Here is a 134,224-nt window from a genome sequence, read left to right as displayed (position 1 = left end):
GGGGGGGGGGGGGAAGGCAATTCTTTCAAGACACAAAGCAGTTGCCTTGAACAAGCGGTAGAAATCCAGAGCGAAAGTTATAATTCCACAAAAAGGGCCATGAGGTTTCTTTTTGGGGTGATGGATAGGTTCTAAACTTAGATCGTGGTGCTGGGTCTTACTACTTTGCAAATATACAGTGAAATTCGTTGAATTGTATCCTTAAAGATAAAATTCAGAATGCCCAGTTAAATCTCAATTGTCGATACACGACAAATGCTTTTTCACCGTAAGTATGTTCTCTTTGTCTCATGCAATATTTGTGATATCTCTAAACTAGAAAATGATTTGTTACACATCCTACAATGTGGATGAACCTTGAACACATCATGCTCAATGAAACAAGCCAGACACAAATGACAACTTCTGTAGGATCCCACTCATAGGAGGTCCCCAGAGGAGTTCCATTCTACTACAGAGTAGATGGTGGGAGCCAGGGCTGGGGCAGGGGCTGGGGAGTCACTGTTTCACGGGGACAGAGTCTCAGTTTGGGGACACGAGAAAGTCTGGAAGATGGGTGGTGAGGGTGGTTGCACAACAGTGCGAATGTGCTTGATCTCACTGAGCTGTGCACTTAAAACGGTGAAAATTAGGGGCGCCTGGGTGGCTCGGTCGGTTAAGCGTCCGACTTCCCTCAGGTCACGATCTCACGGTCCGTGAGTTCGAGCCCCGCGTCGGGCTCTGTGCTGACCGCTCAGAGCCTGGAGCCTGTTTCAGAGTCTGTGTCTCCCTCTCTCTCTGCCCCTCCCCTGTTCATGCTCTGTCTCTCTGTCTCAAAAATAAATAAACGTTAAAAAAAAAAATTTAAAAAAATAAAATGGTGAAAATTATAAATGTTATATATATATATATATATATATATATATGTTTTACCACAGTAAGAAAAATAATGGTAAATATTATCAAATAAAAGTATCTGACTCCTAGTTCTTTAAAATGGTTAAAATTGTCGTTTAACGTTACATGGATAACGTTAACGTGTTTTTATCAGAAATTCAGATACGATGGGGTGTCCTGTATTTTGTAACTGCAAAGTCACAAAAGGGACAAATGTGGAAGTCAAACAGGGAATGAGGAAGACGGTGCAGAGGGGCCTGAATTAGGTCCCGCTGGAGAGACTGAAGCCCAGAGAGGGGTATGATTTGCCTGACGTCATACCTCAAGTCGAAGGACTCAGATGCCACTTCTGTGGGGCCCTGCCTCCAAAGCCCTCCTGATTCGGTGCCCACTTTTCCCCCAGACCTTGAACCAGCGCAGAAAACCAGACTTCCGGCCCAGAATTCATTGAGCTACACGGAGCGGCTGGGAAACGATCAGGCTCTGATGAGAGCTGGGGCCGGGGTTCTCCCAGAAGGTGGGGGAGGGCCCCCCAAAGTGGCGGGCAGAGGCAGGAGAGGAAGACGGCCCCTCTAATCAGCAGGTGGCCTGAGCACCTACTGTGTGCTACAGACCTGGCCTCCAGTTTACCAGGGGACTGTCATTAGGAAATATTTACCGCACACTTAGCCAAGTACAATAATAAGTCACATTTAGGGGCACAGGGCTGGCTGAGTCGGTGGAGCGTGGGATGCTTGATCTCGGGGTCACGGATTCAAGCTCCACGTTGGGTGTAGAGATTACTTAACAATAAAATCTTGGGGCGCCTGGGTGGCTCAGTCGGTTGAGCATCCGACTTCGACTCAGGTCATGATCTCACGGTTTGTGAGTTCGAGCCCCGCGTTGGGCTCTCTGCTGTCAGCCCAGAGCCGGCTTCAGATCCTCTGTCCCCCCCGCCTCTCTCTCTGCCCCTCCCCTGCTCGTGCACTTTCTCTCAAAAATAAATAAATATTTAAAAAATAATAAAATCTGTTTTTAAAAAATCGGTAGCGTTTATAGAGCAGCCAATATGTTCCAGGCCACATTATTATTATTATTTTTTTTTTCAAGTAACCTCTACCCCCAATGTGGGGCTCAAACTCATGACCTTAAGTTAGAGAGTCACATGATCCACCAACTGAGCCAGCCAGGTGCCCCCAGGTCACCTTATGTAGTAGGTTATTAACATTTCATTTCTAGATCAGTTATTTGTCATCCCTGCTTTCCAGATGGGGAAACTGAGGCAGAAGCGTAACACTGGGGTTTGGACGCCCCCCCCCGCCCCCCGCCACAGAGTGTTGGATTCCACTTACCTAAGAACATTTCCCTGCCTGAGCTGTAATAGTAACATATTCGTCTCTTATAGGTTTTTTTTTGTTGTTGTTTTTAAATGTTTACTTATTTATTTATTTTTAAGTTTATTTATTTAATTAAAAAAATTTTTTTAACATTTATTTATCTTTTGAGAGACAGAGCATGAGCAGGGGAGGTGCAGAGAGAGGGAGACACAGAATCAGAAGCAGGCTCCAGGCTCCGGGCTGTCAGCACAGAGCCAGATGCGGGGCTTGAACTCACGAACCGTGAGATCATGACCGAAGCCAGTCAGCCGCTTAACTGACTGAGCCACGCAGGCACCCTAAACGTTTACTTATTTATTTTGAGAGGAGGCAGAGGGGCAGAGAGACAGGAAGAGAGAATCCCCAGCGGGCTCCGAGCTGTCAGCACAGAGCCCCACGCCGGCCTCGAACTCACAGACCGTGAGATCATGCCCTGAGCTGAAATCAAATTGGATGTTCAACCAACTGAACCACCCAGGGACCTCATAACTTATTCATCTATTATGGGCTTGCTCAGTGCCAGGCAAGTTTCAGTCCTCCTAGACCAGCCTCCTGCACTCTCACGTGGGGGTGTGGGGGTGCAGAATTTCCCCCCTCAAGATCTATGCATCAGAATGTACATCTAAAGAAGCTCTCCATGGACCTGGAGTGTGCATTACAATTTGAGAAGCACCTCAGTGAAGTGTCGTTAGATCTGCTGGTCCTGGGTTCGAATCCTCCCTCTGAAAGCTGTGGTGCTATGGACAAGCGTGTTTGGAACTTTGTAAACTCCTCTATAAATTGGGGAGAAATAGCAGGACTTATTTCTTTGGGTTATATGGCCTAGGGGTTGCTTTTGCTACCTATTTACGTAACAAATTACCGCAAACTTAGTGACTTAAAACAATGCAAGTTTATTGTTACCATTTTGGCAGGAAAAGTCCAAGATGAGTCCCACCGAGATACAACCCTTCTGTTGGCTGAATTGTACTACTTTTGGAGGTTCTGGGGAGGAATCCATCTCCTTGCCTTTCCCAGCTTTCTGGAAGCTTCCTGCGTTCCTTGGGTCAGGCCTCCTTCCTCCATCTGAAGACGTTTTTCCAAAGAAAACATACAGACGGCCAACAGGTACGTGAAAAGGTGATCAACTCATCGTTAGGAAAATGCAAATAACACCCATAAACTATCACCTGACACCTGTTAAAATGGCTACGATTTTTTATTTTTATCTTTTGAGAGAGAGAGAGAGAGAGAGCTCAAGCCGGGGAGAGGGGCAGAGGGAATGAGATAATCTTAAGCGGGCTCCATGCCCAGCATGCACAGAGTCCCACATGGGGCTCAGTCCTACAATCCTGTTGCAGCACGATTTACAATAGCCAAGATATGGAAACAACCCAAGTGGCCACGATGGATGAACGGATAAAGAAAATGTGGTATGGACATACAATGGAATATTAGCCCCCCCCCCAAAAAAAGAACGAAATCTTGCCATTTGTGACAGCATAGATGGACAGCAAGGGCATCAAGTGAAATAAGTCAGAGAAAAGCAAATACAGTATGATCTCTCTCGTATGTGGGATCTACACAAACAAAAGTACAAGCGAAAAGAGCCCCACCAAAGTCACAGACAAGGAGAACTGGTTGGTGCTTGCCAAAGGCAGGGGGGTGGGAGAAATGGATGAAAAAGGTCAAAAGATAAAACAAAGCCCAAATGGACCATAACTACCACGCCACTATCACTCCTATGAAAAGTCCAGAAGTGGGGCGCCTGGGTGGCTCAGTGGGTTAAGGGTCCAACTTCGGCTCAGGTTATGATCTCGTGGTTCGTGAGTTCGAGCCCCGCGATGGGCTCAGTGCTGACAGCTCAGAGCCTGGAGCCTGCTTGGGATTCAGTATCTCCCTCTCTCTCTTTGCCTCTCCCCCGCTGGGCTCTCCCTCTCAAAAATCAAATAAACGAAAAAAGGTCAACAACAGCCCCTTTCTATCATCTACCGCCCAGACACATTCACATTTCCCTGGTGGTCCGAAAAATGTCCCTTTCTTGCACCCGACCCCCTTAGTTGATGTTGCAAACTGTCCACTTTTTCTCTCCAGCACGTTAACATCGTCCCCTCGGCCGTAAACTTTATTTATCATGTTGTCTGTCTTCCCTCCCCAACCCCATGGAAAACATCATGAGGTCTGCGAGGTCAAGGATTTCCTTGTTTTCTTCCTTGCTGGTACAGAGCCGACTCCCAAAAAACCAACAAAACGGAGTAGATCATCTTAAAGCGCTCCATTTATTGAATGATTTCTAACGGCATCGTTACCCTTATAATCCTCCAACGACGTGGACGTGGGTGCTGTTCTTATCCCCAGCGCGTAGGAAGTTAAAGGAAGGTTGGTTTGGGCTGCACCGGATTCTCCCCCTAAACACTGCGCAGGCCCTCAGGATGACGTCAGAGCTCCGTAACCCAGGCCCCTAGGGGATGCGCCACCGTGGGTCCCCAGGCCCCGGCTCAGGCGCCCCTTCCCACGTCCCCCACCACGTGCGCCTGACCACCGGTGCCGGACGCGGGGCTGGCTCGTTACGGTCCTGCACGGCCCCCACCCTGCACTGCACGCGGGAGCCAGGGAAGGTTTTCGGTCCGGGGAAAGGTCAGGGCCAGCGCTGTCTCCGTGGGCTCTGCGGGCTTCTCCCGCCCTCTCCGGTCACCCCTCCGGGGAACGAGGTGCAGGGCGCGCGGGCACAGCCACCCGCTGGAAGCGAGCTCGTCGCCCCTGGCAACTGAGGCCCGACTAACCACCGAGACGCGGCCGACGGTGCAGAGCGGCCGCCGTGGGCCAGCGAGGCGCGGAGAGCTAGAGAGGCGCACCGGGCCGATTGTCACGTGGGCGCCGGCGCGAAGGTGGGACTTCCGGCAGCGAGGTATTTTCTTTCCGGTTGTTGGCTCCTGCCGGCCCCACCCCGACTGGGCCCTGCGCCCCCCCCGCCCCCCGCGGCCCCCTGCCGCCGGGCCCGCCGCCACCATGAAGAAATTCTTCCAGGAGATCAAGGCTGACATCAAGTTCAAGAGTGCGGGGCCTGGTCAGAAGCTCACGGAGTCCGTGGGGTGCGTGACCGGCGCTGGGGCTTGAGATCCGGGGGGCAGGGGCGGGGAGGGGCGTCCGAGGGTGGGGAGAGACCTCTGGGGGCGGGGCACGGGGGGCGAGGGTGGGAGTAAGGGGGAGGGGTGGCCTCCGGGGGCGGGGCACGGGGGGCAAGGGTGGGAGTAAGGGGGAGGGGTGGCCTCCGGGGGCGGGGCACGGGGGAGAGAGGCCCGAGGGGGGAGGGGCTGGAGGCGGGGGCTAGGGGGGCGGGGTTGCAAGTAGATGGGGGTCCGCGGAGAAACCGTAGGAGAGTAGGCGGGCGGAGAAGGGGCCCCCAAGAGGCGTCATCCAGTTTTGGGGGGGGGGGGGTCTCTGTGTACAGAGATTGGACACAGAGCCTGGAGAATCAAGTACAGCTGGGGCCGGGGAGAGGGGAGAGGCTTCGCGTCCGTGGCCTTAGGGGTCTGGGCCCTGGCTCTGGAGCGCGAGGGTGGACCCGGTCAGAGAGTTTAAGTCCAGGGAGCCTGAGGCGGGGTTGGAAGAGGTCTCAGAAGATCGGGGGAGCGGGGGTTGAATTGGCTGAGGAAGGTCTGGGAGGGAAGAGGAGGGGAGTGGGTGGAGGTGAGCTGGAGACATCTGTGACAGGGAGGAGATGGGGGCCTTGTGGGTGACGGTTGAAGCCGAAGGCAGGTCCTGAGAGAGACGTGGGAGGAGAGGGGAGAAGAGGGAGGTCCGGCAGGGCGCACATCCAGGCCTCTGTGGCTTGTCCGGGGAGTGCCTGGGGAAGAGAAGGACGCGGGGGCGAGACTGGAGACCCAGTGGGGGAGGTGTGTGACAGTGAGGGCTCTGGTGGGCCGGGGGTGGATTGAGCAAAGGAAGTGCAGAGGGGGTGGGGCCCCTGAGGAATAATGGAAGGGATTGTGAAGAGGTGGGGCCCGGAGTGGTAGGGGGGGAGAGGCAGGGAGGCGCCAGGGAGGACAGGGTAGCAGGGGTGGGTGAGGGAGAGTGGGTGCATGACATCAGTGCATCTGTCGCCGGGATGGGGGCTCCCGGGACTGGCCGAAGGAGGCCCACGAGGGCCTGGTTCATGAGTCAAGGAGGGAAGCCCGGTGGACAAGATCAGGTCCCGGGAGCCTGAGCGGGGAGAGGAGGGCAGCCTGGGAGAGGGCCAGACAAGGGGGTCCATTCATTTGTTGAACAAGTAGTGGGGGTTGGTGCAGCAGCGGGGACTGAGCGTGACAGGAAAGACGCGGGGGCCGTGTGGGGGATGGCTGTGGGAGATGAGAACCCGGGAGGAGAGAAGAGGGGAGCAGTGTGGAGATCCAGACTTCTGTGACGCGCGTGGGGCAAGACGAGGCTCGGGGTGTGTGACAAGCGCTGTCACCATGCGGCTCACTGTCTCAGGGCTCATCTTCTAGTGGGGAGAGATGGACAGCTAAACCAGGACACGGGTGGTGACAGAGCAGTCGGTACTCAGGGCCACGAGGAAAAATAAGCAGGGGCAGGAGATAGCAACAGCTGGGGGCCCTTAGGTGGTCTGGGAACACCTCTCCGAGAAGGAGACATTCGAGCTGAGCGCTGGATGAGGTGAGGTGCAGCCAAGTGGAAATTGCCTCCCCCCCCCCCCCCCCGCCACACACACACAGACCCTGAAGCCGCCCCAGCTGCCCCCAGACTTCTTTCCTCACCCCCGCCCCCCATCTGCAGACTGAACAGTTCGGCCAGAAAGTGCAGAAAGTGCAAAGGCCCTGTGGTGGGAGCCACTTGGGCCTGCGGGAGCAGCAGTAGGAAACCAGTGCAGATAGGGAGGCGTGAAGGAGGGGAGCGGGCGGGTTGTGAAGGGCCTGCAGGCCCAAGGGGGCTTCAGGATTGTGTTGTGCGTGGGGCGGAAGGGCTTGGTGCAGAGGAGTGACGAGCTCCGGCTTAGGTTTTAGAACGGTCCCCGTGGCTGCCCAGCGGGGCCTCGAAGAGGGCAGGCGAGGCGTCTTGAAAACCGTGTTTTTGTAGAACTAAGTAATCACAGGGGGCTGGGGTGTGGCCACGTGGGGGGAGAGGAAACCCAGCCCCCGCCACGTGGCCTGGCACGTGGCCGGGCACACGGTCGGTGCTCCCTAAGTGAAGCCGTGCCACCTGGCTGTCGTAGGCTGGAAGGAAAGGGATCGAGGAGGGGAGGGACACCTTTGAGTCTCACCGGTTCCTGAAGGCGAAAGGTGCCCTCTCACGTGCATCCGTGGCGGCCGGTGGGGGCGGGCCTCTGTCCCCCCCTTGCCCCCCCATTAGCTGCCATGACCCCAAGGCCCAGGCCGCTGCGGGACTCGCCCCAAGGGGTGGAACTGGAGGCGGAACTGCCGTCTGTCTCCAGGGGCCTTTCTTTCTGCGTTAGAACCGTCTCGTGGCTGCCGGTGGTCCCTGGGACAGAGGGACGTTTCTGTCTGATGGGGCAGAAGTGGGAGAGGGACAGAGGCTCTTGCGCCTGAGCCCGTGTCACCCCGCCTTCCCTCTGTCTCTTCCCAGGGAGAGGGCCCCCAGAGGGAAACCCAACCAGCCCGCGCTCCAGCAGCCCCGCCAGGGACCCACTGACGAGGCCCAGATGGCAGCCGCGGCAGCCCTGGCCCGGCTCGAACAGAAGCAGCCCAGGGCCCGGGGCCCCACGTCGCAGGAGTCCATCCGGAACCAGGGTGAGCTGTGGCCGTCTTCCGGTGCGGCGTGGGGACGTGAAGCAAGGTCTCACGCGAAATCTCACTTGTGAGAGTGGGGGGTGCAGGGTGGAAGGCACCGGGGCGCTGGGGTCTGAGAGGCCGAGGAGGGGAGACGGGAGCGGAGCCGGGGCCGTCGTCGGGCCGTCAGGTGAAACCTAGGGGCGTGGAGAGGTGGCTCAGGCAGGGGGGCCTGACCGGGGGAAGGACTAGAACTTGACCCCCTTGGGATGTGCGGGGGCGGGGGTGGAGTGTGCCTGGGGCCAGGGCAGGGCCCCCAACTGACCCGTCTCTGCCCTCTCTCCAGTGAGAAAGGAACTTCGAGCCGAAGCCACTGTCAGTGGGAGCCCAGAGGCCCCAGGGACCAACAGGGTAAGCACATCCACGGGGCAGCAGGACACCTGAGGGCCATCCTGGGGCAGGGAGCGGGTTCTGTCCCTCATTGGTCAAATCGGCGAGCCTCGGGCAGTAGGCACGTGGGTGCCGGGGCGGATAGAGGTCACGTCTGGCCTTGGGCAAAAGGAAGCTTGTGAGGCACGCCAGAACAGTGGAGGCAGGTTGTGGTTGAAGGTGGTGTTGACTGGGACCTTCGCACTCAGCTCCTGCCCTCTGCTGCTTGCCCGGGAGGTGGGGGGGCCCTTCAGAGACTGGTGTAATCAGGGAGGCCTTGATGGGGGAGGTGGGCTTTGAAGGAGAACCTGGCAGAAAGGGTGTTCTGAGCAGCTTGACCTTTGAGGTCACACTGAGGGTTTTTTGTGTTTTGTTTTTAACGTTTCTTTATTTTTGAGAGAGAGAGAGAGAGCGAGCTTGAGCAGGGTAGGAGCAGAGAGAAGCAGAGACATAGAATCAGAAGCAGGTTTCAGGCTTTGAGCTGGCAGCACAGGGCCCGATGTGGGGCTCGAACTCACAAATTGTGAAATCATGACCTGAGCTGAAGTCAGAAGCTTAACCGACTGAGCCCCCCAGTCGCCCCTGTTGAGTGATTTTTTAAGTATTTTTTTAATGTTTATTTATTAAAGGCAATTTTTTTAACGTTTATTTATTTTTGAGAGGGAGACAGAGCGCAGGGGAGGGGCAGAGAGAAAGGGAGACAGAGAATCGGAAGCAGGCTCCAGGCTCCCAGCTGTCAGCACAGAGCCCGACGCGGGGCTCGAACCCACAAGGGTAAGATCGTGACCTGAGCCGAGGTCGGACGCTTAACAGACGGCGCCGCCCCAAGGTCTCACTGAGTCTTAAGGACCGAAGCGGCCCTAGACGACGCCTAGGAATCGAGGTCCAGAGGGAGGTCTGGACTCATCTGGGCCGCCGTGACTCCCGAGCCCTCCACCAAAGGCCCTTCGTCACCAGGGAAACGGGAACAGCCAGAGCCGTTGATGGAGCGTTTGCTCCGTGTCCGAAGCGGCTTCACACTTTCTGTCCCTTTCTCGTTGGGGTGCGGCGGCCCTGCAGAGCCATTTACGGGGCAGAAGGGGCCCAGTCACTGGGCCAAGGTGTCCCACGGCTAAAGAAGCAAAGGGGGGAAGCGTCGGGACTGGGGCCGTGCGGCTGCCGGGGCCATGCTGTCAGCGGCTCGGGCCGGCCTCTGTCTGCAGTCCGGCGTCAGCCGCCTTCGCCCCGTCCCCCCAGGTGCCTGAGCCCAGAGAGGAGGACTCGACCCACCTGGCAGTGCCCGCGGTGTGCTTCACCTGCCCGCTCACGGGGGCCACGCTCAGGAAGGACCAGCGGGATGCACACATCAAAGAGGCCATTCTCTCGGTGAGTGGCAGCCCCGTGTCCCCCCCCTCCACCGCCCTGCCACCTAGAGGTCCCGGCGCCAGAGCCGGGAGAGCTGGGTGGCACGGACCCTCGGTATCGTCTGCGCCTGCCTGTATCGCGTTTGCTTCCGTCTCTCTTCAAAGGCAGGCTTTCCGTGGGGTCCGGAGCTCAGGATACAGACGGGTGGGTAGAGAAAAGCCCCCGCTCGGCCACCCTTCCTGGAGGCGGCCCCTGTAAGGCGTGCAGGCCCCCTTCCGGGGAGAGATCGGTCGCAGGTGCACGCAAACTGCCGAACCCCCGCATCCCCCACACCCGGGGCTCGGGTTTCCCGATCCCGTTAGAACAGGTCGTCGCAAAGCGGGCGGCCTCGTTTATTGTCTCACAGTCCCTGGGAGTCAGAAGGGTGACGTGGGTCTGGCTGCCCCACTCAAGGCGGCGGCCGGGCCGACTTCCTTCTGGGCGCTCTAGGGGGGCGCGCGCGTCCGGGCCTTTTCCTGCTTCCAGGCTTGTCTGTGTTCCGTGGCCGTGGCGCCTTGCTCAGGCTGTCCCCTCTCTTGTCTCTTCCCCGTAAAGGGACCTTGAGGTTGCATTTGGCCCTCGGGGATCATCCAGGCTTCTGTCGCTATTTTAAGGCCCACTGATCAGCAGCCTTAATTCCGTGAGCCTCTCTAATGCCTTCGCACCGTGCAGCCAGCCGTTAACAGTTTCGCCCCGTTCGCGCGGTCGTCTCTTTCTGGCTTGTTCTGAAGCATTTGGGAGAAAGTTCTGCGTTCTTGTTAGCCAGCCTCACCGTATGCCCTGCTCCATAACTGTCCGACCGGCTCCTTGCCGATGAGCATGTCGGAAGCTCCCCGTCTTTCCCTAGTGACAGCAGTCACGTGGTGGAAAGCCTTGGCTGTGGCTGCTCTGAGCCGTGGGCTCGGTGCGGGCGCGGAAGCGGGACGTGCGTGCGGGGTGTGGACGGCGGTGGCCGAGGAACCCGCGTAGGCGCCGTCCCGACTCACACTGCACCGGCAGCGTCGGGGAAGGTGCCCACGTCACCGGCCCCACACCGTCACTGTGGGCACACAGACCCTTTGTCTTCTGCCGGAAGTGACAGTGGAGAACATCTCGGGACGGTTTCCGTGCGCGTTTCCCTCAGTTTGGCCCGGACTGGCCGTATTTTCCTGTGAGAATGCGCCCTTGGCCCGGTTTTGTGTCGTGTAGTTGGACTTTTTCTCGATTTCTAGGCTTTTTTTTTTTTTTTAGTGTTTATTTGAGAGGGAACGAGCACGAGCATGCATGTGCGAGCAGGGGAGCAGCAGAAAGAGAGGGAGGGAGAGAATCCCAAGCAGGCTCCACACTGTCCGTGCAGAGTCCGACTCGGGGGCTCGATCTCGCCAACCCTGAGATCACGACCTGAGCCGAAATCGACTTGGACGCTCAACCGACTGAGCCCCCCAGGCACCCCGATTCACGGGCACCCTTCGCCTGTTAGGGAAGTTGGTCTTTTGCCTATAATATGCAGCGTGAATATTTTCCCCTCGGTTTGCACTTTCCGGTTGTGCTCGTGGTCACCTTGCTGTGTAGAAGTTTTCGATCTCTGGTTAAATGTGTCGGTCCTGTGACTTCTGGCTCTTGTGGCACGCTCGGAAAGGCCTTCCCCACTTTGCTAGTGCTTTTCTGTTTTGCTTTTTGTTGTTTTTTTAATTTTTTAAATGTTTCTTTATTTTTGATAGAGACAGAGCACCAGTGGGGAAAGGGGCAGAGAGAGATGGAGACAGAATCCGAAGCAGGCTCCATCCAGGCTCCGAGCTGTCAGCACAGAGCCGGACGCGGGGCTCGAACCCACGAACCGTGGGATCATGACCTGAACCGAAGTCGGAGGCTCAGCCCACTGAGCCACCCAGGCGCCCTGCTTTCTGTTGTTTGTTTTAACGTTTGAAGCTTTGATCCGACTAGAGGCGCCTTGGGTGGCTCAGTTGGTCGAGGGCCTGACTTTCGGTATCAGTTCAGGTCAGGATCTCGTGGTTTGTGGGTTCGAGACCTGCACTGGGCTCTGCACTGACAGTGTGGAGCCTGCTTGGGATTCTGTCTCTCTCCCTCCCTCCCTCTCTCTCCCTCCCTCCCTCTCTCTCCCTCCCTCCCTCTCTCTCCCTCCCTCCCTCTCTCTCCCTCCCTCCCTCTCTCTCCCTCCCTCCCTCTCTCTCCCTCCCTCCCTCTCTCTGCCCCAGACCCACTCACATGGGCTCTCTCTCAAAATAAAAATTTGAAAACCCCCCCCCCCCAAAGACTCTGATCTGACTAGAAGCTATTGCCCTGCGGAGTATGAGGCATACGGACCACTCTTTGTTCCCTGACACCTACCCCGTGTTGCCCCCCGCACGCACACCCCCTTTTTTACTGAAAACGCCTTTTTGGTCATAGCTGTGGCACATGTCTCTGTCACCAAGCGAATTCCCGTATGGGTTTCCCTGGGGGTTTGTGATGGTCCCGAGGAGGCTGGGCCGGTCACACAAGCCTGGGAAATTCCCCTCCTGCTTTCTCGGTCATTCTGTGTCCCTGCCCTCTTCCCTCCCACGGGCAGAGTTGTCAGATGGGTGGACCCCCTGGAGGCATAATCTGGGCTGTGACGCCCCTCTTCCCTCGAGGCGAGGGCAGGGCTGAGGCTCAGGATGGGGCCACCGAAGGGCTTTCTCCTCCTTTCTTGGCTGGGAGCGTCCAGTTGAGTTTGCTTCAGTGGAACGTTCCTGGCCTGCTGTCACCTGTTGTCACCTGAGTCGAGAGGCCAGCTGCTGGGGGAGGGAGAGGTGCCTGCGGGCCTCCAACCCCCAGGTGAGCGCTTCCGGTGCGTCCCCTCCCCCCCCCCCCCCCCCCCAGCACTTCTCCACCGACCCCGTGGCTGCCTCCATCATGAAGATACACACGTTCAACAGAGACCGGGACAGGGTGAAGCTGGGTGTGGACACCATCGCCAAGTGAGCAGCCGCAGCCCTCCCAGCTGAGTGTCCCCCGCCCCGACACCCGGGCCTCCGCCACAGCCTGCCGGGGGTGCCCGGAAGGAGCTGGGCACTGGGGCTGCAGCCAGTCCCCGCCCTGCACTCCCCACCCCGCCCCCCAGGCCCTCTGGGCCTCAGTTGACCTGCCTGTAAAACGAAGGGGTTTACCAAATCAGGAGGTCCCGACCCGCTGCTTTTCTCCGGGATCATTGTAGGAAGGTGGGAAGGGGGCGGGGGGCAGGGTCCCACCCCCTCCCCTCGTCTGCTCCAACAGGTCTGGGGGGGGACAGGGAGCGCCAGGAAGTGCACGTTGCTCGTGAGCCCCGGCCCCCCGCCACGGGGCACCCACGGGCTTTAGTGGTCCGTTAGCCTCGCCCTGCCACAGCCCCCTGTGCGTTCGCTGGTGCCCTCGAGGGGAGGCAGGAGGGGGGGGGGCGGCGACGGCCCCCTCTGGGCTCACGGTTCCCACACGGCCGCGGGCCCCCCCAGGTACCTGGACAACATCTGCCTGCACCCCGAGGAAGAGAAGTACAGGAAGATCAAGCTACAGAACCGCGTGTTTCAGGTGCACACGCGGCCCCGGCGTGGGGGTGGCGGCCAGACCAGGCAGCCGCAGGGGAGCGAGGGCCCCGGGCACACGGGGCGAGCGTCGTGGTGTTTGGCCCGCTCTCCCCCTCGCCCCGGCTGTTCTGACTTGAATTTGAATCAGCGGGGAGGAGGTCGACGCTGGCGAGATTTCTCCCGCGAACACAGACTTCTGGTTTCTGTGGAGAAATCTCGGGGTCCCGCCACCCTGGCCCGTGTTACCTGCGCCACTGGCGGGGCACCTGCTGCCTGTCTCCCGGCGGCCCCTTCCCGCCCCCGGCTTCCCACGCAGCCACCGCCCCCACCCCTGGGCCCCTCCTGTTGTCCTGTGGCTTCTCGGCCTCCTTCCTCACCTGGTCGGTGACCTCCTGGGGTCCCGTGCCCTCTGTGAGCAGCTGGGGGGCGCCCTGCAGCCCGTGTTGAGGCGAGCGCGTTCGTGCTCAGCCCTGCGGGCAGCTTCCGCGGCTTCGCCCCGTCAGGGCCTAGCGGCTGCTGCGAGGCCAGGCGGGGTGGCCAGCAGGGCCCTGGTGACCACTGGCTCCACTCCCAGGAGCGAATTAACTGCCTGGAAGGGACCCACGAGTTTTTTGAGGCCGTCGGCTTCCAGAAGGCCCTGCTTCCGGTGCCCGATCAGGGTAAGGCAGGTGGAGCAGGGCGCCGGCCGTGCTGGGAGGAGGGGCGGGAGGGCCCCTCCGGGCGGCAGGGGTGGGGTGGGGGGCTCTCCCTGCCGCAGCAGTGACCCGCGCCTGCCCCAGAGGGCCCCGAGGAGTTCTACGTGCTGAGCGAGGCCGCCCTGGCCCAGCCCCAGAGCCTGCGGAAGCACAAGGAGCAGCTGCTGGTCGCCGAGCCCGTGCGGGCCACGCTGGCCCGCCAGCGCCGTGTCTTCCAGCCCTCGCCCCTGGCCTCCCAGTTTGACCTGCCCGGGGACTTCTTCAACCTCACGGCGGAGGAGGTCAGGCGGGAACAGAGGCTCCGGTCCGAGGCCGTGGAGCGGCTGAGTGTGCTGCGGACCAAGGCCATGCGGGAGAGGGAGGAGCAGAGAGAGCGGCGCAGATACACCTACACGCTGCTGCGCGTCCGCTTCCCCGACGGCTGCCTGCTCCAGGGTGGGTGCGCCCGGGGGGGCCGGGGCTGCGGGCGACGGGGCCTGGCTGGGTGCCGCGGGACGGGAGCCCAAGGCCTCCCCGGTCTGTGCTCATCCTGGGAGGAGGCATCACAGTCTGTCCTCCCTCCCTCGGGAGCCGGGTGGGCGCGGGCTGGGGTGGGGGCCGGGGTGCTCCCCTGAACTCCGGCCCCACCGACTGTCCCGCCCACCCAGGCACCTTCTACGCCCGGGAGCGGGTGGCCGCGCTGTATGCCTTCGTCCGGGAGGCCTTGCAGAGCGACTGGCTGCCTTTCGAGCTGCTGGCCTCGGGCGGGCAGAGGTTGTCGGAGGAGGAGAGCCCGGCCTTCGACGAGTGCGGGCTGGTGAGCGAGGGGGCTGCCCGCGGGCGGGTCTCTGGATGTCCTGGAGGCACGAACTCCAGCGCTGGGCGGCGGGCGGCCCAGGGGTCCGGGGAGGGGGCTGGGCTCTCGGGTTCAAGTCCCACCTTCCCGCCTACGTGCCGCCCTCTAGTCCCCGGCTCTCGCCGGGTCCCTGCTGCGGGACTGGGCTGATGGCGGGGACCGTTGTCCCCTACGGGTAGCAGCCGGAGCGAGCCGGAGCGAGCGGGGTCCCGGCTCTGACGGGGGAGGTCGAGCGGGAAGACGGGAGAGTCACGTCAAGGCCTGAGCGAGGCTGAGGCTTCCGGCCCACCGCAGGTGCCCTCCGCCCTCCTGACCTTCTCGTGGGACGCAGCCCTGCTGGAGGACCTCAGGGCCGCAGGGGCGGAACCGGACTCTTCTATCCTGAAACCTGAGCTCCTGTCGACCATCGAGAAGCTCTCGTGAAATAAAAGCAGGGTTGGCTTTACCCCGCGTGGGTCTGTCTCATGCTCTCCTGCGGCCTCCACCGCTCCGCTCCCCCCCCACCCTTTCTCCCACCACCCAGGGTACCCCGCTTCTCCAGGACTGCTCGCCCTGGTCCACAGAGCCCTGCAGGCAGGGGGCACAGCGCTGGTCGGCTGCGACGGGGGCCTGGGACCGCCACCTGGAGAGGGCTCTCAGGAGGCAGCTGCCGGGCTGTCCTCCTTCCTTCCGCACTGGGTGTCAGCCGGCTACGGCCACTGTCACCTGATCGCAGAACTCGCGGCAGGAGAGTAGGCCTGTGGCACGTGCCCTGTCCCCACGTGCTGTGGTCCAGGTGGCCGCCGCTGGCCCTGACGTTGAGCCGCGGGGTGGCTGGGGAGGGCGACGGAAGAGGGAGACGCGGAGCCTGTCGGGACTCGGTCCTGTGATTACTGAGTTACGAACCCAAATAAACGGGACGTGTGTCTAGTCTCCTGGTGGTGAATTGGAGCTGGTGCCACACAGGGTAGGGGCAGTGGCTGCGGAGCTGCCCGCGGAGGAGGCCCGGGCGTGGCTCCCAGTGGGATGGGACCAGGTAGATGGATACCTGCTGATGGCAGGCCTCCCAGGGACCCGGCGTGAGGGGGCCAGGGTCCCTCGAAGGCTCTGTTTTACTGTGGTCCTGTGCTGGGCAGGACAAGGTCCCTGCAGATGGCCCGTTCTCGGTCCCAGTCCCTGTAATTGTCACTTTATAGAGAAGAGGGGCCGCGGGTGTGATTGATGGTCCCCAGATGGGGAGCGTCCTGGCTATCCCGGTGGGCCCAGCATCACCACAGGGGTCCTCGCGTGGGAGGAGGTGAGAGACGCCAGGCCGCAGGTGTCAAAGAGGGAGGAGGGAAGAGGGGCCCGAGTCAACACCCGCACCTCTGGGAGCTGGAAGGTAGGGAAACGGCCCCCCTCCGGGATGTCCAGGAGGCACGGAGTTTTAACCCGAGGCCCACGTGAGTCTTTTGACTTCCCCGAACTGTAAAAGCACGTTTGGTTTTAAGCCAAATTGGCAGTGATTTGTTACAGCAGCCACAGGAAATGAATAAACGGGGAGGCGCTGTCCCTGGTCACACCCCAAGGTGAGATGCCCGTAACCGCTCACCTGCACTGTCCCCTCCTCTCCCCCCAGACCGGCCCAGCTCCAGCCCTTCCGAGACCCTCCCCGCCCCCGCACAGAGGCCCGTGGCAGCCGGTTCTCCGGCCACCGCCAGCTGGGTGACGGACAGACGTGAAGCTCGGAGGCCCCGGATGGAATTCCAAAACCAAGCGTCGCCCGTAGACCCCCAGCCAGCGGACAGCCCCCGCGTGTGCCTTTGCTTCCCACCTGGGCCACCAGCTACTCTGTTCTCACATGGCAAGACCTGGGACCGTCCTCCTTGGCTCTCCCATCTTGGAAACCCAACACGACCTGTCCCCCGGGCCCCACGTCCCCTCCCTGCCCCACTGCTACTCGGAGCTGACTGCAAGTGGTTGGGTGGCCGATTAGAACGGGTTTCAGGGGACCCGAGGGGTTTGAGGTGGTCCTGTTCACAGATGTACTACAGCTGTGCCCACCCCTCCCAGGGAGCCCCGGTCAGGGCCCGGGCCCTCACCCTGCAACGGGGGTGTTCATCAGCCCCGCCCAAATGGGTGGGAGAAACGGGGCCCTCGCCTTTGAGTGCCCCGAGGGTGGGGCGGGGTGGGGTGACCCTGTGTTGGCCGCATCCGGTCCACGCAGAACACGGACTCGGCAGCTGCCTCCCTCGTCTCCCGTGGGGGCGGCAGGAGCAGAAACGGGGAGCCCAGGCCGAATGGAGTCCACGAGCTCTGCCAGAATCTCGGCTCCCCCGGGTCTCCGATGTGCTCAGATGCCTCTGGGGGGCCTACCACAGCCCCAACGTAGAGCCGCCGCAGGGCCTCGGTGACCGGGGCGCCCAGGAGCCCACAGCCAGCTGCACGCTCTTCCCAAGCCGTGGCCCGACCCCGATGCTGATCTGGAAGCACAGTTCGGGTCCCGGCGGCCGGACTGGACCGGACTGCTCACCTCAGGGACGGGCAGGGGGGACTGGCTGGCGTGCGTACCTTCTGAGAAGCCTTCACCTTGAACTAGGTCAGCACAGGGGTGAGGCTTTCACAAAAAGCTGGGATGGTGCTTTCGCAAGGTGCAGGCCTCCATACGAAGGACGGAGGCGCGCGTGGGGTAGGGGGGTGCCGGCTGGGCACGGGCAGCGGGGCGGCTCAGGCCCCAGGTAACCGCACACACCCGCTCACGAGAAACGACGTGTCCGAAAAGATGACAGACGCGCTGGGTCAGGGCTGGACGACAAGTTTATACACACCCACGTGGGGTCTGGGAGCCGCAGCGGGCTCCAACTCATTTACAAGCATTTCATCACAGTGCCTGCTCCGGGGCCCGCGGGGCGCGACCAGGCTTTCCCTGTACAGGTCCTCACATCGCGATAATGCTTTATTAAAGGGCAGATTAATATGCAGCTTTTGGGGGGAACGTTTTTACAAGTATCCAAAGGAACCGATCCAGCATCCTATATAAAACTCTCCAGACCTCAGGGGAGGTCTGCGAAGCAGGACAAAGTGCTCTTCACACAGACTCGCAGGACTTTCAAGTATCCGAGAGGCGTTTGTGAATCCCTAAACCATCCTACACGCACGCGCCGGGCCGGTGGGGCACTCAGCAGGGGCCGAGCGAGCTGGCGGGCGGGGGACTCTCGCCGCTGTCCATCCCCACGGACCCCCCAGCTCCGGAGGCGGTTCCACACGGGGCCTGGGCCTCTGCAAGGCAAGAGAGGGAGGGGGCTTTAGCCGACCGCACCCCAGCACCGGGCAGGGGCTCAAGCCGCTGTCCCCCACACGCCCCCTCGAGACAGCTGTAGTCACTGCCCTCAGACCCTGTCCCCCCTTAGTTCACTCAGCAAGCTCAGTTCGGCCTCCCTCACCACCCATACCAGCCCTGCTGTGCGTCCTGTCCTCACAACTGACCCTCGTACTTCCGATCCCCCCGGCCCCCGGCCCCCGCCCCAGAAAACCACCGGGCTCCCACCTCTCCCCCGGGTCTCCCTGAGCCCTGTCTACGGCCGAGACCACCCCAGGACTCCACCACTCTGCCTCGTGGCACTCAGCCCACAGGTCAACGCCACAGGGGCGGCCCTGTGGATTCTCTCAGAAGCTTCTGGAAGTGCCACGACGTGGTCAGCACCCAAATGCCAGACCATTACTGCACCCGTTTCTGCTACGGCTACCGTAGTCCAGTCCTGATGCGCCCACGGCAGCTTTCAGACCAGTCAGACCCTCCAGGGCCCGCACTGGAACCCACTGCCCACGCCCACCCCGGCCCACCCAGTGCCTTTTGGGGTCCCATCATGCAGCCTCGCTGTTTACAGACAAGAGGTGCGTGGGAGCAAAAGGGCACGTTCTTCCCTTCCGGCCAGGCTGATGAAAGAGGAGGGCTTGGGCCTTTCTCACCCCCAACATCCGAGATGTCCAGGATCACACAGTCGCCGTCCTCCTCTTCCTCCTCCTCCGTGTCTGCCTGGAACCCATCCAGGTCCCCAGCTCCAACCTGGACAGACAAGGGCGCACAGGCCATCAACAGCAGCAGCAGAAGCAGACGCCACGGGTGGGGCAGGGGGGCTGCTGCGCCCCCCCCCCCCCCTCTACCTGTTCTGGCAACAAATTTGAGGAGTCTGCTTGAGAGCCTATCAGCAAAGGAGCCCCGGGGGATGGGGAGTTTCTGTCAAAAGACCTCACTCAGATCTCCGAAAACTGCCACCAGCATTATCTGCGAACTGTCTCTGACTTAGAGACCTGGATTTCTGGTCCACTCATGCTTAGGTCACTTCTGCCAGGGACAACACCATCCAAGCAACTGCGGGCGGGGGCCAGGCAGGGCCTCCACTGACAGCAGAATTTCCATCGGCATCCTGGAGCCATTTCCATTGGCTTTCACCAGAGAGGACAGAAAGCGTGAAAGGGAGGACTGATTTTAAACACCAACCATCCACATGGGCGCCTTTGTGAACGACAAAGAACCAGCCGAGGCAGAGGTGGGCCTATTTCAACAGAAGGCCTGTTTCTCACGACACTCTTGGAACTTCTCCGCTATAGAAATCTGCCTTTGCCAGAGAAGGGGTGACAGACGGCACAAGGCCACCGGGGGTGTGCAGACTGCCGCCGGGCCCAGCCGGGCAGCCCCACGGACACGACAAGGGCCCCAGAGCGAGCCGTGCTGCCAGCGGCCGGACACCAAGGGGAACTCCCAACCACCCGTGTCGAAAGAATCCCCGGGCTGAGGACAGCAGACGGCCCGGCCCTCAACTACGCCGCTCAGGAGGTGCTCGGCTGGGTCTGCCAGGCAAGAGGGACCCGCCCATCGTCCCCGCTCACGGGCCCCGCAGACGGGACACGCGAGTGCAGGTGAACAAGGTTTCCCACGGCTCCGCCGGTTTTCAGATGAGCCACCAAGCGCAGCCCTCCGGGACGGGCCAGGCTTCCACCGGGAGACTCTGGGAGGAGGACACCCCGAGTCCCGCTGTGTGGCCACGGCAAAGCTCGGCAGCTGGGAAGAACCCTGTTCCGGGTCGTCTTGAGCACAGACTTCTGACCGGAGGGAACACAGAACCTCTCCCTGCTTTAAACTAAAACCGAGGCGCAGAGCTCGCGTCACCCTCGGGCCGCACGAGACGTCCGGCGGCAGGACTGGCGCCCCTCCTCGGCCTGCTCAGCTCACTGACCACACACCAGGGACTACTTTGAACTCACACAGACTTTTAAACTCCCACAAATGAAAACAGCCCAACCCAGTCTAAAAGCTCTATCTGCACACCTCTAGGGTTTGCGATAAGTACCCCCCAGGGTACAGAAGCACCAGCGGCGTTACCGAAACGCACTATGTGCTCCTGCGCCTTCAAAACTACCTTCTAGAAGTCTACCCGGGTCTCCCGCTTTATGTGGGTGCCGTGCAGTGGGGGGCCTGCTCAGCGCGTGCCCCAAAGCCATTCCCCCCTCCCCGGCTTCTAAAACAGAGCCGGAGTGTTGTTGGGGGCTGCTGGCCAGTCCCTTTCCCAGCCTCTCCCGCAGCTGATGGGCTGTGCCAACGATTCTGGCCAGAGAGACTCAGGAGGAAGTCTGTCGGGGACGGTGTCCCTTTCCAGCTGAACGGAGCCTCTGCCACCTCGGTCCTGGGGGCAGGAGGGGCGACAGCCATCCTGTGACCATGAGGACCAAGGCCACATACTAAGGAAGGAGGGAGCGGGACACGGGGAGCCCGTCAGCATAGGAGCCGAGGACCTCTCGTTGCTGAGACAAACCCTCCTGTATTGATGCCGTGGCTTTGGGGCCCCGTTACCGGTGGCCCGACACGAGGGGACCGTGGAGGAGGGTGTCCCACTCTGCAGAGCAGGGGCGAGGCTAGCTGCCCACGGAACCACTCCCAGAGCATCCCCAGAGCCAGGTGTTCCGGGCTTCTCACCCTGTGACGCACACACCATGCAGGCCCACACTGCGGTCCTGGGCCCGTCACATGCCATTTCCTGAGGGGTTTTTATTTTTTTTTTTTTTTTTTTTTTTTTTTTAAATTTTTTTTTTTATTTTTGGTACAGAGAGAGACAGAGCATGAACGGGGGAGGGGCAGAGAGAGAGGGAGACACAGAATCGGAAAGAGGCTCCAGGCTCCGAGCTGTCAGCCCAGAGCCTGACGCGGGGCTCGAACTCACGGACCGTGAGATCGTGACCTGGCTGAAGTCGGACGCTTAACCGACTGCGCCACCCAGGCGCCCCTCCTGAGGGGTTTTTAAAATGCAGGCTTTAGATTCCTCCCTCAGACCTACTGAGTCAGAACCACTGGGTCCAGCAAGGCCAGGACTCCAAAGATTTGGTCTGCTCTGAGTGGTGCTTCTGTCCAGAACAGTCTTAGACCCCCAGGGACAGCAGGTGAGCCGCACGCAGGGCCTGGAGCGTGGTTCACGTGCCGTGTGGCCTTCGGCTGAGTTCCCCACGCCGCTGAGCCTCTGCAAGGCCTCCCCCGTGAACGGGGAACGAAAGCACGGGGCTGCTGTTCACATGTATCATCAGATGAGACTCCCCGTTTCATGGATTCCCAGACACACACTTTCTCATGCATCCACGAGTCCCCTGGGGGGTCACCCTAGGTTAACTGGGAGCATTTTTTCTTTCCTGGTGTCTCAGTAAGATGATGAAGCATCTCGCCAATGAAACACGGGGATTCATATAAAGTGCCGACTACAGTCCCTGGCATGTAAGGAAACGCGTAATAGGGGCTAAAATCAAGGTTTTCCGTGCAAACGTGGGTCATGAACACAAATGAGGACGACCACGGGTGAAAGAGCACAGTGGGGCTCAGGATGCAGCCGTGACCGTCACGCGAGGACGTGTGACCCTCACCCACCCCAGTGAAACAGACAGGGACACAGCAGGGCCCTGAGGGACGACAGAAGGGCAGAAGCCTGCAGATGCTGCTCAGATAGGGGGACAAACTAGGCTGTTTTCCAGCCCAGCCATTTTCAAGCCAGGTTCCCACTGCTGCTCTCAACCAGAGCCAGTCACACTCAGGTTCTTCCTGACTGTTTGGGTGACAGCAGCACGGACCATGAAAAGGTCCTACTGCTCAAGCAGAGCTTGAACACAAAACAGATCTCACAGGACAGCCGGGAGCCCGACGCCCTCCCGCTCCCGCTCCCGCCAGGCACCGGCACTCACTCTGCTGGTCCCTCTTGTCTCATTTCGGCTGAGGTCCAGGGAAGGAAGTTGTTCGTGGGTCTGAGGCCCCGACCCTAACCCAGCGGGCTCCCCATGGTATAAGCCGTGTCCACAGGCAGGGCGGAGCCCTGCACACAGCCTTGCACTGAGGACAGGTAACACGGACAGTTTGAAAGGAAGGTTTACGACGTGTCAAAGGCCTGGGGCGCCTGGGTGGCTCAGTCGGTTAAGCGTCTGACTTCAGCTCAGGTCATGATCGCACAGTTCACGAGATCGAGCCCTGCATGGGGCTCCGTGTGGACAGTGTGGAGCCTACTCGGGATTCTCTCTCTCTGCGCTTCCCCCACTTGTGCTCCCTCTCTCTCTCAAAATAAATAAATAGACTTAAAAACAAACAATAACCGACATACCAAAGGCCTCATCTGTCTGCTGCCAGCAGGGAGGTGGGCTGACACCCCCCCAGGAGTAATCTCTCCTGCTTCCCTGTTTTGTTTTGTTTTTTAACGTTTTTATTTATATTTGAGACAGAGAGAGACAGAGCATGAACAGGGGAGGGTCAACGAGAGGGAGACACAGAATCTGAACCAGGCTCCAGGCTCTGAGCCGTCAGCACAGAGCCCGACGCGGGGCTCGAACTCACGGACTGTGAGATCGTGACCTGAGCCGAAGTCGGACGCTTAACCGACTGAGCCACCCAGGTGCCCCTCCTGCTTCCCTGTTCCAATGGCCACTTTATTTCCTAAGCCAGATGGTGACTAATGTCAGAGAAGCAGTGGGCAGGAGCGGGGCGTGAGGGGGCATCACCATCCGGCCTTTGGCACACAGCTCCCCAAGCCACACCTCCCCTGCAGAGGACACTGGACGTGAGCAGGAGACCTGACTTTTAAGGCCCCCCCGTCTCGTCCCCATAAAACCTCTAACTCTGAGTTGCCTGCCTAAAACGAGGACCCAGTGCTCATCCTGAAAATAGGTTTCCAGTGAGACTCAGAGGCGGGATAGAGAAGAAACTCGTTATACTCACTGTCCAGGAAGGAAAAAAACAGACACACCCAACATCAGCGAAGGCTGCCGCTGGGGCACCTGCCCCTCGGGGCACGCAGAGGGCCCCGGAGGCCACTCCGCACGGGTGTCCCCAGGAGGCCAACCACCCCCCAGGTCCCCACACTCTGCTCTGGGTACTTGCTCCCGAGCTGCCTGTTTGTGATTAGGCCACTATTCCTGTGACAAATTCCTATCTGCGCCTCCCATCCGATGGGTTCTGCTCATCGCCACCTACAAACGCTAGCAGGGTCCCTGATGCAGAGTAAATGCTTAATAGTCACGTTAAGTGAATGTAAAAGCAAAAAGAGATTAAAAAAACTAAAAACCGGGGGTGCCTGGGTGGCTCAGTTGGTTGAGCATCCAACTCTTGATTTCTTCTCAGATCACAGCCACGGTTCGTGGGTGGGATCGAGCCCAACGCGCACCCTGACAGTGGGGGGAGCCTGCTTGCGACTGTCTGTCTCTCCCTCTCCCAGTGCCCCTTCCCCACTCATGCTCGCTCTTTCTCAAAATTATTTTTAGAAAGTTAAAAACAAGACAAAAAACTCAACTAAAAAGTCATTGCACGGAACCCTGTCGGGTGCTAAAAGCAAACGAGCTATCCAGCCACGAAAAAACACGGAAGAATCGGACACACACAGCGCGACGCGAGAAGCCAATCCGAAAAGGCTACACGCTGTGTGCACCCAAGCCTGTGATCCTGGAAAAGACAAAACGACGGGGACAGCAGATGCGTGGTCCCCCGGAGTGTGGAGGGAAGGACGGATGAGCAGACGGAACCCAGGGCACGTTTAGGTCCGTGGAGGTGCTCTGTGCCGGACACACGCCATCGTACGCCTGCCCAAACCCGCAGAACACGCAGCACCAAGGCAGGACCCCTACTGTCAACCGGGACTCTGGGTGAGAGGGACACGTGGACGTAGGCTGTCCGTGACGACAGACGCACGGCTCTGATGCCGGGTCAGCAGTGGGGAAACTGCGGCTGGGGACCGGGGGCGGGGGCGTATGGGAAACCGCTATGCTTTCTGGTCACTCTTGCCGCCGATCTAACACGGCTCTAAAAAACGCACTTTATTGCAAACAAGAAAGCCCTTGGGGGGGGATCGCCCCGCCCTGCCCCTCACCTGCCCATCGTGCCTGCGCTTCTTCATGAACTGGGTGATGCACATGCTGCCCGCGGACTTCCTCTTCAGCGACATGGGCGTCCCCTGGCCGGGCCCCGCGGCCGGGATGCTGCCACTGTCCTCCCTGGCGGCCGAGGGCACCACGGTGACGTAACTCCACTGGCACGGCACGGGCAGGTGCTCCTGGTCAAAGCTCTTCAGCACCTGCGGGTGGACGTACCAGCACATCCTGAAGTCAGGCCTCTTCTCGTACACCGAGTTCTCAGAAATGATCCGCTTGAGCCTGGCCTTGGAGGGGACGGCGGCGTCCTCGCTGCTGGTGGGGGTCTGTGGGCGGGAAGAGCCGGGGCTCGGCGGGCTGGCGGAGCTGCTGTCGGGACTGCCCGTGTCCTTGCCGAGCAGCCCTCGGCGGCAGCACTCCTGGAACTCGCGGATGATCACCTTGCTTCCGTTCACGTTCCCGTGCAGCAGCGGGAGCAGCTGGGCCAAGACTGGCAGGGGAAGGGGACACGGTGGGGCGGGAGACACGAGGAGAAAGAGAACAAACATCGCACGCTGCTCCCTGGTCGGTCACCAAGGTTAAGACACACGGTCAGCTTCGAGAGGGCCTTTTTTTTTTTTTTTTTTAATAAAAAACAAAACAAAAAACCACAACTTTATTTCTAAAGCAGGCTCCACACCCAGTGTGGACCCCGATGCAGGGCTTGAACTCACGACCCTGAGATCAAGACCTAAGCGGAGACCAAGAGTCCGATGCTTAACTGAGCCCCAGGCGCCCTCGGGTGGCCTTCTAAGGGCAGGTTTAAGACGCAGGAAGTAGCTGCAGAAAGTCTGTGAAGGCCAAGCTTCTGGGGGGTGGGGGGGGGGTGTCTCTGGCTGAACCAGCACGCCTGACGCCACGAGCCCACTTCTCCTTAGTTATGGCCGCCACACTCTCCTTCTGGGTCGCCGGGCCTCCCCCAGCTCTGAGGAGCAAGGAGGCACAGTCGGCAGGCATGTGTGTGGCCTCCGCCAGGCTCTCCGGGGAAGCGTGCTAATTAAAGTAGCTGCCCTGTGCGGCTGGTGCATTAAAGGGTGAACAGACGCGCCCAGCGAGCACTGGCTTTCGTTGTCTGTTGAAAGACCCTGCACGGTTTAACCCAGACACCTAATAAAGTCTTCCTGGGCCCAGGACAGCCGGGAGCCCGACCCCCTCCCGCTCCCGCTCCCGCCAGGCACCGGCACTCACTCTGCTGGTCCCTCTTCTCTCGTTTGGAGGCCTTGGGCGTCTGCTCCTCCTCCGAGGGGACCGTCTCCAGGAGGCAGGCCGTGAACTGCTGGAGCACCTTCAGGTCGGCGCCCCCGTCCTTGTCGGCCGCCCAGACGCAGCCGATCTTCACAGGCTGGAGCACGCGGAACCTCTTCCCCTTGGCCAGAAACTCGTCCCACTCTTTGGCCTTCAGTTTCTGGCGAACCTTGTGGTTCTCTGGGTCGGCACACTCCTTGCAGGTGGGAGAACAATGCTTACTTTGGGGTCCCCGGGGGGCCCTCTGCCCTCTCATCCCGCCTCCGGAACGGTGAGAAGGAAGAAGAGCATGCTGGGGCAGCGCAGGGCCGCCCGCAGTCAGGGCCGCCGCACCCCCAGGCCCCACTGCGTCCCGCACCCCTCTTCCAACGCTAACAGCCGGGAAACGGCCGAGTGTTTTCCTAGACTCAACAGTGACTGGCACGTGTGCCCCTTGCTGTCTGGAAAGCATTCCCTCTGGCCACGACCGGCAAAAGTCTCAGGTATTTTCCTAATGTCACCAGTAAGCCTCTCAAGGCCACTCGGGACTTCCTGGTGAGTGTGTCATGCCAAGGCTCTCAAATCACCAACCCCAAATCTCATGCCCAGTTCAACCGCCGGGCCCGGCACCTTCCACACCAGGCCCGGCTCCATTCTCAAACACCGGTGAGCTCGTGGACACCTCAGACGTGCCTACCTCGCTAGCTGGAAGCACGAAAGACGCATCGACCCCTCCAGTCTGACTTGGAGACACAAAACCTACCCCCCCCGCCCCCCGCCCGGGGCTGTTTGTCCACTGCCCAAACACTGCATCCCGACAGGCCATCGAAAGTTCCACTGTCTGGCAGGGTCCAGAAAGTCAGTGGTGGGGGTTGGGGGTTAACCCAGGGGCACGGGGGCACCTCCTGGAGAGACGGAGAAGTCCGAGACTTCATTTGGGGTGATGGATTTACAAATGCCAATTGTTAAAGCTCACTGCACGTCTTCTTGTAAGTTCTAACCTTAGCTAAGGAAGCGTAAACAGACCCGATGCGGTCTAGTGCCCTGACCCGCAAACCTCGTGGCATCACTGTCCCAGCCCCAGGCCGGGGCCCGGCCGAGCTCTCTCGGGGACCGGCACCTCCCCGCTCGCCCCCTCACCTCGGTGACCCCCTCGTCCTCAGACAGGTACCCGTGGGGCACGAAGAAGCCATCATCCTCGTCTTCATCGTCTCCCACTTCGTCGTCATCATCCTCAAAAGGAAAACAAAGGACGTTCACGACACGCAGCCCCAGAGTGTCGATTTCGCTCGGAACGCGAATCTGCGAACACCTGGCAGACGTTTTTCTGGACGCCGCAAGCACCGGGAGAAACTTGGGGACCAGTCCCAGTGGCTGACAGCGGGCCGGCGTCAGGTACCACACGGCGCGCGAAGCCGCCCAGATGCGAGACGGGGACGGGGGGTGCGGAGACCACAGTGGACCAGGGGGCAAGTGGGCCCCAGGTAACAGCGGGGGACGCTTCTTGCCTCCACTGCCAAGCGGGCTGGTGTCACCAGCTAAGGTTTCCTAAGACAAGCTGGAAATGGGGACGTTCGAGGCTGCCCGAAACGTTCAGGCAACCCCGTGGGCCAAGCGGGGGCCGTGTGTGCGAGTGGACTCAGCCCGGGGCCTGCCTTCCGGGCGAAGCCTGAAGCCAGCGCGGGCAGGTGCTCACCCCCTCACTGTGGGACAGGGACTCTCCCGGCTCTTCCTCCTCCCACTCCTCGTCGCTGTCCACCTCGTAGTCCAGGAGCTTCTGGGAAAACAAAGGCACCGTGCGTCAGTCAGAGCAGAAAAGCGACAAGACTCGTGGCATCCAGGAGACCCGCGTGCAAAAGGCAAGACGAGAAGGAAACGCAGACAGGCGTGCCTGGACCGTCGGAGGTGTGCCACGTGCTCACCCTGTCTTGCGCCCAGGGGTCCCGCGGGTGGATGACGGTCGTCTTCTTATTCCACGTGCCCCAGTACGCCGGTCGGTGATTCTCGGAAAACTGCAGGAGCTTCATCCTGCCAAACTTCTTCCTCTCGGGAACGCCGTCGACCTTGCCGCTCTCCACGATCACCACATCGCTGAGGGGGAGCCAGCAAACTCAGCAACGCACCTCCCCCGCAACGCGCCCGCTTGCCGCCCACGCTTCCCGAAGAAGCAGGCGGTAAGCATCTTACGAAGACGGGTGACCGCCTGCTCCCAGCGAAGCTAAGGAGCATTTACTCCAGGGACACAACGCCGAGGAGGAGGGAGAAACAAGATTGCTAAGTTGCTGGCCCACAGCATTGATACAAGTAGGGTGGTGCAGAATAAGCAGACCAACAAGAACGGGGAAACGTCCCCCCAGGGAGGCTGGCACGGAACCAAGATCCCTGCCCCGAGAGTCCGGGAAGCCAGGACAGGAATCCGCACTCCACAGCAGCGGCTTTCTGCAAAGCCACTGCACACGGGGCTGCAAGAGCTCATGGGACGCCCGAAGAGAGACAAGTGGCCCAAAGCCAAGCCAGCGGCAGACCAGAACCCAGGGCTCTGTCCCGGGCCCCTCCCTTCCCGGACTCTCCGACCGTGCTCTGACTTCACCAACAGGCAGACGACCGTCCCCCCGGCCACTAACCTGTTACAGGTGTCTGTGTTCCGGTTGGAAACCACGGTGGGTCCGGACCTGAGGGGCTGCCGGCCTTTCAGGTCCTTCAGGAAGGAGAACTCGCCGTTCTGCTGCCGGAGGAGCTGGTCCAACTGATCACAGAGGTCCTGGTCGAAGGCGGTCCGAAACCGAGGGGCAAGGACCATGTGCTCTTTAATTTCAAAGGGGGCAAACTTCCCGCAAGAGCCGGCCAGGGTCTGAAACGGAGAAGAGGGTGTGACGGCACTCCCGCGTGCTGGGATGGCCGCCTCTCGGCAGCAGCGAGGACGAGCCGCTGGACACACAGCGCACTGCTCTTCAGATTCTTCCGGGTTGGGAAGTCCCAGGAGACACACAAGAGGCCACATGCCACGTGACGTCACCTACACGGGTTTCTGGAAAAGGCAAAACTACGGGGTTGGAGGTCACATCAGCAGGTGCCAGGGGCTGGGGATGGGGGGAGGAGGCCGTGGACTGTCAGGGAACCCTATGGGGTGATAGAAATCCTCTAGATCTGGACTATTCGGGTGCCGTGGAGTCCCACACGTTGTCAACCTCACTGAACGGGCAAATTTTCCTATAAACACTTCAATAAACACGACTCTTTAAAAAGTAGCAGTGAGGGATGCCTGGGTGGCTCAGTCGGTTAAGCATCTTACTTGGGCTCAGGTCATCTCACGATTCCAGAGTTCAAGCCCCATGTCAGGTTCTACACAGACAGCTACAGAGCCTGCTTGGGATTCTCTCTCTCCTTCTCTCTGCCCCTCCCCGGCTTGTGCATGCACACCCCCTCTCTCTCAAAATAAAAAACAAATGAAAATAATAAAAAGTTTCTTAAATAATGAAAAGAAAGAAGGGGGGTGGCGAGTGATAAAAGCAGAGCTCCCAGGTGAGGAAACCGAGACCCGGGAGAGTGACTTTACCCAGAGCCGCACCACAGCCTGGCTTACGGCCTGGAGCCCATCCCCCCACCGACCCCACCAGAGGCTGCCGTGGACCTGACACATCAGCGTCTGTGTCCGAAGTCACATCCACCGCAGATTCCGGTGGGCTTAGTGTCCCCTCCCAGAGCTCCTTCGGCACCAGCAATGTGTTTGTCAGTGGATCCCAAAGCTGGCAGTGCACGAGGACACGGGCAGTGGGGAGGACAGTCCATGGCCGTGACGTTCGTATAAGAAACCCAGGCTTCAACCTCACGGAGGAAAGAGTGCTGCGGCGGACAGCCTGCATCACGGCCACGTAGCAGGCCGTCCAGGAGCTGCCGAAATCCCCGCTGCCCACGCCAGGCTCGTGGGATGCTCTGGGACGGGATCCAGGCTCCATGACTTTGTAATCCCTTGTGATTCCAACTCACAGCCCGAGGTGAGAAGCAGCAGACTGCCCGCCTCCCTGACGAACACGTGCTGGGACACCGGGTACCACACAGGACAGAGTTAGGGCCGTGCCCCACACGACAACTACAGAGATCAGCCAAGCTAAGGGACCACACATAAAAGCACAACGAGCAAAAACTAAAACAAAAGAACCACAAACAAGCAAAAAACAAAACACACTGGGAAAGAGAATGTATCTGTCTATGGCCACAGGGTACACAAGGCTCTGCAACCACACGCAAATAAAAAATCTTAAACGTTGCCATTAAAACAAAAACCTCCGTACAACAGAAGATGCCACGAACAGGTTAGACGGCGGGTAACAGACTGAGAGGGAGTATCTGCTGTGTGTATCACCAAGAACGAAAATCCTGGCTGCATAAACAGCTCCCAGAGGTCAGAGGAAAAGCCAACCTTGCAGAAAAATGGGTAAAAAATAGGAATTGGCAAATCACAGAAGGAAGAAAATGGTAAACAAATACAAAACGGTGTCTAACTGGAACCAAGGAAAAATGTAAAGTGAAAAAGGGTCTCGGTTTCTTTTGACCCATTGGGTTAGTGAAGTTAAAAAAACCAAGCGTCTGGCCCGCTTCTAGGTGGTTGTCCTAAAGGAAGGTACAGGTACAGAGAGGAGTGTTAGTGACACTCCGTGTGCCCCTGATGGGGCATCAACAGGGCAATGGACACATAAACTGTGACACCATCCACACTATGAAAGCTCAAGCGGCAATAGAACGAACAAGCAGACCCAAGCGTACCAGCACAGAAAGAATCCAAGATACGGCTACAAAAACAAAGCAGGGACATGACAGTTTGTGATTTATTACGTGTATAAACACACAAACATATGAAGGGATGTAAATGCAGAGAAACCGTTAGACGGACACCCTTGCACTGGGGGAGATGGGTCCCGTCCAGAGCACGGAGGGAGGGGGAAGGGAGTCTGGCGTCTCTGGAGGCAGACGCTGGTAGAAGGGGACAGATGCCAGGCTGAGGAAGCCGAATTCTGTGCTGAATTCTGAACTGTCCTTTTATGCCTAGTCTTGCCTCCCATCTGGAGCATCAGCTCCCTGAGGGTGAGGACTGGCTCTTCCCGGACATCCTCCCCGACAGCTGCTAAGGCAAAACTGTTTAGGAAGCAACCTCCAAACACCTGGCAGTGGTTTGAGCAAACCTGACACTTTTCGCCTGGTGAAACGACAAAATACTGAGCCTGCGGATTCTACCAGAAATAACAGCTCCCTCCAGGAGGCAAGCAGGGACCTCCTCTTGCTGAAAGGGAAGCTAGCTGGCCAGAAGATAGCCTTATATTTTCAAAAGGAGGAGCAGGCCAAAGACAAAAAGCCAAGCCAGAGGAGGCCGGCTGCTCACCTTGGGGGCCTGTGGGGTCTTTGGTTTCTGAAAGAACCTCGTGATTTCAGCCTTCTCTGCTTTAATGCGCTGCAACGGAAGAAAAGAGAAGCACGAAGAAATGGAGAGAAGCAGTGTGTGTCTGCAAACACGCCGAAGGCCCCCGGAAGGGGAGCCCCGGCATTTTTAAGTGGAAAGCATCACTTTGAGGTCTGCTCTCGAAACCCACCAACCCCACTCCCAGCCGGGCACCAGCCCATCTCCATGCCAGGCGCGGAGTACGGGGAGCCTGCTGGCCACCGGAGGGTATGTGCACACGTGGCAGTCCCCGCGAGGGCCACCTGGCTTCCCAAGACGAAGGAACACCGGGCAGCAGTCGAGCGGACTGAACTCAGCAGTCCTGGGAGAACAGCCTACCTTCTCCTCTTCCCGCAACCGTTTCTCCTCTTCCTTTTTCCTCTTCTCCTCCAGCTTCGCCCTGGGAGACGTGAGACACAGCTTCAGCCCAGAGGCACGGTTGCACACCAAGCCAGCCTGAGCTCGCCAGAGGCCGCTCCAGGGTCCCAGGCGGCCTGGGGGTGCACGCTCCCGCCCCCAGCGCCCCCCCGCCCGCCCGCCCCCCCCCCCCGTCCCCCGGGCACACGCACTCCAGCGCCTCCTGTCGCTCCTTGCGCCGCTCCTCCTTGAGCCTCTGCTTCTCAGCCTTCTCCTTCTCATCCTTCTCCCGTTTCTCGCGCCTCTCCTTCTCCTTCAGCTCCTTCTCTTCCTCCTTCTTCTTCTTGGCTTCTTCCTTGGCCCGCTTGGCCTCCTCCTTCAGCTTCTCCTTTTCTTCTTTCTCTGCCCGTAGCTTGAGCTGCTTGCCCAGACGCTCCCTGTCCTGCGGCCGAGAGACAAGGCGCGGCTGGGCCCCTGCGCGTCTCCCAGAGGGCCAGCCGCCCGCCCAAGCCGCCACTCCCCACTCCCCGGACTGGGAGAAAGGTGAGGGCCACCAGCCACTTGTCAGGGACCTTGCTGGCAACTCGAAGTAAGAGTCTTGGTGTGCCTGGGTGGCTGTGGGCTGAGCATCTGGCTTCTCGCGGTCCGTGAGTTCGAGCCCCGCGTCGGGCTCTGTCTGGGCTGATGGCTCAGAGCCTGGAGCCTGCTTCTGATTCTGTGACTCCCTCCCTCACTGTCCCTTCCCCGCTCATGCTCTCTCTTTCTCAAAAATAAATAAACCTTAAGAAAAGTTTAAGATTCATTCAAAATACCATGTATAAACGTGGGCCAGAGTTACTCGCTTTTTCACTAAATTAAAAAAGATTAAAGGGGCGCCTGGGTGGCTCAGTCGGTTGAGCGGCCGACTTCGGCTCATGTCATGATCTCGCGGTCCGTGAGTTCGAGCCCCGCGTCGGGCTCCGTGCTGACAGCTCGGAGCCTGGAGCCTGTTTCAGATTCTGTGTCTCCCTCTCTCTGACCCTCCCCCGTTCATGCTCTGTCTCTCTCTGTCTCAAAAAATGAATAAACGTTAAAAAAAAAAAAAAAAAAAAAAAAAAAGATTAAAGAAGAACCTCCAGGGACACCTGGGTGGTTCAGTCAGTTAAGCTTCTGACTTCAGCTCAGGTCGTGATCTCACAGGTTTGTGGGTTCGAGCCCCGCGTCGGGCTCTGTGCTGACAGCTCGGAGCCTGAAGCCTGCTTTGGATTCTGTGCCTCCGTCTCTCTCTGCCCCTCCCCACTCATGCTCTGTCTCTCTCATCAAAAATAACATTTAAAATTTTTTTTAATTAAAAAAAAAAAAAAAAAAAAAGAACCACCTCCAGGCTACCTGCTGTTAGGCTTGAACCACATTTATTTAACCAGAAAGCCGTGATAAAATACAGACAGAAATGCCTATAGGTTCTACTTCTCTATCTTTAAAACAAAAGCATTTTTCCTTCATTCCTCCCCAAACCATGTAAGATTATAGGGTTTTATTTCCTCTGAAATGGAAGAATGGGATGAGATGAGGAGCAGGAATGTGCTAAATAAGGGGGAAATAAATGAGAATAAACAGTAAACCCAAGAAATGACTTTATCTTTACATCGGCTTCTCATTCCAAACAGCTGGTACATGGCCCGAGGCACTGCGCTATTCTGTAACCTTGAACTCCTCCTGAACAAGCTGGCCTGCCAGGCAGAGAGGTGCTTCCTTTTGCCACAGCAACGGGTCACTTTCAAGGCCCATTTCCATCAGAAACGGGTCCAACATCAGGGTCCAACATCAGGACCCTGGCAACTCACTTTTCGTCTAGCCATATGACTATGCCCTTGTCTACACCCTCTGCCCTGAGAAACCCCTGGTTGCTTTAACAAAAGCCATGGCGGCATGCCATGAGAGACGTCTGGACTGTTCCAGGTCTCACACCGTTTCCTCTGCATCTTCCTGTGACGCACAGGACACTTGAAGAAGGTGTCTGGTCTGGGGATGGAATGACACCAACAGTGTCTGTGCAAGGGGATGCCCTGCTTCTCATTGCTAAATAAGACAAGGCTTCTGGAAATCAGCCATGCTGGAGCCCCGTCTCCATCCCCACCCCACCTCGGAGATTCCGACAAAGAATGAGATAAACCCTAAAAACGCCGCCAAGATCTGACCCACAAAGGCGAATGCCACCGTGAGGTGCACGGCACAGGGAGCAGCCGGTGAGCACACGGCCCGCCCCTTCCACCAGCTGGCGTGGGGGAGACGCCCGCTGGCCCTCTCCTCCACGGCAATGAGAAAAAAGTGCTCTGCTTTGCAGTGTGTGACATGAGGTGACCCCAGAAAACAGAAGTGAAGCCTCAGAAGGGATCGCCGCACAAGAATCACCCGTCTGGTATCAGGGCCACCAAACCAGCACAGCAGGTGGGAAGGGGCCTGGGACGCAGGGAGAGGGACTGGATCCTTTGGAAGGCAAGGCTCAACCACAATGGGATGCCCAACTATCCAGCCAGTAGTGACAACAACAATGATGAGAAAAGTCTATGAGCAAAATCTTCGGACGATTTAGCAAAGCTAAAAATGATGCGACCCACGAGTCCCAGGGCACAGTTGTGTGAAACGAAGCAACTATCAGTGATGGTCAGGACAAGCGGGGAAAGGGGACAACAGGACCTTGCTGACTGTTTCTTTTATTTATTTATTTTAAGTTTATTTATTTTTGAGACAGAGAGAGAGCATGAACGGGGGAGGGGCAGAGAGAGAGGGAGACACAGAATCGGAAGCAGGCTCCAGGCTCTGAGCCATCAGCCCAGAGCCCGACGTGGGGCTCGAACTCACGGAGCGCAAGATTGTGACCTGAGCCAAAGAGGGACGCTTCACCGACTGAGCCACCCAGGCACCCCGCTTGCTTACTGTTTAATGCAAAAAGCACAGGTTAACGTTCTACTTCAAGGGGAATGTCTTACTCTTTGCAGTCTGAGCTTGTCCTTCTCTGCAGAAGCTTTGACCAGTTTCTTAGTTATCTGAAATGAGAGACGTTTCTCTTTCAATACGGGTTGTTTCAGTCACTACATCACATAGAACAAATCACACACTTCTTTGGGCAAGAAAGGGGGTGGGGATAAGGGATTCACACGATTACGAACTTCTTTACGAAAAGGCTACAATGTTCCAAGTGACCAGTTTCCACCAATTAGAACCAAAACACTAAAATGTCCTAGTGAGGTCGTGACCTGCGATGAACACATACATGCATGCCTCTGGGGATAAGACTGAGGAGACAGATGACAAAAATGAAGGGGGCCAACCACGGAAAAACAGGGCAGGCTCAAAACTAAATGCAGTGGACAGCCAGCCTCGGTGTCAGGCAGGTGACATGGAGTAGAAGGGCTTGCGACAGAGGGCAGAGGATGCACCCCGTCCAAAAGGGACAGAGCTCTTACTGGCCTGCAGCCCAGCAGTCCTGCCCCTTCAGATTTTTCCAAGAGTGGCTGATGTTGGGAACTGTATTTAAATCTTGTAGGTAATGTGTAAAAATTAACACTACGTGAATTAAATCAAACACATCTATGGGCTGGATTCCCATGAGCCACCAGTCCTCACTCTCTGCCTAGCGCGGCTTCGAGAACGTGGAGTGAATGTTCAGGAGAAAAGCTCGGCTTGCCAGAGCTGGCGATCTGGTCTAGTCCCCTATATCCTAGAGTATGACATTCCCTACCATCCTGCTGCAAAGCGAGCCTGGGCTGGGAGGACTCACCAAGACGCACCGCTGGGTTCACTCACCAGGCTGGCGGCGTGGCCTCAGGTAGGAGTATGAGCAAGTTCAGACTACTGGCCTAAGCTATCTCCAGAGCGGGGAATCCTGAAACCCAAACCATCAGCTGGCCGAACAGGAGGAGAGAGAGCTCAGGCCAGAAAAGCACTAACTGCCCAGGCTCCTTTGAGCCTTGGAGAGGCAGCCAAAAAATGGGACTGACGTGGAACTGAAAAACCAAAGGCCTGTTTCTCTTGAAACGCTCTGACACACTGACAAAAACTGCATGGCGATGATCTATTCGGGAAAGTCCAAAACCTCTTCCAGAATAAAACTTACAGACCAATACATTCAACAAGACATCCTTCCCACCGTGAATTACATCTTCCCTCAGGAAATGGCTGAGCAGAGGCATATGAAAGCCACGCACACTGTGCTCGAGCCTGTCTGCCCTAAGCACGTAGCAGCGCAAACGCCCAGTTACCAAAGCAGTTTTACCAAGGGCTTGAGAGAATGCACCTGCCTCCTCCAGAGTCACTTTGCCTGCCATGTCTGCGGTCCTCACCCCCACCATAAAGGACTGAACAGCAGAATCTGCATGTTGCTGTATCTGTCGTTGTCCTGTGAGTTCAAATTTACAGTATTGAATGTGATCCAGACTGCTGTGCGAGAGCACCTGGGGAAAGCACATTGGGTCAGTCTTGCCCACACTTGGTGAGTTTCGGTTGCAAATTCAACGTCCCCTCCCGCCGTGCTGAGTCCAGGCACAGCAGAGTTGACAGGATTCCCAGGAGCCGACTAAGGACATCCAGCAATCAGAGCAATTACGATTTCGTGCAGAACCCGTATCTATTGCTTCCCTGGGCTCTCAGGTGGACCTTACTGGTCTGATATAATGTTATCTCCTTGATATTTGGCCCAAGTGCTCATGGAACTCTCTCCAAGTCTAGGCCGTATGTGTTACCTATTTGGAATTCAGCTGCCAAAAACAAGATCCACGATCCCAGAAGGAAGCTGAAATATACACGTCAACTATCCCATGTCATCAATACTGATTTAACTAGATGCATGAACATTCTTGTACTTTATTTGGCAGGATCCTCTCAGAGCCGCTTGTTCTGAATTTATACATAAGGAGACCTCATTTCTTAGCTCATAAGCAGCAGTGAACGAGGTGCAGAGTAGTGGGCATGCAGGAGTAGCTAAAAACCCAATCACAGGGAAGAGATACAACCCAAATTGGTCCAGCCATAGTCGAGGGCAAGCAGGCAAAAATTAGTGTGTGCATTCCTGGGACCTCGAAATTCTACTCCACAGCAGCCCAAGGAAACGTGTAGAAGGAAGCACATTGTTTTGTCTTGGCTGAGAATGAGAAATGGAACCATCCACAAACCAGAATGAGTCTGTGAGCTAAAGTTTGTCCACACGAGAGGTGTAAGATATGGCAGCTAACAAGAGATACATCATCCCAGCCCAATGATTTCACACCCCAGAATGAAAAAGAAACATATTTACAGCACATGGCTCAGGTGAGGAAACAAAATGACACTGTATATTCCCAAGGGAGGCCTCACATACACCACACAGAGAAACGTAAAATGACAGCCTCCCAGGAGAGACAGGGGGGCCAGAGAGGACTGCCATGCTTCCTTTATGTTCTTTAAACACGAAGAACTTAATACTCGTGTCATTTAAATTCTGCAGGGAAAAGTTCCAGCGATCTGGGTTCATTTGTATAGAAGCAAAGATTCCAGGAACACAGCTGTATCAACATCATCATTTATGGAAAGATAATCTTGAATCTCCAGTAAAGGAGGATCAATTACAGTTAAAATGCAAACAAACTTGAGAAATGGTTCTATCCCAAATGGTAAAACACTCTTGCTAAATAGCAACCGTTTGGCTAGTTTCTGACTTGTAATCTGACCCTGGATTACTTAAAATAGGTGTTCATAAATGACTGTTTTTTCAAAGTGAGATTCTCTAGAACCCTGAGAGTACTTAAAGCAACAACACAAAAACCCCAACAGAATGAAGCTCTCTGGGTAGACTACATCAGACTCCCTTGGGAAGAGACAACAGGATCTGCATTTTAACAAGTGCCCTGAAATGGACACACACACACACACACACACACACAATACAGGGCCAGCGAATGCCTAGCGATTCCAATGCAAAAATCTTACAGTACCGACTCCAGGAATGATAGAGCCAAATAAAACCGAACATGTTACAGTGGTATGAAAACTCCTGCTGCAGAAGGGGAAGGCGATAAAGTACAAGGCTGCGGGTGTCGTTGCAAATGGTCTGTCTCCAGCCACTTCCTCAGGCTGCGTGGCCCTCTGGGCGCCCAGAGGCTCCCCATGATCACCTCATTTTGCTCATCCTTTTGGTGCCGACCGCCATCAGGGGGCGCTACCTCTACCCTTGTGATGGACCAGCCCACCTGTGGGTAGCAGGGGCAATTCTCTGCCACAGGCTCTGGGGTCATCTGAACCTTGGCCACTCACAGCGTACGATTATTTGCAAAGCTGTGTGAGAACACCGCCTTCTAGAGCATTTCAAAAGTGCAAGCCTGCGTTCAGAGTCAGACCGAGCATCTTAGGTGCAGGCCTTCCTAGCTGAGCACCCTCAGCTGTCTGGAGTGCTGTGTGGGCCAGCAGACAGACACTGAATTGTTTCATGACAAGGCCCAACTATGTCACTTCCCGATTCTGGGGCCTTGCTGTGGGAACAAAAACAAACTTAAAAAATGAAGTGATTAAGAAGAATGGAAACACGTGTACGCGGCCTGTTCTCGAGGCTAACTGGCTGCACCGTGTCACGTGACAGTGTTCCTGCAAAGCAGAAGCAGCAGAATGGAAGGATTTCAAGCGATTGGCTGCCCCAAACAAGATGGCTGACAACAAAAAGGGGCTTCAGCCCTGATTCTGAGAGTCTGATTAATGGCTCGGGCAGAAGTTGGAAAATGGACATCCATCTGCAACATTTAGAAACTTGGAAGAAAAAAAAGACTTCCACTTTTGATATTTTGAAAGCCTGAAGTGAAAGCGATTTTCTTCTTCTCTCTTGCACCTCTCAGGATATAAATGACATGAAACCGTCTAGAAAAATAATTTTTCCTCCAGAGATCAAACTTCAGAAAGTGAGCAAGGTCAAATCAAGCGGGTAGATATTGAATGATCCAACCAGGATCTAATTTACATTAAGAAAACAAACAAACAAACAAACAGCAGCGGGGGGCCCCGAGGGGAGCCCCTGGGTGGCTCAGTTGGTTAATTTTAGCTCAGGTCACGATCTCACGGTTCCTGGGATCGAGCCCCAAGCGCCGCGTCAGGCTCTGCACTGAGAGTGCTCACAGCACAGAGCCTCCTTGGGATGGGTGACTCCTGACGCTGGACGTAGAGCTTACTTAAAACAAACAAAAACAAAAACAAAAACCTAAAGTAAACAAAAATTCTACCAATACAAAAAACCAAAAAAAACAAAACAAAAAAAAAAACAAAAAACCAAAAAACCCAAAACAGAACACCGTTAAACACACCTCTGGATTCTTGACTGATATTACCAGTTTCAACCGCGAGACCCTATGGGCAGATGAGAACAGAGACAGCCGTCATCGTGCTCATCGCAAAGCGGTGACACCAGCAAGCATTTCAGAGGCCATCCTTCTGTGGGCCTGAAAAACGGTGCCAGGTTTTTCCTTTGTTCTTGCTGCTCTGGGGGAGGTTTTCAGATGGCTGGCTAGGCGGACGAGGGCTGACCCTACAGAACCCCCAGTTTATCCTTCCTGTGGCCTTGGGGCCTTTCCACCAACGCTGACTGACTTTTTACCATCAAGACCCTCACGGGGCTCTTGGAACAGGAAGAAGAAATGGAGGGAACTCACATTTGCCATGAGGGCTCATGGTTGCCTGCTGACAACCGTTCCGTCGCTAAAACTGCTGAGTTACTAGCAGCATTCGTGAACGACCACGGCTACCAAGATGGCACTTGACACACTGGGGGCTAACAGAGCCACCCCCGAACACCCCTAATGGTTCTGGATATCAGAAGAATTCCGCATCTGCTTGCGGCCCCACCTGCTTGGCCACCAAGCACCTGGATGACACGGCGGTCCCAGGCGACTCCTGCCAGCACTGCCACACTGGCACTGAGCAGAGATACTTACTCTGCGGATGGGTGTGGAGGCGGGGAAGGGTCCGGGACTGCTGGGATGCCTTTTGGGAGCAGACTGCCCCTCGGGTGAGCTGCTAGGAGAGGAAGAACCCCCGGACGAGTGGCTAAGAACAGAGTCTTCCTCGGGGCCGGACTCCAGCATCTCGCTGTCAGAGGGCAAGCCCTGGTCTGCAGGTGGCGTGGGAGGAGACTTGGTTCGGGGAGGTTTTGCAGCCAGTATGTCCTCCAAGACCACCACGGGCACCTTCCCTTTGAACAGGATGCCCCTGGCTTCACTCCAACCGTCCTGGTCCTTCTCGGAGCATGTTCTCAGACCACCCGTCAGCTCGGGGCAGCTCTGGAGCGAGCCTTCCTGCCCCTCTCCACTCCTCTCTGCACCTCTGGAGCCAGCACCCTCCTCCTCTGCTTTGCATGGAATGTCTGAAAGGGTCTCTTCAGGACACGTCAGCTCGTCCTTCAGACTGGCCTCCGGCAGCCCCTTCTCACCTCCAGCTTCTTCTCCGGCCCCACTCACGGCCTCCTCGGAGGGAGAGGCGGCAGACTTTAGTTTACTGAGGGCCGCGACGCCATCTAGCTGGTCACTCGAGTCCTCCGTCAAATCAGCGATGACCGTGGTCTGGTCAATACTGGTTTTGACTGTACTTCTCAAAAAGTTATCTAAGGGACCCTTCCCATTGACAAGTTTTGGATTAAAATCTATGTCAGAACCCATATGACAGCTGTTCTCCAAGTTGTCCAAAGAGGTCTCTAGATGAGGGACTCGGCTTTGTGCAGGGGCACCCTCAGGGCTCCTCGTGTCATCTGACGCGTCCTCACTTTTCTCCTTTGGGACAAGGTTCAGGCGCTTGAAGGGCAGGCGAGCTGAAACAGAGGGGGGGGGGGGGGCCGTCTTTACAGGGGAAGTGTGGAGAGCAACAGCCCATCAGTACTCTAATATTCCACGTGCTCAGCAATTCTCAGCCTTGCTGGGCTCGAGGCGGGGCTGGGGGGGATTTCTCTAGAAAACACTCCTGTCCTCGGGTGCCCCAGTTGGCCCCTGCCCCTAACCCTTTCACCTCCGACACTGCTGCCCTTAACGTGACTCCCCTCAACACCAAACTTGCTATCTGTCCCCACAGGAGGAGGGAAGCTGCTACAGGGAACCAGATACCGAGTTTTAAAAACCAGAAACCACGGTCTTGTATACATACAGTCCGGTCTGCCCTGAGGGCAGATATACTACCCTTCTCACACAGAAGGATTTGGACGCATTTATCTTCCTGTACAGTGGTTCAACCAGGGGAAGGTGTGCCTGTCGGGGAAGTCTGGAGACGTCACTGGTTGTCATGACATGGGCAAAGTGACCAGGGACACCGCTAAACTCTACGATATACAGAACACAACGTCAACAGAGCTGAAGTAGAGAAACCCTACAAAAGGCAGTGCTCCTGGAAAATCTAAGAAAATCAGGAATGCAACCAAATGGGTTTCCTTCCAGTTGGAGGTGCGAGCGTTTACCTCCCACGCCCCCCACGGGCCCCTTGATGCTCCTGCCGACGACCCCAACAGAAGGCCTCTGCTCGAAGGAAAGTAAAAACACAACCGAGGAGACCATGAAGGATATAAATTGTGAACAGTATATAACCCCTTTCCGGAAAGCTACCTTGTATTAACTTCTTGACTGGAAAAGCTGGTCTGTCTTTGCAATCCATGGCTGTGAATAAAAGTACCAAAGGACAAGTTACTAAAAGTTGGAAATCCTGAAGCAGTACATGCATATGCAGCACCTAATATGTCCAAAGTGGTTGTCCCGTGGGGGCAATTTTTGTTTGCCACCACTACCCCCAGGGCCTTTGGCAACGTTTAGGGAAATTTTTGGTTGTCTTGCGGCGGTGGGGGGGTGGGGGCATCTAGGGGTTAGAGGACACAGATCCTGCTAAATATCCTAAGATACACAGGACAGTACCCACGACAGAATTTTCTGCCCCAAATCTTAATAGGTCGAGAAATTCTGCTCTCATCTCCTTGTGGCACTTATCGCTCTGAAAGTTACATTGTTTATTATGTCTCCCTCCCAACAGGAAGCCTGTAACAACAGGGAGACGAGTTCCATACCACACCCCTGGCACCTAGCTCAGAACTGGCACTCAGTGGGAAACCAACGAGTACGGTAATAGGGACAGCGGAAAGGGGAATGATGGGGCACCCGCTGGCTCAGTTGTGGGGCATTACTTAAGAATAAAATCTTCAATGGGGCGCCTGGGTGGCTCAGTCGATTAAGCACCCAAATCTTGATTTCAATCAGGTCATGATCTCTTGGTTCGTGAGATCAAGCCCCACGTCAGGCTCTGCGCTGACAGCGTAGAAGCTGCTTGGGATTCTCGCTCTCTTTCTGCCCCCACCCCTTGCACTTTTGTCTTTCTCTCTTTCTCTCTCTCTCTCTCTCCCTGTCTCAGAATAAATAAAATTGGAAAAAAAAAAAAATCTTTAAAAAAAGAAAAAAGGAACGAGTGCAAGCAAAGATGAGAGAAAATAATGTGTTAGCAATTTCACCATTAATAACCCCAAAATGTTCTCCTCCAATCCAACCCCTCCTCATTACCACATCTATAAAATCAGAATAGGGCTTATTGTTTCAAAATAAGAATCTACAAATCTTGCCAGGCTGGAGCTAAAGTGCTGTCAGGAAATAAAGGAGAATGTTTTCCTGCATGAAAAAAAAAAAATCTCAGGAAAGGCATCTAATAATAATATCAGAGCTGATACAGAAATGACAGCAAACAGAGCTAAGTCTTTGGGAAAAAATATCCTTAAATCGGTTAGAGTAAGTTTGAAAGCTGACACCTGCTAGGATATCTGGCTTGAAAAAACTTACCTGGGGCATGCTACATAAGTTTTGTAAAAGATACATACAAGGGAGCATTTGTAAAAAGCTAAAAACCTCGGCTGTCCCCCAAGCTGAGAAGATAAGAAAAGTACCCCGAGGATGCACATTTCCTTTCTACCCAATTCAAGACAACATCATCCTCAAGTTCTGTTACCCAAGTCATGTTCTTCCCCTCTTAACTGAAGATACATGATCTCTAGCTACTTACATTTACTTCTAGGACAACCCCAAGTATTCCTGGTGTGGCCCCGAGTCACCAGCTCTGATGCGAGCGGAAGGCAAGTGACCTGGGCCCCAAAGCTACAAGCTGACACAAAACAGTAGCCCACCCAGGGATCCACATGGTTCAGCGGTACACGTCCAATTCACACACACTCGTGTGTAGTCACCAATGCTCTTCATTCTAAGATTACACCCCTCCTAATTTTATCTAGCCTTTAAACATCCCTTCCTTTTATGAGAGGAGGGTCACAGTAGGTAGTGCTTTTTAATTTTTTTAACGTTTATTTATTTTTGAGACAGAGAGAGACAGAGCGTGAACAGGGGAGGGGCAGAGAGAGAGGGAGACACAGAATCTGAAACAGGCTCCAGGTTCTGAGCTGTCAGCACAGAGCCCGACGCGGGGCTCGAACCCACGAACTGCGAGATCATGACCTGAGCCGAAGTCGGATGCTTTAACCGACCGAGCCACCCAAGCGCCCCTAATTTTTTTTTTTTTTTTAATTAAACATTCTTACGGGACCAAGTGACTGTCGATGACAATCAGCCACAGCTTTATTTATAGGGATTTTAGGTCTCTGAAATTTCAAAGTCGGGAAACAATTGAAGGAATGGTTCTCAACTAGGGGGCGATTCTGCGCCCCCCACCAGAGGCCCCTTGGCAGTACCTGGATACGTATTTGGTGTCACAAATAGGGAAAAGGGGTTGGCACAGGGATCTAATGGGCGGAGGCCATGGATGCTACTCAACACTCCAGGAGTGCACAGGATCGCCCCCAATGTCAACGCTGCCCAGGTGTTGGGGTTAGACTAGTTGATTTCCTTGTCAACCCTTATCTATCGGGCACTTCCTATGTGCCAAGCATTGCGTCAAGGGCTGGGGATACAATGGGAGTCAAGCAAGGTAGACAGGCAGTCTGGTCTTCCTTGGTTCGCCATCCCACGTTTCGGAGGCTCTGCCAGGTGCCAGAAAGCCCCCTTCCAAGATGGGGTGGGGGAGGGGAAGACAGGTCTTCACCTTGCACGACAGGCAGGATCAAGAACCCCCGAGTCCCAGCTCCCTGGCGATCCCACCAGCCAGGGCTCTTACCTGGGCTTGCCCTGAGCCGCAGACGCAGCGTTCTGGTCCCCGAACCCGTGTGACCCCGGGCCTCAGTTTCCCCACCCGGCCAGAGGGCCGCTGCACGGTCCGACTTGCTCAGGGGGCACAAACGCACTCGGCAACCTGCAAAGCCAGCCCTTTCGCCTCCCTGGGCCTCAGTCTCCCCTCCTGGCCACACCGACCCGTCACCGCAGAGAGCCCTGGAAGGACGAACTGACGCAAAAGCGCCGGGAAAAAAAATGGTCGCGGCGCAACAATAACGTCAAGGAGGGCGCCCTGCGGGTCGCGAAGGCCCTCGCTCAGCTTGTAACGGCCGCACCGACCAAACGCCCGCCGAAGAGGAGCGGGCCCGGGGCCGGGAGGCCCGTCCGCCCCCAACCGCCACCTCGGCCTGCGCAGGCCGCGCGCCGCGCCCCCCCTTCCCCTCGGCGCGGGCCCGAACCGACCTGCGGCCGCTCCCCTGGCGCCCGGCGCCCCGCACTCCAGCTCCTCCAGCATCGCCCCGGCGGCGGCTCGAGCTCCCCTCAGGCGGCGGTGGCGCGGGCTCCGTTCAGGCGGCCACTGCCGCTCGCCCTCCCGCCCGCGCCGCTGCTGCCGCGGCCGCCGAGCTCGTATTTGGCGGGAACCGCGGCGACCCCCGCAGCCCGCGCGGCGATTGGGCGAGGCCGCGTCACGTGACAGCCCGCCTCGGGAAGAAGGGAGCGCCGGGAGCATCCTCGCGAGAGTCGAGGCTTCTATTCCTCCCCATGGCTCCCTTATTGATATTCCCGCGGACGACCGGGGTTTCCTCTCGGCCGCCTGTCATTGGCGGGGAGGAGGTGCCCTGCGATTGGAGGCGGAAGATGTCAAGCCGAGAGTTCGACACTGTGATTGGCTGAGCGTGTGGGCGAGGTCTGCGGGAGGAGGAGGGCCAGGCTCCTACGTCATGACGAAACGTTTTACGTAGGGTGACGGGTGACAACCTGAAACTGCGGTTTAGCGAGAACGAAGTTTTTGTTTTTTTCTAATTGGACATCGACTGAATATAGCAGCAGAAATTAGAATGATAAGTTTCTTTTTATAGGAACAACAGAAAGAAGATGTTACATGCAGAAAAAAAGTTAAAACAATAGAAAGGCTGTACAGCAAAAAGAAGTAAATTCTGTGCAGCCCTTCAGAAGCATTTAATATGCACTAAATATGTTCAGAGGGAATGAATGAAATGGATCTTACTGACTTAATCCTCGGGATTTTTGCAAACACGGTTTCCTCGCCTAGAAAACTCCGCAGCTCTTCTCCTGCCTGGTTTCCTTCCTAACTTTTGGATCTTGGATAGGCACCTCAGGACAGCCTTTCCTCCCCTACAAGGCGGATGGAAGTTCCTTACAAACAGTTTTTTTCCTTGAAGCAATTACAGCTTATGTTTGATTAGCGCCTTATTTGATTTATTTTCTTTGTCACTAGCTCCACGAGAGCAGGAATAACTTATCACTGTATCCCCAGGACCTCTCAGTGACTGACACACTAGCAAGCACTCAATAAAGAGTCACTGAGCAAATGCATAAACTTCATTTGATTGGACCCTGTGATCGTGTAGGTTAAAAGCCTCCCACAGAGCAGAGGTCTTCTATCAACCTGTGAGCCTTAGAGTAGGTTTTCTTTAGCTCCAATCTGAGAAGTGATGAAAGAACACTGAAATTTAGTCCAACTTTGGGATTCTATCCATTCTGTAGATTGGATAATTAAAGCCAAATTGTTTGGAAGTAATGTGGAGAAAGAGGGAACTTAGGAATATCACTTTGGGCAAGTCATGTCTTACTCGAGGCCTGAGTTTCCCCATATGAATCGTGACATTCTGGCATTAGGCAATGCTTTAAGCCAGTGGATCACGATTGAGAGTGCCTTGCAGAATCACGTGGGAAAATTTTTTTAAATTTTTTTTAACGTTTATTTATTTTTGAGACAGAGAGAGACAGAGCAAGAACGGGGGAGGGTCAGAGAGAGAGGAAGACACAGAATCTGAAACAGGCTCCAGGCTCTGAGCGGTCAGCACAGAGCCCGACGCGGGGCTCGAACTCACGGACCGCGAGATCATGACCTGAGCCGAAGTCGGCCGCTTAACCGACTGAGCCACCCAGGCGCCCCACGTGGGAAATTTTTAAAAACTATTCACAACAGTCTCATCAGGACCTTTGGGAGGGAGGTTGCGGCATATGTATTCTGAAACAATCCTCTTAGTGCAGTATCCTCTGTTGAGGCCATTGGAAGCTTCCAGCAGTCTTTGCTTGAGAAAAAGCACCCAAATCTGTCGGAGATCTCGGTACTGAAGTCGCAAACACTTCAGCTCTAGCACTTTCTTGTTCCTCTTTTTGGATTAACTTGTTCATTCCAATTCATTAGTAACTTCCAATTAATTGAATTCAATAAAAACTGATGTAAAAACTATCAAGTAACATGTATCAATCTGGGAAGACTTCCTTCCTGAAGACGGTGACATTCCAAACAGATTTCTCTTTTACACATAGGATCAGGGGGAAAGGTTGGGGGAGAATACGCAAGAAAGGAACAACATTAGCAAAGGTCAACAGGAAACAGGGATCATGGGTTATAGAAAAGGAAGAGAGCTGAAGTCCGAAGGGCTGATAGAGCCAAAATTTGCAAGCTTTGTAGGCCATGCTAGGAAGTTGAGGGTATTCTGAGGTCAGTAGACTGATATGATAGAAATTGTGTTATAGAGCATCTTTCTGTCTGTGTTTTAGGGGGGAAATTAGAGGGGAACCTGCAGGTGGGCATACCAAGAGGAGGCTGGTGGGATGGTCTGGTCAGGGCAGGGAGGACAGTGGGTATAGAAAGGAGAAGTGACACGCTGATGTCTGACTTGGGCCACTGAATGGATGAGCACGTTGCAGGGTGGAAGGCGGTGTGTGGGGGAGGGACTAACCGCGCGGAGAACTGGGTTAGCCGAGATTAGCAAACAGGTGTCTGGAGATTTGTAAACCTTCAGCCTCCCAACCTCCCCGGAAGGATTTAAGCGCCTTTCCTTTAAACGTTAAGACTACCTCCGCGACCCCAGGGGTCGCTGCAGCCTCCACGGACTCTCTAGGCTCGCTCCTGTCTCCTCGCTGGCGGAGGCGGCCGCCCCAGGGCAGGCGAAGTGCGCGTGCGTTCTCGGGCCGGCAGGGGGCGCGCGCGCGCAGTCGGGGCCCGGGGCGCGCGCCAGCCGGCACCGGAAGTGTGCGGTTGCCATGTAATATCCTGGCCGCGCGGGCGCGCGAGGGGCTGAGGCGGCGCTGGGGCGGGCGCGGAGCTGGCGAGAGGGCGGTGGAGGCGGCGCCGAGGGGGCCCGCTGAGGCGCGCGGGGTGTCGGCGGCGCCCGGGAGCTTGTCGCTTGCGCGGTCCCTCCGGTTCGGGCGGGAGCCCCCACGACGGAAGGCAGCATGTCGGTGGCGGGGCTGAAGAAGCAGTTCTACAAGGCGAGCCAGGTGAGCGGAGGCCGAGGCGGGGAGTGAGCCTCGGGCCCCGGGCTGCCCGGAGTCGGGGGTCAGACCAGGCCCGACCCCGACTCGGGAGGGGGCCGCGGGCACCGAGGGGGCGACGTTGGCACGCGTGCCCCGCTCGGTGAGCAGAGCCCAGGAGGGACAGGGGCTGCGAGCGAGGGGACCCAGGCCCAGCCCGCCATGTGGGCTCCAGTCTCCTCGAGGAGGGTGGGCAGACCCCCAGGGGGGGCGGAAACGCACCCAGAGGTTGACCCGGGACTTGGACCCCTCTTCGCCTCCCCTCCCCTCCTCTGAAAGGTCAAAGAGGGAGGAAAGAAGGAAGGGGAAGAAACCCTCCGGAGGCTGTCGACTCGGGACTCTTGCCAGAGAGCCCAGGGGCAGGGAAACTTTGCGTCTGGAGTGGTACTTAAAAACAAACAAACAGAACCCCCCTTTGATGGACCCGGTACAAGGTTGTGCCAGAGGGTGGAATGGAAAGTCAGTTTCCCCCTCTGGTCCCTCAGGCGTCCCGTCCCTTTCCCCGGTGGCAAAGATGGTCACGGACGATTCATGCCTCCCTCCGAAGATATGCTTACGCCTTTCCTTTAAAAACACAGAGTCCTGTGTGCTTTTCCTTCAGTGTCTTGGAGATGACATTAGAGCTGGAATTCTCCATCTCAAATGGTTCCCTGCCGTGGGGGCAGCCTGGCCCTCACCCACTTGCTTCCAGAAGACCCCCCCCCCCCCATCCTGACAGCACAGATACCTCCCTGTGCTACCAGATGCCCCCGGAGAACTCCCCTCTTACCCCTACCCCAGGACTACGGCCCTAGAACATACCCTAGTATTTCTTTGGTCTCTTAATGGGCTCATGGTATACCAGGCGTCTGTTGACGGGCGTGTAGATTGTTTCCAGTCGTTTTCTACAAACAATACTGATCTGAATAGCCAGTGACTGTCTTTTTTTTTTTTTATTAAAAAAATTTTTTTTTAATATTTTTATTTATTTTTGGAGGAGAGAGAGAGAGTGTGCGTGAGCTAGGGGAGGGGCAGAGAGAGAGAGAGAGAGAGAGGGAGGGAGACACAGAATCGGAAGCAGGCTCCAGGCTCCGAGATGTCAGCACAGAGCCTGATGTGGGGCTCGAACCCTCGAACCGTGAGATCAGGACCTGAGCCGAAGTCGGCCGCCCAACTGACGGAGCCACCCAGGCGCCCCTAGCCAGTGACTGTCTTTGGTCACGGGTGGGATTGGATTTGTAGGATAAATTCCCGGAGGTGGAATGCCGAACCCAGTCGTTGATGTGCGTTACCTGTGACCGATAAGGATAGGTTTTTTGGAACGGCCAGGCCCCACTGCTCATTAATCTGGTGAAAGCTGCAGAGCCAGTCTCCGGAGAGCTGGGCACGTGGGAAATTCAGTTTATTAATTGCGATCCAGGAAGCCCCAGATTCCTTGAATCCCACTGGTTCCTCCATCCCAGCTTCAGAACCGTAGGTGTGGACTTTGTGTGGGCAGAATCCACAGAACGAGCGACCGTCTTAGGGATTGTGTGGGCCCCGCTGGCCAACCAGGCTTTTCCCACAATTTGGAGAAGTCCAGTGGGAGGGAAGAGAAACGAGTCCACAGTCACACAGCTGGTACCTTTTGTCCCTTGATGGATAAAGTCATGACCCTCGTGTTCAGGGCAAACCCCAGATGATGGCTGACCCCTGGGGGAACAGAGACTAAATCCAGAGGGTTCTAGGATTATTGCTGAGGGTACAGCCCTTTGCCCCAGCAGGATGGAATCAAGTGACCCGGCCCTGGGTTAGACCCTGCCCAACAGGCGCCGGACCCCCAGGGCTTGACCGGAGCACCTGGGAATGGCTGCCTGCTGTCTGGACCTTGATGTAGTCCCTCCTGCAGGAGAAGCCCTCTCCTCCCAACCCCCAGCTATCAGGGCCCATGCTGGTGGCCCGGACTGTCCCACGCAGACACACTGTGCCAGAGGAGCTAGCTAGGCCGCTCAGACCGGCCACCAGGGCTCCTTCTCTCAGGGGGAAGCAGGTGGCCCGCATCCAGATCTGTGAGAAGCGTGTCGAAACCTGGAAAGCGCGGTGTGGATCGGTTTGTGATCTCACCCTTCCGTGAGGCCCGTCCCCCAAGAATGGCGATGGCCACGTCCTACTCTGGGAGCGGTTGTCTTGGCCTCCTGAATCCCTCTGCTGAGTCGTGCTCTCAAGAATCATGCTGGCCGCACTCCATTCCCTTCTGCAATAGTTTCCGCAGTCCCCCAGCATCTCTTGTTTATCAGGACAAGTCCAGCGTCTCCCTGTGGGTTTCTTGTCTGCGCTCAGTGACCCCCCTCTCATCCCCTTGTCCTCAGAAGAGGGTCAGCTGTTGAAGAGGGTGTTCTGGAGAATGGTATGAGGAGGCAGCTGATGTCTCTTGAGCTCTCACGGCGTGAGCAGGCGATAATGCTTTCCGCCGGCCAGTCTCCATCTGGCCTGAGCGTAAATGCACTCCCCTTTTACACAAAAAGACTTGGGGACATTTCTCTCTACTCTCCAGGAGACATTGGCAATATCTGGAGGCATTTTTGGTTGTCACAACTTGGGTTCCTATTAGTATCTAGTGGGTGGAGGCTCGGGATGCCGCTCAACACCCCGTAACGCACTGGGCAGCCTCCACCCCCAAGAATTATCTGGGCCCAGACGTCATTACTGCTGAGATTGAGAAACTCTGCTTTAAGATTTGAGAATAGTGAGAATAATTATACCAGAACAAACAAACAAAAACAATACAACAACAACAAAATCTCTCCTGGGCCGTTCTTGTGATAGCTACCTGCTTTTCTTAGTTTTCAAAACACAGATAACCGCATATACCCAGAGAGACAGGCACGTAAAACTCAGCATCCAGATCCCACGTCGTCAGAACCCCAGAGTGTCTTCTGGCACCTGGTATTTTTAAGAAGGTAGAAGCTTGCATCGTTGCTTCTCAGCTGGGGTGACTAACCCTGCCCCCCTTCCCTCTGCCCCCCACCCCCATGCACCCGCTTAGGGACACTTGGCAATGTCAGAGACGGTTTTTGGTCGTCACTGCTTGGGGAGAGGGTGCTGCTGGCATCGAGTGCGTAGAGGCCGGGGATGGTTGCTAAACACCTCACGGTACACAGCCAGCCTTCCCCACAACAAAGAATTATCCGGCCCCAAACGTGAAGAGCGCTGAGGTTGAGAAACAGTGCTTTGAAACAGGCTCTTCGCGGCAGAGGCTTGTAACAGTGTTGTTTCTAAATTGAGAACTAGAAGCCAGGTGGATGTGGGAGAGCCAGGGGCAATGGAGAGGCTTGGTTCCTAGTTGACGCTGTGATATTGATTAAAAGTTTCTGATCTCACTGCGGATACTGGTAACAAACCAGTTGTTAGTATCTGGCAATATCCCGGCAAAGTCCGTGCCAGTTCACCTCTGGTGACAACGTTCAAGTCTCGCATAAGGTTGGTTTGGACTTGAATGGGAAGTTCGTGAGCTTTTCTTGTTGCAAACTGGCCACCGCTGGGCTGAGGCACGGTGAAGGATCTGTAGCGGAAAATGCTGGAAGGAACAGGCATCTGTCTGAGGCATCAGTCCTACCACCCATCTGGTACTTATGTACATATAGAACTGGGGGGGATGCTTTAGTCTGAATATTTCTGGGGACCTAAGTAGGGTAAGGAGACCCCACTAACAAGATCCAGACTTGGAAGTTCATTTCTCATTGTAAATGACATTAATTTCCAGACCTAAACTGCTAACTGCTTTCTGATATTTCTTGTGGCTGGGCCAGATTTGAGAGTGTAACTAGGGATAGAGTTGGCAGCCGCCTGGAATGCTGGCTTGACTTTTTTTTTTCTTTTCTCTCTTTCTCTTTCCTTTTTTTTTTTTGGCCTGAAAGGAGGGAGAGAGTTTGAACTGAAAGATTGGTTCTGTGAGAGCTAGGAGGAAAATTCATGACTGCCATATCCCAGAGCTTTGAAGTTCGTTGGATGCTTGCTAGGCCCTGGGTTTGTGCCTAGGAGGAAAGATCAGACTTCCTTTGAGAGGCATGAGGTGGGGAAAGGGCTGGGGCACCCAGGACCCCAACCTTTAGAGTAATTAGTATCAGGGAGATGTGGCTGGTGTTTGGAACGTCCCCAGATCCTGCCTGCTCTGACCTATTTTTTAAACCTTATCGTGTGGAATCCCACTTGATTTCCTAGCAAAGGGTTTAGCCTGTTAAGTAATAAACATGGAGTGATCTTAGATGCAAAAAATCTGGACCGTGGAGCTCCCTCATCAGCGGGAATTAAAGCACGGAACCTGTGTGCTGAGCACAACAGGCAAAGTGGGGTCCCTGCCCCAGGCCCTTGAGCTCAGCAGCTGCAGGCTAACTGCCGGAAGACCCTCTGCCTTGGGGCAGCAGACACGGGGATGGCTTTGGTTGTTACTGTGTCCACGTGAGATGGGATCTGGATTAAGTCCAACTTTGCCGGAAGCAACTCTGCTGACTCCCCTTGTAAGAAGACCTTTGAACTAGCGACATCCCTGTGGGACCCTGGACCGAGATGTTCCCGTCCCGCTCCATTGGTGGACAGACCAGCCTGGTGTTTTAGGCCTGGACTGGGGAGCTACAGAACAGGTGTGAGACTGCCCTCCCCCAAAGGAACCTGGGACCTCCTTAAACCCCACCGTTCCCAGGCCTGTCCGTGAAGCTGGGTGAACCTGACCACCTTCACAGGACCCTGTTCGCCGTCACGGAGGCTCTCTGTAACCACGCAGCATCCTGCGTATTCTCGTTAACAAACCAGGACCTCTCAAGCGGGCATCGTGTTCTGCTTCTGCTCCCCGTGCCCGCCGAGCGTGAGGTGGCAAGTTCACCTCTGACTCAGAACCCTGTGTTGATTAAAGACCAGTCAGCGTGCCTGGGCGCTCTTCTCCCTACTTAGCTGGCTCTGTGTGAAGGCAGAGCCATGGGACACTTAATTATAGTCCACGTGCCTCTGAATAATAGCATGTGAGGTGAGGAGTTTCCTAGCAGCTCCCTGCTCAGTTTCAGAAACTGGGGGCTGTCACATTTCTGAGACCCCAGAACTCAGCGAGTAAACCGAGGAGCCAGTGCTGTTTACCCCTCGACCCATCCCCCCAGCTTTCCCTTTGTGGAGCCCCCATCTGAGTGCTAGTTCGTACGGATGGTTCTGAGTTCAGCGGTTCACCCCTCAGGTGCCCGTATGCACATCTGCTCGAGTTTTTCCTCCGAGGAAACACCGGTTGTGACCAGGCCTACTCAGGCCTGCCCTTTGCCTCTGGCATGCGTCCCATGGCCTTTGACCCAAGGACACGGGCCGGTTAGCTGTGCTCTGGCCTGTCTCAGCCCTTCTCCTCTTCTGTTGTTGCCAATATTTTGAAACTGATCCAATCTGGGGAAACTCGGCTTTTATTTATTTATTAGAGAGAGAACAAGCGGGGGAGGGGCAGAGAGCAAGAGAATCCCAAGCAGGCTCTGAGCTGTCAGCCCAGAGCCTGGTGCTGGGCTCGATCCCGTGAACCGTGAGATCACGACCTGAGCCGAAATCAAGAGTCAGACGCTTAACCCCCTGGGCCCCCCCACCAGGCACCCCAAAACTTAGTTTTTAGTTTGGCCCCGTGGCCCACTTCTTTCATGGGATTTCGGAAGCAAGCGTGTTGCACGTTCTGGCTCTGTGGCAAGTGGGAGCCAGGGGGTTGGCGGGAGGAAAGTAGTCTTCTGTTTCTTATTTCGAAGGTGAAATTTGTAAAATTTGTAAGCTGTAGGCAAAGTGTGATGCTGAAGTTTTCGAGCCACAGACCTTGTCTGCCCCGGGGGTTGGGAGCTGTGCAGGCCGGCTGAGGCGTCTTTACCCTCGAACTCCAACCCTAATGGCGTTTCCTGGCTGGCGAAGTGCGAGGGGCAGCTTCTTCTGGTGCTCTTTCAAGGCTGCCCCTGGCAAGCTGGGTGGAGAAGTGTGTCAGGCTGGCAGCAGCTGGCTTCTGTCTTCTCTCCTTGCTCTCTCCTCTCCCTCCCCCCTCCCTTCCTCCCTCGCCTGGTCCCTGCCCTACCCCTGTCCCAAGCTTTCGCAGGCTGGATTGGGTGGCCACTTCTCACTTCTCAGGAGCACTGCAGTTTGGGTACATTTCCGCTCGTTTCCTGTTAGGCAGTAACCAGGGTTCCAGAACGCAGGATCCCAGAGGACAGCTCCACCTTCCTTTTCCGCTCAGCTCCTAGAAAAAACCTGCTGACTGGGCCCTGAGAGTGGGGTCACGCGGAGACTCCCAACCACAGCAGGAAAATAGATGTGTGATTTCCTCCGAAGGACCTGACTCAGCATCGGGTCGCTGCCCAGCTGCTCAGAGTTCCACACCTGGGGATCGAGCACCTCCAGTGGCCTCACACACCCCGTGTCTGAGACCGCCAGCCCCGTGGCCACTGTCCCCACAGGGCTCACAGTCGTAGGGAGTGCTGTCCAGCCAGACGATGTGACGTGTCCACCGAGGGTCACAGAGGCTGTGGGTTGTTCTCCCACACCCGGCAGCCCTCCCTGCCCTTGGCCTGGTGAGCCTTAGTTCCCCTCCCATGTGTCCCTTCAACCTTCCCACAGCATCTCCCCAGCCCCCCGGCAGTCAGAGCCCCTGTTCCTGTTTCTCAGACTCCTGCGTAGTCGCCTTCCCAGTCAAGGGCTGGGATTGACGTCTTTGTCACTGGATCCTAAGTCTTTGCGGGTAGCGCCCCGTGTAGTTCTGCCGTTGCCGTGTGCCCAGTTGAGCCCAGCCCCTGGCCTGTCCCGGACACTCAGTGTTGTATCGGATGGGCGGACAGACGGATGTTTGCGCACACTAGTGAGCAAATGGTTGCGTCCTGGGTTGTGGGTGCAGATGCCGGAGCTTTGGTGTCAGCACGCCTAGAGGAAGCAGAGCCTGGGACAGGCGGGAAATGTGAACATCCCCAGCTGGCCTGGCATTCAGGGCCTCCTGGAGCCCTGCCTGGTCCCGGTTTTAAGTCCCACCCCTTCCCTTTGTGGGTGGCACACTGCAGTCCGACCGGTGTGTCCGCCCAGCCGGCTACCTTGTACTGCCTTGTGCCTTACCTTCCCCACCCCAGCCCGGTCTCCCTGTCCACTTCCTGTTTGTGTCTTTGTGCTTGCCATCTCCTGCGGCCACCCGCTGGGAAGACTTGTCCGTGCTCTGAGCGTCCGGCCCGCTGGTCTCCACCCACGTGCCACCCGCCAAACACATCCTCACACCAGAGTGTGCTTTTCTTCTCATCAGACCCGAGCTCCTGAGGGAGCAGGGCTTGCCTGGGCCATGGCTTGCTGGCCAAGTTGTCGGAAATGGTGGGCTTCTGAGAGTGGGAGTGGGGCAGGACGGTGACAGGGACGTGGCTGCTGCTGGGTCCCTGGGGGCGGCTCCTGCTCAGGTCCGGGCGGACCTCCAGGCGAGCAGAGTGGCTGACAAGCCTCCATCAGGAACAGGTCCAACTGGTTTAAAAATAATTCAGAGCTCAGAGACTGTCCCCTTGGCTTTAGATTGGCACGACAGAATGTGCACGATTCAGTCGCTACTCCCCAGGAGTTCCCCAGCATCACCTCGGCCCATAATTCACATCCTTGCCAGTGCCCTCCACCCAGCCCTGCTTTTTCTTTTTTTTTTTTTTTTTTTTTCCAACGTTTTTTATTTATTTTTGGGACAGAGAGAGACAGAACATGAACGGGGGAGGGGCAGAGAGAGAGGGAGACACAGAATCGGAAGCAGGCTCCAGGCTCCGAGCCATCAGCCCAGAGCCCGACGCGGGACTCGAACCCACGGACCGCGAGATCGTGACCTGGCTGAAGTCGGACGCTTCACCGACTGCGCCACCCAGGCGCCCCCAGCCCTGCTTTTTCGAAAGTGCAACAGATGATGAACTTTCTGTCATTTTGGGCCTTAGCCCCGGGATTGAGCAACGACCCACATTCTTAGGAAGCCCCTTGGGAAGGAAACTGGTAACTTCCTGCTCCTTCTTACCCCCAAGGACCCAAAGCTCCTCCTGGTCCCCTCCGCCCGCTCGCCTTCCCCGCTTGAGGCCCCATGGCTGCCTGAAGGCAAACGGGCAGGCATCCGTCAGCCCGAAGGCCTCACCCCATCAGAGCCCGGGCTTTGTGGAGGCAGCCGCGCAGCGCTGGCCCTTCAAGGCCAGTCTTCGTGGTTCAGAAGAGGGCCGCTGAGGGGCTGGGGGTGGATTTCTCCATCGCTTAACCTCACCTGCCCGGCCTAGGGTTCACCTTTCCCTCCCGGGAGCTCAGGAGCCCTTGCTGTGGTTAGTCTCTTCTCGCTCCCCTGCGCAGGGCGGCCTTTTGCCCATCTTCGAGGGGTTTGGGACTTGCTGGGGCTCCCCACTGACTGCCAAGCTGGCCTCTGGGTCAGGGCCCCCAAACGCGTGCAAGTGAGGCCCCCCACAGAGGCGGGCTGCGAGGTCCTGGACGTGAAGATCCAGGTGTCTGTCTCCTCCAGCTGTGGCATGGAACATCGTCGCAGCGGAGAAGTGTGAGGCGGTCGTCCCAGGCTCCCAGCCGGGCGTCTCTGGCTCCAGCGCCTCCAGGGCACCCGGGTGTTCTCTCCCTGCCTCCCACAGCAGGCCCCGGCTTTGTCCCAGAGCACGGCTTCGGCTCAGGGCGGCCGGGAGGCACTGGCAGCCCCTGCTGCTCGGTGGGACCTCTCCACCACCAGGGGATGAGCAGGCGTGGGAGTCTTAAGTGGAAGCTGCGGACCGGAGGGGTGTCTGGGACTCGGGAGGGCGCGGAGACGGTCCTTTCGCCCGGTTGCCTCCACCGTGCCCCTGGAGTCCAGGAGTCGGCGCGGCTTTCCAGCAGAGCCCGCGGGGCTGACCTCTGGGAGCTTCCCCTCGGTGGCTCACGGCTCACGCTCACCGGGCCCGGAGCCAGCCGCCGCTGGGGTGTTGCGGAGGGACGCCCCTTCTCCGGCGCCTCGCTGAGTTGTTGCTGTTGTGATCAGTATTGATTACTTTTCGCTGATCGCATCGTTGTGTTCTGTTGACGTGGTCACGTGAACGTGCTCTGCGTCACGATACGTCACGTCGTGTTCCGTCAGTAGCCATTATCTAGCTAACGTCAAGTTACATGCTTACGTGTGAAGTTAGGCGCAACGCGTGTCTTACGTTGTGTCCCTGCTATCGCTGCCGGATCGTGACGTGTTCCAAGCATAGAGATAGAGATGAGGAAGGACCGCAAGAGCCAAGTGCCCACAGGAGCTCCGTGCAGCACGAATACAGTCGCAGTCAAAGCCCCCGCCCTCATTTGCACCTTTATTGCACAGAAGTAACGCCAAAAGTGCGCAGGATCGTTTTTGCGAGTTCACCCCTCCTCCAAGTGGCGTGAGGTGCTCGTGTCGCTCAGCACTGTGGGTGCGTCCCCTTCGCGTGTGTCCCCAGACGCATGTAACTCTAGGTTCACTGCTCGGCCGGCTGGCTTTCCTCGGTATGACGGTGCCACGGTGCACTTATCCGGCCCCTGCCAGTGGGCACTTAGGGCTTTGCGCGCTTTTGTTCTTCCGGACCGTGTGGCGGTGAGCTATCTTGCAGGTGTCCCCTCCGGCACGTGCCTCAGTTTTTCCGGACTTATACCTCGTTTAATGAAGCCATATAGGTTTTCGGCAGTACCAGCCTGGAAAACGAAACAAAACCCGTACTCAGTTTGCATGACCCAGAGTCCTGAGCCCAAAGCTGGCGGGAGTCACGAGTCTGAACACTCACAACGGTGATGTTTCAGGCGATGTTTCAAGTGTGCTGCCCAGGGAGCTCAGCGGGGGGCACGGAGGCTCCGAGGCACCGGCTAAGCTGGGGGTCGTCCAGGGGGAGGGCGAACCGTGGGTAAACCCGGGGAGGCAGCCCAGAGCCCTGCATCTGCCCTGTGTCCTCCTCACAGAATTAATCTGGTCCTCGGCCTGTCACCTCCTCAACAGCTGTGTCCTCAGTCCTGTTCTCCACAGCGAGGCTGAGTTCGCAGAAAGCGCCTGGCATCCGGTCTTGCCACACGGGGCCACTCGGGCTGGTGCATCCAGTCAGAGCTCACCTGCCCGCTAGTATCTGTCTGTACGTGGGCACTTGGCAGTCATCAGAGCGGCAGAGTCTCCCGATGTGCCGATTCCCAGCTGTGCCTTCTGGTTTCGGCTCCGGCTGTTAACCAGCGTCCTGTGGCAGTGTGTTTAGTGGAAACCTGTGTGCGCCGTGAGCTTCCTTCGGGACGGGGTCACCGCGCTGTTGGCTGAGTTCAACGTTGATGCGTCAATAGCGTGTATGAACTATGGTGTCTTTAAACAGAAACGCACGTGATGCAAGCTGATGTATTGATCGGCTGTGACTAGAGGCTCACAGAAACCTAACCCCAGTATCTCTCCCAGGAGCAGCGGCTTCACGTTCAGCAGTTCAGTGTTTGCAGGGACTTTCTAGAACAGAACTGCTATGAATGAGTGGCGAGAACCGCCTGCAGTTCCCGTGGCAGGCGGAGTGACTCACGGTGAACCCAAGGGTGTCCCCACCCCACAGAGCCTGCGTGCGTGCTGCCTTGGCCAAGAGCCCTTGCTGGTGGGATCCGCAGCATGGAGCTGGAGATACAGAGGCCACTCGCAGTTAACCGGGTGGGCCCCGTCTGCTGATCAGGGCTCCTTAAACGCAGGCTCCTGTCCCCTCTGGGGTGAGAGGGAAATGTGACTGCAGAACAGAGGACCAGGGAGAATGGAGCATGGCACGTCGGCTCCACAGCCTTTGGGGACAGGACAGGCCACAGCCAGGGAACGCAAGCTGCCTCTAGAAGCCAGGAGAGGCGTGGAAACCCCCAGAGCTGCCGGCACCTTGGTCTCAAGCCTGGTGAGGTCCACGTCGGATTTCTGACCTCTTTAAGATTTTTGTGTTGTGTCAGCGTCGGGTCGTTTAACGTGTCGTATTGTTTAGGAAACTTGTGTTGTTTTGTCACTGAGGTTACAGTAATTTGTTGTGGCAGCCAGAGGGAATGCAGACAGGTCCCCCGCCTTAAAGCCTTGTCCAGAGACGGGTTTTCGGCTCAGTCTTTAAGGGGTGGGTGTGTGCACACACGCACGTGTGTGTTTTCTCCTCCGTTAGCTCTCGCCTCCAACCTGATGGCCAGACTCCACCAGAAAATAGGTCTGGTGCACTTGGCCAAGTCCACTTAGGGGGTCACTGTGCTAAGAACAGTTCCTCCAAGAGCCGCTTCCACTGAAGTGCTCTTTGCAGCAAATCGGAAGCTCTGCAGGAGTCACTCCCTGGTTCCTGGATCCCCCACCTTGGCGACTTAAGAGCTGGTGAATTCGTAGACAATCCCCCGTCACCGTTGTTTAATGTGCATTTGAAAACTGGCTCTGTGCTCAGGCTTTACGCAAAAACCACCGTGTCAGCCTCAGGGTGCCGCGGCACAGGAAGCATCTCAGTAGGGTCTCCATCTCCCGGGGCTCCTGCCAGGTGTGTAGAAGGAGGCTGGCAGCTCTCGAGTCCAGTGGCACCTTTCTTCCCATTGTGAAGCCCGGAAGCTCACACCAGACACCCTTTGCTTAACGACCCCTCACATCTTGAGAAGGGGCGCTTCAGAACCCCGTCCTGGGCATCTGTTTCCGTGCCAGCCCTCAGCTCCTCTGCCCTCGGCACTGGTTCAGGTCCCCGTGTCCCCTTGTCTCTGCCTTTACTCACTCCATGTCCCTTTCTCCTTTCTGCACCCAACCCATCCTTCAAAGTCCACTTCAGGGCCATCTCCTTCGTGAACCCTGCCTGGTTCTCTCCCCACGAGGAGGAAGCGGGCTCTCCCTATCCCTTGGCATAGATCCCTTCTATTATCATTTCTTTGGTGTGGCTATATTATTCATTTTCCCCCTCTACCACATCTGGCACATCTAATGATTATGTGTTGAACGAATTGGGCAAGTTTCTCAAAAGGAGGAATCCGGGTTTCTGACTTTGACCCCAGTTGTCCATCCCCATCCGGACAGAGCAGATCAGCTCAGGGTAGGAGTCTGCAGGGTGACTGAGTGATTGAAATAGGGCTGATACAGTAACCCAGGGTCCTATGACAGGAGACTGAAGGGAGGGACCAGGGACGATTCCCAAGGTGATGACCCTGGGCGCTGGCTTTGCGTCTGGACGTGGGAAGGAGAAAGGAAAAGAGGACACACGCAGCTAGAGTGAGGCCCCAGCGTTGGAGCCTCAGGGCCACTGGCCTGCCCTGTTGGGTTCTTACCCCTCATCCGGGAGCCCAGACACAGTCTGTGGAGTCGGTCCTTCCGGGGAAGCGGAGGCAGCCCCGGGTGCTGGGACATGGCCCTGGCTGCTAGACCCGCGTCACGAGGCGGAGAGGGATTTGAGCACTCTTACGGCTCCGAGCTTAAGAAGCGGCAACGCCAGACGTGTATCACATGGGTGACGACAGAGAAGGAAGGCCGGGGGGAAAGACCACCAGACTGGGAGGACAGGCTTGCTTTTCTCCTGCAAAAAATAAAAACAGCCTCATTGAAGAGTACCTTGAGTCAGAATTGCACTGCCGCCTTGGCCAATGCAGCACGACCCTGACCCCACGTCGTGGGGGTGAAACTCCGTTCCCTGCGTGGAAGTGCGGCCTGGATGCGCACAGCAGCGCCATCCGGGAGAATGGGGAGGACGGGGATCTCGGGTGGGGGCGCTGGGGGCAGGAATCCCATTAGCCCGGATGGAGGGTAGAAATCCACTTGGGGGTGGTGAGGGCCGGCCGGCAGGCGGGCTCGGTTGGCTGGGTGAGAGTGGGAAGAAGAGGGCGGACTGGAGACTGGTGGAGCAGTTGCGTGCCAGGGGCCCCTCTCCACTGGGGGTTTCCCACCCATTCCTTCCAGCTCGGTACCCCGCCCACCCTGCCCCACAGGTGGAGCTTCGGGATTGGGTACAGCCCATCAGCTGTGTGGTTGGTGCTGTGAGATTTCTTGGAGTCGAGGTTCCGTCACTGTCCCCTCGGGTGGGGCTTCTGTGGCAGAGGAAGAGCCGTCAGGTCGGCCTGCTGTGGACGTGGTTTTTATCCCTGCCTGGGTGTGTGGGAAGCCATGGGTCCCTCCTAGGAGGGCTCCCCAGAAGGCCTTTCACCCCAGGAACGCGGACTCGTTACTCCCCCTGTCACGTGGGCCCCACGGCAGATCCTGTTTCTGGGCCTTGTCGGAGTCGTGGGGCAGCCTTCCTGGCCGCCTTTCCTTGGGTCTTGTGCCCCGCAGCCAGCAGCAGGCGTGCGTGCGTCGGGTGGTCTGTGGTTTTTAAAGCACGTTCACACTGAGTCCCACAGCACGTCGCCCCCACCTCCTGTGGGACAGGTGAGGAAACTGAGGCTCAGAAGGGGCTGCCTCTTGCATAGAGTCGTGGGGCCGAGAGTGCCCTCCCAGGAGCTCCCGGAGGGCGGGCTGTGCGTGCTAACGGTATCTGTTGTCTCAATGGATATTGGTTGTCCCGGTACCTAATGGGAGCCAGGCCCCCCGCCACCCTCCCAGCTCCTCACGGGAGGCACACTGCCCACTGGAAGTTGGTGTTTGGGGGTGGGGAGGGGGGTGAGGCTGTCCCAGGTGGCATTGCTGGAGTGACGATGAGCCCTGAGGGAGGAGAAGGGGGCCCCTGAGAACGGCTCGTCTCCGTCTGTGGCCCGCAGCACGGTCCCCGGGTGCTCGCCCACTGCCGGGGCACGAACGGTGACAGCGAGTGTGTGTGCGTGCGCACGTGTACATGTGCGAGGCCTGACCGCGCATCCTGAGAAAGGACAGGTCTGCCTGCTCCGTTCACTAGAAGGGTGGGTGGCAGCTGGGGGCCCAGGAGCAGTTTGCCCCGGTGACCGCCGGAACTGCCGGCCTAACCCCGGCCGCTCCCTTCTCCTCGGCCCTGCTGGTCTGTGCTGCGGTGACTGCGCCGAGATCCCGAGACTCCTCCCGGCTCTGAGTTCTCGAGACTGACTTTGCAGTTGAGAAGGGCGAGTGCCCCTGGACAAATGGGGGGGGGGTGTGTAGGGAGAGGAGTGGTCGGGCAGGGTCACGGCCATAAACACACAGCAGGGGTTGGTCTCCCGGGCCGAGAGCTGCTGATGGCTTCACCTCTCCCTGCTTCCCACGTGCTGTCCTGGGATCAGCACCTGCCCAGGTGCTTTTGTAGCCACGCTGGAAGAAACCGGTCTTGGGGACCGTGGGCCACCGTGGCCGTGAGTCACCTGTTAGCCAAGCCTGTTGTCACCGCCCTGATATGACAGGCGAGCAGTCGAGCCGGGTGAGGGTACATTCCTCAGCACGCACTCAGAGCCTCCGCCTGGAGCCGTGTCAGGGAGCTGCGCGTCGGAGCTCTGCCCTCACAGCGGCCCCCGGCGCCCCGAGCGTGTGTGGGCCCGGTCCCACACAGCTCCAGCCTGGCGTGTTTCTGTTTGGTCTTTAGAGGCTCTTTGCCTGCCAGCCTTCCTTTCCTGTGTCCTGTGCTCCCAAACCACAGACTTGTGGCTCTCACGCGGGTTCCTGTCGATAAGAAACCATTGCCATTCCGGGAGTGGGGTCCTCTGGATGCGAACCAGCCCGGGGCCTGGCTTGCTCAGATTTTTTTCTGTGCAAATTTTCCCGAACCTTTGCTCTCTGGTGAGGGAGCCAGCTGTGGGCAGACCTGGGGTGGAGAGCAGGGAGCTGGGATGGCGGCCTCCAGCCAGAGTGCCAGCCTGGCCTGAATTTCCCACAAGCAGACACCAAGGGGAAGTTGGGGATACGGACAGGTGCTGCCGTCCGCTAGCTCCTGAGTCCGCTGCCACCGCGGAGCGGTGTGTGAGGTCGTGTCAGGTCCTTCCTGGTTCAAGCGTGGGCACAGCAGCGATGGGGTTGCTCACTTCAAGTTCACAGTCCGGCGGGCGGAGGACCATAAAGAGATGGGAATGAGGCGGTGCCGTCACCGAACAGAAGACGCAGCCCGAGTGAACCTGGTCCAAGGTGATGTCTGAAGGGGGTGGGGGCTTGAGAAAAGAAGGGCCAGTAGTGCCAGGGGACAGGTGGCCAGGGGCCACATCGCTCCTGCCTAGATAAGGAGGCAGGTGATAGAGAACCAGGAGGGCTTCCTGGAAGAGGTGGCTTCTCATCAGGCTTTTAAAAATGGAAGGGGTCTTAGAGACAGGAGCGACGGCCTCTGTGTTCCAGGAGGCAGGGGCGCTGGGCTTTAGATCGATTCATCGGTCACCTTAGCTCGTCGTGGTTGGGGTACTCACGGCCCCTCATTGAGACTCGTGCCCGGGCGCCTAGCCCCGTGTGTGGTAAGCTGTGCTCCCGGTGTTTGATACTGACCTTGCGTCTGTGCCTTCCAAGCAGGATTTCCAAACTTCATCTCCTGTCTCTTCCTGAAGAGTTAGTCTTACGTCAGCTCTGCCATCGATAAAAGAGGAGTTCGTGGAACACCCTGTTGTCTCTGCACACGCAGAGCAGAATCCTGCTTCGCCACCCTGACTGTGGACCGGCAGCTGGCGGCCACCGCACGGCACCCGCTGAGCGACGCGGGGCTGGCGCCGCCCGGCCAGGCAGGACTCGGGGGATTTATTACATTTGCCTGTGGGCTGGGTGTTTCTTTTTTATAAGTTTTCGTCTGAAACTGACTTTCCCAGTTGTGTGACCCACAGCCCTCCCGCCTCATCGCCAAGATGAGGCGATAAAACGCACAAGGCTGATACATATCCAGACATTTTAGCCCTGTCACGAATTCCACGTGTGGCCTTTTCCAAGGAGACGAGCGTCAGACAATTGCTGGCATCTTGGTAGTTGGTAAAAACTGTCTGGACGGTCAGGGATGCCGGCTGGGATCAGGCCCAGCTCAGAGTCCCCCCGTCGGCGGGCCTGGTTCCTTCCACCTGTCTTGGGAGGAGGCAGAGGGAGCTCACAGCCTGAGCCCCCACCCCAGTCTGCTGGTCCCTCTGCCGGGCCTGTGGCTTTGCTTCTCCCTTTCCCAGGGTGTGTTCTGGGCAGAGCCACAGTCAGCAGGTGGGGGCGAGGGAGTCCTATCCAGTTCTTCCCAGGGTAGCAACACCGTGCCACGGGAAGGGTTCTGCATGAGGGAGACTGGTGGACCCCCCCCCCGGAGAGCTCCAGTCTGGTGCACCCCTGGTATTTGTCCAGGGCTCTTTGGTGTTTGGGAGCTTTGGCCTCGTGTCAGCCCTGAGCCATGGGTATTGTGTCAAGTTCCAGAAGGCTCAGGACAGAGCCGGCCCTTGAATTCAGGTCTCCTGCCTCTGGGCCAGCATAGGTAACTTGGGTCCTTGGCCTGACATCCAGGAGCAGGTAGGGTCCTCCCGACCACCCGCTTGCAGGGGCCTAAGATCGGCCCCACACTTGCTGGTGGGAGGGCTGGGGTTTGCAGCCCACCCCAAGGGCTGACCTCAGTCCCCAGCAGACCAGTGCTCGTTATTAATCAGCTCCCTTGCACCCAGAGCCCTGACACCCAGCCTCTGAAAATAAGGAAATGGGCGCCTGGGTTGCTCAGGTGGTTGAGGATCCAACTTTGGCTCAGGTCATGGTCTCACTGTTCGTGGGCTCGAACCCCGCGTGGAGCTCTGCCCTGGTGGTATGGAGCCTGCTTGGGATTCTCTCCCACTTGCTCTGCCCCTCCCCGACTTGTGTTCTCTCTCTTAAAATAAATAAATAAACTTAAAAAGAAAGAAAGGGAGGGAGGGAAAAGAAAACGAGGAAACAAGCCAGAGAAGTGCAGGGGCAGCCTCCGGAGACGGGTGATTTAACACTTTCGGGGCTCAGTCACCCCTTCCGCCCGGCTTGGTCTCACTCACAGCGTGCACCACACTGCCTGGCCCTGAGCAAGGCACCTCGCCTCCTGGGCCTTAGTTGTCCTGTTTATGAGGTGAAGGTAGTTGCTCAGAGGCTGCAGCTGGGCCCGGTGGTTGCTGGAGGTCTCAGGTGGCTCTTTCCGTTCCTTTTGGGGTCTCAAGGATGACAGAAGGACCACGGAACGTCATCATCTGTGCTGTGTGACTCTCAGCTCCTGCTGTCCTGCCTTCCTCTCCAAGCCATGAGTGTTTCAGCTGGAAGCCGGCTTTCCCCAGCACCCAGCAGGGCCACTTCCTCCCCCAGATTCTGTGTAATCGATCAGCGACCTGGTTAACTGTGGATGAAAAGGAGGGCCAGTTTTGTTAAGTGGCCTCTGCTTCCTTGTGGGGAAGCTCTGGCATCTTAATGGAAATCCGAGGATTGTCGATCTTTACAGTTGAACCTGGGCCAACACTCCATTTCATTGACAAGGAAACCGGGAGGGTCCCCAGAGGAGCCAAGACTAGGACTAGAGGTCACTGCTCCACCACGGTGCGTGGGGAGGGTGCTCAGTCCTGTGGCTCCTGGCCAGACGGACTGGGAGGGGAAATCCCTGTCTGTGGCCAGTGTTGGCCAGCCTGGGCCCTCCGCAGGCCGACACTCAGCCTGCCCTGTCCCCACACCATGCACGTGGAGCCCAGGCCTGGCAGGGCGAGTTTCTGGTTACTCCATCTCCTAGGACTGCTGAGTCACCTTGGGGGAGGGACAGGCACTTCCTTGAAGCAGGGCTGAGGCCAGCTCTGTACGTTTGGTGGCTGGGACCCTGAAGCAACAGGAGACGACTTGCAGCTGCCTGTGCCCATTCTGCCTCCTCTCGGCCCCTCACTTGGCCTCCGGGAGGGTCCGTGCCACTGCGCCTGTGTTTCGTTAGCCCCTCCTTGGGAGGCGGGGGGGGGGGGGGGGGGGGCGGGGCGGGGCGGCCCTGAAGGGAAGCAGCCGGGGCACGGCCAACACACCACACTGACCCTGTCCTGTCCAAGAGCGACCCTTTGTAGGTGGGAAGAGGGGCCAGCCAGTCCGATGGTATCCATCAAGCCCATGCAACCTGCTGGCTTGGGGCAGAAAGCAAGACACATGGTCCCTGCACCCTGGGAGTGTGCTGTCAGCTAGGGACCGACGTGGTATCCAGAGTTAGGGAGAGTGCTCTGAGGGGGGGGCCTGGGGGCCTCTAACAGGACATCACACTGAAGCTGGGGCCTCTGGCTCCCCCCAGCAGTTAGGCTGAAGTGATGGACTGGGGGCACGGAAGCAGTCCTGGGGGTGCAGGCAAAGCCCGGGCAGGTGCCTGGAGAGGGTGGCAGGCCCTGACTTGGCTCATGGAGAGTCCTGGACAGGAGGCAGGAGCAAGGCCCGGGGAGGGAGGCCAGTGTGGAGGCTCCCCGGGCCCCAGGGAGGGGTGAGGAGAGTCCGAACCAGGGAGGGGGCAGGCCTGGTTCAGGCACGTGGAGGGGGCATGAAGGGACCTCGTGACAGACTCCTAGGTGTCGTGAACCTCATTAGGAAATTCGTGTGACCATGTGGGGGAGGGTGGGCCGGGACTTCGCAGTCAGTGAAGAAAAATCCTTTTAGCTGGAGCCGAAGGGGCAGCTTCCTGGGCGTCTGCCTTGTGGGAGCCTCTCCCGGCTGGTGCTCGGACTGTGTTGCCTGCAGAAGCAGAGGTCAGGGCTTGAAGACCAGGCCTCAGCGACATCCCTCTTGTGTCTCGGGGACAGCGACACCCAGAGCTTCGTCACCTGACTCGTCACTCCCTCCGCCTTGACAGTCCCTGAGTGATTCTCCCCGTCTGCCTCGCCACTTCCTTCTCCAGTCAGTTCTTCCCGATGCTCGCTTCCTGCTTTGCTCCCAGTGCAGTGGCCATGGCTAGCTCAGACTTCTGGATTAAGCCAGACAGGTGACTCCAGGGCCTTCCCCTGTCATTTGAACAGCATGTGCCAGGCAGGGAAGCGGCAGCTGGGACTTCACGCGGCATTCGGCTCACCGCCTTCCAGACAGCAAAGTGTCGATCTTCCCGGGCCAGCCCGGGGGCCCTGCTCTTCGTCTCGAGGAGCCAAGCGGTACGGGGAGGTGGGAGGCTTGAGCCCGCCTGAGATGTGACCTAAACGCCGGTCCTGCAGGTGGCAGAAAACCACGGGGGTCCAGATGGCAAGAGGCCAGGTCTGACCGGGGCCCCCATGCCAGGCTCCTCTGCACAGCTTTCCTGGCTCTTTCCCTAGACGACAGCCAGTCCCGTCTGGCCGGGAGACCGGCAGCTGGCATGTCCCTGCAGTCTGGGGGGCCTCCGGCTTCTGCTTCTGAGCCAGCGTCTCAGCCGCTACTGCCCCTTCTGCTGAGGGAACGCCCCGGCTTTCAGAGGCCACTGTCTTCTGGCACCAATACTAGGCTCCCGTGAGGCCCTGCCATACTGCGTGCGGAAGTGTGTCTGCTCGCCAGGGCCTGATCTGGTGGCCACCATGCCCAGTTTGGAGCCTCTGTGTGGAACGTAACGTCGGGAGACTTTTCCTGGTTGATCGCTTCCACTGCTCCGTTTCACCAAAAGCTGCAGTTGAGGAAACACTGAGTTTTGATCTCTAGGAGGAGAGGAAGTGTGCGTCCTGAGCCCGAAGGGTACGGGGAAATTGCAGAATTCCCGGTACGCCTAAGGAAGTTCTGACTTGTCGGAGCCCTTCCCTCCGTGGGGTTTACCAGAGGGGGTGGCGACTTAGCGCACAAATATTTACGAAGCGCCTGCGACGGATAACGTGTCGCTCGGTGCCAAGACCTCCAGTCTGTCGCTGACACGTCTTCACATCCTCCTGCTCCACCCACGAGGGGCGGGAAGGTTCATTTGGGCACAGATGATGTTTCTGTGGCCCCTACTTCAGTGGCACCTCTCCCTCACCCCCGGGGCGGTGGCCCAGCCCTGCGTCTTGTGACCTTTGCTCTCAGAGCCAGTGGGAGCTCCGCCCCAGTCAGCGAGCGGTTCTTCAGTTCTTCGGAGAACTCACGAGGCCCCGAGGGCCCGGCCTCTGGAAACCGTCCCGAGTATCCTGGGCACGCCGGGGGCCACGGAAGGTTTCCGGGTGGGAACGGACACATCGAGAGAAGGCGGCTCTGGGGCAGCCGGGCACCACACACGTCGCCTCCGCAGAAGCACACTCGGCTCGCCTCGCCTTTTCAGAAAGAGAGAGTCCCGTTAGGCAGAGAGGACACCAGCTGTGTCTCTGCCGGCGCCCCTAGGTGGGGGCGCAGGGGGGTGGGAGGAGGAAGGAGAGCTTGGAGGAGCCCCGCAGTTTCTCGTTGGGCAGGGCAGCAGACAAGCTCAGCCCCGCGCCCTGCGCGTGCCGTGGTTCTGAGTCATGAGACGGAAGACCCGAGAGGGGCCGCTCTGCTGCGTTTGCTCAGAGCGTTCCAGATGTCAGGAGGCGGCAGGGAGGGCGGGCCAAGTGGGAAGGGGTTTGGAGAGAGTGTGTCTGTCCTCGGGTCCCTCCCCATGAAGTCACCCTGGCTCAGGAATTTCTCAGCTCTGCCTGTGGCCTCTTGGGGCCTCCCACGTCCAGGCCTGGTGCACACCGCATTCTGACCCCTCCTCATAGCCCTGGGAGGCCCTGTGTAGGCCCCGGGCCTCGCCCTCCTTCCGTCGCTCACCGGTCGTCCAGTACAGGGCACCGCGTAGGCGGACCGGCAGGTCCCATGGGTCTGAGCACAGCTCCCATCTCCACATACAGCTCCACGGCCTGTCACCCTCGTTTCCTCATCTGTTAAATGGGCCCTCTGGTCCCTGCGTCCTCATCGAGTAGATACGGGGCCCGGCACTGAGTAGTCCAGGAACGGCAGCCCTCGTGGCCCGAACCTGTGTCTCGCCCATGTGTCTCTCTGCCCACCCGGCCTGGCCCTGCCATTTGGGACCCGGCCTTTCAGGTCCGGCTCAGACAGCACTGGCTTTGCGGCCACTACTTGCTGCCCTTTGGGTGTATTTACACCTCCTCTGTGACTCTTACCACGTTCTTCTCTCCGTTGCTCTTACGTCTGACGGTCTCCTCTCCCGTGCCGGAGGGGCGCTCCTCAAGGCCAGGACGGACTCCCGTGCCCGGTCCATACCTCTTCCTGCTGCAGACACAGTTCATCACACCACGGCGGTCAGCTAGTGCTGGCCTGCCACCCCCTCCTGACAGCCGTCGCTGACTGGGGCAGCAGGTGCTCACACCTGAGAGCCAGGAGGCCTGGTCACTGGCCCGGATCCTCAGGATGGCAAGTCGAGGGCCACAGCCCTAGTGGCCGGGCTAGAGTGACTGGGCCTGGGCCCTCCGGGCTCCCCTTGGCCCCTTGTTTCCATCACCTATTCCAGGCCAGTCGCTCGGGCTCTCCAGCAGTGCCTACCGGCAGCTTCTCCCCTCCACGCCTGGCCCTGAGCTCGCCCTCACGTCTGAGGATGGTGTGGGGAATGTCACCCTAACGCCCACAGATGGGCAAGACCAAGTCAGCTAGGCAGAGGCAGGAGGGGAAGCATGCGCCAGGAGAGGTCAGGTGACTTCCAGTGTTAGCCTGGGAGGTGGTCCTTGAGCGTCACAAGTAGGCCACCACAGCACAAGGTGGCTGGACACAGTGTAGGACACGAGTAGGAAAACGTTAGCCCCCATCTGAGACCGTGTGGCCCCGAGCAGCCCCGCTCGTCCCCCCTTCTCCCCGCTCCTCTGTGCCAGCCTCCTCTTCCTTTTTTTTTCCCCCTTAAGCCCTTAGATCATCAAAGCAGATCACCTGCCCAGGTCATTGAGCCTGCAGATCGGCCCCTTCATTTTCCGTGTCATGTGTATCGATCAGGTTTCCTTGCAGAGATGATTCGGTTACGAGGCTGCCGTTGGCTTCCTCCCACTCAGCAGGATTCGTGCCACTTCCCCAGCTGCCACCAAGTGGCCGCACACAGATGTGCCTGCCGGTGTGGACAGTTGTCCCCGTGCTTCTCCCCCACCCCCCATGAAAGACCCTGCCCTGGCCTTTCTGTGTTCCGCTTGACCACTGCTCATGGCACACGGCATCTCTGTTCCCTCTGGGGATCATTCTGCATACGCGCGCTTTCTCTCCCGAGTGTCCCGATCCCTCACTCCCCAAAGACGGCCAAGACTCTGGAACAATAAGGCCAGTCTTTGAAAGCACAGCCCCTTGCCCAACTGGTCTTTGGTATTGAAGCCCACAGGCCAACACCCACCCACGGGAGTCACGTGGGTGCTCTGGGCTGAGGATTCGGCTCCGTCCCCAGCTCGCTCCCCTCCCAGGTGCCCAGTTCACAGGTGGCGCCGTGAGGTCCACTGATGATAAACACAAGATCCTGCGACAGGCCGCCGTCTGCCCGATGCAGCCGCTTGTGGACACAGCCTTGCATATGCGATCATTGAAAGGCCAGGTGGGATCTGGGCCCAGGGAGTGCCCGGAGAGCAGTGCGGGGGGTCGGGCGAGCAGGGGGGCGTACAGGGAGCGGGGTCTCTTCCTCCATCACCGGCAGCAAGCGCCTCTGCAGTCTGAACTCGGGCATGGAGCCACGGATCCCTGTCCCGCCCTGGAGTGCCTGCCACCTGGGCCGGGGGCAGAGCGTGCTCTTCCCGAGGGTCAGAAGCAGTACGGGAGTAGTATCAGGCCAGACACGTGGTGAGCGTCCATTCGTGCAATTTCCAGAACAGGTACCACTAGAAGAGAGGGAACTTCCTTCCTGCTGGAGGTGTTCAGAAGCCTGGCAAGGCGCTGGCACTAAAACTCCTCTAAGGGTAACTCACGGCCGGCAGCTCGTGGGATAGGCCCACGGAATCTTGGTAAAGCCATTAAAGCAGACGGACACCGGAACCTCACCGCTCAGAGGTGCCCCGGAGCACGGTACTCACACAGCGGGTGCCTGGTGGCCCAGCCATGGTCTTTATTAACACAGCCGCCCAGCCTCCCCCAGGAGAGACCCCACCCCACCCTAGGCCCTCCGTGGACACGGTCCCCGAGTGCTAGCCTGAGGCCCACCGTGCGGGCAGAGCCAGGCCAGGTGGGCGAGGAGCGCGGGTGGACACGGAGATTCGCCTCCGGAGGCCGCTGCCAGGTCCCACCGAGTCTCGGCTCGTGGGGGCCACGTGGGGCACAGGCTTGTGTCTGAACTGAGGCAGAGCTCTGGAGATGCTCTGGCCCGGGCTGGGCTTCGTGCTGGCCCCCGGGAGGTGCCAGCACGGGTTTCACGGCGGCAGCCGTCACGGAAGCGCTGCCGGTGATCGGTGGGGCCCAGGAGGCTGTGGTTTCCACGCACCAGCGCGGCCATCGCGCTGCAGGAGCGGGTCCGCAGCCAGGCGGGGCTCAGCCAGTGGGGGGACGGTCCCTCCACACCGTGAGCCCGTGGGAGTCCCCGGCTGTGTCTCAGACGTGGAGGGGAAGAGCGGACCCACCAGGCGTGGGAGGAGGACAGGCTGTAGTGAGCACCGAGCGAGGGAGCACGGAAGGTGAGCTCCTCTTCGTCTGGGGCGCAGACTTTACAGGCGGAGGTGTTGTCTCTGTGATGGCGTCTGCTGCTCTCGTCGGGTCCGCTTTTCCTGAGCGGCACTGAAATGTCGGGGTTGCAGCCTTCCCCACAGACGGGCCCTTTGGGGCCCTCCAGCCCCCTCCACCCAGACAGCATCCCAGCCCCTGAGCTTCCGGGGCTGGCTGCTCAGTGACAGGAGGCCTGTGCTTCCTAGAAAACCCCATTCCTTACACCCAAGGGTGCCTCCTCGTTACCGACATGGCTTCCGGCTTTCCCTGTGGAACCCTCGGGGCCTGTCCACGGGACGCGGCCCGCGGCCCGGCGAGCCCACACGCAGAGGTGCGGATTCTGATGCTGCGTTGCCGTGTGGCTCCTTTGGTTTTCCCTTTTGCCTTTGGGCCTCTTGTCATGCTTTCATCCGTTTGAGCTGGTTCCAAGACCACGAGCCCTGGAGGGAAAGGATGTAGGGGACAGTCACCTGCTACCTGAGGGACTTGAGCCCCGAGCTCCCGGGCAGGGTGAAGGGAGGCTAGGAGGGCCCGGGTGCCTCCAGCATGGCCTCCCGTGTGCCCAGGTGCAAGGATGGCCCGGAAAACCCATCCCTACGCATGGTGCTGAGGAGCTGGGGGCTCCCAAGGGAGGCACCCCCACCCCGCGCCCCTGGAAGACTGCAGGGTCGTCCCGTGCCGCTCCCCTGGGGGGAAGGCTGTGGCTCCTGCCCCGAGACCTGTCCCTGTTGGCCCCGTGTCCCTGTCGTCCTGCACCCGGGCCCGGAAGGTGTGGTTTTGAGCACTGTTGCTCCAGCTTCCACCCAGTTCACCAGAAGAGTCTGGTCTCACGTCAGGCAGAGAACTCATTTCCCTCTCTGGCAACCACTGAATTTGAGCATGTCCTGTTTTATCATCGTCGAAAGAACTGAAACCGTCCCATGAAATAAAATGGAACACCCCGTCAACGCCCAGGGAGACACCAGGGTCTTTCCTCACCGAGTGGCTAGCAGAAGCAGGAGGGTGGCCCCTGCCCCTCCTACGAGGTCCCTGGGAGGATGGCGTAAGGCCCAAGCCGCTCCAGGTGGCAGCAGTCGTAGGGCGGCCCCTGCACCAGCCCGCTTCCTTCCTGCCCCCCGCACCCCCCGCGGTGGCCTCACCTGCACCCCAGGCCCTTCCTGGACTCCCAGGCTCAGCCTAGTAGAAAGCCCCTGACCCACTGGGGCACTCAGCCCCGTCTCCTGTTGACGCTGCTTGGGGGGCAGAGGCCACAAAGAGACTAGGCAGTTCCCACATCCGTTCAACCACAGAACCTCCTCCTCACTGCAGATCTGTTGGTTTCCCAGAGGCGCCCAGGGAGAATCCATATCGTGGAAGTGTCAGGCCCAGGGTTCCCGAGATTCCTTCCCAGAAATGCAGGGAAAGTGGGAAGAGGGAGGTGTGTGATTCCCTGAGCAAAGAGGCTTTGGTGAACCTCTTCCCCATGCCTAGAGCTGAACCGTGGCATCACTGGCTGCATGTGAGCACTTCAGCCCCATGAGGGAACGTCACTCAGCTATTGGCTGGCCCCAGGCAGGTCTCTGGGGGTGGGGGGCACTCGAGTAGGCATGGCCAGGGAAGGCTTCTGCCTTCCAGCAAAAGGTGCCCACCCCACCCCACCCCCCCCGCAAAGCCCTGGGTTTGAAGGTGTGGGTTTGGAGTCGGGGCCTTGCTCGGCCACCCATCTTCCCACCAGCTGCCATGTTCGGCATCCTGGGGAGCCATCGTGGATGTGCTGACCCCTCGGTCTGCTCCCACTGGTGGTGGACGTGGCTGGAAAGCATCCTTGGGCCTCTCCCTCCTCTGAGGCTCACACTGTTTTCCCTCCTTCTGTCCCCCAGCTGGTCAGTGAGAAGGTCGGAGGCGCCGAAGGGACCAAGCTCGATGAGGACTTCAAGGAGATGGAGAAGGTACAGGGGAGGTGGTGCGCCCGGCCTGGTGCTCAGCACCGTTTGCCAAGTGCCCGTGGCCACAGCGCCACATCTGGGCTGCGGGTGGGGCTCCTGGATGGACAGATCCCCCAGCCACGGGGGACCCGCGTAGCGAACCACAAGTAGGCAGGGAGGCCAGCAGCCCTCCGAGCGGCGGGCGGCCCTTGTGTGGGCTCTGAGGCAGGTGGGGCGAGGGAGCGGGGCGAGGGAGCGGGGCGAGGGCTGTCCAGGGGCTCCGGGTTTGGCCTCCGGTGCATGATGGTTATAAAACCCCCACACGCTGCCTCCCTTCACAGAAGGTGGACGTTACCAGCAAGGCTGTGACAGAAGTGCTGGCCAGAACCATTGAGTACCTGCAGCCCAACCCAGGTAGGGGTACCAGCCAGCTAGTCTGGAATTTTCCCCTTACTGGAGCTCGCAGGAGGAACGTACGAGCTCAGAGAACTGAAATGCCCAGGGTGGGCAGGTTGTGTGTGTGGCTGGATCCCAAGGGTCCAAGGGATGTCCTCAGTCCTGCACTTTTTCCACTTCATCCGGCGGCTCTCGTTCTGCATGGCAGTCCTAGCCTTAAATCACCCTTACGGCTGACAGTCCCAGCAGAAAAGAGCGTCTTTCCCACATGACCAACTCACTAGACCAGTTGGAATCGGTCGCCCACCCATGCGCCAGGCCCCAGCCACCTGCCCACCCTTGGAGCATGAGGTGGGGTCCCCTAGTCCGAGAGGGAGACCGGGACCTTTCCCTGAGGGAAATCCAAGGGCCGGTTCCCATAGCAGGAGGTGATGGGTGTGGGACGCGCGGCGACACCAGTCACGTCCACTCGAGGCCTGTGCCGCGGACGGCCTGGAGCAGGCGGAGGGAAGTGCGTGGCTCCCCTCCCCCCACCCCAGCGGAGGGCTGTGTCTGGGGCACCTGTGCACACCTGCGCCCGCCCCCCACGCCTTCTCTGAGGTGCTCCTCCCGGGCCAGGGAAGGCAGCTTCTTGATGACAGCTGGGCCGCAGGACGAGGAGGCCCGGGGGGCCCAGGGGAGCCGGTCACCTCCTGCCTCCCGCCAGGGCTCCTTTGTGGCTGAGGTGAGCAGAGAAGGGGAGGTCTGTGCGGGAGCTTCTTCGCAGAGCCTGGCTGTCAGCAGGCATAGGAACCGAGGTCCCTTGGGCCAGGGCAGTGCTTTAGAAAGAAGGGTGCTGGGGAGAGGAGGAACCCAGAGAGGAGCAGCCGGTGGCCGGTCAAGTGCAGGCCTCCGGGCTTCGTGAGCGAGACTGGCCGCGTGCCGACCCAGCCTGTTCTGTTCCAGCCTCACGGGCCAAGCTGACGATGCTCAACACGGTGTCCAAGATCCGCGGGCAGGTGAAGAACCCTGGCTACCCGCAGTCAGAGGGCCTGCTGGGCGAGTGCATGATCCGCCATGGCAAGGAGCTGGGCGGCGAGTCCAACTTCGGTGAGGGCCGCGGGAGGCCACTTCCCTGCCGCTGCGGAGTTTTCTGTGGGGACGAGCGAGGATCGGAGTGTTGGCTGTAGGGCCACAGCCGCTGGCAGGCCTGCCCTCCAGCCGCAGCCGGTCCTTGCGGTGGGGGGTCGTTTGACACCCGTCCTCGCCAGCTCCTGGCTGCTGGGGCTCAGGATCAGACCATAGGGTCCCTCATGGGGTCCTGAATTCTGGCATCGGGGCCCCGGGGCGGGAGGACAGTTTAGAAGTTGGGGTGTCTTGGGCCCCTAGGCTGCGGCCTCCTGTGACAGTTTCTTGCCCATTCTGGGTTCTGCCTCAGGCGACGCCCTGCTGGATGCAGGGGAGTCCATGAAGCGCCTGGCAGAGGTGAAAGATTCCCTGGACATAGAAGTCAAGCAGAATTTCATCGACCCCTTGCAGAATCTGTGCGACAAAGACCTGAAGGAGATCCAGGTGCTGCCCGCGTCCCTCCCCCCCCCCCCCCCCAGCCCCCCGCGCCCTGCCCAGTGTGGCTCCCCAGTTCACACACACAACCCCCCACCCCAGCACCACCTGAAGAAGCTGGAGGGCCGCCGCCTGGACTTCGACTACAAGAAGAAGCGGCAGGGCAGGATCCCCGATGAGGAGCTGCGCCAGGCCCTGGAGAAGTTTGAAGAGTCCAAGGAGGTGGCGGAGACCAGCATGCACAACCTCCTGGAGACGGATGTGCGTCTGGGCCCCACTGGGGGAGCCCGGAAGGCGGGGCCGGTGGGCGGAGTCACGTGTGCCCCGCCCGCAGCGGGTTCGGCGCCCCGGTGGAGCCTCCGGGACCTAAGGGGGCAGCCACCCTCCCCTCAAAGCCCCCTAAAGCTTTCTGGGCACCTCCGCGGGCAGCGGTAGGGTCAGGCAGATGGGGAGAGGGCCGGCCCCCTGCGCCAGGAGCGTTCTGGAGAGGCTCCCTGAAGAGGCGGCCTTGGGGGGAGGGGTCACAGGGAGAGCCTCCCCTTCAGCAGCCGGTCGCTTGCAGATCGAGCAGGTGAGCCAGCTCTCTGCGCTGGTGGATGCCCAGCTGGACTACCACCGGCAGGCCGTGCAGATCCTGGACGAGCTGGCCGACAAGCTCAAGCGAAGGTGAGCCCCGTCCTGCTTTGGGCCGGTCTTTCAGGGCACCCGGGACATGCCACCGGCTTCTATGAGGGTGCACTCAGGGTGGAGGTTCCAGGAGAAAGACCTGTCGGGCTTGTCTCGCTTGTCAGAGGGGAGGGCTGGAGTGGCCTCGGACTGGGGGGGGGGGGGGGGCAGGGCTCCTGTCTCCCGAGAGTCCTAGTCCAGTGCCTGAGAAGGGGAGCCTCGCGCAGCCACGTTCCCAGGCAGGGTGGGCATGCTAAGGGACTTCAGGTCTGGTAGGACCTGGCCAGCCGGCAGGCTCTGAGAAGGGCCCGAGCCCGGTGGGGGGGTGCTGAGAGCCTTGCGGTTAGACCCATCGGGCCTCTGCGCCCAGGCCTGGCCCCGGGGGGCAGCAGCACAAAAGGCGGGAGGCGGAGGCGTCCCTTCATCGTGGATAACACGGGGTTCGGCTGCCGGCCACTCCCCGCTCTCCTCCCTGCACACAGGATGCGGGAAGCCTCCTCTCGCCCCAAGCGGGAGTACAAGCCCAAGCCCCGGGAGCCCTTCGACCTTGGGGAGCCCGAGCAGTCCAACGGGGGCTTCCCCTGTGCCACGGCCCCCAAGATCACAGGTAAGGAGCGGGGAGGGGGCCGCCCCCCCCAAACCGCAGAGCCAGGCCCCGCCCAGGGTCTTTAAACCCCTCTGTGCTTTGTGTGTGAGCAGCTTCGTCTTCCTTCCGATCTTCTGAGAAGCCCATCCGGACCCCCAGCAGGAGCATGCGTGAGTGTCCCTGCAGGCGCGGCCCCGCCCTTACATGCTCCCGGCCTGCTAGTCTGTTTCAGGAGGGCCTCCCTCCTCCCCTCCTCCGGTAGGAGTGGACACCCCTGCTGCCAGTCCTCTCGGCCCGTCGCGGGCAGGGGGGGGAGCTCGGCGCCAGGGCCAGGCGGCACGCCCCCCCATCGGCGTGAGCGTCCAGCAGGCTCCGGGCCCTCTGAGTGGCACGGTCATTCTGTCACCCCGATGCCCCCGCGCAGCCCTAGCTCTTCCCAGGAGCGTTTTGGTGACCGCTCGTGGAGCCCATTCCCATCCCTCATCCCTGGTTCTTGCTGACAAAGCTGGGAGGGCAGGAGGAAGGAGCAGCTGCCCTTCGGGGGACAGGAGCCCCCGGGGGGGGGGGGGGGGAGGAGCCAGCGGTCTGAGCCAAGCCCCCACCCCCAGCCCCGCTGGACCAGCCGAGCTGCAAGGCTCTGTACGACTTCGAGCCTGAGAACGCCGGGGAGCTGGGCTTCCACGAGGGTGACGTCATCACGCTGACCAACCAGATCGACGAGAACTGGTACGAGGGCATGCTCCACGGCCAGTCGGGCTTCTTTCCCCTCAGCTACGTGGAGGTGCTGGTGCCCCTGCCTCAGTGACAGCGTCGGCCCCGTCCACGTCGGCCCTCTGCAGCCGGGGCGGCGCCCGCGGGCGCTCCCCGTGGGAGAAGGCAGGCCTCACTGGGGCAGCAGGGCTGGATGTCGGGGAGGGGCCCGCTTCCACGAGGGCCCCCCCCACCCCGCGGTCCCCGCTCCAGGCGGCAGTCTGGGGGCCGGGCAGTATTTTCGCTCCCCGACCCCCCGCCCCGAGGGGGCGAACACTAAGGTGCTCTTAGAAACACTAACTTCCTCCCACGCCTCCAGGAGCGGGTAACTCCAGGTGGGCCCCCTCACTCTCACACGCGCGTGCACACACACACCCTCCCCCCCCCCCCCCCCCCCCCAGGAGACCTGCCCTGAACAGGAGGAGATGGGGGTTCTGAGCAGGACCCCTGGCCGACACTCACCACCCTGCTTTTCAATTCACCCACAACACTCCTTCCCAGCCCCAACTCCAGGGCTCCCCAGGCCCTGGCACACCCGTGGATGCCACCTCCCTGGGGAGAGATGAGCCTGGGGTCCTCAGGGTTCCCCTAAGGCCGGCCCTCTCTGAGCAGCCTCTGAGGTGCCGTCGTCTCCCTCCTCCAGTGCCCTCCACCCTGCCCCGCACCCCCTCCTCGCCTCCCAAGTGTAGGGTGCCCCGCCCCAGATAAGCACACCGGACGATCCTCTGGCACAAACCGCCACCACCAGCCGTGCCCACGGCACACGTGTGCACCACAGACGGGACCACAGGAGTCTTGTGGCCTCTGTCCTGCAGGTGGTCCCAGACCCCTGGGACCACCCTGAGGAGGGTCACAGGCGCCTCCCCAATCCCAAGCCAGCCACTGTCCCCACTGCTGACAGCGGCCCCAGCCATCTTCCGACAGACAGACCAAGGCAGGCAGCCGCCCTGACCAACAGAGCCGAGCCCCGCAGCTACTTCCTCTCTTGTCTAACCCAAAAATTGGCGCAACTAGGGGACCTCGGGACTGGATCACATTCCCCTCCTCTGATGACCTTGCAAAGGCCCCAGGGACACCTGGCTCTGAGGCCCCCTCATTGCCATTACACGGGGGAAGCACAGACCTCCCGGCAGACATGAGCAGTGGAACCTGGGCCACGATCGGCAGATCGAAATGTAATCCTGATTTTTTTTTTTTTTTTTAAGTATTAAATGTCTCTTTCTACAGCCTCTTGCTTGGTGTGGTGCAGGGCGGGTCTTCCTCCCCGGCTCTCTGTGAGTCTCCAGGGGAGCCGGGGGAAAAGTCATTTGCCCAGCCACCAGCACAGGCATCACGTCCTCCAGATGTCCCTGCAGCCCCAGGAAGCCCGCAACGTGGGCGCTCCGAGCAACCCCTCCTGCACCGCTGCCCGGACAGCAGCCTGTGTGCCCAGGGACGAGAGCGGGGGGCTCCCCCTCCCCCCAGGGTGAGACACACACACCCAGGCTATTTGCTTCTGTCTTTTATTATCCGTGCCCCAACCACCGCACAGCTAAGTTGCACGGGAACAGAGCGGCACAGCCCCCAAGAGAACCCCCTGGTCCCAGTCCCCCTCAGCCCAAACCACGGTGGGGGGGGGGGGGGGGGAATCAGAGTCTGACCAAGAGGCTCCCCCAGGCCCTGGCAGGCGGGGCCTCAGCTCCCTTGTTTAAGAAGGCTGTAAACCTGCTCCAGCACGGGGCACAGGCCCTGGTCCTTGGGTGTCCTGCTGGCCAGGGAGATCTGAAAGGAGCAGGGCTGGTGCCTCAGGGCTGTGCCCGGTGGTCCTGGCCTCACCGGCTCCCCTCCATCCGGGCAGAGGCTCTCCTAACCGACTCACATGGTAGCGTCCCCAAGACAAAGTTTTATGTTTAAATGAGGAGGCCTGCTCACGCGGAATGTTCTGGGTTTGGGGAGCGGAGGACTATCTGCACACTCCAAATCCTACTCTCTTCCTAGCTGCCTCCTGCCTAGGCTCTCACACCCTCTGCGCCGGGGGCTGCCCCCCGCCCCACCAGCCCAGCAACGGGGTGGAAGTGACCCGTGGCAGCCGGAAGCTCTGGTCACTCTTGAAGTTTGAGCAAAACAAGCAAACGTGCAAAACTGCATTTCTCTACAAGGCAGGAAGCCAGTCAGACACCCCCGAGGCCGCCGAGCCCTGCCGCGTCCCACTGGCTGTAGGGCCAGCGAGCTGGAGAGACCTCTGCTCGCCTCAGCTCTGCCGGCGCTTGAGGCTCTGAGTCAGACCCCTTGTGCACTCGGGTGGGCGCCCACGCCGTGACATAGGGCCCAGTGTGGCTTCTCCATCCCCACGGCCCAGGGTCTGCGGGTTCTCCCCTTTCTAGCTGCTCTTGAATAGCTCTCCCCGTCACCGTCACCACCCAGCTGTGACCCAACAATGCTGTTGACAGCGTTGACACCCAGCTGAAATAATACGGAACTTAGGACACTTTCTCAGGCTGCCCGCGGATGGATTCTCGAGGGCTCCCCCCACATTGTCTTCCTACGGAGTCTGCACGAGACAGGGGACACGAGTCTTACCTTCAGCTTGTCGAGGTACGTGTGCTCCTGGCTCCAGGGCTCCTGGAACCTCACGAGGTCAGGGGCGCCCTTGTAGAATTCCACCAGCAGCATCTGGGGGACAGGGGGCCGATGGGACTCCTCGCTCCTGCCCTCCCGCCCGTGCCAGGTGCCGGGGATACGGCGGTGGGCAGCCTGTGGGGCTTCAGTCCCATATGGCACGTAGGTGCCCAGGACCCCAAGGGAGACCACCCACTGAGGAGTGCCACCAGGGAGCTCGGCAGGAGGCCCCTGGAGGGGGACCGAAGTAGCCCCAGGCAGAGGGAGGCACACTGAGTGTCGCACAAGCCTGACACGGACCCCTTGCGCAGCCTCATCCAAACAGCAGTATCCGGGATCCCACAGGTGTGACCAACTAGCTTTTTTCAAACGCCACTTGGAACATCGACACTAAAAAACAGCTGGGGGACCACCTCAAGTCCCCTCACGTGCCTCCATCTGGAGAATCAGTGCAGGTGCAGAGGCCCGAGGCGGGGGCACCTCCGGTAACTTCCAGAACAGCAAGGCCAGGTGGGGGGAGCAGGTGGGCAAGGATCAGGGACTTGAGCCTAAAGCCACAGGTGATTTTCAGCCCCGGACGAGGAGTCTGGCCTATGCCCCGATGTGGCGCCTTCAGCCACCCTGAGTCCTGCAGTCTCGCCACCGTCCAGCGGGGTCCTTCAGCCCCACCCGCCCCTCTCAGGGGCCCTGTGCGCCCCGCCCGGGAGTGAGCTCACCATCTCATGAAGGATGTCATTAGTCAGGAAGTTGTCCTGGACGTAGGCCATCTCCACGTCCATGGGGATGCCGTAGTCACTGGGCCTTTGCTGGCAGGGACACGAGCCAGTCACGCCCAGCCTCCGATCCCACGAGGGGATGTGTCCTGGGCCAGCAGTCAGAGAATCACACTGCGACCAGGTTCAGAGCCACGTGGGTCCTCCACGGAAGGCTGCCGTGCGACTCCGGAGGCAGCGTGGCCCTGCCCCCAGCAAGAGAGGCCGCCAAGCGAGCCACGCACCCTGGAATGGCTTCCCAAGCCCGATTTCTGACCCCAGGACAGATGTGGGGAATGGCACTCGGCAGAGTTTGGGAGGGAGGCCGTGTTAGTATCAAGGGCTCCACGTGATGCCCGCGCCTTTTCAACATCCAGGCCCTCTGGGGAGCCCGGGACAGCGCGACGGTTATGGTCCCGTTTCACGGGGGGAAACGGAGGTCCCCGATCCCCTAAATGAGCCCAGAACCAGAGTCCTGGCCACGGACCATCGACAGGCCCCTCCTGGCCCGCAGCGCCACGACCCTGCCCTCCCCCCACAGCCCCGCCTACCTCGGGGGGCGGCATCACCCAGAAGGGGGAGATCTTAGACTCGGGGCCCGGGTTGCCAGAGTAGTAAGGGGCTGCGGAAGGACAGTGAGAGTGGCGACGGCCTGGAGGGGTCGGCGGCCCCGAAGCGCCACGCGCGCGCGCGCACAGACGCACGCGCCCGACGCACGCGCAGGACGCACGCGTGCGCACGCGCGCGGCCCAGGCCTTACCGCAGAGCAGGGCGAGGCAGGGCTGGAAGCCGTTGCTGGAGCCCTGCAGCCGCAGCTGGTAGTCCATCTGCGAGTCGATGTCCTGCAGCGACGGGAGCGCGGGGCTGTGCGGGTGGCTGTGGTACCAGCCCACCAGGGACAGGCCCCGCAGGAGCAGGCTCTGGTAGATCTGGGGGCACAGGCGAGGCTGCGGTAGAGCCAGGGGCTCCCCTCCCAGCCGCCAGCGCACCTGCCGCATCCCATCCCCATTCGAGGCCAGCACTTAATATGTGCCTGCTGTGTGCCTGGCCCGGGGACACAGCGGTACCAAGACAGAGCCCGCCCCCACCCTCTAGGAGGCCAGGGGAGGGGGAACAGTCAACAAATACATAAAAAAGATGCACCTGTCACAAAGCAAAGGCAAACATTTATTTTAGGCAGGCTGTATCGCCAATTCCCGGCTCGCAGCGGGCACTCAAACAGTTAAACAGATAGGAGGATGTGTGTGTGCACTTGGGCAGGAACAGGCATTTCTGGACGCCTTCAGCAAGCAGAGGCAAGTGCTGGCGTAAGGAGCAAGAAAGAGGTGGGCCGAGAGACGTGCGTGCAGAATCCGCACCTATTCGCCTGTCCCCATGGGTCACTGCTGGTGCCAGAAGGTGGGTGTGGTGCACGTTGCACAGCGCCAGGCACATACAAAGCACCACTATGACAACGCTATTGACAGTGGCAGCTAATATTCACTGAGCTCTTACTATGTGCCAGGCACGGCCTGGAAACCGAGGCTCGGGGTAAAGAGGGCGGGCCACCTGTGCAGAGGAAGCAGGACCACCGACAGGGTCACAGCCACGGGGCGGGCGCTCACACATACTCTTTCGCACACTCGTTTTTGCACTACTAGCCACCGGGACAGGGTAGCCAGGACAGCTGTGTCCACACGAGCCCTCCCTACAACGCCCTGACCCCCCGCACCCCCTCACCTCCTCTTCCATGGTGGCCGCCATATCCACGTCCCCCAGCCGGCTCCGACAGGGGAAGGCTCTCAGCACCGTGAGCACTGTGCAGAGGCAAAGAGAAGGTGTAGACATCAACCCCAGCCCCAGACACCCCCCTGCCCACCTGGCCCCAAATACCCACTCTGGCTGTTGATGTCCCAGCGGCCCCCCAGGTACCCCACGACCTCGCTTCGAGTCAGGTGGCTGTGGAAGTCCTGGGGAGGGGACGGACACCAGAAGAGCGGCTCAGGCTGCGGCCCAGCCCCAAGTGCCTCTCCTCGGGGCCAGAGCCCTTGCAATGTGCCGGGGCCACCCCATCGGCCTCCTCCTTCCTTCACTGATTGAGTGCCTACTGTTTAGCAGCAGTGAACAAAACAGAAAAGGTCCCTGCCCTCGTAAGAGCCAACCTCCCAGGGACCCCTTCCAGGTGCCCCAGCCACCTGCCCAGGTCTGGCCCTTGGCCCTCAAGGGACAAGGTGACAGCTGGGCACACACCAGCAGGAACAGCACGTTGCTGGAGATGGCCACGTTGAACGGCTGGAACTTGTTGATGGCAGCGAAGGATGTTACTTCCACCAGGGTGTGGGGGTTCCTGTAGGAGCCAGAGGGTCCCACAGCTTCAGGAACTCAGCCCTGAGCTAGCTCCCCGGCCTCCGGAGCCAGCGCTAAGGATGTGAGACCTTGTGTGTCCCCCCCCCCCACCCCGCAAGAGCTAGTGAAATCTGGGGGCGGGGGTGTGGCGGGCACAGGGTGTGTCTGACCTGGCAGAGTCTCGACTGCCCAGCATGCAATACCGCACAGGCACCCGGATCTTGTTTTCCACCCGCTTCCCGGGGGGCACGGCCTCTGTGGGGCGGGCGAGGGGGGAAAAGGCAGCCTCAATCCCTCCCAGCCCAGAAGTGGAAAACAAAGACAAGGCGGCCCAAGAAAAAACCTCCAGAGGCAGCTTTAAAAATCAGGCCCCGGAACAGAGAGATCAGGTGGCAGGTTAACAAACTGGAAAAAAGGAGATTAAAATACCAGAGGAAGGGCTTAGGAAATCAGGCAAGGACCCCAGGAAACCAGGCAGGGGGGCCAAAGGAACCAGGCACTGAGGCAGCGAAATCCTATAGGGGAGCGTGGAAATCAGGCAGCATAGTGAAGAAATCGGGCCACGGGACCAAGGAATCCAGCATTAGAGCTTAAGAAGCCAGGCAGGGGGGTGGGGGGCGCTGGGGGGCTCAGTCCGTTGAGCATCAGAATCTTGATTGCGGCTCAGGTCATGATCTCAGTGTTTGTGGGTTGAGCCCTGACTCAGGCTCTGCACTGACTGCACAGAGCCTGCTTGGGATTGTTCCCCCCACCCCCACCCCTCCCCTGCTCACGATCTCTCTCTCTCTCTCTCTCTCTCTAAGTAAATAAATAAACATTAAAAAAAAAAAAAGTCAGGCCGCGAGAAAGAAATTAGGCAGAACTAGGAAGTCCGCCAGGCATGTCGGGAGTGCAGAGAAAAACGCAAGATCTGAACCCCCCCCCCCCCCCCCAGCCACCTCCTCACCCGAGTTCTGCCCGCCTCCTGCCCTCCTCTAAGCCTCTCACCTGGGTGCGCAGGCTCCAAGGGTCCCTTGGCAGGTAGTCTCCGACTCTTGTCCTCAGTGGAGACCCCTGCCAGAACCTCCTCCTCTTCTTCCTCCATCAACAGCTCCTCCTCCTCCCCTTCACTGGCCGGGCTCTGGTGGGGGCGGGGCGGGGCAGGCGGCAGGACCCTCAGCTGGGCGCCACCCACCCTCCTCACCAAGTTCCACTCAGACCTTCAGCTGGCCTTAGGGTCCTGCCATTGCCCCAGGGGCCCACTAGAGGGAGCGAGTGAGCACAGGCGGCCTGAGGTCCTGGTGCCGCTCAGATCTGAGCACCTTCCAGCAGCTGCCGGGCGGAGTTTCAAACCTCTCCTCCCCTTTTACAAGCTGTGCAGCTTCTAGCAAGCGCCCTAACCTCTCTGAGCTCTCTTCTCCTCATCTGTAAAAAGGGGCTAATGACCTCCAGCGCACAGGGACAGCATCAGGGTGAAATAAAATAATGCCTGCAAGGCAATTAGCACACCTCCTATCGATCCGTTACCAGATTCTCTCAATAATCTCTCCCGATCTGCCCTCAACTGCCCCTGCTGGGGTGACCTCCCAGTGTCCAAAACCCAACAGGCACATGGTCGCTGTACTCTTCCTCCTCGCCGCAGGGTCTGGCTGGTCCCGGCTCCTTCTTCTGGAAGCGCCCCAGGGACCCAGCTTCCCTCCCATCTCTCCAGTCCCCTCCATCTCCCACCCCTCCCCGGTGTGCAGGCTGGGTCCTCGGGTTTCTTGTCTCCCTACCTGCTCTCCTCCGGGGCAGTCTCCTCCACTCTTGGGACTGGAACCCTGTCTCTGGCCTGACCACCCCCACAGTCCTATCTCCAGCCCAAGCCTCCCCTGAGCTCCAGACTCAGCGTCCGGCTGATCCTGGAAGTCTCGGGGAAGGGGGGGGCGGGGGGCGGGGGTGCTCCCAGGCACCTCCACTCAGCTCTATAACCACGCTGCACCTGACTGTCCCCCAATCCTCCCCAGTCCCCATGGCAGCCTCATCTCTTAACACCGACATCTATCTGATGCAACCGCAAATCCAGTGAGATCCACTTTCAAAATCGGCCAAAACTTGCCCGCTTCTTGACCCATCACTTGTCCGCCCGGTCCACCCCATCATCTCCTGCCTGGACCGGTTCTGTCAACCTGCATCCTGGTCCCCAACTTTCACCCTGGCCACCCCCCAGTCTTTGTGCCAGACGGCGGCCACCAGGGGGCGCGTGTGGGCACCTGAGTCAGGTCTGCCCATCCTCTCTGCCCTCCTGGGCTCCCACCCACCTCAGGGAAAAAGCCCAAGTCCTCCCCGCCTGTTTCCAGCCTGCCATCGGCCCTGCAGGTTTCCGATCTGCCAGCAAGATATACATATATGATACATACGGATACTGTTAGGATCTTCACTTACATACGAAGGAGAATTAGCACCCAGAGACGACCCTAGGCCAAGCTCACCAGCTGGTGAATATTCAAAGATGTTATTACTATCATAGCGTTAGAAACTCTCCCCGATCTGGTCCCTGCCACTGTCTCCAGTCCCCTCAGCTGCTTAAGACACGTGAGCCTCAGGCTGCATCCGCTGATCACGGTTCCCCAAGCGCTGTGTGGCTTCCTACCTCCGCGGCCCTGCTGTCATCGGCTCCCTCTGAAAACTCCTCCCTTCGCCTCGCTCTGACAAACTCCCCGTCATCCCACAGGGCCCAGCTCCAATGTGCTCACTCTGGGTACTCCTTATCCAGCAGCGCTTCAGGAGGCTGAGGGACGCACCTCATCGGCGGCAGCCGTGGGAATGTGCAGCTGGTGTCGCCGGAGCCAGGCCGCCTTGTACTTGTCCAGTTTCTGGCCCTTGTACTTGACAGAGGCCCAGCCACAGCCGGACTTCTTGGCCGGGTTCACCAGCTTCTTGCAGTGGGTGGCCCAGGCGCTGGGTGAGTTGAACACCTGTCCCGTTTCCTGCCACACGATCCTCCCGTCGGGCTGTAGGTCCCCCATGAACTTCTTCCCCTGCAGTAACAGCAGCCTGGCTTCCACCCAGGCCCTGGTACCCACCAAGCCACCTCCAGGAAGTCCTCCCTGACTCCCCCCCCCCACCCCCAGCCCTGCTCCCCGGAGCTCGGCACCCACTTCTGCCCACGGCATCCCTCCCAGGAAGCTGACCAGCTTACATGCCTCCCGGTCCCTGTATGTCCACAGGGACATCAGCCTGGATTAAAACTGCCCAGCTCTGTGTCTGCCCACCCGCTCACTGGACCGTGAGCCCCCAACGGGCAGGGACAGGGCCTGCTTGGTCCCTAACACACAGCACACAGCCTGGCACACAGCAAGTGCTCCATTCATGAACTGCCCCCACTCACAAGGCCCAAGGAAACAGCAGCAAACGTGTAAAACATAGTGTAGCAGGCGGCCTGCTGGGCGCTGTATTCCTTTGACCCTCCTACAACCCCGCGACAGGAAAAATAAAAACCCATTTTATAGATGAGGAAACCAGGATATGGAGAGGTTGAGTAAGGTCACACAACCAGGAAAGCGGTGGTGTCCTCTCCGAGCCTCAGTTTCTCCTCTGTGGAATGGGCTGTTTGGTAAACGATGCCCTGCAGCCCAGAAGGGTCCGTGCTGGGTCTGGATGCTTGTTTCAATTTCCCCTCCCCACACCTGGGCTTGGCCGGTGGGAGGAGAGCTCTGGGCCTCAGTTTCCCCTTCCTGCCCCAGCCGGGACGGGATGGGGGGTAGGGGACGCTCACCAAGTAGTAGATGGACAGCACCCCGGCGCCGGGCTCCAGTAGCGCGTCTTTGAGGAGCACCCGCAGCGTGACCGCGCGCCGGGTGAGCGCGCCCCCGGGCCCGCCGCAGCCCCCCGGGCCCGCCCCGGCTCCGGCCCCGCCGCCGCCGCCGCCGCCGCCGCCGCCCCCGCCCCCGCCCCCGCCGCCTCCGCTGCGCGCGCCGCCAGCTCCAGCAGGCCTCTCGGGGTCCTCGGCCTCTGCCTCGTCCTCGTCCTCATCCGGTGCCTCCTCGCCCGCGCCACCCGCCGGGGACAGCGGCTCCGGAGCTGCGGGCAGCGACAAGCTGCAAGGGACCGCGCGCCCCCAGCCGCCCCGGCCTCTCGACCCCACCCCGCCCCTCACCCCCCCCCCCGGACCCCCAGACGGGCCCGCCGTACCTGCCATGGCCGCTCCGCCCCAAGCGCCCCGCGCCCCGCGCCCCGTGCGACTTGCGCGCCGCTGGCTCTTTCTTCCCGGCACGTGACACGGCTCCGCCCCGAGGGGGAGGGGCCCCAGCCTGGGGGCGGGAGGGGGGCTCGGCCTGCCCGCGCGAGCCGGGACCCGGAGGCCTCGCGCCTGTCCACGGGCCGAGCCGGGGACTCATCCCTCCGGGACCATCGGGAAAACGGAGGCTCGAGGTCACCTTCCGCGGGAGGCTCGTGGCAACCTACCAAGCGGGGAAACTGAGGCCCCGGGCCTTTCGCTTTCGGGGAACTAGTGGCTCCACTGGGGGGGCCCGTTATTGGATTTAGATCCGGAGCTGGGGGGCGCGGGGGACTCAGTTCACTAGGACCGGGAGGGGTGGGACACTTGAGGGACCAGAAGTGTCAGCTGTGGAGACCAGGGGAGAAACCCCCGGAGAACGAGCCACAGCGCCCTGGGGCTGCAGGCTGAATGGGGAAGGTCTAAAGCGCCCAAGGCGGAGCGCCCGGCTGGCTCAGTCCGTAAAGCAGGCGCCTGTTGATCTCGGGGCTGTAAGTTCGAGTTCCATATTGGGTGTAGAGACTACTTTAAAAATAAAAAATTTTAAGTAAAAATAAAAATAAATAAAGCGCCTAAGCCGGACGTCAGTCTCTAAAGGGTTAACTCCCATTCCGCAGCGCCGATTCCAAGGTTGGGCCCAAGCGGAGCCCAACAACCAATTATAGGAGGGTCATTTAAACTTCAACCAATAGGCAGCAGTCGTGGGATTCCCTCCAGCCAATCAATGTTAAACCGCTGCTTCCGCCAAGCGCGTAGCCCTCGGCCAATCACAGGAGCTCCCGGGCCTCACGTATCCATTCGGTTGTAGAGTTAGGTCCTGTGCCAGCCAATCAGATCCCGGGTCAGAACGTGCCCTCAGGCTGGCGCGCCCCCCGACTTCCCACGCCTCCTCGCGCCGGGCTCTCGGAGGCGGAGCCGAGTTGGGTGTTCGCGGGTCGGTTTTAGTGCCGTCCTTTGTCCCTGGCCCCTGGCCCAAGACCTTTGCTCTGAGGCGCAGCGGCACCTCCCAGGACTAGGAGTCCCCAGGCCCTGGCCGGGCTGCAAGCCGGGGGTGGGGCCTTTCCGAAACGGCTGGGAGTTACGGGCTCGGCTCAACCCCGGACCGGTGTACTCCGCCCAGTTTGAAAGCGGGGACGGGACGTTGGGGGAGGGGGGGATGTTATGGGACGGTGGTCTGCAATCAACGGACCTGGCTCCAGATCCTGGTCCACCACATCCCAGCCCTGTGACTTTGGCCAAGTGGCTCCGCGTCTCTGTTTCACCATGGCGACGATCATAATGACTCCCTCAAGGTTGTTAACGAATGGGGCATCACAAGAATTAAGAGCTGGACAAATGGGAATTAATACTCTTTTTTGTCAAGCCCACGCCTCCTGCTGCAGGTTCCCCACACAGACACCCCCCACCGCAGGTCCAGCCACCAACTGGGCATTCCCCAGCAGCCCTGGACTCTTGACCTCAGTTTATTCCCCCATGTCCTTGCCCACGTTTTTTTGACTCTGTTCCCCAAATCCTGGACCGGACCTCCTCCTCCCAGCTGGGCCCTGGTCATCACCTTGAGCCTCAGACCTCTATACACAGCCTCCACCTCATCCACCTTCCACACTGGCCCCAGAGGGATCTTACCAAAATGCAACTGTGACCACCTCCCTCCCCTACTCTAAATCCTTCTATGGCTCCCATTGCCTTTGATAAATACAATTAAAACAAACTGCTGTGACCTTATTAACCATTTATGGCACCCCCTTTTGAAAAAATTTTTAACTAAATTTAATTTTTTAAAAATATTCATTTTTGAGGGAGAGAGCAAGTGTGAGCACTAGTCGAGGAGAGGCAGAGAGAGACAGAATCCCAAACAGGTTCCACGCCCAGTGTGGAGCCTGATGCAGGGCTCTATCCCAGGACCCTGGGAGCATGACCCGAGCCGAAGTCTGACACTCAACTAACTGAGCCACCCAGGTGCCCCTATGGCATCCCTTTATGGCAGGCATTGTTATTAACTTTATTAGTTCATCAGATGAAAAGATTGCCAAGTCACACGGCTCTTGAGTGGATTGCAAAGGCTATTTTTTGCTACGTGTATAAAGTCCAGGCAGCCCTATGATGATTAAGGAAATTGAATTTGTAATTTTAAGACTCCTCAAAAATAAATCTCCGTGCCCACATGGAAAATTGTACCAAAGATTCAAAGAATTAACACCACTTAAAAAAAAAAAAAATGTCTTCCAGAAACTTGAAGAAGAGGGAACATTTTCCAATTCATTTAAATTTTTTTTTTTTTTTTTTTTTTTTTTTTTGAGAGAGAGAGAGTGCGTGCGTAAGCGGGGCAGGAGAAGACAGTGAGAGAGAGAGAAAAGAGAATCCCAAGCAGGCTCCACACTGTCAGCACAGATCCCTTCTGAGGGCGAGCTGAAATTAAGAGTCAGACACTTAGGCAGCTGAGCCACCCAGGCGCGCGCCCCCCACCCCCCAATTCACTTTATGAAGTTAGCATTACCCTGAAACCAACACCAGATAAGGACGATACAAAAACATTTTAAAAAGAAAGAAAACGACAGACCGTATTTCTCGTGATTACGGGCACACACACACACACACACAAAATCGCTAACAAAATATTAGGAAGTAGAATTTGGCCATATATAAAAAGAATTACTCACCCTGAGTGAGTGGGGTTTACTCCAGGGATGCATAGCGGGTTCAGTATTCAAGAATCAATCAATGTTGGCCATCATATTTAACAGGCTGTGGTCGTGGAATAACGGTTCCCTAAAGATGTTCATATTCTAATCCTCAGGACCTGTAAATATGTTAGATTACACGGCAAAGGGGATTTAAGGTGCAGATGGAACTTAAATTTCTAATCAGCTGCCTTGAAAATAAAGAAATTAGCCTGGATTAGCTGGGTGGGGCGATGCCATCACAGGGGTCCTTAAAAGCAGACGACAGTAGTCACAACAGAAGAAATTCGGAGTGATGTGATGTAAGGACTCTGGCTGTATTTGCTGGTTTTGGAGATGGAGAAAGGGGACCATGAGTCAAGGAACCCAAGAAGCTTCTAGAAACTGGAAAAGGCAGGGAAATCGAGTCATCTTCTGAGCCTCCAGAAAAGAATGCATCTCTGGCAACCCCTTGATTTCAGTTCTGTGAGATCCACATAATACATTTGTGTCATTTTAAGCCTCCACGCTTGAGGTGATTTGTCAGAGCAGCCACAGGAAACTAACACGCAAACTAAGGAAGAAAGGTCTCCGACAAGATCATTTCAACTGATACAGAAAAGGCATTGGACAAAACTCAACACCCATGCATGGTAAAAACTCTCAGCAAACTAGAAACAGATGGAAACCAACTCACCTGCAATTAACATTGTACTCGATGGGGAAAGACTAGACGCTTTCCCCGTAACAGAGGGAACAGGGCAAGGATGTTCACGCTCGCCACCCGTATCCAATGCAGTCCTGGAAATTCCAGCCAGTGCAATAAGACAAGAAAAGGAAATGAGGGGCATACCGATTGGAAAGGAAGAAATAAAACTTGCCCTGTTTGCAGTTGATAGGATGGTCTTCCTAGAAAATGCCAAGATGCGAACAGGAATACCTCGTTCTAAGGCGCTTCACAAATAGTGCTTTTTTTTTTTTTTTAATAAATTGAAGGTTTGGGGCGCCTGGGTGGCTTGGTCGGTTAAGCGTCCGACTTCGGCTCAGCTCATGATCTCACGGTCCGTGAGTTCGAGCCCCGCGTCGGGCTCTGTGCTGACAGCTCAGAGCCTGGAGCCTGTTTCAGATTCTGTGTCTCCCTCTCTCTCTGCTCCTCCCCTGTTCATGCTCTGTCTCTCTCTGTCTCAAAAATAAATAAACATTAAAAAAAATTAAAAAAAATTAAAAATCAAAAAAATAAATCGAAGGTTTGTGAAAACCCCACATCAAACGGCACCGCTTTTCCAACAGCGTTTGCTGACTTTGTGTCTCGTTTTGGTAATTCTCGTACTATTCCACACATTTCCATTATCATTGTATACTTCTGGTGGCTCATGGGAAGAGGGCAAACTATTAACAGTACCAGGAATTTGGAAGTTGTTTCCAACCCTCATGGATGACGCTGAGAGAGAGAGAGAGAGGCAAACCAAGAAACGGATGCCTTTAAAAAAAAAATTTTTTTTTAATGTTATTTATTTTTGAGAGAGTGAGCGAGCGGGGGAGAGGCGGAGAGGGGGACAGATGATCTGAGGCGGACTCGGCACTGACAGCAGAGAGCCCGATGTGGGGCTCAGACTCACGAACCTTGAGATCATGACCTGAGCCAAGGTTGGACACTTCAACCAACAGAGTCACCCAGGAGCACCTGGGGACGAAGGAGTGCACTTGTCCTGATGAGCACTGGGTGTTGTATGGAAGGCAGTGCTGAATAACTATGTTGTACACCTGAAACTAACATTACTCAAATTTAAATAAAAGCTTCAAAGATTTTTTAAGATGTTTATTTGGGGGAGGGGGGCAGGGGCAAAGAGGGAGGGAGACAGAGGATCCTAAGCGATCCTAAGCGAGCCCTGTGCTGCGAGCAGAGAGCCAGACGCAGGGCTGGAACTCAGGAGCTGTGAGATCCTGACCTGAGCCTAAGTCCAAAGGTTAACCGACTGAGCCACCCAGGCGCCCATAAATACATTTTTTTAAGTACAGTCTACCTCCCAACGTGGGGCTCAATCGCATGACCCCAAGATCAAGAGTCTCTTCGTACTCGTCCCACTGAACCAGCCAAGAGCCCCTGAAATAAAACCTTCTAAATTTTTTTTTAAGGTTTATTCGTTTTTCAGAGGCAGAGCATGTGGGGGGAGGGGCAGGAGAGAGGGAGACAGAATCGGAAGCAGGCTCCAGCTCTGAGCCATCAGCACACAGCCCGACGCGGGGCTCGAACTCACGGACCGCGAGATCAATGCCTGAGCTGAAGTCGGACACTTAACAGACTGAGCCACCCAGGCGCTCCTTAATAGATATTAAGGCGCCCCTTAGATAAAATTTTTTTTAATTTTTTTTTAATGTTTTATTTATTTTTGAGACAGGGAGAGACAGCATGAGCAGGGGAGGGGCAGAGGGAGAGGGAGACACAGAATCTGAAACAGGCTCCAGGCTCTGAGCTGTCAGCACAGAGCCCGACGTGGGGCTCGAACTCACGGACCGTGAGATCATGAGCTGAGCCGAAGTCGGACGCTTAACCGACTGAGCCACCCAGGCGCCCCAGATAAATTTTTTTTTAAAAATGGAGACGCCTGGGTGGCTCAGCAGTTGGTGGCTCAGTTGACTCTTGTCAGAGTTGACATCTCCTGTCTGCTCCCATTGACACACAGGTGCGATTCTATCAAAATCCCAGCAAGATTTTTTTTTTTGTAGATTTAGGGAAGATTGGTACAGCAGGCAGGCAGCTTAAGGGGCACGCAGACCTTCATGCGATGTCCCTGTTGTGTCCCCTCTGGACACACGCACTGCCACTCGGGCACCAGGCTCCTCCCTTTCTCACATCCAGACCTTTGCTTAGCCAGGTCCCTCCTCCCGGTGCGCCCTCTGCCCAGTCCCCGCTCAGCACCGAGAGCCTCCCAGTGGCTCCCTCGTCGTCCCCCACTCCAGCGGGCCTCCCAGACTTCTTGGGGAGACCAGAGAGGCTGGGATTTCCCTAGGACCTGCCCGGCCCAGCACCCGCCCAGCACCTGGCAGGGGAGGGAGCTGGGGAGCTGACAGGAGAGAAAATTCCCCTGGAACCGGTTTCTCTGCTCCCTGGCCCAGCTGGGGCACCCACCCCGGGGAGAGGCCAAGGCCAAAGACCCGGGCCACCATGGCCTCAGCCCTAAGCCCACCCCGGGTCCCCAAACCCAAAGGCGCTCTACCTTCACACTACTACGAGAACTTTCTGGAGAAGAAGGGACCCTGTGACCGGGTAAGGCACTGCTGAGCTCCTAGGCGGCTGCACTTACCTCTCTGAGCCTGGATCTTCACACCTGGCCGAGGGGGCGGGGTGGGTAGAGGCTGGGGCCGGGCGCCTGCTGGGGGTGCTGGAAAAGGTTCTGCCCACCATCTGGCGGTCTCTGACTCTGGTTTCTCTCTTTCTCTGTGTCTCTCCCTGTCTGCCTCCCTCTGTCTCCCTCTTGGTCTCTCTTCTCTTTCTCTTGGATACAAACAGATCAGGGACTTCCCCCAGGAAGTGGAAAACCTTCTGGCTCCCAGGTCCCAGCCCCACAGTAAACTTGAGCCTCAGCTGCAGGGGGGGGGGGGGGTGGGAGGGTGGTCAAGGCCAGGAGAGGTAGCTGAGGGGGCCGCATCTGGCAGGACCAGAGACGGATACAAGCCCAGTCCCTCCTTCCCTGAGGCGCCCCACCCCCCACACTTGTCTCATCTTCTGCTACAACCCCAAACACCCACCCACTGCGTTCCCTGGCCACCCCCACCGCCACTGCGGATTGCGGTCCCCTCCTCCTTTCCTTGTGCCTCCAAGTGCCCACCCCCCACCGCCCCCCTCAGGCCTACACACCATCTAGGCCACAGGGGTCCCCACGTCTTCTTGACTTCCAGGCCTTGTGCAAGGGACTCTCCATCGTTGTGCCTCGGTTTTCTCTATTACACAATGGGTATAGTAGGGCCGTAACCATGGTTACTGGAGAAGGGGTAGCCTTCAGGGGTCTGGGGTCCTGACTCCACAAGCACTGTTCACTGGTATTAACGCACCCAATTCCTTCAGCGGCCTCTGCGGTAGGTTCCTCTTTATCGCCATTTCATGGGTGGGGAAACTGAGGCACGGAGAGCTTAAATACCTTGGGCAATGACGTATAGTGGGTACAGGACAAAGCAGGTCTGACCTGCTGAGTTTAATCACTTACTGTTCTGCTTAGTCCTCAGTAAATGTCAGTTAAATGTATCTACAGATGGGTAGGTGGATGGATGGGTGTGTCGATGGTTGGACAGACATAGAGACGGATGGGTGGGTGGGTAGATAAGTGGATGAACAGATGGATGGGCAGGCAGATGGACAGATGGACAGGTGGACTGATGATGGCTACTGGGCATCAATATGAAAACTATCCTCATTATCATTACGGACTAATGAAAGTACCTCCTCCTCCCGGAAGTCTTCCCGGATTTCCCAGCTGGAGGGCCTTTCTCCAGATCTCAAGGCCTAGGGTTTGTCCCTCTCAGGGTACTGATTACTCTTCCCTGGAAGATTTAGTATCTATGCTTTCTTTTTAGTTTTTAAACGTTTATTTATTTTTGAGAGACAGACAGTGTGTGAGTGGGGGAGGGGCAGAGAGAGAGAGGAGGGAGGCACAGAATCGGAAGCAGGCTCCAGGCTCCGAGGAGCTGTCAGCGCAGAGCCCGACACGGGGCTCGAACCCACGAACTGTGAGATCGTGACCTGAGCTGAGGGTGGACGCTCAACCGACTGAGCCCCCCAAGTGCCCGAGTATCTATGCTTTCTATATTCTTCTGGAAGACAACCTATTTAGAAACAGAAGCCATGTCCCATATGTAGTATTTTGCCTCTGCAACAGAACTGGGTGCAGAGTAGATGTTCGGGGAATATTTGCTGGAAAAAACCCAAACAAACCCGTTCTCTTACCATCTGAGCTGTATCAGCCCCCTTGGACCACCAGAGAGTGAGGACGTTTATAATTCAGAATCCTGGGGGGAAATCCTGAATCGGCAACACGTCTAGAGTCCAGAACCTTGTGAAATTCTGAGACTGCAGACTCAGGCCCACAGGAGGTCCCAATAACTATTTATGGGGTGGACAAGGAGAAGGGGGTGTATGTGTGCGAAAATGGGTACATAGATGGGTGGGTGGGTGGACGGTTAGCTCAACTTACTCCTGGATCTCCTACCTCTGTACACTGGCCAGGGGCGGGGCGGGGGCGGGGCGCTGCTCTGCATTCCCCATTCCATCAAGGAGGATTCTTTGGTCCTTTCTCAAAGAACAACAGATCCCCAGAAGTTGGGCCATGGATGGGGAGGGCCTCCCAGAGAAGGCAACGTTCGTTCAAAGACCCAAAGCAGGTGATGAAGGAAACTGTGATGATCTGGGGAATGAGTCTCCAGGCAGAGGAAACGGCCAGCGCAAAGGTCCTGAGGCAGGAGTGGGTGCCATGGAGGTACCCGGATTTCCCTTCTCACCTCCTTCTCTTTCCCTACCTTTGGTCCCCAGGATTACAAGAAATTCTGGGCAGGCCTCCAGGGTTGCACTCTCTATTTCTATAATAGCAATCGGGACTCCCAGGTAAGGAGGGGAATGAGCTGGTCGCCCCCCCCCCTCCCCGCCCCCCTCCTTTGACCTCAGGGACCAAGCATAGAGGGCGGGTGTTTCGGCCAAGCCAGAGGGCCTCGGGAGCCACAAGCCTGGCGCTCAGACCCCTGCTTCCGGATCCCCAGCACGTGGAGAAGTTAGACCTAACGGCACTTGTGAAGCTCACAGATGACCCACCCTGGGGAAGCTCCCGAGACCCAGGCACCCATTTCAGCCTGGTCCTCCGGAACCAGGAGATCAAGTTCAAGGTAGGCCCCTCCCTCCTTGTCACACTTACCACTAACACACACTAGCACGGAGTCGCGGGGAGGCTACCACTGGGTTGGTGACACTGGCCGAGTCACTTGACTTCTCTAGGCCTTGGGTTCTTCGCCTGCAAAATGGGACAGTACACAGAGAGGAGCCAGAACAGCACGCGAGCCACAAGGATGGACCCCCGGCCATCGCTCAACCTTGCAGCTAAGGTTGTCGAGCGCCTCCCGTGTGCCGGACATTCTCCTGGTTGCAGTGAACAGGACAGTTAAAACTCCTCACCGTTGTGGAGTTTGCAGTCGAGCGGGGGAGGCACGCAGTACACACTACAAGTGTGTAAAACATATCTGGAGGGGCAGATGGCAGGAGACGCTTGGAAAAAGTGCTAGGGAAAGGACGGAGCACGCTCAGGGTTACCATGTTAAACAGGGCGACCGGGGAAAGCCTCACTGAGACCCGCAGGTGAGGGAACCAGCACGTAGATACCTGCGCAAAGGCTCCTGTGTGTCTGAAGAGCCTGGAGGAAGAAGAGGAAGAAGAGGAGGGGGGAGGGGGGAGGAGCAGGAGGCTGCTGGGCAGAGGGAGGGAGGAAGGCAGGGAGGGGACAGGGCGTGCGGTGCAGGGCTTTGTGGGCCCTAGGGAGGACTTGGGCTTTTACCCCAAAGCAGACGGGAGCCCGGGGAGGGTTTAGAGCACTGGCGATACAGGATCTGATTTGTATTGTTTTCAAACTTGACGTAGTAACATTAAAGAATTCTATCCCACTTTCCTGAGGACTTATGATGTCCAGACATCCTAAAGTAACCCGGGTCCCAACTCGTTTAATCTTCAAAAGAACCCTTGGAAAACAGTGACTATTATTGCTCGCTCCCATTTCACAGATGAACTGACCGAGGCCCATCGCCACGGGCTCTTTTTCTGTCCCTCCGCAGGTAGAGAGCCTGGAGTCTCGGGAGATGTGGAAAGGCTTCATCCTGACGGTGGTAGAGGTAAGACTGGGTGCCTCCTCGGAGACCCTCTTTTCTCCTCCCACGCCACAGTCCTCAACCAGGCCCCCAGAGTCTCCTACACGGGTCTCACGCTGGCGGCCTCTGAGCCCAACGCAGCCCGCAGACGTCTTCTGTTTTCGCCAACAGTGTTAAAACTGTGAAAGTGATCTGCCATTATTTAAGAGCCAGGAGTTTTTGTCAACACTCCTGATGTCTGCTTTAGTCCTTTGTCCCCTGTCTGGCCCCGCAGCCTGTAGAGTTTTGAGACCCTACATTCGAGCATCTGATCTGTCCTTCCCCTCCCTGAAGTCTCTTCACCCCTGCCCTGAGGAGGCGCAGGGTCGCTCTGGAGCCCCCGGGCGCGGGTTCCCATCCTGGCTGCCTGGGCCCGCACCCCGACCTCAGGGTGCCCCTCGGTGACGGGGGCACCAGCCGCCCGTGCCCTGACGTCCAGGCGCCCTCGGGTGCCTCATCTCCCCTCAGCTCCGCATCCCGTCCAACCTGACCCTGCTGCCCGGACACCTGTACATGATGGCCGAGGCCCTGGCCAAAGAGGAGGCGCGCCGCGCGCTCGAGGTGCCCTCGTGAGTGCCCGGCCGGGCCGCGCAGCCCCGGGACGGCGGCGGGCGGAGGCGCGGGGCCCAAGGGGCGGCCGGCGGGGTCTGCGGGGAATCCCGTCTTCCGGGACTAGGTCCACGTGCCGGGGGCGGGGCTCCGCGGGAGGGTGTGGCCGCGCCCCAGGGGCGGGGCCTGCGCGGAGTGAGGGACGCGTCCCCCCCAGCTGCTTCCTGAAGGTGAGCCGGCTGGAGGCGCAGCTGCTCCTGGAGCGCTACCCCGAGTGCGGAAACCTGCTGCTGCGGCCCAGCGGGGACGGAACGGGCGGCGTGTCGGTCACCACCCGCCAGACGCTCAATGGGTGCGCATGCGCGGCGCAGGGATGGGCGGAGGGACGCGGTCTCCGGGGGGCGGAGCCAGAGTTCGGGGGGGGGGGGGCGTGGGATCCCGAGGCCGGCCCCTCCCCGGAATGGGGGTGGGGTCCAGGCCTGGGGGCGGAGCCAAGGGCCGGACGGAGGACCCCTTTGGGGGAGTGGTTAGATCCTGAGGCGGGGGCGGGACTCTATAGGTGAGGTCAGACCCTTGGGTGAGGATGGGCTCTTGGGGCGGAATCGGGGCCGGGTCTGGACCTCCGGAGCAAGGAAGAAATCAAACCCAGGGGTGGTAACCAGCCCTTTGGGCGGAGTCAGGACTTGTGGGTGGAGTCATAGGCCGGTCTTCCCCTTGAACCAGGGTGGTTGAATCAGGCTTTGGAGGTCCACTTTGGGGACGGATCAGAGCCTGGCCCTAAATCCTTCTTTGGGATAGCCAGGTGAAGGGTAGGGCCACATCGAGGGCGGAGTTAGAACCCACGGGCGGGGCCTCCCGGGGGTGGAGCCATCAGGGCGTGGCCCTCCTTAGGTGCAGTGCCAAGACAGCGGCGGGGTCTTCCTGGGGGGCGGGGGTATGCAGTCAGTAGAGGGCCTGATTCTCCCGGGAGAGTCACGCCAGGTCGGGGCACGGTCAGTGTGCGGAGGACCAGGTTAGCCCCTCCGTGGGGGCGGAGCCAGGACGAGGGGCGGGTTCCTCCTTGGCCTGCGCCAGCCCCCTCACTCACCACTTCCTGGGCAGGTCGTCGGTGGTCCGGCACTACAAGGTGAAGCACGAGGGCTCCAAGTATGTGATCGACGTGGAGGAGCCGGTGAGCGTTGGGCTGGGGTACGGGAAAACGCAGGGTGGGGGTCTGCGCCCCTTCCCCAGCAGCCCCAACTGCGACCTCTACCCGCCTCCAGTTCTCCTGCGACTCACTCGACGCAGTGGTCAACTATTTCGTGACGCGCACCAAGAAATCGCTGGTGCCCTTCCTGCCAGACGAGGACTATGAGAAGGTGCTAGGTAAGTGCGGCCTCAGGGAACTCCGGGAACCCAGTACGTGCCTCTCCCTCCCCTGCCCCCCACGGGGCACCCCTGGGTCAACCCCCAGCCGCCGCGCCTCCTCTAGGACCACTCTCTGTTCCAGGCTACGTGGAGGCGGATAACGAGAACGGCGAGAGTGTGTGGGTGGCACGCGAGGCCCCCGCACCCCGAGCCCCAGGTGATGCCCCCGCCCTGCAGCCACCGCTGGGCCATAGTGCAGAGAGACCTGGGACCCATATGGCGCCGCCCCTGTCCAGTCTTGGACCCAGAGTTACAAGGACCCAGAAATTACCCAGACCCTGCCCTCCGGGTTGTGGAGGGGGGGACAGAGCTGGACACACTTCCAGCCCTGTGGGGCTGAACCTGGGGCTGAAGACAGCGGTGCCTAGAGTTGGGGAGAGAAAGGGGGGAGGCTTCCTGGAGGAGGCGGTGTTTGCTTAAGGCCTCAAAGGATTTCAGTAGGTTGAGATGGGCAATGGAGGGGACGGAGGGCTCACCTGGACCGACATCTACCCAGAGATGGGAACCGGGGTGGCTATTGAGAAAGGGGTGGGGGGGTGGGATCCCGTTTACAAGGCGGGAAGAAGATGCTAGGAAGGCCTCTGGGCTGAGCAGACGCTGGGGGCCCCTTGTGCACAGTGGGCACGAATGTGCACACATACACACGTGAACACTCACAAACACGAATTGCGTCCACCTGCACAAGCAGCTCACGTGCAGACACGTGCACGGACAAGGGCTCCGCACATGCACGAACACTCGTGTCACACGATTCCCGTCCCGCGTGGCGCACATACACATACCTTAAGCCACAGTCACGTGTGTGGACACGAAGGCTCACTGGCGAGCACAAATGTGGACACGTACAGGCACGTGGGTGCACACGCTAACGTAGACAAATACTAGCACCCTCGCGGGTGTCAGGCCCGTATCCACGCATTCGGGTGCGTGTACAAACCCTCTGCCTGTATTCGACTATGCAAATTCACTCGGTGTGCCAGATTATGCGACACAGGGACGCAGACACAGACTCCTGGGTGAGCGTGTGTAAGAACCAAGCACGCGCAGGGTCACACGCGTGAATCTAGCAATTGCGTTTCTCACCAGGTCCCGCGCCCCCCTCGGGTGGCCCCAGGCAGCTGCCTCCCGTGCCCATCACACCTGTGTCGAGCCAGAACAAGCTGACCCCACTCCCGAACGAGGACGAGAACTACGTGATCCCCATCGCACACACCCCAGCCGCCACCTACGTGAACGGGGACGGTAGGCGGGCGCCGGGGGGAGACGGGGACAGGGGAGGAGGCTGAAAGGTGGACGTGACGTGACGTGACGTGCCACACCTTTGTCCACACAGTGCCTTCCCCTAGTCGGCCAGTCATCCGGAAGCCCAAGAATGTGGCAAAGGTTCAGGCAAAGCCTCCAAAGCTACCAAAGCCACCCGTTGTGCCCAAGCCAGGTAGGGGTCCCGCCCCCGAGCCCTTCCCTTGTCCGGTGGAGAGCCGGCCTCAGTCCCTCCTCTGCCCCCTCCTCCAGAGCCCCAAGGCCTCCACGGCGGCCTGGCCAAGAAACCGGCGGTCAACTCAGCGCAGGCTTTCTTCCCCACGACAGGTGAGGCGTTTGGGGGTCCGTGTGGCCGGTGACCCGTGCTGTCACGCGGGACCCACACTCCGAAGGGCCCCACGCTTGGCTTAACGCTGTGCGGTCTTGAAACCCCTCAAGGCTTTTGAATAGATTTTCATTTTTCACGGGGCCCGCAGATTCTGCGGGTGGGGTGGGGGGGACAGCGTGGGCTGGGGACCCCTGATGCGGCTGAAGTCCCCCCGCCCCCCCAACCAGGCCTGGCGGATTTGACCGCCGAGCTGGAAGAGAAACTGCGGAGGAGACGGGCGCTGGAGCACTCGGCCGGCCACCCTGGGGACCTGTGAGCCAGAGAGGCGGACCCCTCCTCCCAGAATAAAAGCTCAAGTGACCCCGGGGCCTCTGCGTCTGGCCTGGGGGGGGGCGGGGCGGGAGGCAGTGAGGGTCTGGTAGACGTCTGCCCACAACCTGCCCACAGGTTCTTAGCAAAACCTGCCACCCGGCCCTACAAGAAAAGCCCATTTTACAGCCAGGAAAGCCGAGGTCCAGAAAGGTTTGGGGCACACTCAGTGCCACCCAGCCCCAAAGGACCATCAGCACGGCCTGGCCAGTGATTGACCTTTATTAGGACGTGAGGTGGGGAGGAGGGCCCGCCCCGGGGCCCGCCGATCCCCAGTGGTGACCCCCGCAGGAGTTAAGGCTCCAAGCAGCAAGAGAGGAAAGGGTGCTGGCTGAAACACCCGAGGCCTGGGAGGGCCCCCCTCTGGATCAGCCGGGCGGGGCGGGCGGTCCAGGCGCCTAGGTGAGGCTGGTGTTGGAGCTGCTGGTGGCACTCCCCCGCTTCTGCAGGCAGCGCACGGAGCTGGGGACCTGCAGGCCCGTCGTCACCTGGAAACTACCGCACCACACCTGGGGCACAGGGGGAGGGGGGCAGGCGGGCTCAGGAGCAAAGCCGGCACCCGGCGCCACCCCCCCCCCCCACCCACCCCGATCCCCGCCACGGAAGGGTTCTCACCGTGAAAGCGGGCAGCAGTGGCTGTGTGAACTTGGCCTTGAAAGTGTGCAGCAGCTGTTTGGTCCGGGCGTTGTAGAAGGACAGGAGGCCTGGGACGGAGGCAGAGCGACAGGGGGACCGATCAGGGGATCGTGGCGGAGGCGGGACGGGGAGAGGCGGCTGGGGACGCGGCCCGGGGCGCGGGGGTCACCTTGGTGGAAGTCACAGTGCACGCCCAGGCAGTCGGGCACGGGCGCGTCCAGCACCTTGGCCTTGTTGGCGTGCTTGGCGGTGAAGCTGGCCTGCAACCAGTTGTTGACGTGCAGGCACCAGGACGCGGCCGTCTTGCCCAGCTGCTCGAAGCGGCCCAGGCTGCGGTAGGCCACCCCCACGCCGAACGCCTTGCTGTCCGGCTCGAAGCGCACCTCCCAGTAATGCTCCCCGCCGTCGATCAGCGTGTCCCCTGTGGGGCGGGGTGGAGTCGGGTCCCGGGGGGCCTTGCGCCAGGGGACGGCCACCTGGGTACCCCTCAGTCCTCGGCCGCGGCTTCCGGGCCGTCCCCGGGCCTCAGCCGCCTCCTCTAGATGCTCCGAGGGCCCGGATACTCGCCAAGCCTCAGCTCATCCTTTCGGGTTCTCTGCCGGTGCAGGCTACTCGTTCCAGATACTTCCAGGCCTTGGAAGCTTCCTCCAGAGCAGACGATTCCTCCCCGTGTTCAGACACCCCTCGGTCCTCAGTTCTCTCCGACGCCAGATCACCCCCAAACCCTTGCGCCTGGCGGACTCCCAAGTGTTCCCGCGGGCCTCGAATCCCACCGGAGCGCAGAGTCTCGCCGGCGCGCCGGGCCCCTCTCCTACTGCCCTGTGAATCTAGGGTCTCCCCGGACCCCCAGCCCCTGGTGGAGGCCAACTTCCTCCAGGCCCGACTGCACATCCTCTCCTGCCCCCGCCTCCCTCACGGCCCACGGCCCTCTCCCGTCTCAGCTCCTCCCCGACCTCAGCTACTTTCCCAACCACAACCGGGCTCCGGGCTCCGTCTTCCCAGAGGCCCCGTAGCCCCCTCTCAGGTGTCAGCCACTCTGCAGAACCCCCACCCCTCCCCCTGCTTCCTCCCCGGACCCCACCTCTCGCCAATCTCAGATGCTTTCGGGAAAACCCAGCTCCTCCACAGAACCCCAGCTTCTCCTCAGGTCTTGGCTTATCCCCAGGACGCGGCTACTCTCTAACCCCGCCCCTGCCCGGGTACTACTGACCGCACTGACTCCTGCACCGCCCCCCCGCCCAGCCTCTTCTGGGAGCCCCCTTCCGGACAGCGACGATCCCCCTGAACCCTGGTTCCTCCGTGGGCCCCATTCACTCCATCGCTGTCTCCCACACCAGCGACTCTCTCTGGCTCCCCCACAAACCCGGCTGCCCCGTAGGTGACCATTCTTTCCAGCTACTCCACAGACCCCAGGACGCCCCCTGGCCGACCTCCAGGCCACAGCCTCCACAAGTTCTGCCCCCCCCACCCCCAGGAAGCCCACCCCCTCCCCCCTCCCCCCGGCCGGTCCTCAATTCATCCAGCACCACATTATTGGAACCATTCCCAGAAAGCTTTGTTGGTGGCTGCCTCAGTTTCCCCAAGCAAAGGAGTTCTCTCCACCCCCCACCCCCCACCATCAGGGCCCTGCCCAGAGTGTCCCCTCTGCCCTCCTGTCTTTGCCCCTCCTTACCCAGCACCGTGTAGGACTCGGCCGTGAAGCGATCCCGGCCCCCACGACCGGAGGGCATCCTCTTGGGAGACGGCACGCCTCTGTGAGTGACAGGGACAAGGCTCAGAGCAGCCCTTACTGTCCCCACAGGAGGGTTTCCCTGGCCCCCCCCCGCCGGCCGCCGCGGTCTTTCTGTCAGTCCTTCCCAGGACTTGGTTCTTTTCACGTACTGGGCCCCTCCTTCCAGAACACGCTTCCTCGTCTGGAAAACTACTCAACTGTCAAAACCCAGTTAAAACTCTCTTCTTGGGGCGCCTGGGCTAGTCGGTTACGCATCTGACTTCGGTTCAGGTCGTGATCTCACGGTTCATGAGATCCAGCCCCGCGTCTGCGCATCAGCGCAGGGCCCGCTTCAGACCCTTTGTCTCCCTCTCTCTCTGCCCCTCCCCTACTTGCACGCACTCCCCTCCCCCCACCCCCGCCCCGAAAATGAATACACATTATAAAAACAAATCTCCTCTCCCTTCTCGGGCTCCCTCCTTCCACCCCAGCCTTGACCATGCTGGGCTCTGGGTGTCCCTGCCCCGTTTGACCTCCTCCACCGGAAACTCAGGGAGGCCAGGGGGCAGGCTACCTGGCGGGGGAGTTGACGGGAGACGCCGTGCGCCCCTTGCCGTCCTTCTCGCGAGCCTTGATGTCCTGCACCTTCCCGCCCATGGCGTCCCACTCCACGGAGAGATCATCCACCCGCAGGTTCTGGTGAGATGTGGACGCGTCCAGGCGGAACATGAACGCTGGGGCCGGGCAGACGTGGGAGTCACAGAGATGGGGAAACCCGGAGAGACACAGAGAGAGAGACAGAGAGACAGACAGTGACCAAGACAAACCATGTGACAGGGACGGAGAACAGAGAGCGACAGCAGGGACTAAGAGAAAACGCGAGAGGTTGCCGGGCTCAGAGACAGACGGATACAGAGCGACAGGCAGCAGGACACCAAGAAAGACAGACGGGGCAGAGCCGAGGGCCAAGGGAGGGAAGGCTGAGGGCTTGTTGCCTGAGGGTCCCCTAGGTCTGGAGCCATTTTCAAAGCACTGGTGGTGTTTCTGCTGGAGGGTAATCACAGGAAGGGGCCCGGGCTATAGCACGACAGTTAGGCTAGACTCTAGAAAGTCCTCCTCACAGAGCACACAAAGGTGTTGCTGCAGGAGAGTAAGCTCGGGCTTCACTACTGATATCCCATCCCCAATTCTAAGAGCGCTTATCTACTTTTTAGGAGAGAGAAAGAGAGAGGGAGGGTGTGTGTGTGTGTGTGTGTGTGTGTGTGTGTGAAAGAGAGAGAGAGTATAAAACCCATCCAGGTATAATGGGCTCAACTGCAAAAGCAAAACACCATGGCAGGTGTATATTAGACACTCAGGTTAAGGAAGCTACTGGGGACTAAGCTCCGAGCTTCCTGGCAGCCAGAGCAAAAAGAGTCACGGAGCCTCAATTAGAAGATGCTTATTACACACCAGTACCTGGGGCCCCAGGGCGAGGGGTTATGGAGTCACAGCCAGGGTAGGGGTGGGAACCAGTCACCTGGTGTCTCCAGGGTCACCGACTCGGAGAACTCGCCTGCAACTGCCTTATTACAGGCCTTCACACGGAAATTCATGTATTTCATGTCAAACTTGAGACCTAGGAGCAACAGAGGGATCTCAACGTGGCGTGCACTTTGAGCAAAAGGCTACAGGTCCCTGTGTCCCACGGTGGTCCCAGTACTCATTCTAAGGAGCACCTTGCAAACGACATCTTATCCCTGAGACACCATCCTTGCCCTCATTTACCTGTGGTACTATGGGTACTTGGCTCCGCCTCCAATCCAGACTGGCCAATCAGGATGCTTAGGGACACGGTAACAGCGATTGGTTCAGGAATGGGCACGTGACCCAAACTGGCCAATCAGAAACTTCCCTGGGACTTTGGGCTGGTATTATAGGGAAGAGAGTTACTGTCTGAGGCTGGTCAGCCGGGAGGAAGCTCCTCTAGGGAAAATCTGTCAGTGCATTTGGCAAGCCTCCTTCAGAATGTCGCATCCACACGCAACAAAGGCAGGGAACAAAGGGGGACGAGCCATTTGATTTGCTGGAACCCCTCGATCTCCCCGTGCCTGGTTACTTAAAGATATTCCCTACTTCTAGGATATGTCCCCCGCTTTCTTTCTTTCTTTTTGGGTTCGTTTCTTCCAGTCTTCAAAAATAAAAAGCAGCTACCCAGTTGTCCTTCCCCTCAAGCTAAAGCTCTTTGGAGAGCTGTCTACACCCTCACCCCTTCTCTGCTGCCTCGCTCACTCTCCCTCCTCTGGCCTTTGTCGGTCCCCCACCTCGCAGGACCTCCTGGCTGACCACTCCTTCCCTCCTGGAACATTCTCTCCTTGGCAGCCACGGCACTGTCGTCTCTTGGCTCCCCCCTCTGTTTGTTCTCCCTAGGTCTTCTTGGAGGTACTTCCATCCTCAACACCCTTAAATGTCAGGGTGACTCTGTCTGGGGCTCTTATTCGTGTCACCGTGCCCCTGTCCCCTTCTTGCACCTCAGACACCATCCGTCCACCAGAGCACCCACTGCCCAACCCCTGGCTCAGACCGCATGCCCAGTTGCCTCCTGAGTGTTCCCCCTGGGACGCCCGTCCTCTGATCATCCAAAACAGTACTCAGCGCCCCCTGCTCTAAAACCTCCCATAGCTCCCCTTTGGCCCATTCTTCCTCTCACTTGTCCCCACAGATGTTGTTCTCTCCGCAAACCTAACTTAATTCCGGACACAAAGGCTCGCAGTGCTCACTTTAGCAGCATGGAGACTAAAAGTGGAATCACCCAGGGGTGCCTGGGTGGCTCAGTTGGTGCAACAGCTGACTCCTGACCTCGGCTCAGGTCATGATCTCACCGTGCGTGAGATCGAGCCCCGCGTCGGGCTCTGCACCGGCAGCGTGGAGCCTGCTTGGGGTTCTGTCTCTCTCTCTCTCTCTCTCTCTCTCTGCCCCTCCCCCACTTGCTTGAGCTCTCTGTCTCAAAATAAATAAGCTTTAGAAAAATAAAACAAAATTGGAACGATATAGAGAACGTTAGCATGGCCCCTGCAGAAGGGTGGCATGCAAATTCGGACATAAAAGGCTCACACCCAGACTGTCTCCCCCTTGTCTGGATCCCCTTCCCAGTACATTACTCAGCAACACCACCTACTGCCCCAGAGCAGAGATTACCAACCAGAAGGCTCAGCTTCTGAAACCTGGGACCCATGTGCCTATGGGCGGTCTGGACTCACTGTGTGCCTCAGTTTCCTATTCTGCAAACTGGCAATCGCAATGCCCAATCCCAAGCAGGGGTCACATGAGGACGCAATGAGTCGAGGCATGTACATACCAAACGCTAAACCAAACCCCTCCCGACTTGTCCAAGCAACGGAGACGACAAATGACGACACGGGTTCGGTGCCTAGATGAGAGCATTCGTCCCTATGGACATCACACGCCTTTCAGTGGATTCAACGTCCTGCCCTGCGGAACGCACTCACTAGGAATGTTGCAAAAGGCAACAAGAGGGGGGTGGCGAGGGGGTGACGCATCAGGAAGCCTGGGAGGCGACAGACCTCCACGCTGACCGTGGTGCCCGGTACCTGAACTTGCACACGGGACGAAACCGCATACGGGCGTACACACGCGCGCGCGCACACGGACGAGGGCACGTAGCGCCAGCGAAACGCGGACCCACGAGGCTCCTGTCTGTTCCTTGGTTTAGATATCGAGCTACAGTTACGGAAGCGGCTACTGGGGATCCTGCTTCGGGTTCTGCGTCTCCTGCCCCTCCCCCACTTACGCGCTGCCTCTCTGTGTCTCTCCAGAATGAGTAAGTGTTTAAAAAAATAAAATAAATAAAATAAAAACAAAGCCGGGGGGTGGGGGGGTGGGGGGGGGGAGTGAGATATGTTTGTTTTGATTCCCTTGCAAAGGATAATAAACCAGTAGCTTCTCAGGCCCTTTTGCTGGCTGCTGGCTTTTCTTTCCTGCAATTAGCATGCTCATTAGTAACCATGCATGCTAATTACAGATAAAGAACAGGCTGATTACAGCCCAAGAGCTGTAGCGACAGTTATCTTGTGGGCACGGCTCTCCCCGCCACTGAGGATTTCCTCCCGAGCAGACGGCTGCTGAAACTCATCAGGGACCCCCGATTTTACCCTTCTGGAGACACTCCCCTTCCGGCTGGGGGGAATCCCCACGCTTTCTGCTTTCTTACGACTGCCAAGGAAATCCCCCAACGCTGGGAGGATGCCAGCTCCAGGGCGGGACTGTCGCCAGTCTTGCTCACTAGGGCAAGGGCAGCACCGGCAGGCGCTCAACGCCCGGAAATGAATGAATGAACGCTGCATAGGAGACGCGAGACGCCGATGGGGAACGCCTTGCCTCCCCGGGCCTCAGTCCTCTCATCTGTAAACTGGCGGTGAGACGCGTGTCCGTTGTTCGTTACGTGTGGGGCAAACATTTAGCACATAGTAAGCCCTCCGGAAACGGCGCGGTGCCTGTCATCAATATCGTTTTTATTATTATTGCTTCGTTGCTCCTGATCAGCCCAGCGGGGCCCCCAGTTGATGGGGAAAAGGAGCCCGGAGGGGGCTGAGCCCAACGGGGCTGGGGGTAGGGGGCGGGGTGGGTGTCAGCAGCAGGGCTGAGCTGCTTACCGGTCAGGGTGTACTCCGTCTGCCGGATGCCCTCGATGACCATCCACGGCTGCTCCTCCTTGAGGCGGGGCGGGCCCTCGAAGTTGGTCCGCCTGTACTCCAGCACGTAGTGGTCGATCTTGCTGTCCTCGTCCGGCATGCGCCACACCAAGGTCACGCAGTTGTCTGCCACCAGGGACTCGGCCAGGTCAATCACAGGGGCGCTGGGCACTGTCCAGGACGGGAGGGGGGGGGGGGAGGGGGGGTGTCAGGTCCTTTGCCTGCAAGGGCGATCTTACAGAAACCTCACCCGCCATTTAGGCCTTCTTGGGGGCCTCCTCTGGAGCCCAACCTTGGGAGCGGGGCCCCTCCGGGCACTGGGGCCTGGGGGTGGAGCTTCCACAGGGTTTCACCAGAGTGGGGTGGTGGGGAAGAGCTTCCTCAGGGTTCAGCCAACAAAGGCCTGGGCCTTCTCAGAATACCACCATTTCAGGATAATTTCTAGAATTCTCTCATAGGGGCACGGCCTTTATGGGAGGTGGGTAGGGCTTTTCAGGACTGGGCCACCAGGAGCGGGCTTCCTCATGGCCCCCCACACACAGGCAGGGTTATCATCAGGGCCCCACTCCCAGGGGCGGGCCTCCTCGTGGCCCCACCCACAGAGGCAGGGTATCCTCGTGGCCCCACTCCCAGGGGCGGGCCTCCTCGTGGCCCCACCCACACAGGCAGGGTATCCTCGTGGCCCCACTCCCAGAGGCGGGCCTCCTCGTGGCCCCACCCACACAGGCAGGGTATCCTCGTGGCCCCACCCCCCCAGGGGCGGGCCTCCTCGTGGCCCCACCCACACAGGCAGGGTACCCTCAAGGCCCCACCCACAGGGGCAGGCCTCCTCGTGGCCCCACCCACACAGGCAGGATATCCTCGTGGCCCCACCTCCAGGGGCGGGCCTCCTCGTGGCCCCACCCACACAGGCACGTTATCCTCGTGGCCCCACCTCCAGGGGCGGGCCTCCTCGTGGCCCCACCCACACAGGCAGGGTATCCTCAAGGCCCCACCCCCAGGGGCAGGCCTCCTCGTGGCCCCACCCACACAGGCAGGGTATCCTCGTGGCCCCACCCCCAGGGGCGGGCCTCCTCGTGGCCCCACCCACACAGGCAGGGTATCCTCAGGGCTCTACCTCCAGGAGCGGTGCCTTGGGGATTTCAACGCCAGGTTTACCCCAGCCTTTCTCAGGCTACCCTAGACTCCTGGGCCATTTCCCTGAAATCCAGGCCGGGAGAAAGTTCCCCTCTCACCAGGTAGGAACTTGAGTGCCTGCAGCATCCTGCGCTCCTGTGCAAAGTCCACCATGAGGTGACTCATGTTGTCGCTGACCTTGGCTTTCAACGACAGCCGGAAGGCAGGCGCCATCGTCACACTGCAGGGAGGAAGATAGAGGCAGCCTGCCGGCAGGCATCTCAAAAGGGCCCAGGCCTCTGCAGAGGGCGCGGGAGACCCAGTCCCCTTTGTTCTGGTTCAGTGCGCTGGGCCAAGGGACCCCACCTTCACACCAGGGGCAGGGCACTGGGGTGGGAACCAGATCCCGGCATCTTACCCATCTTTGATTTGCTTGGCAGCCTAGAAAAAGGGACGGAATAAAATTCAAAGTGTTGTCTTCATTGAATCAGAAAGCCACTACACAGACAGGAAGACTGAGGCCCAGAGTGGGCCACTTGGCAAAAAGTCCCCACCACTCGGGCAGAAACACTTGGCTGTGCCCCAAAGGGATAGGGGGCAAAGACAGGCTCCTACCCCCACCCCCAGTGCCCAGTATATACAGCTGGCCAATTTGGCAGATAAAAATGCAGGGTGCCCAGTTACCTCTGCGTTTCAGATAAACAAAATGATTTTTTAGTATAAATGGGCCCCATTCAATATTTGGGACATATATTGAATATTTCATGGGATATATTATCTTCAAAAATTATTCATTATTAAATTTAAATTTCAGATCAACCACAAATAAGTTAAAAAAATTTTTTTTCAGTTTATTTATTTTGAGAGAGGAGGGAGAGACAGAGCACAAGCAGGGGAGGGGCAGGGAGAAAGGGAGAGAGAGAATCCAAAGTAGGCTCTGCCCTTTCAGCACAGAGCCCGATGTGGGTGGCATTCGATCTCACGAACCGCGAGATCATGACCTGAGCCGAAATTAAGAGTTGGATGCTCAACCGACCGAGCCCCCCAGGCGCCTTCAACCGCGAAGAATTTTTTAGTATAAGTATATCCCATGTGCTCTTTGGGACATACTTCTGAATGCTGCCCGGGCCACACTTATACTAAAAAATCACTCACGGTTGATCTGAAATGCAAATGTAACCGCGTGTCTATATTTTAGCTTGTAGTCCTACCAGTATGGCTTCGGAGGCGCCCACCTGAGGGAAGTCCTCGCTGTCCGTGGCCTGCAGGGTCTGGTTGGCCGTCTCCAGAAGCTCCTCTGAGCTCTCCAGGGCCCGCGTGCAGGCAGCCAGCTGGTTCTAGGAGTAGCATGGCATTGAGGGAAGAGACACCTCACCCCACTGCGCCAAACCCTCGCGGTCTCCCCCGCTTTGTGGGATCGGGGACACCACGCCTTTCTCCAACTCCAGGTTGTGGGGGTGGGGAGGCTGCAGGGAAATCGGGGCTCACTCCGGGCAGCACAGCCGAATCGGCTGGGGAATCCCTTTCTTGAAAACTCACACGCCCAGACCCCACCTGAGCCTTGGGGCCCCAACTTCTCCCACGCTGGGAAATCTGGGATGTTAGGAAGTTGTCCGGGAGGTTCTGATGCAGCCCCGGTGCCTCAGTTAGAGTCCCAGACCCCCTAGGGGCTGTACGTGGCAGGGGTGGGGGGGCTGGCAAGAGGCGATGCTGTCGGATCTGGGGACCCGTGGGAGGGGCTGAGAAATCGGACGCGTTGGGTGAGGACAGGAGGGGAGGAGCAGCCAGACGTGGATGTGGTGAAGGAGAAGGGGGTGGGGGTGGGAGCAGGGACCGAGAGGGAGAGCAGGTGGGTACACGGATCACGGCCAGGGAAGGGGCAGAGCAGAGGCCAGGAAGCAGAGGAGGTGAGGCCAAGGCCACTGGGGTGTCTGTTCTGGATCCGGGAGACACTCGGGGGCACCTCCAAGAGGCGGTGTGGGAGGAGGAGCAGGTGTGGAGGGAGACCCTGAGGCCAGCTGGGCTCTGCTGAGTCTGAGGGGTGCAGTGGGGGCGGGGGTAGGGTCTGGGTGACGGTCCGGAGCGCCCCCCCCCCCCCCACCTGCAGCTCGTAGGTGCGGCTGGCACGGTCCTGCTTGATCTTCATCAACATGCCCTCCTTCAGCTCCTCCAGGAGGGAGAAGAGGGACTGGAACTCCGCCTCCAGGTCTTCCTGCACCTTGGTGGAGTTGGCCTTGGGGAGAGGTTGTGGGGTCAGGACGGCCAGGATCGGCCAAAGCCCAGGCTCAGACGGGGACACGGAGGCCCGGACGCGGCAGCCGGGCACAGTCCGACGGGCATCGGCGGCAACAGGCTGGCTAACTCCCGTGGCTGCCCCCCACCCCCCCAGCCCTTCTGGCCCACGAACTCCCCACCTCCTTCCGTCCCTCCTGCAGAGGGGACTTCCTCACCTCCACGTTTAGCAGCATTTGCTTGAGGGAGTAGATGAAGCTTTGAATCTCTTCATTCTTCACAGCCAGCGTGGTGATGATCTTCCGCAGAGCCTCCTGCCCCCGCCCGAAGCAGGCACACGCCAAAGCCGGTAAGCCCCTCGGCCAGGCCCGGCACACACCCCCCCCCCCCAAACTTGGGGCTCCCCACTCCGCCTTCCTGGGATCCAGGAGATGTGGGAGCCACCGTGCCAGTGAGCTTGGGCACCGCCGTGAGGCAGGCCCTGGGCGAAGCTCTGGCCCTACCTCCCCTCGCCTGGCACGTGCCCATTTGACAGGGGAGGAAACTGAGGCTCAAAAAGAGCCTCTGGGGAAGGCGCCGACCCTGGGCCGGAGCCAGGTCGGCCTCAGCACAAAGCCTTCAACCTGAGGGCGGGGCATGATCTGGGGTGAGGGGCCACCTTGGGAACAGGGATCGGGAAGAAGAAAGGAGGAACCCGGGAACGCGGGGCCAGAGGGCCCAGGCCACTGGGGAGCGGGGCAGGGAGGTCTGGGGGAGGGGACGGAGAGAAGAGAAGCCGCGTGGGAGGATCCCGCTGGGGCCTGGAGCCCTGACCCGGGCCTCCCACGGGAGGGACCCCCTCCTGGCCCCTCTTCTGGGGGTGCGGGATCGGTGGGATCACCTGTGCGGAGCCGGAGCGGCGTCCTCAGGGGCGGGGCGGGGCAGAGACCGGACACCTGGTCCGCAGTCCGCATGGAAGGCGTGGGGGATGGGCCAGGCTGGGGCTGGGATGCTGGGCGCCGGTGGGGGGCTTGGAGGGGATGCGCCTGGACCCGGGCCAAGATGATGAGAGGTCGGGGCGACGGCGGGGGGGGGGGGGTGGGGTGGGGTGCTGGGTCCCGCACTGGGGGGCTGGATCCCGGCGGGGTGGCGGCGGGGGTGGGGCCTCGGCCGCAGAGCAGCTGCGGGGGTGGGGGTGGGGGGCGCTGCGGCAGCACCTGGTCCCCTCCCCTGGTCCACCCCCGCCCCGCCCCGCCCCGCCCCGCCCCGCTCCTACCCTCTGGTCCTCCATGGCCGCGGCCCAGGTCGTCCCCGGCCCGGCCCGCGGGCCCCGCTCGCTCTTCTGGTCCTCAAGCCGCCTTTGCCGCGACCACGAGCCAATGGCCCGCCGAGCCCTCCCCGCCGCCGCCGCCGCCGCCGCCGCCGCCGCGCCCCCCGTCAGCGCTCCATCACTGGCCGCAGCGCGCAGGCGCGGCCCCCGCGGCAGCCTGGGAAACGTAGTCCTGCGCTGGGGTCGCTGAGAGCCGGGACCCCCCCCCCCCCCCCCCCCAGAGCCGGGGGCCGACGCCGGTAGCGATGACGGAGCTGGCGAGAGCCCGGGACTGGGAAGGAGCTTGCCTGGGTTCGGGTGGTGACCTCGAGCCCATCCTTCGTCCCCGTAGTGCCTCAGTCTCCGCACTCGGGCACCCACGCAATTTCGTGGCTGCTCCTCAAACTGGAAGGCCATGCCCACCCCTCCCGCGAGATCTGGCCCCTCACTGCTCACGCCAAGGTCCGAGAGGATGGTCTCCTGCCAATGCCTTCTTTCTGTCTCCGAGAAAAATAGCCGAACTCCTATACATCCCGCAAAGCCCCGGCATCTCACGTCTCCGCCTCCAGCAGCCTCTCTGCCTGACCGGAATCCACAAGGCCAAGAATGTCTGTGTCAACCTTGGTCTTCCCGGCCAGCCCGGGGCCAGATCTCCCCAGGATCTCCAGCATTGCCTCTCAGCAGAGGGTGGGGGGAAGGGTAGAGTTTGAGAAAGTCCAAGGGAGGCTGGCAGCCTGCGCCAGGGAGGCTGGGACACTGTATCTGCTACGACAGTGTGGTCAGAGTGCCGCCGCCGCCGCCGGGGGCCATCCTGTGGTTGACAGGAACGATTCTGGGGCGCACGCAGGCCCTCTTCTTTCCGGGTTGAAAAAGAGGTCACACTGTGGTCGGGAGCCAGACACTGAGGCCTAGGGCCTGTCCCCTCCTCCCACCCTGGCGAGTGACAGATGTAGGGCTGGGAGAAATTTCAGGGCTTATGAACCCCCTCAATTGGGCCCCCAAACTTCTCCGCCAGCTATGGGGACAGGGGAACCCCCCCACCCCCGCCCTGTACCTGTTGGGGGACCTGGTACCCTCAGCACAAATCCATTCCTCTGAACCTCAAAGGACGACATTTTGGGGGCAAAATAATTGAAGCTGGGATTCTGATCTTCAATCCAGGCTCAGGCTTCTCCTGCCTGCTCCCTGCCCCCCCCCCCACCTCACCTAACCTTCCAATGTGTCCCCCCGCCCCGGCTCAGGTGTGCTTATATAGAATCTGCCAGAAAGATTTCCATTCACTGGGACGCATTATCCCATTCACGTACACGTGCTGCCTTTCAGATTATAAATAAATAAATAACCAAACGAATCTTGGGGGAAACTGAGGCAACAGACGGGAGGAAGTGGAGCCCTAAGAAGCATGGGTCACCTGACTGACATCTACCGCCTGGCCTGGGCGTCACATCTGCCCCTGTGGCAGGGGCGGAGATTGTGGCCAGAGGTCTGTCGAATTGAATGGGGGGTGCGCACCAGCCAGGAGAAGGGGGGGTGCCCGATGGGCCAGGAATGGAGCCCCTGGGCACAGCGCTGGTCTTCCTGGTGCAGTTCTGGGGTGAGGACGGGGGTCTCCCTCCCCCCTGCCCTCCTTCCTGTTGTCCATCACCCCGGCGGCCTGCCCTCTGGCCCAGAACCCCTGGAAACCTCTCCCTCTGCTCTGCTAGACACGGCCTGTTTCTCTCTGATACGCAGAACCTTCCAAGGGTTGCAGGTTCGGGGCGACCGGGGGCTGTTGATTAAGCACCCGGCTCTCGATTTAGGCTCAGGTCGTGATCTCACTGTTCGTGGGATCAAGCCCCACTCATGCGCTGACAATGCGGAGCCTGCCTGGGATTGTCTCTCTCTGCCCCTCCGCCCCCCTCTCAAAATACATATATAAACTTAAAACAAACAAGAAAAACGAACCAAAAAACATCACAAAACAAGGGTTGAAGGTTCTAGCAGGGATCCTCAGAGTGGGGCCCTAGGAGAACATTCACACCACGCCCTGCACACCAGTCTCTCAGCAACACACTCCTGCGCGTTCTCTTTCTTGCCCTTGGCTGGCCTGCTGGCTTTTCTTTCTTTCTTTCTTTCTTTCTTTCTTTCTTTCTTTCTTTCTTTCTCTTGCCTTCTTTTTCTTTCTTTCTTTTCTTCCTTCCTCCCTCCCTTCTTTCCTTCCTTCTCTTTCTTTCTTCTCTTTCTTCTTTTCCTTCTTTCTTTCCTTCTCTCTTTCTTTCTCTTTCGCTTTCTCTTCTTCCTTCCTCCCTTCCTTCGTTCTCTTTCTTTCTTTTCTTTCTTTTTTTCTCTTTCTTTCTTTCTTTGTTCCTTTGTTTCTCCCTTCCTTCTTTCTTCCTTCCCTCCTCCCTTCCTTTTCTCTTTCTTTCTTTTTTCTTTCTTCCTCCCTCCCTTCCTCTCTTTCTTTCTTTCCTTTCTCTTTCCTTCTTTCTTTTTCTTTCTTCTTTTCTTCCTCCCTTCCTCCCTTCCTTCCTTTGTTCTCTTTCTTTTCTTTCTTTTTTTCTCTTTCTCTCTTTCTTTGTTCCTTTGTTTCTCCCTTCCTTCTTTCCTTCCTTCCCTCCTTCCTTCTTTCTTTTTCTCTTTCTTTTTCTTTTTTCTTTCTTCCTCCCTTCCTTCCTTTCTCTTTCTTTCTTTCTTCTTTCTTTCTTTCTTTCTTTCTTTTTCATTCTTTTCTTCCTTCCTTCCTTCCTCCCTTCTTTCCTTCCTTCCCTTTCTTTCTTTCTTTCTTTCTTTCTTTCTTTCTTCCTTCTCTTTCTTTATTTCCTTCCTCCCTTCCTTCCTTCTCTTTCTTTCTTTTTTTTCTTTCTTTCTCTTTCTTTGTTCCTTTGTTCCTCCCTTCCTTCTTTCCTTCCTTCCCTCCCTCCTTCCTTCTCTTTTTCTTTCTTTCTCTTTTTTTCTTTCTTCCTTCTGTCCTTCCTTCCTTCTCTTTCTTTCTTTCTCTTTCTTTTCTTCCTTCCTTCCTCCCTTCTTTCCTTCCTTCTCTTTCTTTTCTTTCTTCTTTTCTCTTTCTTTCTTCCTTCTCTTTCTTTCTTTTTTTTTCTTTCTTTCTTCCTTCTTTCTTTCTTTTTCTTTCTTTCCCTTTTGTTTTTCTTTCTTTCTTTTCTTCCTTCCTCCCTTCTTTCCTTCCTTCTCTTTCTTTTCTTTCTTTCTCTTTCTTTCTTTCTTCCTTCCTTCTCTTTCTTTCTTCCTCTTCCTTTCTTTCTTTCTTTCTTCCTTCCTTCTCTTTCTTTCTTACTTTCTTTCTCTTTCTTTCTTTCTCTTCTTCTTTTCTTTCTTTCTTTGTTCCTTCCTTCCTTCCTTCTTCCTTCCTTGTTTCCTTCCTTTCTTCCTTCCTTTTCTTTTTTCTTTTCTTCTTTCTTTTCTTTCTTTCTCTTTCTTTCTTTCTTTGTTCCTTCCTTCCTCACTTCCCTCCTTTTCTTTCTTTCTTCCTTCCTTCCTTCCTTCCCTCCTTCCTTCCTTGTTTCCTTCCTTTCTTCCTTCCTTTTCTTTTTTCTTTCTTTCTTTTCTTCCTTCTTTTCTTTCTTTCTTTCTTTCTTTCTTTCTTTCTTTCTTTCTCTTTCTTTCTTTCTTTGTTCCTTCCTTCCTTCCCTCCTTCCTTCCTTTTCTTTCTTTCTTTCTTTCTTTCTTTCTTTCTTTCTTCTTTCCTTCCTTCTCCTTCCTTTCCTTCTTTCTTCCTTTTTTCCTTTCTTCCTTTCTTTCCCTTCCCAACACGCCCAGGTTGATCCCACCTCTGGGCCTTTGCACCTTCTGTTCCTTCCACCTGAAACACCTTTCCCCGGATTTCATCTCTCCAGCATCAGCTGTCATGGCATCTCAAAGGCCAGGCACTTGATGCAAACGCACACATTCCAGGGGGGTCTGACGGGCACCTCAGACTTCTCCTGGCCCCAAGCAAACCCTTCTCTTCTCCTCCAGCCCTGCTTCTCCGCCAGTGTCCTCCATATTGGCTGAAAGCCACCTGATTCACACGGTCCCTGAGGGTAAAGCCTTGGCCATCGGCCACCTCGCCCTCTCTTGATTCTGTCCTTCTTCGGCCCTTCCGGGGGCAACCTTCAAAATCTATTCAGATTCTGTCTGCTTTTCCCCAGGGTCCAGATCCTGACGCCACTCTCCTGGACCCTCGTCCCACAGCCAGCCCTGATCCTCCCAGCCCACACTCTGTCCTTAACCAGGGCAGTCAGGGCCACCTTTTTAACACTTAAATTGAACCCCGTTTCCTCCCCGCTCCCCTGCTTTCCCATCACACTCAGATTAAAAAGCAAACTGGGGCACCCGGGTGGCAGTCTATTAAGTGTCCGACCTTTGATCTTGGCTCAGGTCATGATCTCATGCGGGTTCAAATCCCGCATTGGGCTCCGTCCTGATGGCGCAGATCTGCTGGGGATTCTGTCTCTCCTTCTCTCTGCCCCTCCCCTACTTGTGCTCTCTCTCTCTCTCTCTCAAAATAAACTGTTAAAATAAAGATTAAAAAGCAAATTTCTCTGCTTTCCACATGCCCACCTGCCCACCTCAGCCAGACCCCACCTTGCGGCCTCCAAAGCCTTGTATAGGCCATCCCCTCTCTGATTCTGCTTCCACCCTGTCTCCCCCGCGCCCACTCTGTTCCGGCCCCAAGGGCCTCTTCACTCTTCCTTTAACCTCCCAGGAGTGATCGTGCCCCAGGACCTTTGCATGGACTGCGCCCTCTGCCTGGAGCGCTCTTCCTCCCTATTTCCCTTTCTTCCCACACGACTGGCTACTTCTTACCATTCCAAACATCACCTCTTCCGAGACCACCCTCCACAACCAGATTCTCCCTCATCTCATCCTTATCCTCCATTGTGATTCTCACTGCACGACTTCCTGGGTCTCTCTCTCTGTCAGCTCCACCATGGCAGGAATGGTTGTCTGTCTCCGTCACCTCTGTGCCTGTGTCTGTGGTGTCCAGAACAGGACCCGGCACACACGGGGCAGGATTGGTGTGCCTCAGTGAGAAGTGACCCTGCAAAGATCATGTAGTGTCACCTGTGTGGGCTAAGAGAGTAAGTCCCATAAACACACACACACACACACACACACACACACAGAAAGGCCTTACTCACATCTTGTGTCCCCTAGTCCTGCAAGGAACTGCAGGCCTCAGTGTGCAGCAGGGTCCCAAACTGCCGCAGGTGAGGGAGGACAGCCAGGTGACCTTGGCCCGCCAGGTGGTACAGTCCCAAGCCTGGGGGCAGCAGCTCCGTGTCGGGGGGAAGAAGGACGGTGTCTTCTTGTGTGACTCACATGTCACCAAAGGCAGGTTCAGCCTGGGGGTCTGCGGGCCCCGGTGGCAGCTTTCCTGGGAGTCGCGTGGCAACCTCAACCTGCGGGGACCTCGGGACCCTCAACGACAGCAGGGACCACACGGGCTGGGTGACCGTGGAGATTCCTGAGTTGGAGATGGCTCAGGGCAATGGCACGAAGCGTGTGGCCGACAAAGGTAGGAGGCAAGTGGAGGGAAGATGTGGGCCCTTGGGACTTACAGAATCTTAAGACCCTAGAATCTCAAACTCCTAGAAATCTAAATTCGAAATCCTTCAGATCGGATTCTTACAGAGACCTTGCAAACTCAAGAACATCAAATTCTAGAATCACAGAACCAAAAATATGCTGGAATGGATCATTCTAGACCAGGACTCAGAAAACTCTGTCAAGAGTAATTATTTTCTGCCTTGTGGAGCTGACATTCTCTGTTGCCACCACTCCCGGCTGCTGTGGTAGCCGGAAAGCAGCCCTAGACTGGACATGCGTGAATGTGCGGGCCTAGGTTCCAATAAAACTTTATTTAAAAAAAAAACAAAAAACAGGCAGGGGGCCTAATTTGGTCCACAGTCTGCAGTTTGCTGAGCCCTCTTCCAGAATATCGCAATCATAAAGACTCTTGAATATTTATAGTTCTGGAATTCAGATTAAAAACAATCCCAGAATCTTTCTAAAAATGTGTTATTAAAGTATATCCAACATACAGATGGGGCGCCTGGCCGGCTCAGTCTGTGGTGCATGCGACTCTTTTTTTTTTTTTTTTTTTTTTTTAAATTTTTAAAGTGTATTTATTTATTTTTGAGAGAGAGAGAGAGAGACAGCACGAGCGCCCCACGGAGCATGCAACTCTTGATCCTGGAGTTGTGAGTTCAAGCCCCACATCGGGCATAGACATTACTTAATAAAAAAATGAATAAAAATACAAGACGGGCGCCTGGGTGGCTCAGTCGGTTGAGCATCCGACTTCGGCTCAGGTCATGATCTCACAGTTCATGGGTTCGAGCCCCACATGGGGCTCTGTGCTGACAGCTCGGAGCCTGGAGTCTGCTTCTGATTCTGTGACTCCCTCTCCCTCTGCCCTTCCCCCGCTCATGCTCTGTCTCTCAAAAATAAATAAATGTTAAAAAAATTTATCAGGATAAATAAATAAACCTTAAAAATCAAAAATAAAAGCTCTTCAGGAGGCTGATCATGAAAACGGGTTGGGAAACACTGACATAAAGGAATAGACGATTCTGGAATCTTAGCACGGCAGTAGCTTAGATACTTTGCATAGGCTTTTAGGATTTTCCAGTCTCAGAGTGTGTAAGAGCAGGGAATTCTAGAATCCAGGTGGAAAACCATGGGCTCTCAAGGCTGGAAGGGACCTCGCAGATCGGTCAAGCCAGCTGCCTCCGGTCACAGATGAGAAAACTGAGGCCCAGAGAAGGCTAACACGTGTCCAGGCACGTGCAGCCAGCTTTCTGGAGAGCCCAGCGCGTAGGTTCTCCCCACTCTGCAGGTCTCCTCGCTCTGGGCCAAGCCCTGCACGGGGCAGGGACACTCAAGCTGACCCAGGGCTCCTGCTCTCCCGGCCTGCTCAGTTCCTGGCCCCATGCCCATTCCGCTCCCCTTGGCAGGAGGGCGGTACGTTAAGGCTGTCCTGCCTGTCCCCACCTTCTAGTAACGTGACGCCTGCGTCCAGCTCCCTACAGCTGGCTTCCCCACCCCGGAACGGCTTCTGGAACAGCTTCTCGGCCGCCCGGAGGGACCAACTCCAGTGTGAGAACACACAAGATGAAGAGGTCGGGGGCACTGGGCCTCATGTTCGTCGCAGCAACTTTGGCTGGAGTTCACATCAATTACACAGCCCTGGAAACAAAGCCCCACTGGGCCGGTCACTTGCTGTGTGACCTTGGGCAGGTAACTTGACCCCTCTGTGCCTGATTCCTCAGCGATGGGTTAGGTTAGGTGAGTTTGAAGTAATCATATCTACAGAGTTTATTACCGGGTCTGGAACATGATAAGTCCTCAGGAAACGTCAGCGATTATTTCGATCTGTTATGTGGATTACATTCGGCCAGACTCACAAGTTCAGGCCAGTGTAAGCTTTTTCTTTCGTTTCTTTCCTTTCTTTTTCTTTCGCCCCCCCCCACCCCGAAACAGAGAGAGAAAGGGGAGCTGAGGTGAGCAACACTTTTGCTCAAAGCGGGGCTGAGACCCAGTTCCCTTGTATGCAAAATAGGCTAGACACCAGGATTGAGCTCAAAACCCAGGAGGGGAGGAATCGTGAGGTCCCACGTGGGGTAGGGAGGCTGTGACCCTGAAGGGTGGAGGCTGGACCCGAAGGTGAGCACCGCCACCCCCACCCCCACCCCCACCCCCGCGACACGCAGGTTCCTCCTCTGCAGACCGCCTGCTGCCCAACGCGAACCACACCTCCAGCCACCCAGGTGAGCCCCCGCCGCGAGTCCCGGCTCCAGCTCCGCCCCCTGTGCCCCGCCCCGCCCACCCCCTCTTCTGGACTCCTGGTCGCGCCGCCGGTGGCAGGGGCCGTGGCCGTGGCCGTGGCCGTGGCCGCGGGCGCGGGGACTCAGGTAACCGCGCAGGTAGCCGGGAGGACGGCGGGCGGTTTCCGCCGGCGGCCCTGCCCCCGCGTGGCGGAGGCGGGAACTGCAGCTACTTGGCGAGGCCGCGGCGGGCGCCCCACCTGCCCCTTCTGGAAGGAGCGCGGGTGGGGCTGCGGGGTTGGGGGGAGAGACGGAGAATAAAGGGAGAAGTCTGGCCCCCAACACTCGTGTTCTGCAGAAGCGGAGGAAGGCTGGAGAAAGCCAGGCGGTCTCCTGGGATTTTCCCCTGTTAGTCTGTGGCATCCCTCCCTCCCCCCCACACCCGTGCAGGGGATCCTCTCTAGGGTAACGTCCTCTACCAGCCCCGGGGGTGCCCAGAGAAGACTGAGGCGTGGCCAGTGGAGGGGAAGGTGCTGGACATCCCCACGGAGGTCCAGACGGGTCTATTCGATCTCTTTCCCGCAGACCCCCAGACCCCCAGCCACGTTTGGCCCAGAAGCCTTGCCCCAGCCCCAGCCCGGGTCCCCCCATCTCTACAGTCGGTGTCTCCCCTGACCCACGCCCCTCTGGGCAGCAGAAGCCAAGAGGGCTCCTTGAAGAGGGATCGGAACCCAGAAAAGACACCCCCCCCCCCCCCCCCCGCCAGTGGCCACGTGAAAATGTGACTGATTTCCAGAAGGGGTCGGGGAGCCCAGCCGCACAGCCCAAGACCCGTGTCCTCACAAGGAGGCTGGATTCCTCCCTCGCCCTGTGGGCACTCAAAGGCTCATAAAGAAAGGAAAGGCAGATTTTGTGGTGACTTGGGGAGCGTTAAAGATATCGGAGCGGTCGTCTGGGGGCCCCTGAGCCCCAGGACGCCTGGAGGGGTCCGCTGTGGTGAGGGGGCTCTGTGATGACAGGCCAGCTCCCTCCTCTTATCCTTGGAGGGTCACGTCCAATTAGCAGAGAAGTGATGCCCCCAACCTCTACCGGGCGCCTTGAGCCGGAGGCACCGCCCTCCCTGGGTAGGCTTGGAGATGGATGGCGAGGCGGGACATGGGGGTCCCTGGAATTTATCAGCCCCCGGGGGCTCTGGCTCCACTGTCACCTTGAAGTGACACCAGCTGGGACCGGCTCCCCTCCCCCATTTCTGCTGTTTCCATGGGGACAGATGTCCATTCGCAGCAGCATCCGGGCCACGGCTGCCCGCCCCGGCGGAAAGGAGGGGCCGGGTGGGGGCAGGGCTGGCCTGAGAGCCTCCCCCCCCTCCCTCGGTTTCTCCATCTTTGTATCTGCCCGGGATCGGCTCTCTCCGGGTTTTCATCTGACTTCATACTCACTCTCCCTGTTTCCCTCAAGCCTTCTTAGTTGTGGTCCATCCCCCAGCCGGGGTGGGGGAGACCCGTCTCCCTTCTTTCCCTGGGGCCGGGATCCCCGCCTCCCAGAAAGGACACTTGAAACGCACAATAACTTATTTATTTTCCAGGCCAGAGGAAGGCTGGGAGACGCAGTTCTGTACCCTAGACCCCGGGAGAGGGTCAAGAAGCGGCCCCGATGAAGGCCCAGGGCTTGGAGGGGCAGCGAGCGTCTCCCTCCGGCTTCCCTCCAGCAGCGACTCTGGGCCCTCGCGGTGCAGGGCAGGGGCTGAAGCTCCTGGGCTCAGGGCGTCTGCACGACCACCGGGTACAGTAGGGCCAGGTGCTCAGCGCCCTGCACGGGCAGCGGCCGGGAGCTGTAATGCAGGACCAGCTCCGGGACGCTGGCGAAGGGGCCGCTGTGCTGACCCAGCACGAACTGGTTCTCTCGGGTCCGTGCGAACTTCAGGTGCAGGAAGCCCTGGCTGCCCCTGGGGGACAGGCATCGCAGAGCGCCTTGATCACCCCAGACCTGCTCAGGCCCTGCGAGCCTAAAGGCAGGCTGGAACACAGGCTGCGCTTTTTCTCCAAACCTTCTGAGCCCGTGCCCTACCCTTCCGGGGCTCCCTACCGCTTAACCTTCAGTCGGGGGTCCCTCTCCTTTCTAAACTGTCTGCCCAATGGAATGACCTTGAACCTCAGAATCATTGTATCCTTAGCATGAAGGAAGCGCTCGTGGCAGGGGCAGGATTGAAACCTATTCTCCAAGCTCTCTTCAACCTTGTTCTTTTAGGGATCTCACGCTCGGATGCCCAGCAGAGTTTGGGGGCTTGTTATAATCCGACACACTTAGAATCTTAGAGACGCACGTAGAGTCGGGATCTCCAACTGAAATGCCCATAAGGGCCACTGGGAGAGTCTGGCCCCGATGAACACAAACGGATACAATTCAACTTTTGGACTGGAGGAGTTGGAAGGAAAGGTCTGGGGGCGCCCGGGTGGCCCAGGCGGTTGAGCTGCGAGTCGATTTCGGCTCAGGTCGTGATCTCACAGCTCGTGAGCTCGAGCCCCTCGTTGGAGCCTGCTTGGGATTCTCTCATTTTTCTCTCTCTGCCCCTCCCCCGCTTGCTCTCTCTCTCTCTTTCTCTCTCTCAAAATAAATAAACTTAAAAAAAATAAAGGAAACATCTCACCCGCATCCTAGATTTACTGGAGACCACGCCCTCTGGCCCTACAAGGCCCGCCCCACTGGTCCCATAAATCCCCTCCACTTTCCTGACTCCCGCCCTCCCCCACCCCCCACAGCCCCGAAAGCCCCGCCCACTGGCTGCTGGCGCCAGGCTTGGCTGCCACCGAATTAACCCGAAAGCCAGAGGCGGGCAGTTCTGCGACCCTCGGTCCCTCCAGGGGGGCTGGGGTCTCACCTGAGGGACAGGGAGCAGTCTTGGGGACTGGTCTCGCTGAGCCGCACGAGGTAGCTGCCTTCCTTGCAGAGCGACAGGAGGCTCTCGGCATCGGCCCGGCTCAGTGGGCCGTGGAACCACCTAGGGGGTGGGGACAGATGTCTCCTCAAGGGTCATCCCCCTTCAAACGCACCCTGGGGCCTGGTGCAGGCACAGCCGATTCAGGGACTTGTGACCTCCAGGCAAACAAGTGACAAAAATTCCCCCCGGGGTTTCTCAGGGGGGGCCTGGTTTCCAGGCAGCTGAGCCCAGGTCCACGGGGAGCCGCTCCCCCCAGTTCAACAGATACACCTGACCTTGATCTCTACAGCCTCCCCAGGAGGTCCCCAGTGTCCTGTGTCCCCTTCCCTAATCCCTCAAACTGAACCACTTGCGTGGGGCTTTCACGAGACTTGCCACATCCCGTATCCCCACCCACCTGTAGCAACCTTTCCCGAATATTTCCCTGCAATGTGCTCAGGGAGAGGTTAGCGGTTGCGAGCCGGGGGCTCAAAGGCAGACGAGCGCCCAACAGACTCGGCGGTTGTTTGCATAGAAAGACCCTTCTCCCCCGGTGCCCCCTTCTTCACCAGTCAGTTCTGTGTCACGGTTTGGGAACAACCGTGACAAACACGCAGGCTGGTGCCCTCAGGGCTGGACTCGGCGGGCTGTCAGGGACTTCCCGGAGGAACCGCTAGGCTGCAGAGGCACAGAAAGGACCCGGACTCCCCCAGCTCGCGCACCTAGAGGTTAAGCGACTTGCCCAAAGCTGCACAGCCAAGAGACGCAGGGCAGAGACGTGAACCCAGAATCTGATGCCAGGGGGAATGGCCTAGCTAGGTGTCTGTCACGGGGGCAGGCTCCGGTCCCCAGCGAAGACGGGCAGAGGAAAGAACTGAAGTGAACGAATGAGTCCCAGGAATCTGCAGCTGGTACGGGATGGGGAGGGTCCTCCAACTGGAGCTTTCCCACTCACGGCTGTTTCTCCAGGGGCAGGGCTGGGTCCACGCGCTCTGCGGGCTGGGGGCTTCTGGGTGCGGGTTTCCGGAGCTCTTTGGCCGAGCCTGGGGTCCTTTCCCACTCCGGGCCGTCAAACTGCACTGGAGGGGGGAGGGGGAGGGTTAGAGAGGAAACGGTTAAGTCCAACCCCCACCCGGGAGGGGCGGGACCGGGGCAAGCCAATGCACTCTCAGTAGGGAGGCGGTGCCAGCTTGGGCAACCTATCAGAGTCCCCAGTAGGTGGGGCCGGGCTTAAGGGCTGGGGCAGGATTGGCGCAGGAGCAACCAATCGGCCTTCAGAAGAAAGGGGTGTGGTCACTCAGGTGTGCTGGCTTGCAGGGGCGGGGCAGCTCCACAAGGGACCAATCCGAGAGCAAGGGGCGGGGCTAGAGGGGAGGGGTGGTCATTCTGTAGATTCTGGCCAAGTCCTGGAGCCTAGAGCCCCGCCCCCACCCAGACATGGACAGGTAGAGTGAGGCACTGAGCCCCAGCGTCCCTCAGGTCACACAACTTCTGGGGCCAAGCTGGGTTTGCACAACTCTCTCTGGCCCACGTTATTTTATTTCTTAAAGCTGACCGTACGGTTACCCTCTTTACAGAAGAGGAAACTGAGGTCAGAGACTTGGCCATGCTTCCCCCACTCAGGACCTGACCCCAAGCCCACCTAATGACAGTTACTAAGAAATGCTACCCTCTCCCCCAACAGCACTTTCTACCACTCACTTCGCACGCGCCCTGTTCTGTAGGTGCCAGAATGACCCCCGTTTGAGGGGTAAGGCAACTGAGACTGAAAGATAAAGTCTCAAGCGAGTGACATAAACCCAGGCCTAGCCTATCCCTGCACAACACTGAGGATAAAGAGTCGGTTCCATCGCCCTCTAACGATGTTTCTGCTCCCAAAGAAGATACAAGTTCTCCTAGGAAGAGAAATGTATGGTTATCAGTCCTGCACACTTCAGTGAGAATGAGTAAACTATCACGGCGGCAGGCGACTGGGGTCTATTTTGTACGTTGAAGCAGGGGGAAAAGACCAGATCAAGAAATGGAAGGGTAAGGACATTCAGGGCCCGTGGAAGGTCAAGGCCTGGGTCGGAGGGGCACCTGCAAACGCCTTGGAGATGTGGTCTTTCTTCCACTCCCAGGGCTGGTCATACTCATCCGCTGGCCGCTCATCCTCCTGAGGCAGCCGGCTCTGGCGAGGTCTCCTTCCAGAAGGGGGCCCATCTCCTGCCTCTCGGTCCTGCTCCTCATAGGGGGTGTCATACAGCTGCACCCCCTTGCACGGCAGTTCTGGGAGGCCGAGAACACTGGTCAGTGCCCGCACCCACCAGGGACCCTGCCACCTGTCCCCAAACTCTCACCCCCCCCCCCCCGCCCACTCACCGCTCACGGCCCTCTGGGCATCGTAGGGCTCCATGTAGCCATCATCTGAAGGTGGCGGATGAGGCTGGGCATCGAAGGGGTCTGAGTACTCGGTGTCGAGTTCCGACTGGAGAGAGAAGTAAGGAAGTGGCCCGAGGGGAGTGGGGAGACTGAGCCCAGCGGCGGACACCCCCTCTGGAGGGATGGCGCCCCTCTCTGAATCATCTAACCCTTCCGCTCCACGCGGCTCATTTTCGCCGGGGTTGGGAGTCCTCTCCACCTACCCACCAGGATTTGTGCACAGACGCCAGCTTCTCCTCCTCTCTGCCTCCCTGCAGTTCTGACTCTGACACACAGCCCTGCCTCCCTCCTTCAATAATTGTTAATGCTTGTCAGATGAGGAAAGCAAGGCACAGAGAGGGTAAGTGACTTGCTAAGGGTCACACAGCAGGCGAGTAGGAAGCAGGGTCGTCTGCTTCCCGGAATCCCCGCCCCCTCCTTCCTCTCTCTGTGCTCTTAAACCACTGGGCTCTTCACACAGTCTCTGGCAACCCTCCTCAAATCCTTCTCGGTCTCCACGGAGGGTTTGGGCCGGCTCCCTCATCCTCTAGGGAAAATACTGAAAAAAGCATGGGCATTGGAGGCAGGTCTGGGTCAAGTTCTACTGAGCTAGGGCCCTGCAACCTTGGGCCAGATGCTTCTGTGAGCCTCAGTGTCTACTTCTGTGAAATGGGAAAATAGCGGAGGAGGGGCACTTATAGTGGTGAGGATGTCCCAGGGCTCGGCAGGGCGGTGCGGCGGTGACCCCCTCGGATCTGTTTGGGGAGCTGGGGGGGAGAGGACGAGAGGTGTGAGCAGGGGACAGGAGGACAGGGGGACAAAGCGGGGCCAGAGAGGCAGTGGGACCACCAGCGCCGTGCACCGGGAAGGCACAGATATCAAACTCCATTCAGCAGGTGGAGGACTGAGGAGGGCCTGGCTGGGGCCCTGGCCTCCCCATGAAACAAGCTTCCCCAAATCCAGGCAGCCCAGCCTGGCCCTCCCGGCCCCGCGGTCTCCTGGGGCCACCCCACCTCTGGGACTCAGCCACGCACCTCTTCCCCGGGGCTGCCCAGCAAGACCTTGGCTCTGGCCATGTCTGCAGCTTCCACCTTGATGAGCCGGTGCTTGGGAGAGTCGTACTTGGCGTCTCCGAGGCCCTTGGAGTCCCCGGCGCCGGCGGGGTCCGACTCCAGGCGGCTCTCCGAGTCCTCATAGGGGTCCTCGAAGTCCAGATTCTTCTGTTCCCGGTAGGCCCTCAGGATGTCGCTCTCCGTGTAGTCGGGGGTGGGCGGCTGCGGAGGGGGCCTCCGACCGCCAAAGCTCAGGTAGTCGCGTAGCCACTTGGCCATTTGTGCGTGTGTCACGCCAAACCTGGCCACGGTCAGAGGGGGACCCACATGCCCCCTTTCTCCGAAGAGTTCCCGGGGAGGATGGGGGAGGAGACGGGTGGGGGGGAGGAGGAGGAAGAGGAGGAAGGAGAGCAAAAGTCCACCTTAGCCCGGCTCCGCAAGGACGGCGCGGAAAGGGGGCGCCCCGCAGGGCCCTGAACGCCGAGCGCCGGGTGGCCGGGCCAGGGCGAGGGGCATCCGCGGAAGCGCGCGGAGTTTCCGCGGGAAGCGCGGTTCCCGTGCGCCGCTCGGCCGCCCGCCGCCTCCGGGAAGCTCCGGGATTCCCTTCTGGGGTCTGGGGTCGGGGCCAGCGCCGCCCGCGGGCGCCCCCAGCCCCGGCTCAGCCCGGACGCCTGGGTGCTCAGCGCAGCGGGCGGGCTCCCCCGGGGCGCGGGCGCCGCGCGCAAAGTTGGGCCACGGGGACGGTGACCTCCGCGCGGCGCATCCTTTGTTGCGCTCGTCTCCGCTCCGGGGGGAGCCCGGGTCCCGCGGCCCCCGGCCCGGCCGCCTCGATCCCACCCCAGCCGCCGGCACAAAGGGAAATAAAACCTCCTCCAATCCCCCTTCACGCTTTCGGAGAGACTTTACCCGCCGCGGCCGGGAGGTGGGACTTTGGGGAGGGGGCGCGCGGGCGGACGCCCCAGCCCCTGCCGGCCCCCAGCCGCGTCCCGGGCAGCGACGTCAAGGCTTCCCCGCCTCCCCCTCCGCGGCTTCCCCCGCCCCCTCCGCTCCCCCTGCGCCCCCCTCCGAGGTGACTGAGACCTTCAGCTGTTCTGGGAGGGGAGGGGAGCCGCTGCCCGCGCTGGGAGGGGGGGTGCGGGGCGGGAGTCGCGGGGCCGAGGCCGCGGCAGCTGGACACTGACCCGGAGGACCGCGGCTGGCAGGAGCGAGCGTGGAGCGCGGGAGGTGGGAACAGACGGGACTGACCTTGCTCACGAGAGCGAGAGGTGCAGAGGCGGGGGACGGGGCGGGGAGCGGGGGGGCGCGGAGAGGAGGCGAGGTGGAAATTGGCCGGGAGACGGGGGTCTGGATTTGGCCGCGAGAAGGGGTGAAACTGACCGGCAGAGGGGGTGAGAGCCACCACCGTTGAGGGTTGAAATTGAGCCAGCCTCTGGCGGCGCAACTGACCAGCAGACTGTTCCAGAGGTCACTGACTGAAATTGATATTGATGCCGCGGAAGCAGGCGAGGGGCGACGGGAAGGGACGGGGGCCTGGCGTCCCCTTCCCAAGAGGACGCTTCTCTGCACCCCCCACCCCAGGGGACCAATCGCAGCCTGGGGGAAGGGGGCTGGGGCAGCTGGCCGTGGGAAGGGAGATGCTATCTGTGCCTGGCGCGTGTCCTCAGCATCTGTCCCTTTGTGGCTTCTGGGGGTGGAGGCAGGGAGGGGGACGGAGACGAGAGGGGTCTCGCCTGGCCTGGCTGCCTGTTGGCAGCTGCTGGCTGTCGGGGGCCAGGAGGGGGGGTGCGGGGCGGGGAGGGGGGGTTGGTGAGGACGCTAAGAGGTCTGGGGCAAGGGGAGCAGAGAGGTGTGCTGCTGGCCAATTCCAGAGCAAACAGGCCTTTTCTTTCCTCACAAGGGGGCTTGCTCAGCTCCCGCTAATGCTGAAGGAAGAGAGGGGTGATCGGGAAGAATGGGACTCCAGGTTCCCTTCTCCCAGTGCCCCCCTCCCCCAGGGCGGGCAGGTGCCTGTGGCTGGGAGGGGGGTGGGGAGGATCAGAGAGAAGTCCGGAGCTGACAGTTGAAAATGCCCCTGGAGAACGACAGTGGGTCGAGCAAGGTCTATGCTGTCTGTGCCTTGCTTTCCTGGTTTGAAAAGTGGGGCTTCTAACAGGAAGCCCCCCAGGGAGCTCAAGGAAGGCTTGCGGGAAAGGAGTGAGTTATTTTTTTCCCCCATGGGGAAACCGAGGCACAGAGAGGGGGAGGACTTGCTCAGAGCCAGCCCGCAAGCTCATTGCCTGATTTGGTTTGGCCGGGGTGGCTCTGGAGACCCAGCAGAGTGTCTTTGTGGAATTAGTGGTTCCCCGTCTCCCGCCCCCATGCACACCGTTAGCCCCATTCTGCAGGCCGAGAAACTGAGGTCCAGAGCTGACGAGGCAAAGCCTCTCGGCGCAGCAGAGGCCCCCATGGGCCTTCCTCTTTTCTGCTTTGGCCGTGTGGCCCACATGAACCTGTTGAACTCGGTCCTCCTCCTGCAGCCCATCCAGTCGCCCCCACCCCGCCCCGCCCTCTCCGATCAGCGACAAGGCAGCGTCCCCCCCCAGGGACTGCCGGGGAGCACGGCGGGTAATTGTCCTGTTTTCTGTCAGCCGCGAGGCAATTCCCAGCTCGGGGACGAGCCGTTGACAGATCTCATCAAATCCGAGCCCTCTCCCGGTCGGATAAATACGAGCCGTCTGAGGTATAAATATTTGAAAGGGGCCTTCTAATTACAGCGTGTGTCAGAAATAGCAATTAGAGGCCCCGGAGGCAGAATCAAACGGCGTTTGACTTTCCTGCGCTTCTGAGCTGGCTGCTCCTGGGGCCGGCCCCCGCCTCGTCCTAAGGAGAGGAGCGGGGAAGGGGTTCTGGGAGGAGGGAGGAGCGGGAGACGGTGGATGCCGACAGCCAGGCTGGGGGTCTGGCGACCTTGCGGCGTGCCCTTGAAGAGCCACATGAACTCTCGGGTTTCCGCTTTTTGACTGGGAGAGGAGGGGGCCCGCTGTGTGGACGGTGGGGAGCAGGTGGGGTGGTCTGGGGGTGCCTCCCTTCCCCCGGCACCCGTGGTCCCAGAGGCAGTGTATCAGGGGCGTCTCCTGGGTGTGGCTCAGTGTCTGGAATCCCAGCCCTCCTGACCTTGGGTGGTGACCTCAACTGTTTTCCCGTCTCTGAGATGGGACAATGACCGCTTACCTCTGTTGAGCGCTTTCGGGACACCGTTGGTGGCACGTTGTTTTTTGTTTTTTTTTTCCTTTTGAGATACAGTTCGCATACCTACGGTTTACCCACTTGGCGTGTGCGTTTCAGTTTGGGCATGTTCTCAAGATCGTGCAACCGCCAGCACGAATTCCAGAACATTCCCATCACCCCCAAAAGCAACGCCATCCCCATCAGCAGCCTCTGCCTATTCTCACCACTTCTCTGGCCCCGGCACCTCTGATGCACTTTCTGTTCCTGGGGGTGAACTGCCCTGGCCATTTCACGCACAAGGAATCACACACTATGTGGCTTTTTGTGTCTGGGTCACGTTTTCAAGGCCCATCCACGTTGTAGCAGGTGTGAGCGCCTCGCTCGTCTGATGGCCAAATAATGCTCTACTGCATGGCACACAGTAGGTGCTCAGTATATGCTTTAGGTGGATGGGATCTTAAGAAGCAGCCAGATGGGGTCCCTGGCTGGGAGCTGTCCCGTCACTCTTGTCTCATGGAGCAGCCAGTCTGGAGGTGGGAAGGGAGCCAAGGCACCAGGATAAGAAAGGACCCTTGGGGATGGCTCATGGGGAGGCCTAAACACTCCTACCTCAGAAGACTCAGTCTGATGGAGGATAGGTGCCTGCCTAATAGGCTCCCAGTCTGATAGGGGAGGCATGATCTGACGCTCTGAAATATTCAGTCTGATGGAGGAGGTATGGCTCCGACCTCAGGGGCTTCTACTCTGATGTGAGAGACGTGGCCCTGCTTTTAGGTGCCCCTAGTCTAATGGAGGAGACGGGAGCCTGTCTTTAGGAGTCCCAATCTGATGGGGGAGGCATGGTCCCAACTTCAAAGGCCCCTAGTCTGATGGAAGAGACACAGCTGTGTCATCACGAGTGGCCAATCTGATGGGAGGGGCACGGCCCAGCCCCTGGAGGCTCTGTCTGCAGGAGTCGCCGCGGAGCGTGGTCATTAAAGGTATAGCCTTGGAGCCTTGCGGCTGCAAACCCAGGCCCTGTCCCTCGCTCATTCTGAGCCCTTGGCCAAGGAGCCTCCCCTCACGGGAATGAGCCAGTTAGAGCTTGGGAAATGGGCCCTTTGTGCAGTCCAGGCTCAGGCAGAGTGGGCTGTTTGGAGGGGGGGGCACCCCCACCAACTCCTCGGATGTACCGCAGCCCCCAGGGGATTGATGGAGGAGATTCTGGATGAGGCCTGACAGCAGAGCAGACCTGCTCCCAGCCCAAAGGGTGGGAGAACGAGGCGAGAAGGCCTGCAGGGAAATAGAAGAAAGTTCCAGCGAAGTGGGGGGTGGGGAGGGGTTACAGAGCGGGCAGAACTGCGGGCCTCCACTCCCTCCTCTGTGAATGGGGAGACACCCACTTAGGCCACAAACATCTATTGAGCACCTACTTAGTGCCTGGATGGTCTTAGGTGCTGGGGATACACCTGTCCACACAGCTACCCTTGCAAAGCTCATTGTTGACAGGGCGCCTGGCAGGTAGACCCTCGGCGGACCTCCAGTGACCCCAAGCTGCTGGTGGTCACAGCCACGTGTAATCCCTTCCCCGTCAACGTGGCCGGAACCTGCGGCTTGCTTGCGGCCAGAGTGACAGGGCAAAGGTGATGAGATACCACTTCTCAAAGACTCCTGCTGTGGTGGCTTTCTGAAGCCGGCTGTCGGAGGTCCCTATAGGCAAGCGCCCTGAGGGTGGCCTCCGCCCAAGAGCCTGTGAGGAGCCAGATCCTGCCAACAGCCACGTGAGCGGGCTTGGAAGGGGATCCTGCCCCAGACGGGCCTTCAGATGAGACCGCAGCCCCGACCAACATCTCAGTTGCGGCCACGAGACCCTGAAGCAGAGAACCCGGCAGAACCACACCCACATTTCTGTTGTTTTCAGCTGCTACCTTTTGAGAGATCTTGTTAGGCGGCATTAGCATATACGGGGGGGGGGGGTAATAAACACACCTCGGGCCGGCAACCCCTCAGGCCGCCATCTCGCCCTGCTGTGTGTTCGCCCAGAGTTGTCACGGCCTCCGGCACACACGTATTTCCTTTCATACCTTATTGTTATATTTAGGTGGGTTTACTATCTTATCCCCCATCTTCCAAAAATAATGTCACCGTTATGAGTGGGGACTGTTTTTTCTTCACTGCCATTGTCCCAGTGCCTGAAACAGATCTGGGCACAAAGTAGGCGCTCAAAAAAAAAAAAAAAAAAAAAAAGCTACGTGAGCTCAGAAACTTAAATGAGTAGATCTGCCCAACAGCTTGGCACGGGTTTAGCAAATGCTGAGTCCTTCACGAACGTTCGCTCCCATTACTCACCCAACCGGATCCCGCGTACTCCGTCCGGTGCGCCACTGAGAAGAGGGCGGCTGGCGGCCGTCCTCAGGGTGACTTCAGGCAGCAGGGCCGCGGGCACAGCGTGAGCCTGGGGATCGGGGTGAGGAGGGGTCCCGGCCACCCTCCCGTGGAGGCTGGGGGAGCGGAGCAGGAAGTGCAGAGCTGGGCGACCCAGGCAGGGGTGGGCTGACCTGGTGGCTTTGCGGGTCAGAGTCCCTGTCCTCCCTACTCAACTCGGCCACTGCAGAGCGAAGCAGCCATGCTATGTGCCGATAACACTTTATTTACAAAACGAGGCTGTGGGCCACGTTTGGCCCACCGACCGTGGCTCGCTAACGTAGGCGGGAGGATGGAGTCGATACTCTTCACCCTGGTAACCGATGGCACGTGTACGTGGCTACAAGTAGGGTGGCCCCAGAACGGGGACGTCTGCAGGGAGGAATCGGAGCGAACCAGAGAGGCCCAGCCTCCTGCCCTCTTCGGGCTGGACGGTTTACCCTCACCGCTGGTCTGAACAGGCACGTCGGGGGCGTCATGGGCGTCGCGGAGTGTGGGGAAAGCAGGCAGTGCCGGCCTCTGGCGGGGGTGTGCAGCTTCCCAGCACGCGTGGACTTTCGGGGTGTAAACGCTCCAGCCTCCACTTCTCACCAGGCGGGGGTGAGCAGGCTCCTGCCCCCCACCGGCCCTGTCTTCACAGCGGAGGCCCCCGGGTCCTGATCGGAAGCCCTGGCTGGATCCCAGTTTTCACCTCAAGTCACACTAAAGCACAGAAACCATCGTAGGAAAGCAGAAAGCAGACCCCCCAAAGCGGGGTCTTTTCAGGGTGCCTGGGTGGCTCCCGGGGTGGCGATCTCAGTTTGTGGGTTCGAGCCCCATGTCTGGCTCTGGGCGGACAGCTCAGAGCCTGCTTTGGGTCCTGTGTGTGTGTGTGTCTCTCTCTCTGTCCCTCCACCGCTCGTGTTCTCTCGCTCTCTCTCAAAAATAAACATTAGAAGAATTTTTTTAATTAAAAGTGGGGGCTTTTCATCTCGCAAACAGCGAGAAGCACAAAGCCTCATTATCAAATGCCGAGTGAATGAGTGAGAGGAGGGCTGACGTCCGCGACCCCGGGAGGAGCGGCAGGAGAGATGGGGGAAGGGGGGGGTGTCAGGTTGTGAAGGAACCTGGTGGGAACACAGGACCTTTGACTAGACGAGGCTGAAGCAGAAGAGAATTACACCAGAGTTGACAGCCGGCAGCCTTGAAAGAACGTGAGCTTTGGAACCAGGTTTACTAGTCACGTGACCGTGTCAGCTATCTAGTGCTACATAACAAATCATCCCCAAACTCAGGCCGATCAACAAACCCTGATCGACTCACAGCTTCTGAGAGCCAGGCGCCCACGCTGGCCACGTGTGCTTCCGCGCCCCGCCTCAGTAGCCGGCGGAAGTGCCCAGGCCAGGCGACAGCTTCCTTTCACTGGTTTGCAGGTTTCGGGGCAGGAGGGGGCGGAGCTAGCGCGTGGGCGGGGCAACAGGGGCGGGCCCCAAACACCGCCCACCCCTCCCTGCCATCCAAGGGAGGCCGGGGAGTACCGCAAAAGCCTGCTGGAAGCCGAGGGCTGTTCCAGGGATGCCACAGCCCCGGAAGGAGGGCCAGGAAGGCGGCAGCGTGAGCCAGGGACCCCGAGGTCCCCGAAGGCTGGTAGGTGGGGGGACAGGGGAGAAACCGAGTCCGGGGGTGGAAGCCCTCGCTGGCCCGACCAGCCTCCGAGAACATTTGTGTTTGTCCGCTCATGGCCCTGGTTGGTGCCAAGGCCTCCTGCCGACCAGCAGCTGACTACGGACACCTGACCTTGACCCGGAGAAGGGCCTGGGCAGGGGTCTCAGCTGCTGCCGCTGCTGTCCTCGCTGTCCGAATATGCCCCCAGCTGGCTCAGGGAGGAGGTGCCGGGCGTCCAGGGTGCAGGGTCAGCCGCCTTCCCGCTCTTCCTGGGGCCTGGGAGAGAGGCGAGAGTGCCTGGTAGGGGGCGCCCCTCCCTCGCCCCCCTCCGCGGGTTCCCAGCACGCGGCAACAGCACTGGGGGCGCTGCTGCCACCTGGCGGCCCTCTGAGGTGCTGCGCTCCGACCCCGGGACCCCGGAGCACCTACCGGGGGTGGGTGACGCCTGGCCCTGCCTGGTGCTGCGACCCGGGTCTGTTTTCTTCACCACGACTAGGCCCGACAGCGGGGGCCTGTTGCCAAGGGTGCCGACGCTCCGTTCCCAGCTCTCCGCCTTCCTCTTGGCTTTTGGAGCCTGGGGGTAAGTGGAGGGGACACGAGTGGGTGAGCTGTCCCAGATCCCCCCTTCTCCCGCACATCCTAAGTCACACACCTTCTCACCTCCATGCCTTTACTCACTCCGTTCACTCCACCTGCCATGCCCCCTTTCCTCTAATGCATTTGGCGAACTCCTACTCACTCTTCAATACCCACCCAAGTACTGGCTCCTCTGGGAAACCTTTCTCCACAGTTCAAGCTCAAGTGAGTGCTGTATTTCCACGCCCCCAGCACCCTTTCACCCTTTACTGCCTCATTACGTATCCCCCCCATCCATCCATGCTGTGGGTTCCTGTCCTGTTCACAACTGCGTCCACAGTGCCCACACATAATTCTTGGCAGGAAGATGCTCTATCAATATGTTTGATGGAAAGAGGGGAAACGGAGGCACCCACTTTCGGGACTAGTTAGGGGAAGGCAGAAAGGGGCTCAGCCTCACATCCAGCTCTTCAATCGTACTGGGAGGAACCCCTTTTGTCAGTTATGTTGAAACAGAGAAACGAATCCCCTGGATCAGGAGGTCCTGTCTGAGCCTGGCGCTGTAGCTGCCCTCGCGGGGCCCACCATCTGAGGGAGGACGGAGGAGGGACAAGAGTAGGTCACCAGGACAACACCCGTCTTGACAGAAGGACATCAGCGTGGCACGACAGTGGAGGGAACGGCAGCCACTGTTGACAGGGCGGTGGGGACAGGTCTCCTCAGAGAGGGGACCCGGGCTGACATCAGAGCGAGGAGGAGGAGCTACAGGCAGAGATGCGAAGGGGGCTTCGGGCGGCCCTGTCGCAATCTGCGTGCTGGCCGGGGCCCCGAGAGCAGCGACCAGGACAGACGCAGCCCAGCGGGGGACAGAGCAGCTTTCTGACCCGGCATCACTGAACGGTCTCACGCGGCCCCCAACAGCAGGCCGGCGCCCGTGCTTGTGAGCACTCGTTCGAAACCCGTCCCTGCCAGCTGCGCTCACTGCCCCTAAACTGAACCAAGGACACAGGGACGGACAGATGAGCTTCCGTAAGGGTCTCGGTGAAGGTTTGGGAAGTCTTGACGGAGGCATATTGTGCAAAAGGAAAGTCGGTTGTCACACTAGGCGTGAACAAGACGCCTGTGACGGGGCTGGGGGGGGGACGGGACATCAATGAAGCCTTCAAAGATTGACGGAGGACAGCGCACGACCTCCAGAACCATTCTCTCTGCTGACCGTCAGGGGCAACTCAGCGGGAGCATGGCTACCCCACGGAAAGACTACCTTTCCCATCCTCCTTTGCAGCAGGATGTGGTCAGGTGGCTCGG

General features: G+C 58.7%; 9 protein-coding genes, 1 long non-coding RNA gene and 1 pseudogene across 18 annotated transcripts in view; 5 read left to right on the top strand and 6 right to left on the bottom strand.

Moving 5' to 3' along the window:
• Positions 1-5,099: 5,099 nt before the first annotated feature.
• UBXN6 (UBX domain protein 6) lies at positions 5,100-15,244 on the top strand. 2 transcript variants are annotated; one of them, XM_078443579.2, is made up of 10 exons: positions 5,100-5,302; positions 7,794-7,957; positions 8,283-8,347; positions 9,602-9,730; positions 12,590-12,687; positions 13,198-13,273; positions 13,844-13,928; positions 14,049-14,399; positions 14,612-14,760; positions 15,094-15,244. In XM_078443579.2, the coding sequence occupies exons 1-10, from the start codon at positions 5,220-5,222 to the stop codon at positions 15,220-15,222; spliced, it is 1,329 nt and encodes a 442-aa protein (XP_078299705.2). In that variant the 5' UTR covers positions 5,100-5,219; the 3' UTR covers positions 15,223-15,244. The 2 variants fall into 2 exon arrangements, with proteins under 2 accessions (XP_078299705.2, XP_078299706.2); XM_078443580.2 differs by lacking the exon at positions 5,100-5,302 and adding an exon at positions 6,290-6,866.
• A 2,312-nt stretch (positions 15,245-17,556) lies between these two features.
• On the bottom strand, positions 17,557-44,065 carry CHAF1A (chromatin assembly factor 1 subunit A). 3 transcript variants are annotated; one of them, XM_078443582.2, is made up of 15 exons: positions 43,768-44,065; positions 40,777-40,827; positions 39,127-39,995; positions 34,168-34,224; positions 31,411-31,640; positions 31,181-31,241; positions 30,785-30,853; positions 28,032-28,258; positions 27,330-27,498; positions 27,104-27,181; positions 26,548-26,640; positions 25,372-25,624; positions 24,144-24,634; positions 18,727-18,823; positions 17,557-18,036 (listed from the first exon to the last, which is right to left on the bottom strand). In XM_078443582.2, the coding sequence occupies exons 1-15, from the start codon at positions 44,033-44,035 to the stop codon at positions 17,936-17,938; spliced, it is 3,114 nt and encodes a 1,037-aa protein (XP_078299708.2). In that variant the 5' UTR covers positions 44,036-44,065; the 3' UTR covers positions 17,557-17,935. The 3 variants fall into 3 exon arrangements, with proteins under 3 accessions (XP_078299708.2, XP_078299707.2, XP_078299709.2); XM_078443581.2 differs by having other exon boundaries at positions 27,104-27,184; positions 43,768-44,063; XM_078443583.2 differs by lacking the exon at positions 43,768-44,065 and adding an exon at positions 43,310-43,719 and having other exon boundaries at positions 27,104-27,184.
• A 2,477-nt stretch (positions 44,066-46,542) lies between these two features.
• Positions 46,543-77,160, top strand: SH3GL1 (SH3 domain containing GRB2 like 1, endophilin A2). Its single transcript, XM_060629885.3, has 10 exons — positions 46,543-46,782; positions 71,950-72,018; positions 72,336-72,408; positions 73,336-73,479; positions 73,808-73,941; positions 74,035-74,193; positions 74,495-74,598; positions 75,081-75,205; positions 75,298-75,354; positions 75,793-77,160. Exons 1-10 carry the CDS (start codon positions 46,738-46,740, stop codon positions 75,987-75,989), a joined length of 1,107 nt encoding a protein of 368 aa, XP_060485868.1. The 5' UTR covers positions 46,543-46,737; the 3' UTR covers positions 75,990-77,160.
• Positions 77,161-77,422: 262 nt separating this feature from the next.
• Positions 77,423-85,884, bottom strand: MPND (MPN domain containing). 4 transcript variants are annotated; one of them, XM_078443584.2, is made up of 13 exons: positions 85,762-85,884; positions 85,346-85,650; positions 84,372-84,608; positions 82,597-82,729; positions 81,780-81,864; positions 81,514-81,610; positions 81,161-81,233; positions 81,004-81,080; positions 80,045-80,213; positions 79,836-79,906; positions 79,249-79,419; positions 78,494-78,586; positions 77,423-77,695 (listed from the first exon to the last, which is right to left on the bottom strand). In XM_078443584.2, exons 1-13 carry the CDS (start codon positions 85,766-85,768, stop codon positions 77,609-77,611), a joined length of 1,605 nt encoding a protein of 534 aa, XP_078299710.2. In that variant the 5' UTR covers positions 85,769-85,884; the 3' UTR covers positions 77,423-77,608. The 4 variants fall into 4 exon arrangements, with proteins under 4 accessions (XP_078299710.2, XP_078299711.2, XP_078299712.2 ...); XM_078443585.2 differs by having other exon boundaries at positions 79,249-79,338; XM_078443586.2 differs by having other exon boundaries at positions 80,045-80,126.
• Positions 85,885-88,057: 2,173 nt separating this feature from the next.
• On the bottom strand, positions 88,058-95,859 carry LOC132678025 (uncharacterized). Its single transcript, XR_009609456.3, has 4 exons — positions 94,407-95,859; positions 89,204-89,307; positions 88,507-88,646; positions 88,058-88,255 (listed from the first exon to the last, which is right to left on the bottom strand). It is a non-coding gene; the product is annotated as an uncharacterized LOC132678025 (long non-coding RNA).
• Positions 91,634-99,290, top strand: STAP2 (signal transducing adaptor family member 2). Of its 3 annotated transcripts, XM_060629880.3 has the most exons (14): positions 91,634-91,774; positions 93,802-93,882; positions 94,031-94,102; positions 94,255-94,377; positions 95,314-95,370; positions 95,854-95,954; positions 96,152-96,286; positions 97,036-97,105; positions 97,197-97,299; positions 97,424-97,498; positions 98,428-98,583; positions 98,675-98,776; positions 98,854-98,928; positions 99,157-99,290. In XM_060629880.3, the coding sequence occupies exons 1-14, from the start codon at positions 91,673-91,675 to the stop codon at positions 99,243-99,245; spliced, it is 1,341 nt and encodes a 446-aa protein (XP_060485863.1). In that variant the 5' UTR covers positions 91,634-91,672; the 3' UTR covers positions 99,246-99,290. The 3 variants fall into 3 exon arrangements, with proteins under 3 accessions (XP_060485863.1, XP_060485865.1, XP_060485864.1); XM_060629882.3 differs by lacking the exon at positions 93,802-93,882; XM_060629881.3 differs by lacking the exon at positions 98,854-98,928.
• A 98-nt stretch (positions 99,291-99,388) lies between these two features.
• On the bottom strand, positions 99,389-111,359 carry FSD1 (fibronectin type III and SPRY domain containing 1). Its single transcript, XM_060629870.3, has 13 exons — positions 110,940-111,359; positions 109,903-109,998; positions 109,554-109,685; positions 108,688-108,789; positions 107,871-107,893; positions 107,572-107,693; positions 106,298-106,507; positions 103,165-103,263; positions 102,220-102,379; positions 101,607-101,686; positions 100,104-100,355; positions 99,914-100,002; positions 99,389-99,807 (listed from the first exon to the last, which is right to left on the bottom strand). The coding sequence occupies exons 1-13, from the start codon at positions 110,952-110,954 to the stop codon at positions 99,697-99,699; spliced, it is 1,491 nt and encodes a 496-aa protein (XP_060485853.2). The 5' UTR covers positions 110,955-111,359; the 3' UTR covers positions 99,389-99,696.
• Positions 104,644-104,742, top strand: LOC132679963 (U6 spliceosomal RNA; annotated as a pseudogene).
• TMIGD2 (transmembrane and immunoglobulin domain containing 2) lies at positions 111,239-119,609 on the top strand. The gene is made up of 6 exons (XM_081790582.1): positions 111,239-111,320; positions 116,106-116,379; positions 117,952-118,049; positions 118,664-118,720; positions 118,818-118,997; positions 119,227-119,609. Exons 1-6 carry the CDS (start codon positions 111,239-111,241, stop codon positions 119,607-119,609), a joined length of 1,074 nt encoding a protein of 357 aa, XP_081646708.1.
• Positions 119,610-120,274: 665 nt separating this feature from the next.
• Positions 120,275-126,795, bottom strand: SHD (Src homology 2 domain containing transforming protein D). The gene is made up of 7 exons (XM_060629887.3): positions 126,464-126,795; positions 125,069-125,420; positions 123,996-124,101; positions 123,714-123,902; positions 122,590-122,713; positions 121,596-121,715; positions 120,275-120,662 (listed from the first exon to the last, which is right to left on the bottom strand). Exons 2-7 carry the CDS (start codon positions 125,363-125,365, stop codon positions 120,476-120,478), a joined length of 1,023 nt encoding a protein of 340 aa, XP_060485870.1. The 5' UTR covers positions 125,366-125,420; positions 126,464-126,795; the 3' UTR covers positions 120,275-120,475.
• A 5,095-nt stretch (positions 126,796-131,890) lies between these two features.
• Positions 131,891-134,224, bottom strand: part of YJU2 (YJU2 splicing factor homolog) — a 12,629-nt gene continuing 10,295 nt past the window's right edge. The window contains exons 7-8 of the mRNA XM_060629888.3: positions 132,770-132,914; positions 131,891-132,616 (exon numbers count right to left, since the gene is read on the bottom strand). Of these exons, the coding sequence (XP_060485871.1) occupies positions 132,504-132,616; positions 132,770-132,914 (258 nt within the window). The 3' untranslated portion in view covers positions 131,891-132,503. The remainder of the gene's footprint in view (positions 132,617-132,769; positions 132,915-134,224) is intronic.

This window comes from Panthera onca, chromosome A2 (assembly GCF_046562875.1).
Source record: "Panthera onca isolate mPanOnc1 chromosome A2, mPanOnc1 haplotype 2, whole genome shotgun sequence".
In the NCBI taxonomy this organism is placed as follows: domain Eukaryota; kingdom Metazoa; phylum Chordata; class Mammalia; order Carnivora; family Felidae; genus Panthera; species Panthera onca.
The sequence above is the reverse complement of the archived record's forward strand: the minus strand, read 5'-3'. Positions and strand labels throughout refer to the sequence as shown.

Excerpts from the sequence above, each read along its gene's own strand:
- CHAF1A (XM_078443581.2), bottom strand. The coding sequence starts at position 44,035 with ATGCTCCCGGCGCTCCCTTCTTCCCGAGGCGGGCTGTCACGTGACGCG. Across the intron at positions 34,225-39,126 it reads CCTCCACACCCATCCGCAGA|ATAACTAAGAAACTGGTCAA; the intron begins GTAAGTATCTCT and ends CTCTCATTTCAG. Across the intron at positions 31,242-31,410 it reads GAGCGACAGGAGGCGCTGGA|GGCGAAGCTGGAGGAGAAGA; the intron begins GTGCGTGTGCCC and ends CACGTCTCCCAG.
- SH3GL1 (XM_060629885.3), top strand. The coding sequence starts at position 46,738 with ATGTCGGTGGCGGGGCTGAAGAAGCAGTTCTACAAGGCGAGCCAG. Across the intron at positions 72,019-72,335 it reads ACTTCAAGGAGATGGAGAAG|AAGGTGGACGTTACCAGCAA; the intron begins GTACAGGGGAGG and ends CTCCCTTCACAG. Across the intron at positions 75,355-75,792 it reads GACCCCCAGCAGGAGCATGC|CCCCGCTGGACCAGCCGAGC; the intron begins GTGAGTGTCCCT and ends CCCCACCCCCAG.
- MPND (XM_078443584.2), bottom strand. Across the intron at positions 81,865-82,596 it reads CTTGGAGCCTGCGCACCCAG|AGGCCGTGCCCCCCGGGAAG; the intron begins GTGAGAGGCTTA and ends CCCGCCCCACAG. Across the intron at positions 79,420-79,835 it reads GGGTGATGCCGCCCCCCGAG|TGTGATTCTCTGACTGCTGG; the intron begins GTAGGCGGGGCT and ends ACCTGGTCGCAG.
- UBXN6 (XM_078443579.2), top strand. The coding sequence starts at position 5,220 with ATGAAGAAATTCTTCCAGGAGATCAAGGCTGACATCAAGTTCAAGAGT. Across the intron at positions 5,303-7,793 it reads AAGCTCACGGAGTCCGTGGG|GGAGAGGGCCCCCAGAGGGA; the intron begins GTGCGTGACCGG and ends GTCTCTTCCCAG. Across the intron at positions 14,400-14,611 it reads CGACGGCTGCCTGCTCCAGG|GCACCTTCTACGCCCGGGAG; the intron begins GTGGGTGCGCCC and ends CCGCCCACCCAG.
- TMIGD2 (XM_081790582.1), top strand. The coding sequence starts at position 111,239 with ATGACGGAGCTGGCGAGAGCCCGGGACTGGGAAGGAGCTTGCCTGGGT. Across the intron at positions 118,721-118,817 it reads CCACACCTCCAGCCACCCAG|GGGCCGTGGCCGTGGCCGTG; the intron begins GTGAGCCCCCGC and ends CGCCGGTGGCAG. Across the intron at positions 118,998-119,226 it reads CTGCCCCTTCTGGAAGGAGC|GCGTGGCCAGTGGAGGGGAA; the intron begins GCGGGTGGGGCT and ends GAGAAGACTGAG.
- STAP2 (XM_060629880.3), top strand. The coding sequence starts at position 91,673 with ATGGCCTCAGCCCTAAGCCCACCCCGGGTCCCCAAACCCAAAGGCGCT. Across the intron at positions 94,378-95,313 it reads ACCAGGAGATCAAGTTCAAG|GTAGAGAGCCTGGAGTCTCG; the intron begins GTAGGCCCCTCC and ends GTCCCTCCGCAG. Across the intron at positions 96,287-97,035 it reads ACCCGCCAGACGCTCAATGG|GTCGTCGGTGGTCCGGCACT; the intron begins GTGCGCATGCGC and ends CTTCCTGGGCAG.
- FSD1 (XM_060629870.3), bottom strand. Across the intron at positions 108,790-109,553 it reads GCCGCACCTACGAGCTGCAG|AACCAGCTGGCTGCCTGCAC; the intron begins GTGGGGGGGGGG and ends TGCTACTCCTAG. Across the intron at positions 107,694-107,870 it reads GCCAAGCAAATCAAAGATGG|TGTGACGATGGCGCCTGCCT; the intron begins GTAAGATGCCGG and ends TCCTCCCTGCAG.
- SHD (XM_060629887.3), bottom strand. The coding sequence starts at position 125,365 with ATGGCCAAGTGGCTACGCGACTACCTGAGCTTTGGCGGTCGGAGGCCC. Across the intron at positions 123,903-123,995 it reads TGCCCAGAGGGCCGTGAGCG|AACTGCCGTGCAAGGGGGTG; the intron begins GTGAGTGGGCGG and ends TCGGCCTCCCAG. Across the intron at positions 122,714-123,713 it reads CATCTCCAAGGCGTTTGCAG|TGCAGTTTGACGGCCCGGAG; the intron begins GTGCCCCTCCGA and ends TCCCCCCTCCAG.